Here is a 144179-nt window from a genome sequence, read left to right on the forward strand (position 1 = left end):
TTCCTTTTCTCCTGTCCTGATAGTACTGCACTGCTTAACATAGCATCCTCTGCAACCAACCTCCAACATCCATGCCCCAGTCCCTAGAGGAGTAAATCTAATCAGTTTTGGAACTCCTGTTCTCAGGCAGGGCTCTCTTGATTGGGGACTGTGTGAGTACAAACTTACTTACCTCATAATAATATTTTGGACGATCTTGTCTATCCCATCTAGTCATTTACCCAGTCCATTTTTTTTCTGACTTGATTCCATTGCTTAACTTATTCCTACCTGGTTCAATAGAATTTGTACCAGATACCCAATCATTTATCTACTCCTATAATGATAGGACATAGTATGAGAAGAAATTAACACTCCCTCCTAAAATCTGAAAGGGAGGAGAGTAAATATAGGAATGATCTGATAGTCATGCTAAGTTTTGGAAATTTGGGAAAGCACATTTCAAAGGGTTCATGGGATTAATAAATAATACATCATGGACTAAAATGATGTAGAGGAAGTTTACATGGAAGTAATGAGCAATGCTCATGAATAAAATTTAAAGACATAAAGGAAAACAATTTCAATAAAGGGTAAAAATGAGATTTGTTTAGACACTAATTTAAGGGGTGGAATCAAGATGGCAGAGTGGGGGAAAATTTAAACAAACCAATCCCTGCATTCCCCTAAAAATAGTTAAATACTATGTCAAATTGAATTCTGTAGTACAGAGCCAATAAAAGGTCAGGGTGAGATTTTTTTTAAGTCCAAGACAGCTTAGGAATACAGAAGGAGAGATCAGTGACTCTTGGGTGGGGGCAGCCCAGAGTGCATATGGTGGCAGCACCAATGCAGCTTTTGAAAGCAGCTTCAACAGCAGCAGCAACAACTTTTGGAGCTCTAGCCCAGAGACAGTAAGTGGTCTGAACAGACAGCTTGGTCTGAAAGAGATTATCAGAAACCCTGAGCTGCAGCTGGGCACAAGACTCTCTTGCTTTGCTTATTTACAATTTCACCTTTCAGTTCCAGGGCAGAGAGAAGCAGTATCATTTGCAGCTATAGGACAGCAGTCAAAGTTCCAGAGGTAAGAGGAGCACTAGAGCTTGAGACTGCAGGGGAACATGGGTCGTTCCTCAGTAAAGACCAGAGTGCAGACCAGGAGAGCAGTGACTAAGCCTCTCCCCAGATCATATAACTGTGGAAGTACCAAAAACTCAGAGACCCTCAAAACTAGCTTTAAAAAAGCAGAATAAAAATATTTGAAGCTTTGGGACCATGCCCTTCCATCCCGCAATGCCAGCTCAACTTTAACATAAAGCTTATATTTAAGAAATAGGCAAGAAAAATAAGCAAATAACAAAAAAGAACCTGACCATAAAAACTACTATGATGACAGTGGAAATCAAGACACAAAATTAGAAGACAATAATGTGAAAACAGCTACAGGCAAAGCCTCAAGAGAAGCAAATTGGACACAATTCCAACAACAATTCATACATGAGTTAAAGAAAGAGTTAAGCAGTAGAGAAAAAGTTGAGAAAAGAAACAAGACTGATGCAAGAAAATTATGAAAAGAGAATTAATAGCTTATTAAAAAGTTGTATGTGCGTGTGTATATAGACAAAGGGCACAGGGCAAGCTGAATATGAAGGGATGATATCTAAACTTAAAATTAATGGGTAAGAGAGGAATATACTGGGAGAAGGAGAAAGGGAGAGGTAGAATGGGGTAAATTATCTCACATAAAAGAGGCAATATTACAATGGAAGGGAAGATGGGGGTGGTGAAAAGGAATGAGGGAACCTTACTCTCATTGAATTTGGCTTAAGGAGGTAATAACATATGCTCTGAATAGCGTATCTTACCCTACAAGAAAGAAGGAGGGAAGGTGATGGGGGGAGGGAGTAGTCAAAAGCAGACACTTTTGAAAAGGTACAGAGTCAAAAAAGAAAATAGAATAAATGTAGGATGGGATAGGATGGAGGGAAATATAGTCTTTCACAACATGACTATTATGGAAGTGTTTTGCATAACTATACATGTATAACCTATATTGAATTGCTTGCCTTCTCAATGAGGGTGGGTGGGGAGGAAAGAAGGGAGAGAATGTGGAACTCAAAGTTTTAAAAACAAATGTTTAAAAATGTCTTTACATGCAACTTGGAAATAAGATATACAGGCAATGGGGATTAGAAATCTCTCTTGCCCTACAAGAAAGTAAGGGGAAATGGGATGGGAGGATGGGGTGGTAGAAGGGAGGGAAGACTGTATGAAGGGGTAATCAGAATGCCAGCCATCTTGGATTAGGGGGAGGGGAGAGATGTGGAGAAAATTTGGAACTCAAAATGTTGCAGAAATGAATGTTGAAAATTAAAAATAAATGAATTCTAACAAAATATTTTAAAAAATGAATGAGCCAAAGAACAAATCATAGAAACAATCAATGCTTTCATCACAGAAAATGAAAATGATAAGACAACTTACCAAAATTTGTGAGATGCAGGTAAAGCAATATCTAGGAGAAATTTATATCTCTAAAGTTTACATCAATTAAAAAAAGAAAGTGCAATCAATGAATTGGGCATACAGTTTAAAAGAAAAAAATTAGAAAAATAACAAATTTAAAAATTCCTAGTTAAACACCAAAATAGAAATCCTGAAAAATCAAAGGAGAGATTTATAAGTTTTAGAGTAAAAAAAATTGAACTGATAAATAAAACTAAGATCTGGTTTTATAGGAAAAAACAATAAAATAAGTAATGCATTGGTTAATTTAGATAAAAAAAAGAAAGAAGAAAATCGTATTTCTAATAAAAAAAGGAAATGGGTAAACTCACCACCAATGAAGAGGAAATTAATTATTAGGATGTATTTTGCCCCATAAATGCCAATAAATCTCACAATCTAAATGGAATGGATCAACGTTACAAATACATAAACTGCCCAGATGAGCAGAAGAAGAAATAAAATACCTAAGTAACATTATCTTAGAAAAGGGAATTGAATATTGCATCAATGAACTCCATAATAAAAAATCCCCAGGAACACAGGTGAATTACATTAAATATTTAAAAGAACAATTATTCGCAATACTATATGAACTATTTGAAAAAATGGGCAAGGAAAGAGTCCTATCAACTTCCTTTTATGACAAAAAGATGGTGTTGATACCTAAACCAAGAAGAGCAAAAACAGAGAAAGAAAATTTAAAGACCAGTTTCCCTAATGAATATTGGTGCAAAAAATTTAAATAAAATACTACCAAGACTATTACAGCAATATATCACAAAGACCACACACTATGATTAGGTGGTATTTATGCCAGGAAGGTAAGGCTGGTTCAATATTAGGCACACTATCAGCATATTTGACCATATCAATAACAAAAACAACAAAAATATGATTATTTCAACAGATATAGAAAAATCTTTGGACAAAATATAACACTCATTCCTATTTAACAGTAGAAAGCATAGAAATAAATGGAGCTTCCCTTAAAATAAGTTTATCTATTAAAACCATCAGCAAGCACTATCTGTAATGGGGATAAATCAGAATCTTTCCCAATCAGATCAGGAGTGAAGCAAGGATGTTTATTATCACCACTATCATTCAATATTGTACCAGTAATGCTAGTATTACGTTCAGTTCCTGGCACCAGAGTTTAAAGGAGGATTTTGATAAACTAGGAACTATACAGAGAAGGTAAGTAGGATGGTTAAGGGGCTTGAGTCTGTGTCACACATACCCTGGAGAAGAAATAACTCCTGGGGGCAGGAGGATATAACTGAGTTAAAATATTTAAAAGGCTATTATGTGGAAGAGGGATTTAGGGGTCCTATCTCAAAGGGCTGAAGCAGAAGTAATGGGTAGGAATTACAATGAGTTCAATTTATTGTTCATGTCAGGAAATTCTTGTGAAGATGTAGAGCTGTTCAAAAAGTGGAATGGGCTGCCAAGAGCTGATGACTTTTCTTTCCTTTGAGATCTTCAAACAGAGGCTAGATATGTGTTAGATACATTGGAATAAAGATTCATAGTATAATAGTAAAAATGGATGCTGAGGACCTTTTGACTTTCAGACCCTGTGATATTGTTTCTGTGATGTTTTCCAGCTTTTGTACAGAGTACTTGATAGGGAGATCTGATTCTAAGCATCTATCTCTGAAACCCTTGGACTTGGGGCATGCTTAGAGAGTGGTTATGGTATATCAAAGGGTGGCTGTTCAATATGTTCAATTTTATTCCCTTTATTTCTATGGGTAGGATCTAAAATATGTATGTACACACAACATATATGTGTGTATATGTATATATATATGTGTGTGTGTGTGTGTGTATGTATGTATGATTTTAAACTAGCATGCTCACATGACTGGGGTCCACTGAAACTCAGCTTATAAAGGAAAGAGAGATTGAGCTAAGAAATTATTTAGATAATTCCAAATTAACACACCTCCAAAATGAAAATGAGCACTGCAAAAAAAAGGAAGTGCTAAGAGATAAAGTTAGCAGATTTTTTGCTCTAGAAAGAACTGTATTTGCTCCAGATTACTATCTCTTATTTATTGAGTTCATATTTATTGGAATGAGTATGGAACTTTGAAGACCTGGCTATGATTAAGGAATATCACCATCGAGCAATGGAACAGTAGTAATGCCCTTTCCCACCTCTCCTAGTCCCTGATGTCTTAAGAAGACAGACTGCAGAAATCTGAAATTACAAAAGATGAGGCCCTAGCACTACCTTTCTTTCCAGAATGAGCCAGTTATGTATCTGAATGAAGGCAGTTCACTTTGTATTCTTACTCAAAAGCAGACTTCTCTGGTGTATGCTCTGAGTACAACTTGAACACCAGTTCAAGAAAATACACTACAGATGAATATGGCTTCCCATGTGTCAGATCTGGTACGCATGGTATGGACTTAACTCATCTACGTGGAATGATTCTTTGAATATCTAGAAGGCTATATATTTATGTCATGTGTTCAATGATACCTCAAATTCCTTTCACAAGGACCAAAATTATAAGAGTACCTCTACCTTCTTATGAATAATTGATTGGAAATAGAGCTGGGGGAGTCTCAGGGATATGTTCTCATGACACATGAGTTCCACTTTCCTCATTGGGGTCTACAATTCTTTCTTGCCTATGTCTTTAAGCATCCTTACTTGTGTCTTCCCACTGCCTGCAGCCAAGCACATTCTAGGGGGACATTCCAGTAGGTCCTAAAACCAAACCTAGCACAGTGGAAATCAGAAACTCACAAGCATGGTTATATGATAGAGGATTGCTAGGTCATTGTGAATCATTTCATCTACATCAACATAAAGATGACTCACAAATTTTACATACTCAACCTTCACTTGCCTCCTGGGTTCTAGTCCCATATTAATATTTTTTGGTTTTTGTTGGATGCCTCCTGTTGGATGACTCAAAGACACCTCTCACTCAATATATCAGAGACAGGGGTCCCTTTTTTCCCTCAAAAATAGATCCTACTTCTCAATGTCTCTATTTCTATCATAGTTCCATTTTTCTACCAGCCTACATTGTTGCCTCATATCAAGCTTGTACTCTACTAAAAACCTCAGATCTTTCCAGATAAAGTACCATTTATTCATGTGTCCCTCTATCTTCTATTTGTGGAGTTGTCCCTCTGTTCTTCTATTTTTTAACCATTTTAAGAATTCATAATTTATCCCTATTCAATTCAATTTCATGTCATTTTATTCTACCTCATATTCAATCCTGTGAAGATCTTTTTATATCCTGACTGTCCCCCAGAGGGTTACCTATTTCTCTCAGCTCTTACTAGGGTCAGTCACTTCTGTCTACTAAAATTACCAATTACAAATACACAAGCAGCATCTAAATAACATCTTCCTAGGGCAAAGCCTAGGTTACCCTATCTTACTTAGGGCTCTGCCAGTGCTAATCTCTGCCCATCTGCTATCTATTGCTCTAGATTAAATGAAGTCAACAGACAGTTATCAAGCACTTATGTGCCTGGAACTGTGATAAGCACTATATATATATATATATATATATATATATATATATATATATATATATATATATATATAAGCAGAAAGAATGACTGTTCCTTCCCCCAAGAAGCATAAATTTTAATGGAGGTAGGGATTCCCCAAGAAAAGGAAGCTGAAGGGGAAGTAGTCATGTTGGAGAACAGTTAAAAAATTGGATATTCAAGAGTGGTGTCTAGAGAGGCTTATTGCTTGCTTAGCTTGGATGTGCTAGGAGGAACTAACTAATCAGAGGAAGGGGCCACAGGAGCACAGTACTTTCAGTTTGAGAAGTCTTGGAGGAAATGAATTTGCAAGGTAAGGAGCCTTTTATGACATGGTAGACAAAGTCTGGAGAGTACAAGAGCAGTTTGGTGAATCCTATGGAGGCCTTCTCAGAGTAATGTTTATAAATATATAAAATAAAATACAGAATATCACAAAGGAAACCAATTACAAACCAAATAGAATTACATTGAAATACAGTTATCAAAAAACCTTGAAAAGTTAACAGATTCCACGGCAAGAATCTCTGTTCTAGATCCATGATTAACTTTCCTCCTTTTCTAGACTCATATGTCTTTCTTAATATATTTCTGCTATTTTTTATACATTAGTCGTCATTGGTAGCATGATATTCCTTACTTAAGAGCCAATACTGAGTCTTTTGATTTCTATTTGGATAACCTGCTATTCTGAATCTTCTATGATCATAGTGCTCCCTCTTATTAAAGGTAAATATTTAAAGTAAAATGAATAAATGCATATTTCTTTAGAAGTCCTATAAAGGATAAAACAAATTTTATTTTTTTGTTACTTGAGTTGATTGGCACAGATGATAATGTGATATTTTTTGACTGGAAGATCTTTTAACTTCCTGCAAATGTTACAATTGACTCAGGCTAGCTTTTCTTAAATTATTAAATTTTCCTAGAGATTTTAAAACTGAGTTATGACTTGGGTTGAATTTTCCCTAGTGATTCACAGTTACCATACCATATCTGCTGACTTGTTATTGTGGATATTTAAGCAGTGAAACATTTAAATATGGACTAAATATTATATTTATGTTAGATCATACTTCTTTATGGGGAAGTTTTTTATGTAAGTATATCTTTTATTTATAGATGGATATCAATTAGATTTACCACAGAACATAAAAGTATGATCTAGGTATGGTCCTATTAGATCTTGCCATTGTCCCCAAAGTCTTATTTTGACACTACATTCCAATTTCATTGATAGATGATGATGAACATAGAAAATGTGCCATATGTTTGTTATATTTTGCTTCTTATTTCAAGCCACAAGTGACCCAGATTGGCCATTCATAATAAACATATAATTTAAACAAAATTGGATTTGGAATTAGGACACCTGGGTTTAGATATTTGCTTGGTAGTGCTCAAACCTGGTCAGGTCACAGTGACTCAGTCAAGCATAAAACTTGCTTTAACTAATTCATAAGATCATTTTGAACAAAAAAAATGGAAACCCTTAAAGTGCTATAGTTATGTGAGTTTGAGTCATAAAAATTATTCTTTTAGATAAGGAAACAATGCAAATTTATCAAGCCTTTATTTTATATAAGTCACTGTACTAAACTTCATAGGGCAAGGGAGAGGGGGAGAAGAAATACAAAGTGCAAGATATTCTCTGCCTTCAAGGAACTTAGGATGCACTCAAGCTTAAATCATCAAAATGTAAAACATGTTCTCTAACAGTTCAATTCAGTAATAAATGAGATATCACAAAGTAGTGAATGCTTAATAAACAAATGTTTGGTGTAAAAAATGAGAAATCCAAAGGAAGAAGGATCACTGCAGACTGGAGTAGTTTCTGGAGGCTTCATGGAGGAAGATAAATTTGAACTATGTCTCATAGGATTTGTATACATTACAAGAGAAAGAGGCACTTCTAAATATAGGGTTTAATCAAAAGTGTGGGAGCAGGAAAAACCAATTCCATATTATACATCGACTGTTATTCAGGCAAGTCTGCTACTTATTTATTGAACTTTTTATGGAGTACAAAAGTTAATTAGTATCTTCCTTCCGGATGACTGGGCATACCAATTGTCTCAGAGTCATTTTAAATTCTGACTCCCTCTGTACTTAGGAAAATAACAATGTCAGTGAACAATTCTTAGAGGGAATCATTGTAAGAAAAATAGTAGAGTTATCCTTGGGTATCAGTCTTCCCTCTGATTTAATTTAAATTGATTCCTTTTATTTTCTCAATCTAATTTTATTCATCAGATTGTAGAATCTTAGAATACAAAGTGACATTAGAAGTCATCTATTTGAACTTCTACCTGAAGCACCACTCCCTTCTATACCATCTAGGAAGAGGAAGCCACAAACACCTGTTTGAACAGCCCTCAGAGAAGGGAAATTCATTACCTCATAAGTTATTGCATGCCACTACTAACCAGGTATAATTTTGAGGAAAAAAAATTTATATTAAACTGAAATTTGCCTCACTACAAATTCCAACAATTACTCCTAGTTAAACCCTTTGGAGCCTCACAATAAGTCTAACCAGTCTTCCACATGAAAGACCTTTAAGTATTTAAAGTTATATTATCCTTCCTAAGTTTTCTTTTTTATAGGAAAATCCATTCATTGTTTTTTGTTTTTTCATCCAAGAGCAGTGGACTTAGAGTGAGAGGGTAAGTATTCGACTGGGTGCAACTTTTGGTATATCATCTCTGGTCCTTAGTTTCATCATCCATTAAATGAGAACACTGGGCAAAAATGTTTTTTTTAAACATCTGTTAACACCTTTACACTCTATGATACTAAGAACCAATCTTCACTCGTCATGTTTTTTTTTTTATTTCCCCCACCATCCTAGTCTTCCTTCTCTTTATATATTCTAGCTTGTCTATGTTCTTAAAATGTGATGCCCATAAGTAAGCACACATACTCCAGATTTGATCTGAACAAAGCAGGAGATATAAGACAATAATTTCCCTGATATACTTACGTAAATTCACCTACAGATTATGTTTAATTTTTGGCCCCCATTTAACAGTGCTTTTGACTCTCATTTAGCTTGTAATCTACTGACACATCCTAGTTTTAGGGGATGGATTTTAGAAAACGGATTCCAATCATCCTTTTTCCTTCAATGTAACTACTTCTTGTGATAGCACCTGAAATGTTGTCCTTTCATTCATTACCCACAATCACTAAGCTAGCTTCTCATTCTGTCTCATATCTCATTTATTGACTTTCATTCATTATATATCTCACACAAGGAAAAAATAAAAGATTTTTTCCTGTCTTCCTTTAATTTCAGTGATAGAATGCTATTCCACTTCTTTAATGCTTTTGAATTTCACATCTTTATGCCCTGGTTTCATTAACATTATGATTTCATGTCATCCTGTACTAGACAATGACAAGTACTGGTTTTCCTCACTAGCAACTATGAAGGACATGAAGTACAAATACATTGCAATGTATTATCATGCAGCAAAAGTTCGGTTTTAGCATTCTATGGATAACTACAATATCACACATTAATTCGAGGATTTAGTCTTTTATTTTTCATGGGTTATTCTATATTTCTTCTCAATCTTTTTTTGGTATAACATAACATTCATGTGCATGACAGAAATGCAGTAACCAGCACATAATATAAAATTGTAAAATTAAATGCATATTTCATTCACACAAACATGATTATAAGAAATGCAGGAAATTTCCAAACAGAATTGATTATTGTAAACAACAAGGAGTAAACAGAGAACCTAATGAGCTCATCCTTGGTTCTTATCAAAATTTTCAAGTGTGTTCATAAATGGACAGTTAGAGAACATCTAGAGAAGTAAGAGATCATCACAGAGCATCATCATGTTCAGCAAAAAATACACAAAAGATATAATATTAATCTTATATTTTATTATAGTGTTAATAAACTTTTCGATTGGAGTGATATCTAAGCGTGGTTTATTGAGATCTCATCAAAATATTTTTAAGTCCATCAAGCTATTATTTTGGGAAACATGGAGCTTATAGATTGGGGAATAAGAATTGGTTAATGCCCTGATCCAAAGAAAAGTTACTAATAAATTGATCCCAACTTAAGAAGAGGTCTCCAGTCATCTATGTTTGGTTCTGTGCTGTATGACATTTTCATTTAGGACTTAGATAAAGGCATGAAAGGCCTGGTTATCAAAATTGTGATTATATAGCTGGAAAGACTAGATGATGCATGACAGAATGCAGCTAAATCTTAATCAGCTAGAACTTTAAGCTACATTAGAAAATTGCAAATTATGAGTGATAAATGTAAAGTCATTAGCTGTGTTAAAATATTGACTTTGCAAACAGCAGATAGGAGAGGTAGAGCTATACCTTTTTTCCACATAAAAAAGGATTTGAAGATTCCAAGGTCTACAAGCTTAAAATGAGTCAGAAGTATGATATGGAAGCCTAGCAAGCAAAATAAAATTAAACTACATTAAGAAAGACACATATTCAAGAAATAAGAAAGTGATGTTTCCATTGTGTTCTGCCCTTGTTGGAACATATTGATAGGCATGAACATCACATTTTATGAGAACAATGCTATGTTGTAAAGCATCTAGAGAAGAGGGCATTAATAATAAAATATTTAATTCATATCATATTGATTGGTTATAATTAGGGATTCTTAACATGAAAAAAAGAAGACTATTTTTGAGAGAGTGAAAGGGGGAAATGATAGATCTTTTCAAGTATTTGAAAATCTATAGAAGAAGGATAAGATTTGTTTTACTTGGCCCCATAGGAAAAAAATTATGTGCAATGGGCAAAAGTTGCAAAGGGACAGATTTGGTATAAAGGTTTGATATAAAGGACAGGTTATAAAGGATATAAAGGATATAAAGGACAGGTTTGATATAAAGATGAACCTCCTAAGGATTATCTTTATCCTACATACCTTAATAGGTAATGAGATTCTCTTCACTGTTAATCTTTAAACAAGAACAAAAAATGAATAACTACATTCTGCTAGAGAAGAAATTTTTTTTTGAGATATTGATTCCACTGAGAGGTAATGTGCCATAGTGAATAGGGAGCTGGCCTTGGAATCAGAAAGCCTGGGGTTCGATCCTATATCTGACACATACTGGTTATGTGATTCTGAGCAAGTCACCTAATGTCTCTATGCTCTAGGCAACACTCTAAGATGATAAATCGCATCATATATACCAGTCTCCACTGAAAGCTCCCTTTCCCAGTGAAGTCACATATCCAGTCACTATTTGTATCCCTGATAATTGGACTACATGACCGCTAAAGAATCTTCTGACTTTAAAATTCTGTGTAAATTTCATTGATATAATTGTTGGTTGCTCCTCCATGAAATAAATATTTACTGTAGTTATTATTTAGATATGTGCCCCATGACCTAGGGCCCTCCCTAACCTCAGGGCTTACATGGATTGAATCTAATCTTTGGAGGCAGGCTTAAAAAGGTCTTTTTTTCTTTAACTTGTTAAGTCTCCAATTTTACTCTGGCAAATGTCCTAACCTGCATGTGTGTATATTTCTATAAATGTGGTTAATAGGATCCCAGGTCCTCACAAACATTTAATCAAGTAGAGGATATAATTTATCTCATCCCACAGAAAAATGTAAAAGGTTTATAGACTTACAGTTGTCCATAGACACATATTTTTTAGAAAATACATACTGTCCTCCTTCAGAAGGAGTCAGACTTAAAGCTGTCAGTGGAATATCTCCAAAACATTCCTGTAAAATTACTTTCCCACAGAAACCTATGCATTCTTTCCCTGATTCATAGTGCCTTGCTATTCACAAAATGCACAAACACGCTTTGACTACTTCATTTCCTTGAACCTGACATTGTCTGAGTAACTTACAATACAGAAAAAAGTATATGAATTTTGCTCCCCCATCTTGTGGTTTTAGTCCTTTAAAACTCCAAACTCAACACATGCAAAGACGATCCTATTCTATCTAAGAGGTATACTCCACAGGAAATTAACTTATCTTTCTATCTTATCCAATGCTTAGACTCTTGAATTTCTATTTTCTTTTAAGATAGCCCCAAAGCTACTGCTCCTCAAGAAATCTATCTTATCTTGCTAAAGTTGAGATTCTAGGATCACATTGCTTAAAACAAAGTAAGTTAGAGCACAAGAACACTATCCATGAAATATTTCTGAGGGGTTGGGGTGGGTTGGTGGGATGGGGGGAGAATGTGGGCAAATGCTTACTTTTTCAATATACTTCTTCAGGAATATTTGTTGCTCCACCACTTCCCTATCGATTGTGATCTTTTAGGCAAGAAATATCAACTATGAGGAACTATTCTCTTGTGAAAACCAATGAGAATGTTGTATATGTAACCACAAGTGATACCCATGTGTTTTTTCCCACATTATACATGATCAATTAAGAGGGAAAAGGTGATTGTATACAAGCATATAGACTGAGATTTGAACCTCAGAACCCAGGTCTGTGTCCTTGTCTGCCCTATCAATATGTAAAAAAGTAAAACAGGATGGGACTGCTCTTTTAGAACCAGATAATGGATGACTTCTCTGGCCAGAACCTATCCTCTTAAGAGTCCCGGACATCTAATCATTCTGGGGGCAGCCCCAGTTACTAAACAAATGGGAGCTGTCTCTGTCCTCTCACCAAAATATAATTTGGCATGCTCACTCTCCAGAACTGAAGAGACTGGCTCTTTAAACTAATCCAGGAAATGTCCCAAATCAAAATTTTGTCCCATCAGATATAATAGAGGTACACAATCAAAACAAAACAATTAAAAAAAAAAACATTTTCCTGAGTAATATTAGTAGTCAAAATACTATCTCCTAACTTCCATTATCATCTTTGATACACACACACACACACTCATATATGTGTGGATATGTATATATATATATATATATATATATATATATATATATATATATATATATATTTAAAATAGTTCAATTTATACAATAAGAATTTATTGTGCCCAGTATGTACTAAGTACTGTGCCAGATGGTGGTAATGCAAAGACCAAAAAAAAAAAAAAAACATTTACAGTAGAATGAGGAAGACTCATATACAAATATTTACAAAATAAATATACATAAAAAGTAAATACAAGAGAGTTAAACACAAGGTAGGGAGGGATGGCTGTAGCAATTCAGAGGATCAAGAAAGGCTTTATGTACAAGGTGAGGCGTAAGCTATATTTCAAAGAAGGTGTGGGAATCTGTGAGGAGGAGCTAGTTACTGCTGTGGGGGCGGGGCTTAAGGGGGGAGAAGAGAATTAGTAAGGGTTAATAGTATAAGAAAGATAAATGAAGTTTAAACTATGAAGGACTATAAAAGCCAAAGGAGTTTATAGGGGTCTTAAAATTAAAAGGTGAGTTTATGTTTGATATTAGAGATAATGAGAAGTAGGTAGAGTATGGTGAGTAGAGGAATGAGACAGTCAAATCTGTGTTTGAGGAGTCATTTGACAGTTATGTCAAAGGTGGATTGGAGTAGGGAGAACCCTGAAGCAGGGAATGCAAATAGGACACTACAGTAATCTAGGTGAGAGGGCATGAGTATCTGAAATAAAGTAGGGGCTGTGTAAGTGGAAAGTGAGAAGGAGATGTATATGAGAGATGTTTTGGAGTTAGAAAAGGCAAGATTTGGCAACCAATTAGATATGTGTGAGAGAAAGAGTAAGGAATTCACAATAATGTATAGATTACAAAACTAAAAGACTGGAAGAATGACAGTTCCATAGACAAATATAAGGAAGTTCAGTAGACATGAGTGCTTAGGTAGAAATGTGTTTTGTTTTAGACATGTTGAGCTTAACATATATGACATCCAGGTAGAAACTGAGACAATGGGGATGAATATATAGATCAGTGAGTCATCTGTATAGAGATGATAAGTAAACCCATAAGAGCTTTGCAAGTAAGTAACTAAGAAAGACTATGTAGACAGAGAAGAGAGGTAAGATTCAGGATCAAAATTATTTAATTTAATAATTTTGGTGAATATAATATTTTCTCTCTAAAATAAAGATAGCCTTTTGAACTATAAATATGAATGAATTTGTGTGACTACAGAATCCAAAGCTTTAATTCAAAAAGAACAACATACAAGTAATGAGTGCACAAGGAGTAAGTTCATTCCCAAAAGAAAGAATTACTGAAAAATCACTTATTTAATACTCTGTCAAGAGAAATAAAGGGTTAAATGTCCTTTGAGTAAGAAGTATGATTCACATTGAGCAAGCATCAGACAAAATGGCCCAGATAAAAAAAAAATTGGAGAATTATTTCTACTCTGATCCCTTCTAATCTTTCATGAATCTTTTTATTCAATTGTTCTTTCTTGGTCTGTGTGATATTTTATAATAGATAATTTCTTCCCTTCTCTTTTTTCCCAAAACCTCCTTAAAATAATTTTTTTTTCTATTTTTGTTATGAAAATACCATGGCAAAGGCTGTGTGAACAACTGATATTAAAATTAAAGGAATCTGTTCTAAGACTTTTCTCTCTCTGTTCATCACTGAAGACAACTGTTTCATGGTGGATTTTTTCTTTTAACATTTCTAAATATGGAATGCCACCTATTGTTTGAGGTGTTCAACAAAGCATTTGACAAAGTCTCACATGCTGTTTTTGTAGATGAGCTGATGAAACAGAACTATACTCCAGGATAGATATGATACACCCATTTAGAAGTGGTTGAATGAGAAAACCCAAATAGTCATTTATCAGTTAATAACCACGTGGAGATAGCTCTCTAGAGAGAACAATGGAGTATTTGAGGGCATTACCAGGGAGAATATAAGACCAATAATCTATGAGCAAGTCAATTTGACTTTTTTGTTGTTATTGTTGTTTATCCTTCATTTTCAGAAGACCAATGACGTCACAGGGTGATGTCTTGACTTGTGCGTGAATAGGATTTAAGTGAGGCAAAGTTGTGCAAAATCTTTTGCCTCACTATCTGTTCCAGGGTCATGGAAGTCACATGGCAAGAAAAAAAGTCAAGGTGACTGGCAATGTCCCAGGATGCAGTAGATGATATTGATGTCATTGCTTAATAAATGCTTGTTGTTTGGATGAGTAAATGCAGTCAATGTTGATAAAAGTAGCAGTCACACTGAAGAAAGGCCAGGTCCTTGAAGTATTGACATAAGCCTGAGTGGAAAGGGGAAGGGGAAGCTTGAAGAACATCACTTTGTATGTGCTGCCTGATAAAAAAATAAGCAACTTAAACAAAAAAAAACTCTTAGGAAAGCTAAAGTGAGATCTAGCAAACACATAAATGTATATCTCTCTCCCTGCCCCCTTTAACTATCTTATTGATATAAAAGAAGTTGTTTATTTCACCAGAGAAACAAAGTTTTTGCCTATTAAAATACACCTGCATCTAGAAAAGTATTCAGAAAATTATAGATTTGAGGTAAGGAAGGGGAAGGAATCGCCATTAGATAAATGACATGGAAAGTTTACAATTTTAAATGCTGTGGAAATAACTTGGTTTCCATTTTAATCAGTGTATGCAAATATTTGATTTCAGGTAATTATACTCTCTATCTGAAATTACAATAATAATTTCGAGAAAGTAAATTTGCACATAGTTGCTCAATTTGCATTAGCTTATTTATCTTTCTTGAATTTTAATTGTGTCTGGAAATTTAGATTGGAAAGCAAAATAAAAATATTAAAATATGATTACTTCAATAGGGTTTTGTATAAAGATATTATAATGTTCAGTTTTTATAAATATTTATGTGTGCATATGGATATACATGTATATGCACATACATATATACATATACATACACATATACATCTATGTTTATATAGATACATAATGCAAGATAAATAAATATATACATACATACACACATACATATATACATGTACATATATAAAATTTGAGGCTGCATAGTATACTGGAAAAAAAGCACTGGACAATTAATAAAATGATCTAGAAACGTTATAAAGGGAAGTCATGTCCAATATAGGGATTGAATAAGATGATTCATAAGGTCTCATCTAACTCTAAGATTCCATAATGTACTCTAAAGGAAATATATCTATATTCCACTACATGATTTGTGGCCTTTTAAAAAACACATCATTATTATTCTGTGAATGTAGATTCAAATTTTGAATCTGTAGCTAGCAGTATAACCTTGGTAAAATGATTTCACTTCTCTGGGCCCAAATTTCCTCATCTAACAATCACTTCAACAAACAATTCAATTAAACAAACATTGCCTACTATGTGCCAGGCATTGTGCTAAATGCTGGAGATACTAACAAGAAAAAGAAAGATAATCCCTGCCTTCAAGGAGTTTACAATTTAATGTGGGAAGATAAAACCAAAAGGAAACTGAAAAGCAAGGGCGGAGGGCAGCAGCGAGTGCCGAGTTAAAGGGTATGATGTTCCATGGAGTCAAAAATCAAGCAGTTCGTCAGATGGAAAACGGAGAGCTACCTAGAAAAATTCAGATCATTTGAATTGTCTTAGGAAGATTCTGAAGATCACCTGGTAGTATAAGGTACCAGATACTGAGGTCTTTACTGGAGCTAAACTGCCAAGCATTCAAACTCTCCTGCAAAGAGTACAACTCCGATGGGCTGGCCATGTTCTTTGAATGCAAAATGTACACTTGCCAGAAAGACTATTTTATGGAGAATTCACACAGGGAAAACATTCACATAGTTATTAGAAGAAGTGATACAAGAACACTCTCAAGGTCTCTCTCAAGAACTTTGGAATTGATTATGTGACATAGGAGACACTGACATAGGACCGCTCAGCATGGCATACCTACATCAGAGTAAGTGTTATGCTCTATGAGGAAAGCAGAATTGAACCAGCTCAAAGGAAATGCACGATGCACAGATTTAAAATATTCACCCAAAATGTTCACATGGACTATTTGTGCCTGACCTGTGGTAGAGCATTCCAAGCTTGTATTGGTCTGATAAGCTACAGCAAGACACATGAAACTTGGCTCTAGTATAGTGATTTCATTTTGGTCCTCTTGGAGAAAGAAAGACAACAACCAACAAAGTAATCAACCAGATCCTAGCCTTCCGTAAAGGAAGTCTTTGGGAGGATTTTAGTATTTCACTCTCTAGCTCTCCAAATTGAGCAGAGATGCTACTGAAAAATTTGAGAATATACTGAATATTAAAAACTGAGTCAGTCAGCAAGGTGATGAGATTTCAGGTGATCAGCTTGTCTTGGGTGTGTGCTATTCTCTTGAGTTGAAACCCAGCTTTGCTGCTGATTAAAGTGGAGAGTTAACAAAGGAAGGTCTAAGATGAAATTATCTCTAAGGTGCTTTCCAGTCCTAAAATTTGGTGATTTATGATATCTGTCAAATTATCCATATAACTTTAAAGACCTTCATAATCTGCCCCCCCCACCTTTCCAATCTTGTTATATGCCTTCCTCCATATAGTGTATGATCCAGTGACACCGACCACCTCACTATTCCTTGAACAAGACACTCCGTCTCTCAACTCTGAATTTTCACTGGCTTTCCCACATCCTTACAATTTTCTCCTCCATCATTGTCTCTTCCAGGCTTCCCTGGCTTCCTTCAAATGTTGGCTAAAATTTCCCTTTGTTCAATAAGGCTTTCCTGATCAGCCTTAATAGGAGTGCCTTCCCCCATGAGATTCTCTCCAATCTGTCCAAACTATATATTGTTTGTACTGTAGAAATGTAATGAATAATGAGTTTACTAATTGCCTTAATTTGCATAAGCTCCCTTATTATCCAGGAGAGGATGAAATAACCTGGGAATCAAAATCAGCCAATCAGAGGAGGCAGAATGAGTGTTGCTCCAATTTGACAAACCAGTGATCCTTTATGGATGAACTTGGAACACTTCTGTTGAAACAGCAATGACAGGACCAGCTCGAACGAGTTCATAACTGCCTCAAGTAGAGCTTGCACAAACATCCTGGTCCTGGGTACTGTCTATTGCTCCTATCCTCCCACTTCCCTTTGTTGTAAAACCATATAACCACTCTCTAAATCTCCAATCTTTGGAGCAGCAGATTAGGTTCTGCTGTTTCCCATGCATGTGTGCTGTACTCACCCTATAAATACCCATTTTATACTTAAACTATGCTTCCATTACCTCTGTTCAGGAGGATGCTGTCCCCCAATTAATTATTCTGCCACAATCAGTGCATAATTGTTTTCATGTTTTCTCTCCCATTAGACTGTAAGCCCACTGAGGACAAGGACTGTTTTTGTACATATTTGTATCCCTGGCACTTAGCATAGTGCCTAGCAGTCAGTCAACTAGAATTTATTTAATACCTTCTATGTACCAGACAGTGTGGTGCTTAATAAAATGGTTGTTTACCTTAACTTGATTTAATTCAAATGAAAGAAACATTTTTCTCTGAATTATCTGAATAATCAGCAAACTTTGCTGTTTTACTTTTCGAGTAAACACCTGCCCTAATCCTGACCAGCATACCTAGGAAAAGATGTAAAATATTGAATGAAGATCATTTCTCCATTATACCCATTTCTTACACTAGAGAAATACATAAAGGACATTTCCCTTAAAGTCCAATATTAACCAGGCTCTGCAGTAAGATTTCCTTTTTGTCAAAGTGAAAATATCTCTACAAATAGTTCTGCTTTTTCCAGGTCCTGAAAAACTCTGGGATAGGGCTTTTTAAAAGTTTAGGGGGAGAGGTGAAGACACAGATAAAGACTTTTAATAAAACTACAATAGGGCTCCAATTTTTTTAAATAAAAGTAGGACAGAATTGCATGTATTCTATGACTCAAAATAAAGTTTTATTTAAAGGAAATGTGCCTTGGGTCCATCTACTATCAACATTACTATGTTATTTTGAAAATAGACTATGCCTCTTCTGGGGTTAAATTAAAAAAGCAATTCTCAATTGGAAAAAAAATTAAACTGTAGACAACTCACCAAGGGAAAAGGAAGTATTTTCCTTCTTTTATTCTCTAACAAATCCTAACTGAACCAACTGGTCAGAGGCAGGCATTTTAAGTCAAGATATATTTTTTTCATTGGCATAGGGAAATTTCATTAAGAAAACTCTTTCTATCAATGTAGGTCAGCACCACCTCTGCAATTTGTAATCTTACTGTTGCCTGGGGTATTGAACTATTTGCCTAGGATAATATAGCCAGTATATCTCAGAGTTGGGGACTTGAACCCATGTCCTTGTAACTCTGAGGCCATGTCTCTACCAATAAGGATGATAATACCTATCATTTACTGTGTGTCAATCACTATGCAAGTGATGTAAAATTGTTATCTCATTTTATCCTCATAACTACCCTCTAGGTAGATGCAACCATTATCCATTTTTAGATGAGGAAACTGAGGCAAACAGAGGTTAAGTGACTTTTCCAGGGTCACACAACAATGATGTGTCTGAGGATGGATTTGAACTCAGGTCTTCCTGACTCTCAGCCAGGTGCTCTAACCACTGAACCACCTACCTTTCGCATACAAAACCATTACATACACACGTAAACAAACTTATGTTTGTTAAGGTAGGACTTTTATTCCAGTGTGGAGGGTGTACTGTCCCAGTTTCAGGGGTTGTACGCAGCTGTTTTCAGAGATACTTCTAGAGACCTGTAAATTTTCAGTTGTTCCAATGCTGTATGATGAAATGAGAGATGTTTATTCCTGTCCTGGCCTGTGCTCTGGTCTGTGAGTGACCACAAGCACTCTTCTGCCTTGGAACTGTGAGGAGGATTCCCTCTGCAAAACCTCCACAAGCTCTGCTATGCCAGCACTTCTCCTTGCCCCAAGACTGGGACCCAGATCCAAGCACAGGAAAGCAAGAGAATACTGCCTCAGTGCCAGCAAAGAGATCCCTGCAATTCCTCTCTGATTAGCTGCTCAATCCCCCCACCATCTGTGGGCCAAGAGCTCCAGAAGCAGCCATAGCCACTGCCACCGCTGCCACTTCTGCTACCCTGGGCCTGGGGTGAGACAATGGTCCCTCTCTCGCCACATCTTCCTACTAACCTTCTAAGCTGTCTTTGGTTTTTGTGGGTTGAGAAGTCTGGAATCACCACAGCTGCCAGTGATTCAGTCCCTTGAGGCCAGTTCCAGGTTTCTCCAGCTTGGTCTGTGTTGGCCTAGGCAGCATTCGTCTGCTTTCCTTTCTCAGCCTGGTGCAACAGACCTATCCTGTCAACTTTTCAGGTTGTCTTGGGCTGTAAATTTGTTTCACTTTGTCATTGTGTGGGTTCTGCTGCTCTAGAATTTGCTTAGAGTCATTTTTACAGGTATTTGGAGGGGTTTGGGGGAGAGCTCAAGTGAGTCCCTGCCCTACCATTTTGGCTCTGCTCTCAAGCCTTCTTTAGACATATAAAATGATAAATTGGTTTCAATGATAATTTTGTCCTTTTTTTCTTTCTGTTCAGATCTGAAGGATATTGATAGAAGCAGATGCCTTACACAAGTGAGGAAAGCAACTGAATCTGGAATGGAAAGAATTGTAGGAGCCTGTGAAGAAAATAAAATGAGTGGATCACTCACACAGAGGAATGGAATTACAATAAATTGTCACTTATCCATGCAAATAAAATCAAGTATTATGTAGCTAATGAATAAACAGTGCAGAAACAAAGAATGAACTTTAGTTGCCTTCAGAGTCAATAATATGAATATCAAAAATGTTTTACTTTCCTAAACATATTTTCTTAAGCTAATACTAAAGTGTATCATTCTCTAGGAATATACTACCCGGGCACTGATAAAAGGTTGAAGGAAAGTGGTTTTGAAGTAACCAATAATTCAATTAACCAATCCACATATATTTTTAATCTACTGTGTTCCAGACAGTCTTAAGCAGTAGGGATACAAGAGGGAAAAAACAGAGTATTCCGTTTTCAAGGAGCTTACATTCTTTTGGGGGAAGATATTGTATATGTATGTATATATACATATATACATACATACAAACACATTATATATAATAGATATATATTATATACATTATACATAAGGTGTGCACAAAATACACTTGTAAAATCAGAATAAGATAAAATCTAAATACTATACATATTACTTAGGCCTCTCCTCTGTCCACTTTTTTTTTTCTGTCTGCCTTGTAGGTAACTTGTTTGACCATAGCTTTTAGTTTGTTCATTTTGTTTCGGGTTTTTTTGGCTCAATTGCATATTCTCAATTCTACTTGAGAGCAAGGATAGCCCTTTGCCTTTCTTTGTAACCCTAGCACTTACTAGTGCTGGCTATATGGTAGACACTTAATAAAGGTTTATTGATTGAATGATCGACTATCTAAAAGATCATTTAACATTCATTCACAATTCACAATACAGAGAAATCTATGCTAGGTGAAATATTTGTGGAATAAATCAAAACAATTCAGAGAAAACACATACTCAGTGGTCAGGCAAGGATACATGGAAAAGTTGGAACCCAGGGTGGGCCATGAAGAATGAGTGAAATTTGAATAGGGAAAAGGTAAGGTATGTAACTTCTAACTAGGTAATAGTGTAAGTAAAGGGACAGAAGCAGAAATGTGTACCTATGACTTTACATAAATATGTATTTTAAATCTTGTTCCATATTATTTACCAAATATAATTTGCTAATGAGAATCTTAGAGCATAAAAAGCCAGAATTGGACAGGATCTTAAAGAATAGCTAGTCTAATGCCCTCATTTTATTAATTAAATTAAATTAAATTAAGTTTCATAGTTGACTGAAATATAGAAAAAGTTTTTTTTTCTGTTTAAACTGAATAGCAACAGATGAAATTAATGTACTTCTCTTTGCCCAAAAGCCTAAACAAAAATATGAGTAAAATTTATCCAACTTTCTAAGTTTAAAATCTTCCATTGTGTTGAGCTAATGGAAGTGCTAAGTGTACAGGTATAAAATATAGCCTTATTTTTATGACAAATGAGTTTTATTTATTCACTGTTTATTTCCCTTCCTGTGTGGTAGGGAATAGATTTAATTTTATTCTCATTGGAGCCAATTTTATGGAATGTTTTACTAACAGAAAACTTCGTTTTGTGCTATTTTTTTCTTACATAAAGTAAAAGAGCCACTTTGTTGCCAAACAGAAGGGAGAATGAGGATAAAAGAAAGCGGCCGGGAAGAAGGAACACAAAGAGAGACAGACAGAAACAGAATAGAAGGAAGGAAGGAAGGACGGAAGGAAGGAAGGAAGGAAGGAGAGAGAGAGAGAGAGAGAGAAAGAGAGAGAGAGAGAGAGAGAGAGAGAGAGAGAGAGAGAGAGAGAAAGAGAGAGAGAGAGAGAGAGAGAGAGAGAGAGAGAGGTGGGGGAGGAGAAGGAAGATTAAGGAAGCAACTTAAAATTATCCATCATCACAGCAATTATATGTGCGTGTATGTGTGCATGTGTTTCTGTGTATATGTATCTATCTATACACACCTAATTATAAATATACATATTTGGGAAAAGTGCATGTGCAATCAATCTACTGAGAGAATCGGGTGGTATAGGTGAGAGCATGGCCCTAAGTTTAAGATGAGAGGTTTTTACTTCTTTTCATACTGTACCTTGTCAATCAATATCCCTTTGTAAAAACTAAATATACTCAGTGGCTACATGAAACTAAGGTACGAACTGATGGTATCAATGTTATTAGGGAGGCATTAAATGTATGTAGTGAATAATACCCTTTGACCACAACTTGCATAGCCATTCCTCAATTGATGGGCATCCCCTTGATGTCCAATTCTTTGCTATCACAAAAAGCTGCTATAAATATTTTTGTACATATGGGTCCCTCTCCCACTTGTGTGATCTCTTTGGGATACTGTCCTAGAAGTGGTATTGCTGGGTCAAAGGGTATGCATATTTTTATAGCCCTTTGAGAATCGTTCCAAATTGCTCTCCAGAACGACTGGATCAATTCACAACTCCACCAAAAATGTAACTGTGTTCCAATTATTCCCCCATCCTCTCAAACATTTATCATTTCCCTGTTTTGTCATGTTAGCCAATCTGACAGGAGACATGGGACCTAAGAGCTGTTTTGATTTGCATTTCTCTAAACAATAGTGATTTAGAGCATTTTTTTATATGACTATAGATATCTTTAATTTCTTCTTCTGAAAATTGCCTGTTCATATTCTTTGACCATTTCTCAATTGAGGAATGACCTGTATTCCTATAAATTTGGCTCAGTTCCCTGTATATTTTAGATATGAAGCCTTTATCAGAGACACTGGTTGTAAAGATTTTCTCCCAATTTTCTGCTTCCCTCCTAATCTTTGTTGTATTGGCTTGGTTTATACAAAAAACTTTTCAATTTAAGATAATCAAAATTATCCATTTTGCATTTTGTAACACTCTCTATCTCTTTTGGAGAAATGAATTCTTCCCTTTCCCATAAATCTGACAGGTAAACTATTCCTTCCTCTCACAAATTGCTTATAGTATCAGCCTTTATTCCTAAATCATGAACCCATTTTGACTTTATTTTGGCATACGGTGTAAGATACTGGTCTATGCCCAGTGTCTGCCCCACCATTCTCCAATTTTCCCAGCAGTTTTTGTCAAAGAGTGAAATCTTAGCCCAAAAGCTGGATTCTTTGGGTTTGTCAAAGAGTAGACTGTTATAGTCGTTGACTACTGTATCTTGTGTACCTTACCTATTCCACTGATCCACTACTCTGTTTCTTAGCCAGTACCAAATAGTTTTGAGGACTGCTACTTTATAATTCAGTTTAATATCTGGTATGGCTAGGCCACCTCCCTTAGCATTTCTTTTCATTAATTCCCTAGATATTCTAGACCTATTTTTCTTCCAGATGGATTTTGTGATTATTTTATCTAGCTCTGTAAAATAATTTTTGGTAGTTTCATTGCTATGGCACTGAATAAGTAAATTCATTTAGGTAAAATTTTCATTTCTATTAAATTAGCTTGGCTTAACAATGAGCAACTGATGTTTTTCCATTTATTTAGATCTGACTTTATTTGTGTGAAAAGTGTTTTATTATTATGTTCATATAGGCCCTGGGTTTATCTTGGCAAGTAGACACCTAAATATTTTAGAGTGTCTACGGTAACTTTAAATGCAATTTCTCTTTCTATCTCTTGCTGTTGGGCTTTGTTAGTGATATATAGGAATGCTGAGGATTTATGTGGCTTTATTTTATATCCTGCAACTTTGCTGAACTTGTTTGTTATTTCAAGTAGTTTTTTGCTTGAACTAGGATTCTCTAAGTAAATCATCATATCATCTGCAAAGAATGATAACTTAGTTTCTTCTTTGCCTATTCTAATTCCTTCAATTTCTTTTTCTTCTCTTATTGCTACAGCTAACATTTCTAGTACCAAATTGAATAATAGGGGTGATCTTATTGGGAATGGATCTAGCTTATGCCCATTACATATAATGCTTGCTGATAGTTTTAGGTAGATGGTACTTATAATTTTAAGGAAGATTCCATTTGTTCCTATGCTTTTCTACCTCACCCTTACCTCTTCTCCCAGAATAATCCCTCTCCACCCCTTATGGTTTTTTTTTTTTATCATCACATCAGTTACTTCATACTGACACCCTCAGTCTATGTATATCCCTTTCAATTGTCATAATAACTGTACCATTCTCAAGACTGACCTGAAGTTTTCCCAATTCTCTAGCACCAAGGGAATTAAAAGAATCTGGTATACCCTTCTGGATGGGGCATCTGTCCATGCTTTATAAGCTGTGCCCTGGTCCATGGCCTCCAACATAACCACTGGATCAAGAACCACTTGAGAGCATCAGGCTGAGTATGAGATAGCCTCCCAGCTGTCTGACCTACTGGAACCAAAAATCACCTCCAAAGTACTTGGAGAGTGAGAAGGCATTAGGGAGAGGGGGAGGCTTACATACCTCCCAGTCTTGCCTGGAGAAGAATTTGTGATTAGCAGTATTCCCAGTCTCAGGGAACCACATGTTGAGGTTTGGAGTTGAGGGGTGCTCAAGACCCCAAAATACCATCATGCTGGGTCCTTCCAAATTAATTCCACTCAAGCCTTCTCAGCCAAAGAAAAATCAAGTTTGTTAAAGATTTCCCATATTGGATAGACTCTTAAGGAACCTTACATACATAATTTTTAAAGTAGAAGAGGTGCAAGGATCCATCTACAGGAATCATTATAGAAGAGGTGATTGGGAATAAGATTTTATCTTAGAAGAGAAGCTGAGGTTTAAGATTGATGACAAGGAAGACATCTTCTGTATCCCACAGCACATAGAAGCTCCACCCTCCAGAACATGTCTCTACCCCTCATCCTACATCTTGAAAGCCCTTCAGCAGGACAGGCCTCATTGGTGAGAAAAGGAGGAGTTTAAAGGTTATTGAAAAGATTCAGTGCTAAAAAATATCTCCTTTAGCTGCTACTCCTTTAACCATAATTTTCATGGAGCACAGGTTACCTAGGGAATAATAGAAGGAGAGACCCGTAATCTGGTGAAGAATATAAAGAAACTGTATACCTGGGGAAGATAGCGGCACAATTGATGACCAAAGGAAGATTGTGTGCCTGTATGTCTTTTTGTAATTAGTGGAAATGTGGCTTAATACCACTTAACCATTGATCCCCCAAAGAAATTCCATGCCAAGTCCTCCATAATTGTCATCTGGGTACTATTTCCATTTTTTAGCTGCCCATGTGACTTACAGACCATCACTTAACCTATCTGATTCTCAGATTGTTTGTAAAATGTAAATTGTAATGCCTGCCCTGCCAAGCTCATAGGGTTACTGTGAGGACCAAATGGATATGAAAGTGCTTTGAAATATGTCAAGGACAATATAAGGCTATGGAATGATGATTATGATTTTTAAAGTTTTATAGGAGGTAGGCCAATCAGAAAGCAGAAGGAATAAGGGAAGATAATAAACATTTATTATGCACCTACTACATGCCAAACACTGTTAGCACTTTACAGATATCAGTTAAATTGATCTTCACAACAACTCTATGAGGTAGGTGCTATTATGATGCTCATTTTGCATTTCAGAAGACTGAGGTAGATAAAGGCTAAGTAAACTTGCTCAGGGGCACACAGTTAGTGAGTGTCTAAGGACACATTTAAACTAGTCTTCCTAACTCCAGGAACAGTGCTCTATCCTCTGCACTTCCTAGCTACCTCTGCATCATCTAACTGCTTCTAGGCACACCAAATACTGAACCAGTATCAATAAAATATTAAAATAAGTGCAAAGGTTTTCATATTGTTGGGAAAATACTGAATTTATGAAATGACATATAGAGAGTGAGGCAGCTAAATGGCTCAATGAATAGAGAACTGGGCTTGGAGGTGGGAGGACCTGAGTTAAAATAAGATACACAGGCAATGGGGCGTAGAAATTTATCTTGCCCTATAAGAAAGGAAGGGAAAAGGGGATGAGAGGGGAGGGGGGTGATAGAGGGGAGGGCTGACTGGGGAACAGGGCAACCAGAATATAAGCCATCTTGGAGTGGGGGGGAGGGTAGAAATGGGGAGAAAATTTGTAATTCAAAATGTTGTGATAATCAATGCTGAAAACCAAATATGTTAAATAAATAAATTGCATTTAAAAAAAAAATCTGGCCCCAGACCCTCACTAGTTGTGTGACACTGGGAAAGTCACTTAACCTCTGTTTGCTTTAATCTACTGATAAAGGAAATCACAAACCACTCCAATGTCTTTGTCAAGAAAATTCCATAGGGCATCATAAGGTGTCAGACATAACTGAACAACAAAATATGGAGAGAAGATACAAATGAAAAAGTATGAATGGATTGTGTTCTGCCAAGGTAAAGGGAGTATTTCATGCCAAAGAGATCATGCATCCATCAAAGGATTGAAGTATTATCATTCAGTATAAAGTGATCAGAGAAGGAAAGGAAGAAGTGAACCTCTCTAAGATAAGCCTTAAGGGAATCAATTTCTTTCAGATTTCATCCTAACTGTATGCCACCTTGAGTTGTGGTAGGAAGAATATGTTATCATTGGGACTGAGGAAGACTAGGTAGATGTTGTATAAGATGTTAAAATAAGGAATCAGCCCTAAGATGTGAAGGGCCTTTTAAAGAGCACCTGACAGCAACAAGAGAGGAAGTTACCTTTTTCGACATGAGATTTGGCAGGAATCATACTTCTACCATTAGTGGTAGAGCCCTGCCATAGAAGCTGCCAAATGACACTAGGAAAAGTAAAATATTCTGACATCTACTATTGAATTATAGAATACATGCCACTAAGAAATATTACATGCCATAATAATATTTCATAAAGTATTTAGATGTGAAGATCAAATGAATACTGTGATATGTTACTAGTCTCACTGTAAATGAAGCATATGCCTAATGGCATACCTATATTCCACTCTTTAGAATCTCAATGTCTTATTTAATCATTTTGAATTCATCCCTATCCTGTTCCACTATTTCATTTTCATCTCTTGAAGTTCAACAACTTTTTATAAAAATTATAGCTAACCTAATTCTCCCTCACTGAAGTATTCTCATTTAATTCAAAAGGCATTTATTTATTTATTGGATTGAGGAAAATGAGTCCCACGTTAAGAGAAAATCCATTTTCACAAAATCTCAGTTAGAAGGTTGCCAAGATGTCATCTAGGGCAACACACTCTTGAAGATGATTCCCTAACACAATATTGCTAACAAGTGGCCATCCATCCCTTGTTTGATGATCCCCAATAAGGCAAAACTCACTATTTCCCATGGACATCCACTCCACTAATAGGTAATACAATGGTTAGAAAGTTAATTTGTTTGTTTGTCTTTTTCAAGAAGCCTGGTATTGCTTCTTTGCAAATTTCACATTTTTCTTCTAGTTCTGTTCTGTGGAAAAAAGAAGGCCAAGTCTAATCCCTTTCCTAAGTGGCAGTCCTTCAAATACTTGAAGATAGCTATCATGTCCCTACTAAGTTTTCTCCAAATTGAACACTGTTGGTTCTTTTAACTACCTCTCTTCATATGATATGAATTCCAGGTTCTTTATGTGAACAACTCTGAGAGATAAAGAAATTAGAGAAATAAACCAACTCTGCATTATCATGTTACATCTATCAGATATGCTAATAAGACAAAAAAAAGAAAATGATAAATGTTGGAGATGTGGGGAAGATTGGAACACTAATGCATGTTGGTGGAGTTGTGAACTGATCCAACCATTCTGGAGAGCAATTTGGAACTGTGCCAAAAGGGCTATGAAGCTGTTCATACCCTTTGATCCAGCAATAATACCACTACTAGGTCTGTATTCAAAAGGCAAAAGGACCCACATGTTCAAAAATATTTATAGCAGCTCATTTTGTGGTGGCAAAGAATTGGAAATTGGAAAATTGAGGGGATGCCCATCAATTGGGGAATGGCTGAACAAGCTGTGGTATCTGAATGTAATGGAATATTATTATTCTATAAGAAATGATGAGCAGCCAAATTTCAGAAAAACCTGAAAAGACCTACAGGAACTGATGTTGAATGAAGTGAGCAGAACCAAGAGAACACTGTACACAGTAACAGCAATGCTGAGTGATAACTGACTTTGATAGATTTAGCTACTCTCAGAAATACAGTAATTTAAGATAGTTTCAAAAGACTTATGATGGAAAATGCTATCCCCATCCAGAGAAAGAATGGTGGAGTATGAATGCAGATTGAAGCATACTATTTTTTCTCTTTTTTTTCCTTCTCATGGCTTTTCCCTTTTGTTCTGATCCTTCCTTCACAACCTGACTAATATGGAAATATGCCTAATGGGATAATAGGATTGTACATGTATAGCTTAAATCAGATTGCATGCCATCTTGAGGAGGGAGAGAAGGAAAAAATGGAATATAAAATCTTATAAAAGTGTATGTTGAAACACATTTTTACATGTAATTGGAAAAATGCTAAGTGGAAAAAACATTTAAAAAATAAAATAAAACATTTTAAAAAAAATTCCATCCCCAAACTGAAATTTTCTTCTCAATTTAGCAGCATTTTTAACTTTGCCCTTGTTTTAGTCCTCAAGGTTATTCTCTTTGAAATGTTAGTCTCCATTGCTCTTCCTCTAGGCAAAAGACATAAATCTTTCTCATTTCCTCTTCTCCTCAACTTTTGTCAGAGGCCTTACTTGAAGACTTCCTCTGCTTCAATACTCTATGAAACAGGATTTCTATAGAGTCTCTTGGCTTTCATTATTGGAAGGGAAGTCAGAGCAGTGTCTCCATCAGCCTGGAAACAGGAGTTCCACTCTGCTATAAGATATTTCACTCTACAGTCTGAGCATTAGAATGGGGAATAGTTTGGTTAGCAGATGTGTGAAGCTTTCTAGTACAAATGAAAATAGCTTACTTGGGGCCCCATATGGCCACTTTATGTATTTGTTAGCATCTAAATGTTTTAAGACTCCTCAATGCTAGAGTAATGCCTGCCAAACAAAATCATTCCAAAATACTGGTATTTTTTAAAGTATTGGCAACATGCTTATCTATTTCCATTTTTTCCAATGGGTGGAAAATGTTGTGAGAAGAAATACTATCAACAGTAAAAGTGGATTCTGCATTTAAAAGAAAATTCAAATTTTGTAGATGAATTAAGCATTTAGCCACTTATCTTCTAATGGAAGGGTATAGTGGATCAGTAACCTGTCATTTTAAACTTCAGAGGACATTTGAGGTTAGAATTAAATGGTATGCACTTACTTCTAAAGCCAAGAGATAACTTCCCCCTAGTTTAAGCCGTTGAAAATTGGAATGTTCTACCTCAGCAAGTAAAGGATTCCTTTCACTTGAATATATTCAAGGAGAAGCTGTATGATCACTTCTTAGGAAAGTCACAGAGGATTCCTGCTCAGGTAAAGGGTATACTAGATGGACTTTGATTCTTCTCAAGCTCTAAAATTCTGGGCTTCTTTTTAAAGAGACAGGGAGAAATAAAGCATAACCTAGCCCTTTGATACTGTTCCAGCCCTACACTTTACTCCCAGCTATAGTTTCTTGAACATGTTATCGTATCTCCCACATCTCTACGTCTGGCATTCCATATGCTTGGAGTGCTCTATTTCCTTACCCCACTTCTGAGTTCTTCTTCCTTATTTCAAAACTAAGCTCAAATCTTACCTTTAGCAAGAGATCTTTTCCCTTAAACTTCCTTCTAAGATTACTTTCTATATACTCTGTATGTGTCTTTTATTACTGAGTTACAAGTTGGCTCCCCCATTAGAATGTGAGCTCTGTAGGGTCAAGAATATTTCTTGCCACACTATAAAATGCTTGGGAGTCTACCTGCCAAGATAAACCCAGGGCCTATATAAACATAATTATGAAACACTTTTCACACAAATAAAGTAAGATCAAAATTAATGGAAAAATATCAGTTGCTCATTGTTAGGCTGAGTTAATTTAATAGAAATGAAAATTTTACCTAAATTAATTTACTTATTCAGTGCCATACCAATCAAACTACCAAAAATTATTTTACAGAGCTGGGTAAAATGATAACAAAATTCATCTGGAAGAACAAAAGTTCCAGAATATCAAGGGAATTAATGAAAAGAAATGCTAGGGAAGGTGGCCTAGCCATACCAGGTATTAAACTGAACTATAAAGCAGCAGTCCTCGAAACTACTTGGTACTGGCTAAAAAACATAATGGTGGTTCAGTAGAATACGTTAGGTACACAAGATACAGTAGTTAATGACTATAGCAATCTACTCTTTGATAAACCTGAAGGGTCCAGATTCTGGGTTAAGAATTCACTATTTCACAAAAACTGCTGGAGAAACTGGAAAACAGTATGACAGACACTGGGCATAGACCAGTATCTTACACCGTGTACCAAAATAAAGTCAAAATGGGTTCATGATTTAGTAATAAAGGCTGATACTATAAGCAATTTGGGAGAGCAAGGAATAGTTTACCTGTCAGATTTATGGGAAAGGGAAGAATTCATGTCTCAACAAGAGATAGAGAGTGTTACAAAAAGCAAAATGGATAATTTTTATTACATTAAATTGAGAAGTTTTTGTATAAAGAAAGCCAATGCAACAAAGATTAGGAGAGAAGCAGAAAATGGGAGAAAATCTTTACAACCAGTGTCTCTGACAAAGGCCTCATATCTAAAATATACAGGGAACTGAGCCAAATTTATAGAAATACAAGTCATTCCCCAATTGAGAAATGGTCAAAGGATTTAAACAGGCAGTTTTCAGAGGAAGAAATCAAACATGTCTGTAGTCATATGAAAAATGTTCTAAATCACTATTGACTACAGAAATGCAAATCAAAACAGCTCTTAGGTACCACATCTCTCCTGTCAGAGACTTCACTGAAATCTGGAATGGCTTATATGAACTGATGCTGAGTGAGGGGAGCAGAACCAGGAGATCATTATTCATGATTACAGACACATGGTATCTGTAAGGACTCACTTTGACAGACTTGACTCCTTTCATCAATGCAAGGTTCAAAGACGGCTCCAAAAGTTTCATGATAGAAAAAGCTATGCACATCCAGAGGGAAAGAAATTATGGAGTCTGAATGTAGATTGAGGCCAATGTTTTGCTCTCTTTTTTCTCCTTTTTTTGGTTTCATTTCTCCTTTCTCATGATTTATTCCATTGGTTATGATTTTTCTTTTCAACTGGACTATTATGTAAATAAATTTAGTGTAAAGGTATAAGTAGAAACTACATTGGATTACATGCCATCTTGAGGGGCAGGGGGGAGGAAAGGGAGGGAGAGAAAATTTGGAACCCAAAAACTTGTGGACCTGAGTGTTATAAACTAAAAATGTTTTAAAAAGTTATAAAAAAATAAAGAAAGCAGACTAAAAAAAAAGAATACTTCTTGCCTCTTTAAATTCAGGCAGCTGGGAGGGTGGAGAGTGGAGAGAACACCAAGCCCGGAGTCAGAAAGACTTGAATTCAAATCTGATCTGAGATGCTTACTAGCTGCATGGCCCTGGACAGGTAACCTCTGTCTGCATTAGTTTCCTCAACTGTAAAATGGGGATAATAATAGCACCTGCAATGTGTTCCTCACATGGTGGTTGTGAGGATTAAATTAGATAATATTTACAAAGTGCTTGGCACACTTCCTGGAGTACAGTAGGCACTTGATAAATCCTACCTTCCTTCCTAGTGCCTAGCACAGTGCTTGAGATGTAATAAATCCTTAATCAATGTTAGTTGATTGACCAACTCATCGACATATTGCTTCCACCAACTTGTATAGCCTTTGATTAACTGACCAAAGAAGGGATCACTGACATGATCCATAGATCCATATTATCCTATTTATGATAGTTCTTTAAAAATAGAACAGAGCCCTGACTCTTTCTTTATTCCTGATCTTCCTTGACCGGCTCTTCTCCCTATTGGTCCTGACTCTGCCATTGCCTTGATTGTAATGTGGCACTGCTCAAGACATAAAAGAAGGGGAAAAGAGAGTATTATACTTCACAAATCAGAACCACTATTACAAATCATGTATTTAGAGTTAGAAGGTTACTTGTCCTCTAATTCAAATATCTCATTTTACAAATGATGAAACTGAAGACCAAAAAGGTTAAGTGACTTTCCCAAGGTCATTCACATAGATACTAAAGAGGCAGGATTTAAACATACATGGCCTGACCCTAAAGCCAATTATCTTTCAACTGGACCACACTGCCTTTGCCTCTTTTATTTGTTATGACTACAGTCATAGAATCTTAGAATTGGAAGGTCACTAGACATCACCTGGCTAAAGCAAACCCTCTTCCCCCAATGACTCAGAGAACATTTGCGGAAAATATAGTCATCCAACCTTTGTATTAATATTTTCCATGATGGGGAGCTCAGTTCTTCTACAAAATTAGTGTGATCAATTGGGAAAAGCAGAATATATTGTGGTAGTTGAAACTAAGGCAGGTGTTTATTGTATTTATATAATGCAAGTTTTCAAGAACTTTACATATATTATCTCATTTGATTCTCACCACAACTCTATGAGGTTGTTGCTATCATTATCCCCATTTTACAAATGAGGAAAATGAGTGTGAGGGTAGTTAATTAACTTGTCCAGGGTCATGTAAATAGCATCAGATTCATGTTAGTAGAATTGCAGCCAGGTTTTCCTGATTCCAGCTCCAGTCATTTATCTAGTAGTCAGCTAGAGGCCTTTAGGTAATTAGAAATTAATTTGGGAAAGTGATTCTAAATGTTGGAGGAATTGGGGAAATTCTAGTATATTAGATGGGAAATGAGCTTAACTTTGAAAAAAGCTAGGAACTTTAAGAAATGGAAGTAATGAAGAAAAGTATTTCATGGTTGGGTGATAACTTGTGCAAGGTTACAGCGATGGATGATAGAATGTTGTATATGAATGGCATGTTATCCTGGAGGCTATAGGGAATCACTGGAGCTTTTTGAATGGAAGAGTGCTATGGTCATAATTATGTTTTAAGACCATCAATTTGGCAGCCGTTTGAGGGACATATTTGTTAAGAGAGACATTTGAGGTTTAAATACCAATGAGGAGGTTATTGCAATAGTTCAGGCATGAAGTCATAAATTGCATTAAAATATTTTAAGTATTGGTGAAAACAATTATCCAAGTAGTTTCAAGTACTCCAGATGCATTACAATTTCATCTATCAGAGGCAACCCCAAATTTTACTCATGCTAAAAGTCCAAAAACCAACCCCTTATTCCAACCTCTTCTACCCTGTTTCCTTGTTCCTCATACAAATACCTCTAATTGAATGGAAGTTCTTCCTTCAATGCAGTCAAAAGTACAAAGATTTATTGAGAGATCAGAGTTTGAGATGGAGAAATTTAAAATAATTTACACATACCCAGAAATAAAACACTACAACTCCAGAGGAATGAAATCAGTAAAGTCTTACCTCATTTTTGATTGTTTTGCCCTATGTTTAGGCATGAAGGAGTCCTTCTGACATTTAAAAGACATCAATTTGCTCTATCTTTGTTCTTCAGGACACTAAGCATAGCAGTCAGAGGTTTGACAGCTAAGAGTTCCTGGCTTGCAAATTTAAGAGAGCTCAAGGTTCCAAAAATAAATTCTTCAAAGCCCAAACTCATTATTTCACATATGTGGGTGCTCTTTTGAGTTTTCTCAAAAATAAATTTCAAATCTGTCATGAATATCATTTGAGATGTTGAAATATTTGACCCATAAGTTGACTTCTAGCACTATCTTCTTTGATCCCACATGATTGGAAGGAGGGCGGATGTACTAGGAGACAAAAATGATATGGGTTAAAGGAAGGCAAGTAGCATGTTTTTAAATTAATTTGTGCAATTTAAATTGGAATTGTGATAAACAATTTTTTTTTATTTAGGCATACCAATTTATTTGTCAGGATTTGAAGCACCTTTCTTGAATCTAACATGTGCTGGCAATAGGATCTTTCATGGTATTGTACAAAGTTTCTAAGTATGAATCTTTATAGGAAAGTAAAAGAAACCATTTCTGAGAGTCACTTAGTTACCTAGAAATACCACTGATGTATTTTTTTGGTCTGGTATTAGGAAAATACAGACAAATCAGAGAGTGACAAATATCCCCATCATAGGCCTTCCCTCTAATGTCAAGAGCAATTAACATCATGTTTCAAGTCCCACTAATCCATTATTATTTGATTTTCAAAACCAAACATGAAACTTGACATTGTCACTCATAGATAGTCATGAACCTCCTGTCCAAACAATATTGTGCCTTGGGAAATTTCCAAACAATATTTTGGAAACCATGCCTATATCACCATTAATATTCATCTAATCAAAAGTAGTATGTTAAGAATTTTCAATAGAAGACTCTGGATGGATTTCATCAGGCTCTGCTTTCAAATGAACTGTTCTCAAGTTGCTTATGGTTTGTATGTTAGTTCAAATAATTAAAGAATAATTAAATTAAAAGTATTTGTCAAAAATGTACTCTATTCCAAAAACTGTAACAAGTTATGAGGAAACAAACAGGTAAGCCAGATTCATATCTTACTATGCTATTTTTATTGTTAGAAACCATTTATGTTTCTTAAGTTGAGCCATTTGAATGTGTCAAGAACTTTGATGATGACCTATTTTGGGGGCAACAGCAGCTGTGGCTGCTGAATAGGTGGGGATATCAGCACCTGCAGAGATAGATGACAGATAATTTTTCCATTTGCTTCCCTTAATTATAGCTATGGAGATTAGCTTAGTAATATGGTTGGTGTTTAATAGGGGTGGAACACTTCTGTTCCTTGGGATCTTAGCCTTACCTGCCTATTGTTGGTAGCTGTTTGACTGCTAGAGTTGATGGTGGCAAGGCTCTTTCTTCAATGGGTTGCTTCACTTGATGATAGTTCTTCTGGGAAACAACACAGTTATGTTGTCTCCTGAGTCCTAAGCAGCCTCCAGTAAGAGGAAGTGATCAAAGTGATAAAAGTAGTTTGACTCACCTGACACATGTGACTTCGTATCTCTCCCTCAGGAGGCCCTGATGCTTTAGCTATCTGGGCTTACTGATCCTATCAGAAAAAGTTGGTCAGCAATTGTTGTTGGCAGTGGTGGGTATGGTAGTTCTCTTCTCCACCAGATTTATTCCCCTACAAGATAGATGCTGGGGCCAGGCTAAAAATCTGGTCAATTAGTTCAACTTCCTGATTTTACAGATTACAGAATCTGAAAGGATAAGTGACTCATCCAATGTCACATAGTTGGTGAGTGTGAGACAAGATTTAAATCTAAGAAGTTTGTCTCTGAATCCAGCTTTCTTTCTCCCTTACCATCTCTCCAGATATGAGAAGCAAAGTTCTGTGCTCAGATATATAAGCTGGATGGAATAAATAATTCAAGCATTAAACATCTAAGAGTTCTGGGGCTGTGGTCCTTTCATTTTTTTCACTTTTCTGGCTTCCCAGAATTCACTGGACAGCCTGGCAATGAGAAGATGAAGACACGATGCCCAGGTTACCCTTCTCACTTTCGTTCCCTTCACCACTTTTATGACCTGAGGCTACTTGACCCCATCAAAATTTCTCATAGGGAAAAATAACATGATGGTTTACACCACTTGGACAAAGTGGGAATCAATAACTCTAACTCTTACAGGGAGATGGAGACCATCAGACCATACTACTTATCCTTCTATGTCTTCCAGACTCCTTAACAATATTGTACAATCTACTAATGTACTCTGATCATCTCTGGGCTTTTTTTTCACTTGGTCTGTAGCTGAATCTTACATGTGCTGTCTCTCTAATCCAAGTTGAGAGCAGGAAAAGTTTCAGCTCCTTCCAAATTTAACAAAGTGCTTGGCACTTGGCTTCTTCTTCTGAGTCCATGGCTTTAAAGTGGTTGTCCCCCATGCCCAGAATCCTTTCCTTCCTCACCTCCACCTTCTGGCTCCCATTGTTTCCTTTAAGACTTAGCTCAAACCTCAAAGAGGACTTTTGGGATCTAGCCCAGGGATAGTGCCTTCTCTCTGAGATTATTTTCCATTTATACTGTATGTTGTCTGTATGTACATAGCTGTTTGGATGTTGTTTCTTTCATTAGAATGTGAGTTAATTGAGGGAAGGAGCCATGTTTATGTCTTTCTTTAAAGCCATATATGCTAAGCACTGTGTCATATGCATACTAAGTGCTTGATCAATGCTTAACAAGTAATAAGTGATTTTTCATTCCTCCTTCATTCACTCATCAAGTTCTACTTTAATTTTCTGTGACATCCAAGAAATTCATGGGACTTGGTAAGTAAGGGAGCCAGTTTGAGTCAATCAATCAACAAACATTTATTAACTTTCTGCTATGTATGATTCATCATACTAGGTCCTTGAGTCACAAAGGCAACAGTAAAATAGCCCCTACCCTCAAGGACCTTTGTTGTTGTTGTAGTAGTAGTTCCATTGTTTAAGCTGCTTCTCATTCTTCATGGCCTCATTTGGGTTTTTCTTAACAAAGCCAATATAGTGATTTGCTATTTCTTTCTCTAGTTCATTTTACAAAAGAGAAAACTGAGGCAAACAGGGTTAAATGACTTGCCCAGGGTCACACAGCTAGTAAATGTCTGAGACTGGATTTGAACAAAGGTCTTCCTGACTCCAGGCCTGGTGCTCTATCCCCTGTGCCACCTAGCTTTCTCCTCAAGGAGATACATACAAATTCATAGGTCCATACAAATGATCCAAATAATTTGGGGGGGAAAGACACTAGCAGATGAGGAAATATGGAAAGCTTCATTTAGAAGGTGATTTTTGAGCTGAATCTTGAAGGAAACTAAGAAGAAAAAGTGAAGAGATAATGTTCTATGCATGGGGAAGTGAAAAGGCAAAGGAATGGCAATAGAAGATAGACCTCCATATATAAGGAAGAGGAAGAAGGGGCAATTTAGTGGAACTATAGAACGGATTGTACCAGCAGAAAGAGAGCCTTAAACTGAGGTAGCAGTCTAACTTCAACTATTTCTATTTTTCTCTCACTTTGTTGCAACTCATTTCTAAAGAGCCTGAGTGAGACATGAATGCAAGGGCTAAAAACAGTGATCAGGTAGTAAGTATAGAAACAAGAACACAATTCTCTTTCAGAAGAAGTTTTGTGACATTGTTATTTTGAGACATAACTATATCTTTGGATAAGAGAGACTTGTTTGGTGAGGCTGTAATAGAACTTTTAGTAGGAAAATTTGCACACAATTTTACTAACTCAAAATGTGCTTGGAAAGAGCCTGGACATCATATTTCAAGAAATTATCAAGGAAAATTGCCCTGACCTCCTAAAACTAGAGGATAAAATAGAAATTGAAATTATCCACTAATCACCTCCTGAAAGAGATACAAAAATGAAAACTTCCAGGAATATTATAGCCAAATTCCATAGAAGCCAGGTCACAGAGAAAATACTTTGAGCAGCCAAAGAGAATCATTTCAAATATCATTGAGACACAATCAAGATTACACAGGATTTATCAGCTTCTACATTAAAGGACTGAGGGACTTGGAAAGTGATATTCTAGAAGGCAAAGGAGTTAGGATTACAACCAAGAATCACCTACCCAGTGAAAAAAAGTATAATCTTTTGAGGGAAATGGATATTTAATGAAATAGAGAACTTTCAAGCATTCTTTATGAAAAGACTTGAGCTGAACAAAAAAAATGATCTTCAAGTACAAGAGTCAAGTGAAACATAAAAAGGTAAACAGAAAAGAGAAAACAAAATATTCAATAAGGTTAAATTATTCACATTTCTATATGGGAAGATGATACTTGTAACTCTTAAGAACTTTATAAATATTAAGGCGATTAGGAGGAATATACATAGACAGAGTGTACAGGTGTGAGTTGATTGTGGTGGATAGAATGGGATAAATTATCTCACATAAAAGAGGTACAAAAGAGTTATTACAGAAGAGGGGAATATGGGGGTGACAGGAAATGCTTGAACCTTACTCTCACCAGAATTGGCTCAAAGATGGAATATCATACAAACTCAATATGGAAGCAAGAAGGGATGGTAATAAGAGAAGGTGGGGAGACTGATAGAAAAGAGTGTGGACTGGGGGAGGCAGAGTAAGAAGTCAAACATTTATGAGGAGGGACAGGGTGAAAGGTGAGAGAGAGAGATAAACAGCTGAAAATAGGATGGAGGGAAATACACAGTTAGTTATCATGACTATAAATGTGAATAGTATAAAACAGAAGTGGATAGCAGAATTGAATAAAAACCAGAATCCTTTAATATGCTATTTACAAGAAATACACTGGAGCAGAATTTATTATGCTTCAAGTAAAAGAATAAAAAAACAAAAGCAAGGGTGACAATAATAAACTCAGACAAAGCAAAAGCAAAATAGATCTAATTAAAAGATATAAAGAAGGAAATTACTTCTTGCTAAAAGGTACCATAAACAATTAAGTAATATCAATATTCAATGTATATGTACCAAATTTTAAAATAGAAATTAAATAAAATACAGGAGGAAAGAAAATGTAAAACCTATACTAGTGAAGGACCTCAACTTTCTTCTCTCAGAACTAGATAAGTCATCCTTCCAAAAAAACACAAAATAAATTAAGGAGGTTAATAGGATTATTAAAAAGTTAGAAATTATAGACCTCTGGAGAAAACTGAATGGGAATAGAAAGAAATATAGCTTCTTTTTCCTCAGCAGAATATTGCACCTACACAAAAATTGATCATTAGAAGATTGAAAAGCTCACAACTAAATGCAGAAAAGTGGAAATAGTAAATGCATCCTTTCCATGCAATAGAATTACATTCAACAAAGGCCTGTGGAAATATAGATTAAAAATTAATTGGAAACTGAATCTAATCTTAAAAAATGTCAGTCAAAGAACAAATCAGATAAACAATAATTTAGTTAAAGAGAATGACAATAGTGAACAACATACTAAAATTTATGACGAGCCAAAATAGTACTTGGGGAAAAATTTATATCTCTAAATGCTTATATCAGTAAAATAAAGTTGACATGCAACTTAAAAAAGCTAGTAAAAGATCACATTAAAATCTCCAATTAAATACCAGATTGGAAATCCTGAAGATCAAAGGTGAGAGTAATAGAATTGAATGTAAGAAAATGTAAGGCCAAGCAAAGTGGGACTTTTTGTGGTCTTTTGTTTTGGAGTGTTTTTCAGCACTAAGGCAATGTTTGATTGAGTCTTGCCTTTGTTTACAGGAAGGCCCACACTCTTTTGCTATTTAGGTCACAAGAAGTGGCAAACTTTCAAGAGATGTGAAGCCTTCAAGTGGCATGAAGCACTCGGGAGGTGAGAAGCACTCTGACTCTGACGAAGTGTATATATACTCTGAGCTTAGCATTTTCTTTGGAGTTCACTCATTGGAAGAGTGTTGGTATGGAGACTCTGGGTAGCCATTAAGGAGCCCCCTGGGTTTGAAAACCCAGATGTTGATGCTTCTCTCTCTGGTAAGTATGTATGTATAGCTTTGGTCAAACAGCTAGAAGCCTGTCTGTTGATTTGTGTTATTTGCTTTGTTTATATTTTCTCTGTTTGTAATTTCCATTTGTGTTTGCTCTGAATTTCAGGGTGCTGATATTTTCCCCTGAACTAAGTGAATGATGTATATATGTTTGATTAAAGTGAGATTGCAAACCCTTTAAAATTGCTTTCCTTAGAAAAGCAGATCAAAGAACATGGGCTAGCAGCCCTCCTATGTGCTGGTGTTGTTGGTCTCACACCTCCACAGCAGCTGCTAGTAGCATTGTTGTTACAGAAAACCATTTAACTAATAAATAAAATTAGAAGCTGATTTTATGAAAAATCCAATAAAACAGATAAACAATTGTTTAAGAAAAAAGAAAACTCAATTACCAGCATCAAAAATGAAAGAGTGAATTCATCATCAAAAAAAATAAATTTTAGGAATTACTTTGCCCAATTATATGCCAATATATCTGGCAATCAAACCAAACTGGACATTTACAAAATGTAAATTGCCCAGATTAATAGACAAGGAAATAGAATATTTAACTCCATTTTAGAAAATCAAATTGAGCAAATCACTGATGAACTCCGTAAGAAAAAAATCCCAAGGGCCAGATGACTTCACAAGTGAATTCTACCAAATATTAAAAGAATAATCTCAATACAATATAAGCTATTTGGAAAAAGAGGTGGAGTCCTATAAATTCCATTTTTAAAACACACATGGTGCTGATACCTAAACCAGGAAGAGTGAAAACAGAGAAAAAAAACTATAGACCTATTTCCCTAATGAATATGGCAGCAATTTTTTTTAAATAAAATACTAGCAAAGAGATTACATCAATATATCAAAAGTATCATACACTATTACCAGGTGGGATTTATACCAGGAATGCAGGGATGATTCAATATTAGGAAAACTGTCAGTATAATTAACCATAACAATAACTAAGCTAACAGAAATCATATGATTATCTCAATAGATGCAGAAAAACCTTTGACAAAATGCAATGCCCATTCCTGTTAAAAACACTAGTAAGCATAGGAATAAATGAAACTTTCTTTAAAATGATAAGTAGTATTTAACTAAAGGGGCAACTAGGTGGTACAGTGGATAAAGTACTGGGCCTGAAATAAGGAAGATTGCCCTTTGTGAGTTCAAATCTGACCTCATATACTTATTAGCTATGTCACCCTGGGCAAGTCACTTAACCTTGTTTACCTAGTTCCTCATCTATAAAATGAGGTGGAGAAAGAAATGGCAAACCACTCCATTATACTTGCCAAGAAAATCTCAAATGAGGTCTCTAAGAGTTGGGCACAACTAAAAATGAGTCAACCACAACAAAATGTCTAAAACCATTAGCAATCACTGTCTGTAATGGGGATAAGCTAGAAGTCTTTGAAATAAGATGAAGAGTAAAACAAGAAGCCCATTATCACCACTATTATTCAATATTGTACTAGAAATGTTAGCAATAGTAAAAAAAAGAAGAAAAAAATTGAAAGAATTAGAATTAGCAATTAGGAAACAAAACTATCACTCTTTGCAGATGATATGATGGTATACTTGGAGAATCAACTAGTAAAGCTAGTTGAAATAATTAAGTTAGTTTGTAAGTTAAAAAGAAAACCCACAAAAATCACCAGCATTCCTATATATTTCAGAAAAATCTGTACTTATGTGAATTGATGTGGAGTGAAGTGAGCAAAACCAGGAGAACATTGTACATATAAACAGTAAAATTGTACAATGAACAACTGAATGACAGCTATTCTCAGCAATATAATGATCGAAGACAATCCCAAAGGATTCATGATTTTAAAAATGCTACCTATCTCCAGAGAAAAAACTGATGGAGTCTAATACACCCAGAAGCATACTATTTTCACTTATTTTTGGTTTGAGTTTTCTTCCATAGAATGACTAACATGGAAATATGTTTTACGTGATTGCACATGTATAACCTATATCAGATTGCTTTTCATCTCAGGGAGTAGGAAGGAAGGGTTGGAGAGATTTTTGAACTCAAAAAATTTAAAAAATGAATATTAATTTTTACATGTAATTGGGGGAAATAAAATAGAATATTTATTATATGTATGCATACATAACAGATATATGCATACAAAAATGTGTATGGGACAAGTCACAGGGATACACAGATGATGGTTAACAACCAGCTCCCAGGGAGAAAGTAAATGTACTTGTTGCCAAACTTTTATGTATAACTTGTATAATTAACATTTTCTCCATCATTTTTTTGGTCTACATAATTAACAAGATAATATATCAAGCCCTTATTTGTAGCATTTGTTGACTTTCAAAATGTGGAAACTAACATTGACAATTTAACACAGCTCTTAAATGAGGAACAAGCTGGCCCCAGCATACCAATGGGCAATTACAATAGAACACACCCTCACTTGATCCGGAAGATGGGTCAGTACACTTTCTCATGATTTAGAGAGGAAAGGAAGACCCTAGGACACCTGTGTAAAAACAATATGAACAAAATGGGGGAAGCAGAGTGTGGTAGAATAAAGGCTCACCCTAGCCTACAGTTTCATAGCTCCTCTTTTAAATAGAAATTCTTGCTCACTGGGTACTAAATGCTGTTATTTCTACATGTCTAAAGACTATAAGTACTATCAATTCCATTTAAATTCAGTGTCCCAGTCCAAAGCCCCAGGTGCCCTCATCTAGTTATCATCTTGGGCTTTAAAAGTCTAGGGAGAGGTGATTAAAGATTTCATAAAAGCTTTTGATGTTTTAGAAAGGAAGAGTAAAAGTAAGATCCAAGGGTACAAAAAGAATGATTGTTAGATTACTTTTTGAGAAGTAACAAAGATCACTGGCTTAAAAAACAAGAAAATTGATCACAATGGTGATGACAAAGTTTCTTGGTAATAAGTTTGATTATCTAATGTAATAATCTAAGCACTAACTTGAGGCAATGTAGGGCACCAGAGAATTTTTTTAAGCACTCAAGTTCAAGTCATGAGAGACCTAGGTTCAAACCCTGCTCCTAATACTTACTAGCTATATTGCTCTTGGCAAGAAACATATCTCTAAACTTCAGGTTTTCTATCCATAAAACAGAGGTAATAATACTTGTAGTACCTACCTCAGAAGATTGTTAAGCAAAAAGCAATTCATAAAACTCAATGTTCTATAGAAATATGCATGATTGATTTTTTAAGGAAAGCAGTTTACAACTCAGTTTCCTAAAGGAATGGACAGAGGGTTTGATTCAAGGAAAAAAATATTAAAAACTGATAAATCTCTCTTTTAATAGTGTATTACATTTGGTAACATTATAAACCAATATATCAAATAAAGTGCATAATAATTATTATGCTATCATTCTAAAATTCAACACTACTAGGGCTTAGAGTGAAGCATCTTGATATAGTCAGAGTTGAGTGACTGAATTACAAGACATTTAACAGAAACAGAACTGGCAGAACAATCTTCAGATGGATTTCATGTATAAAGCTAAATTAATAAAAAGAAGAAAATAATGATCACCAAATCTGCGACCATTCAGATGCTATCCCCTGGAGTTCTATATGACATTTTTTATCTGAGTTCTAAAGAAGGCAATGATTCCTTCCCTAATCTTTTCTCCCCATCCTCACGCTGTTTGTTTTTCTGTCCATGCTTACCGACTGCTTCATTTGAGGTCACTGGAAATCCATGATCTCCTTTAGGGATCTGTCAGTTTAAGCTTCCTGAGACTAGGATTTCTGTTCCTTGTCCTATCATAATTAGTGAGCTAAAAACAAAGGCTCTATCATGATTATAATAGTGCTTTGAGCTTACTGCTTTCAGTACCACGACAAATAATTGATGATAACTCTGTGAAGGGCTTTATTGATCCTCTGTGTACTTGTCTCTGTGTTGCAAACATTTAAAATGTGAGAGAACCAAATGACACACTATATTCAATCCATTAAGTCCAGAAGAAAATACTATTCAATACAAGTGATAGTCTTTTGCCATATTCCTCTCATGAGAATGAGATTCTATCCAAGGATGATTAAAACTGACATTTTTGTGTTCTATATTCCAGATCTGACTGCTGTATGTACTCTAGCAGTAGTTTTCTGTATTCTGAGGTCCCTCATAATTTCTAAGATCATATATTGAAAGTCCCTTTCAACTTGAACATTCTGCGCTTCACTTCCAGTTAGGAGATGCTTTGATTCTATGAAATTGTCCCTCCTTTGTGTGTTTTAGATACATTCATATTTCACATAGTTGCATACTTGCCGTATCATTCCTAAACTGTTAATTGCTGATAGGTAGGGACTACTGTTTTTCTTCCTATGCCCCTAAAAGCCTAGGTTCATGTATTACAATAGAACAAGTACTTATTAAATTTGGTTGAATTGATAAATTAACGAATGTGTTAGAAAAAAATAGGCACATTAGATTTTTGCATAACCATAATACACATAGTATTGCTGACCTTGTGGAATGAGCCAGGTAATTACTCAATCTCCAAGTCTCATATGATCAAAAGTGTAACCTATCTCATAGCTACCCTACTGGTTAATAATAAGGGGATTTGGTTACGCTGGCAGGGACTGAAGAAGTAATTTAGTCCAAAAACTTAATTTTGCCAATGAAAAACTGAGGCCCAGAGAAGTCAAGTGTCTTGCCCAGAATTACAAAGGTAGCAAGTAAAAGCAGAGAAATTTGAATGCCCATGTTTCCTAACTCCTTAATTCTACCTTATTTCCTATATACTATATGCCTAGCATAGTACATATAACAAACTAATATTGAAAGGAGAGATGGGCACTGACATAACCACTGCTTCTTCCCTCTCTGTAATCATGGGTGAATTAGCTTCCTACTCTGTTCAGTTTTCATCTGCACTTCTACTCCTTTCCAACAATTTCATAATTTACACAGCCTATCGCAATCTTAGTTTATTTCAAACATAAAAATGTAGAATGTTAGATAAAGCTGCAAAGAACTCTAAAAACTATTTAATATAACATCTTTTTCAGATGAATGAGCTGTTAAAATCCATCCAAATAATCTAGCCTTAAGGTATTCTCTATGGAATTCATTTTACAAACAAAAACAGTTTAGAGATAAGAGGCACAACTCTTTAGTGACATTTGAGACAAATACTGTTCCAGAATGATACTCGTGTAATGATGGAGTAGGAAGGCACCATAAGCTTCATTTGGCACAATTCCCTTCCTTTACAGATTAGGAAACTGATTTCAAATCATTTACATTCAAAGTTGTATCAGAGCATGACTGGTTCCTATTCCCTCATTCAACCTATTCCTTTGACAAACATGTTATATATTTGAGATGTGCCAGATGTTGTGTTAGATTCTAGGGGTATACATGAAGAAGAATAAGATAGGGTTCCTACATCCTATTGTTTCCCAGGCTTACTAGTTGTAGACTTACTCTTCTTTACATTGATATGCAAATGATGATAAATCAAGAGTTAGACGGGACATCAAAGGCTAATTATCTAGTTCAACATTGTTCCTTTACAGTTGAGGAAACTGGGGCCATAGGAGACTAAGCAACTTGAGAAAGTTGATAAAAGTAGTGACAGAGGCAGGTTTTGAAGTCAGGTCCTCTGACCTGAGAGGCAGTGAGCACCTCCCTGCATGCTATTGATTTTGCTGCTAAGTATCTTCTGAAAATTCATCAATCTTGCTACAAAACCTTTATTAGAATGTTTGCCAGTACTTCCTAGGTCTCTTCTGGCAGTATCCTTTGTGCTCACTTAGCACTCCAGATTAGATAGTGATAATCTTCATCTTTTTTTCTTTTTTGATGAGTCTCAAGAGGATGTTTTAAGCCTAAGACAGCAGCTTTCTTTAAAGTTATTCTTGGTTCAAAAAATAGTACCCATAACCATAGAATCACCAACACTACTTCTCATCTCTTCTCCCTCTTAATGAATGATTTTGCTCATTAATAAATGATATCTCAAATGGCAACATCAGGATTCACCTCTGCCACTGTAGATTCCTTTTCTTTTTGATTGACAATGTAAATGACTGCCACCCTAAAACCTTTCTTGCAGTCTTTGTTTGTTTTACCCCCAATTAATAACTGGTTATCCCAGAGAACTTGGCATGTGGAGAAGCAGTCCTTGATCATTTTTAGCTTTTCTTCATGGAGGGGCACTAACTTGACTTTTGATCACCTATAGCAATCCCATAGCCAACATAAAAATATAAACATTACACACTTCATGCAGGTAGAGATAAAATTCATTCTACTCTTCAAACGTATTAAAAATGAAATTCCCAAGTCATATTGCTTTCTAGTAACTGCCTTCCATAATAGCTGTGTCAATTTGCATGTGGATGATTGCAACTTAAAAGCTGTCAATTTTCTTCTTGCCTTTTAAGTACCATTATAATGTAACACTATATAAAGCCACTTAACCTACTTCCCTGCTTTCACTAACCTTTTCCATTTATTTTACTTCCTTTGTTTTACCATTCCTAATAACTTTTTCCTCATTCTTGATTCTTCCTCCTTATCATCTTCATCTTCTTTCTTCTACTTCTGGCCCTTCAAATCCTTGTCTTCTGGTTTTCCTTCTTCTCCCCTTCTCCTCTTCCTCCTCATATTCTTCTCCAATCCTATTGTCAGATTGAACCCTTCCCCTCCTTAAATTTTTCTTATCTTTCATATTGAGACCATCTTATTCCTCAAGTCAAATCTTTTTGCTTCAGTTGGCCATCACTATTTCAGATTATTCAAATCAACTTAACTGTTTCTGTCTATTTCTCCATTCCCTGTCCTTTAGTCCACATGGTGTGCTCATCACTATTAGAACTGAGACTCAGGGTTTTAATAGGGTATTGATTCTCTGAACTGATATATGCTATGCTTATCCTTTTTTATCAAATAGGATTAATGGGTTATACAATAGTATATCCTCTTTCCCTCCCTCCTCACATACCCATCAATGCCTTTATCAATTTTGTTCTTTCAGAATAATGTGTTGTTCTTCCAGAGCCAACATCTTATCCTACTATTTTCAGGGATGACTAACCACATCAGTTCTGCTTTTTTGTTATAATATTGATAGTTTTCCTTGTTTGATACCTTAATTTTCTCCATTCACATTCATTTTCTACCTGTCACTTTAATTGTGTTTTGTATCTTGTACATTATTGAACATTTTTATTGCATTTTTCTTTGTCTTATCCTTACTTCCTGTACTACCTACATAAGTGGTGTCCTCTCCTTTCTCTTTTTTTCACTTTTTAAATAGAAATTTAGATTAGATTAGCAAAATGCCAGGAAAATGTTTTCACTGTTCCTCATTTAGTATACTCCACACTCGGTCAAGGGTTAGCCATTTCTATATTTTAAGACATGCTTTAAACTTCCAAATTTTGTTTATGTAATCATAGGATTATAGGATTAGAACTAGAAGGCATCATAGAAGTCATCTTCTCCAACTTGATGATTTTGACTATTTTACAGATACAGAAATTGGAGGACAGATGTTGTCAGACACCATATTCTAGACCAAATATTTTCTCCAAATGTGGCTCTTGCTTCAAAAGTTATCTGAGATTGGCAGAAATGCTGAAAATGAAACCTACATCTCGAAGGTATTCTGTTTTCTAGGACATGATAATTCTAAGCATAGTCTTTATATGTCATATTTATAGCATTCAGATATCTAATATTTAATGATTTGTTTATTTGATATTTGATTCAAACATTATTAAGCATTTCATCTGACTCCATCTAGAGCTTCATACATTTCATCGTACTTCTTTTCCTAATTATAAACAATTCTTGATTTAAGATTTACAAATCATCACTAAAATCCAATTCAATAGTTGAAGTGTGCCACATGCCCTGGTAGACTTTATGATTCCATAAAGAGTTTGGGTGGGAGCACAGTGATGTAGCACAGTTTTTCTGTTGCCTGAGTCCCTGTTACCTAAGTTCAAAAAAGAATTATTACAAGGTTGCCCATAGGGGATGATTTTTTTTAGCAACTGCAACTCTCAAAGATGGCTTGCTAAATTATAAAGAGGTTTCTCACATTGATAAAATGCCATCACCTTGAAGTAACAAAGTAAAGTATATAATATTTGAAATTTCTGCCTTTTGAAATTCATCTATAAATTCTTTATGCCCTGGAGAACGATCAATTTCCATGAATGTTACATGTGTTGAGCAATAATTCCCTACATTCCTCATTTAGTTCTCTCCAAATATTTATCAAATCCATTTTCCCAGAACTCTTCTTGTTTTTCTTCATATGCTGTCCTAAATGACTATCTTCTATTATGAAAAATTTGCTAAGGTTTGTTAGGTAAATGATTTAGGGATAAAGGTCAATTTTCCATTATTTTCATACAATACAATTGAAGAATTGAAAGAGACCTTAATGGTTGTCTAGTCAACTTATACCCTAAAGGAATCTCTCACTAATACCTCTAAAAATGACCACATAACTTTAAGATCTTCAAGGATAAGGAATCTACCATTTCTTAAGGCAGACCATTCCACTTTTGGACAGTTCTAATTATTAGCAAGTTTTTTTCCTGATATCAATCCTGAATTTGTCTCTGCAACTAGCAGTAACTATTCCTTATTCTACTCTTTGAGACCAAATAGAACAAATCAAATCCCTCTTACACATGACAATCCTTCAGATGCTTGGCACCTATCATATCTTGCTTGAGATTTTTTCTCCCCCAGACAAAATATCTCTGCTTCTTCAAAGATTCCTCATGTGACATAGACTGAATCCTCTTTATCATACTTATTGGGTTGCTTTGGATGCACTCAATATATATTATATTTTCAATTTATCTTGTATTATTTTCAAAATATATTCTATCTCATTCTGTTGCTTTTTATCTTACTTGAAAAACCATTTGTTTTATTAATATTTGATTTATTAAATCATTTTTCTATTTGTATTCTTTCAGTTTAATAGTAACGTGTCTTAGTTAACTGAATCTAAGGTTGCTTTGTGGTGTCCTGTGGATTATTTAAATCTAAAACAGGTCCTTTGATTTGAGGAAATAAATCTTAAAAATCTAATAAATTTCCTTGTTGGATTTCCTTCTATATGAGTATTTCCTTTTTGGTTTGTTTCTTCATAGTTTCAGAATAACTCTTAGATTATGTCTCTGTCTTAAAATTTTCGACATTTGCTTATAAAGCTGGTGACATTTAAAAGTTATTTTTATGCCACTTCCTTCAATTATTTCCAAAGAAAAATATAGAGGTTTACCATCTTATCATATTCCTTTTCTATGTATGCCAGTACTTGCTTTATTTTCTTCTTGATGTTTATTTTCTTTCCTGCTATTATGTGCAATTGTGATAGTGACAGTCTTGTTTTAGGGGTTATTATTGACAGTAATTCATTCCTTTTTCCTTTTGATGCTTTATATCAATTTTAATCCATGATGCTCATTGGTTGTGTTGGAGCTTTTCATTTGCTTTCTTATTTCTCCAAATGTTTCTTGCCTTTTCTGCGAGACAAATTTCTTTCTTGTTTGTGTTTATAGCCATAGTATTTATCAAGGAGTGTGACATACAGTGCTTAACAAATGTTTCATTTCTCTCTGTCCCTGGCTCCATCTGACTCTTTTCTTTTTGTGGTAGTTGTGTTGGAGTGCTGGGTTCTTTTATGAAATCTCTATTTGATATCTTGTAAGAAATCTCTTACTACTATGGTTAATCAATTGAGATACAAGTGAAAATGGTTTCTTTTTTAATGCTACAACTCTGCATTAATCAATGAACAGTATTACTGCTGTAATTATGAGGAGAAATCATACTAATTAAAGAGTTAAAACTAACCTATTCAGAATTGGGAAACCAGTAACACATAGCTTGTAAATGTGTCAATACTAGGAAGAAGGCCTTTTTGGAAAAAAAAAAAGTTGTTTTTTTTGTTGTTGTTTTGTTTTGTTTTGTTTTTTAGCCAAATTCTTATTGAATCTTAGAACAGCACTATCTGCAAAAGAAAGGGGACTGCAGGGGAGAGCTATGATTTGTAGGCAAATCCTCTGCCTCAGTACAAGCAGAATCAACACAAACTTCAGTGTCAATAAACGAATTCAGCTTGGTAGATAAAGGCATCTGATAGTACAGAAATGCATCTTTTAGAAATATAATTTTGAAAGAAGAGGGAGTATAAATATACTGTATACATGTATATGAACTAGAAGTGAAATTTTGGCTTGAGCCATTTTTGAAAGATAATGGTTCACAGGAAAATGTTGTACACAGTAACAGCAATATTGTAATGATGATCAACTGTGAAAGACTTAGTTGCTCAGATCAAGACAATGATCCAAGACAATTACAACATATCCATGAGGAAAAATGTTATCCATCTCTAGAGAGAGAATTAATGAACTCTGAATGAGGATTGAAGTACAGTTTTTTTTCACTTTTTTCTTTCTTTTTTAAAATATGGGTTTTGTATGACTTCATGCGTGTAATAGATATCTTATTGCTTGGCATCTCAAGGGGGCAGAGAGGAGTGGGAGGTAGAGAAAATTTGGGACTCATTTTTTAAATGAATTTTAATTTTTAAACATGCAATTAGGAAACATTTAACAAAATAAACATAGATGTGTAGCTTTTTTGAAATATTGATTTAAAAGTAAAATTCTGAATCCATCAAGTTAGGTGCCATAACTAGCCATGACTACCTGTAAAAGGCAGTGGTTAGAGGACTGTGCCCTAAAGTTAAGTTATTTAGAAAGGTGTAAACAATAGGCACTATGCCTAATGTGCTAAAAGCCTTCAAGGGGCTATAAGTAGTCATTTGGGGTGGGGGTGGGGGGGCAGAGGGAAGGAGAAATACATTTGAAAGGTGCTTATCATAATCATTTAAATGGAAAAGGGCTCACTTGAAGACTAATATACTTGGGAAGAACTAAAAAATGATAAAGTGTGATGTATGCGTAAAAATAACTGAAAGCTTTTGGAAGGATTAAAGGACATCTAAGCCATTGACCAAAAGGGGAAAATATGGATTTAAATGATAGATAGATAGATATCTACATCTCTATACACGACTATGGGTAACACTTGGTGGGGGGGAGGTGGAGGGGGGCGGTGCATAAAGCCACCAAGCTGGCAAAAGCTTTTTCCTAAAAAGAGGCAAGTCCAGTTTTAGATTTGACGCAGATACTGTTTTAAGATACAAAGGAGGTAAAAGCATTTTATTTTGTTTCTTCCACTATTTGTTACTATTATGTGTTCTTGAGAGCATCCTCCCCAAAAAAATTTAAAAAAAACTGACTTGTTGGAAGTTTAAAGTTGCATCAATACTGTACTTGATTATAAGGTTATTTGGCAGTTTCCTGGAATGCCTAATTTTCTCTCAGAGAGAAGTTCAGGAAAGCTGAGCAAGATGCTGTGCTGAAAGGAACAAAGGATTACAATGCAAGAGACCTAAATTCTTTATTCAGACTCTGCTGCTAATTAGTTGTCTGATTTTGAGGAAGTCCCTCCACCTCTCTGGGCTTTGTTTATCTGATTTTTAAAATGAGAGGGTACAGTTCTGCATTCTCTTCTAACTTTCAGATTAAATAAAAGAAGTTAAGCCAAATCGGTAACGGTTTCCAATTCAGAATCTCACTTCCAGGTTTTGATGGGAACTTTAGATTCTATTTTTTGATAGTTTATGATGCTACCAGATTGCAAGTTTTAAATGGCTGCCTATTTCAGTGCTATAAATCTATTAGACAGGGCAGCGATATTATCCTAAAGGTTATCGGCCCCTGCTGTGAGATATCTACGTATACCCATTCAAAGCCATTCAAAGTCAAAGTCTAACTGACGGTTTCCACTGGGATTTGAAATTAAGCTGTTAAAATGTGAGATGCCTCTAATATGGTTTGTCAACCAGGCCAATTTCAAGAATAATCTGTCTCAGGGGTTAAGCAAAGATATAATGCTTTCAAGTACTATTGAAATGACAGAAAAAGAGTGTGTTCTAAGACTCAAGGGAGAAAAAAAAGAAGGAAAGATTAGGCCTACAGAAACAAACAAGCAGGCATGAAAGAATTTCAACTGAGGCATTAGCCCTGGGGATGCTTTCTTTAAAGGTAAAGATGCACAGGGAACAGTGGTCACCAAGACCATCTAGTGGCTAGAAAAGTCAACTACCAACTTCAGAAAAAATGGGAAGGCATTGGAGTTTCTTGAGATATACAGAGGCTACATTGTGATATACCAGGGCCTAAGAAATACCGTAATTCTAAATGTACCATTTTTTTTTTAAAAAATCATTCTAGAAAATGGTTACTAGAATTATTACAGAAAATAACTTCAGGGATTAGTTTATAGATTGCAAATTGCAAAAATTTAAAAAATAAATAAATAAAAAGAAAGTAAATGAAAGGAAGACATCTAAACATGTTTAGGTGACAGCTATGTAATATTATGTAATATAAATTATATATTACAATCATATTAAAAACCAGTATACAATAGTAACATTTATTCAAGGTGTCACAAAAGTTGGTGCTGTTTTAAGATAGAAAAGTTTAAAGGAGCAAAAGAGCTTTGAGACACCCTGTGTATCATTTTAAAGATGTTATCTTACTTGATCCTCACAATAACCAATAATGTCCCATAGGTATAATTATTCTCACATATGAAGAAACTGAATCTCAGAGAGGTGCATCCAGAAGGTGTGCATTGCACAGGGTGACATAGTGTCAGGGTGAGGGTTCAGAACTAGTTATCTCCTGACTCCAAGTACATTGCTCTTTGTATTCTATCATTCTGCCTACATCAATATATTACTAGTATTTTGAAGTATTCTAAGTCAAAATAAGATGATAAAACATGTCTTGGGGTTGGAAGGGATGCAACTGAATAACTCTAATTGGATAGCTGGATGGGATGTGATGCATTGTCTTGCCTGGAACTGGCTGTAGGAAGCACAGTTCTAAAGTTGAGTGGATTAACCCCCACAGGAACTTGGGCATGGTTTTGAGAGATCTTCTCCCAAAGGGTAGTATTCTAATGGGGAAAAGTAGGGCAGGTACAGAAAGTAGCTGGGTGGGATGTGACTTGAGGTATGATCTTGCTGAGTCCGGCTAGATATTATAGATTGAATTTGCACTTGGTCATTCATCCATCAAGACAACTCAGCTCCAAGGTTAATGTTTCAAAGCTGAGTGGAACAATTTTTTTCATGGACAGGAGACATAGTTTCTGGTGAACCTAGTTGAAAAGGAGAAGCAGCAAGTCAGATGGCAAGAAAATGCTTCAATATATCTACAACTTCATATTGGAAGCACTACATCTATCAACACAGCTACAATTCCTAGATGCTTTAATGAAATATTTTCATAGGTTGCATATCAATAAAATTAATTAGCTCATAGTAAGCCTCTGGGTGACAAACAGTTCACCCTCAGGATAGTATATAAAGTCTTTGCAGCTTATTAGGAAGTGTTAGAGTTTACACTTAACTGTCATAAATGCATGAATGGAGGGTTATCTACACACCACTATGAGATATCCCAGAGGGACTTTTTATTCAGACTGTTTGATTCAATAACAATACATCATCACCTTCTATTCCAGATAGAAGAGTGCTTACTGAATCCTCATACAGTAACACATGGTGCAGGAATTGTGTTCAAGTGTATACAGTTTCTGATCCTTTCAGGCACTCAAACTGACTCAAAATGCATTAGCATTTCTGTTTCATATTTATACAACCATCAGCACACAGAAGAAGTAATGTAGCTGTTACTGTAGAAAGCAGAAAAACACTCACCAGAAGCTATGTGAAGAGATAATGTATTTTAAAATTAAAGTTTTCACAACCTAGAGATAACAGCCATATCTAGACCTCCAGAGGAAAATTATTTCTTTGATTTCAACTAAGTGTTTTTTAATGAGAAAAACATAGTGGACTTAACTTGAAGAACAGTTATATTCCAGAAGTATTTCTAGTCTTTTTCTCCATAACAAATTCCCTGGGAATTGGCAATTGCATATGGAAAATGTAACAAAACAAAACATCAGTTAAAGAAGGAACTGTTAGTCACAGATTATTCACTTAATACTAGCCTTTATTGCTTCAGAATAGTTATGTAGAGATAATGATTGTAACAAGAAGAGTCAAATCAAATCTCCTATGGTAGGCAGTTAAAACACAATTCAACAAACTTTTATTAAGTACCTACTGTGTGAGACCTGCATATTATTTTCTTTTACAGCTATATGTATATAGATGATAGATAGATAGATAGATATAGACATAGTCTATTCCTCTTATAGATTGTGAGCTCTATGAAGGAAGGATAATAAAAAATGAACTCCAATATTTTTTAATCCCCTACCCTCATCTCATCTTAATTCAACAATTCCACAAACATGTCTTAAGTGACCCCACTTACATGGCAGCCACCCTGGTGCAGGCTCTCACCTCATACCTGAACTATTTCAATAACCTTATCATTGTATCTTTACTTCATGTCTCTTAATATTTCAATACATTCTCCAGGTGATTGACAAACAGATTCCTAAAATACAGGTGGGAACATGCCACCACTCCCAAACTCAGTAAATGCCAATGGCTCCCTATCACCTCCAGGATCAAATATAAAATTCTCTATTTTGTTTTAAGTTTTTCACAATGTGACTCCTTCCTACTTTTCCAGTCTTCTTATACTTTCCCTCTATGTACTATAAAATCCAGCAATATTAGACTTCTTGCAATTCCTCAAACATGATACTCTGTCTCTTCATATGCCTTTTCATTGGCTGTCCCCCACACATATAATGCTCTCTCTTCACATTCACCCACTCGTTTTCTTAGCTTCCTTCAAAACTTAACTTAAATTCTACTTTTTTCAGTTCTACCCACTGCAACTGGAGCCCTTGCTCATCAGATTAGGTACCATCTCTAGATATGCCTTGTTTGTACAGTCATCTGACATTGTTGGTTCTCCCATTAGACTGAACTTCTTGAAGATGGGATTTTTTTTTCCTTTCTTTTTATCCTCAATGCACCTTACAGTGCCTGGCACATAGTAAACACTTAATTAGTGCTTGTTCATGGGGTGCCTGATAGGTTATGCACTAGGTTACTAAAGAAATATATACATACATAATATATTATATATATTTAGAAATATATATTTTAGATAAAGCAGGGTCTCTCTTTGTGTCAATACTTTGTCCAGAATAGGTGCTTAATAAATGTTCTTAAATTGATTAATTGTTTTCCTTTCTTTTAGGTATAATTATTGTAAACCACTGTACTCTTGTCCATTTTCACCAAATCCTTTAATTGTATTCTATATCCCTGTCTCAATAAATTCTTGTGGATTCATTCTTTGATATTTCATTCAGAATCAAACTGCCCTTCATTTGAGCAGTATTGTACATCTCCCCCTAAAGTATAACCTATCTCAAATATGACATGATTCTTCAAAAATTCTGTTTCAAGGATTCCTGATTTCACAGGTGTGGGGACTGCCGTTGGTGACACAAATTAAAAACCTCACTGTCCCTTAGCAAATGATCCTCCAAAGGCCTCTCTCTACAGGAGAATTCATCCCTCTGCAACCATCCTGGTGACAGGCCTCTATAAATTTAACTAGGCTGGTTCTCAGGCAACAAGGGCATTACTGGTTCCCAGCTCCATAATCATAGCTTTTTCATATTAGTAGGAATTTACCAATCTGTGGTAGCTTATCCTCTATTAAGCAAAGATTGAACCAGAGGTCTCCATGACATGTGAATAGCACTTTCAGGTTCAAAAGCACTTTAAAATATTGTCTGTTTTTTTCCTCCCAACTACCTTGAGAAGTAGGTGCTATTATTACATCCATTTTACAAATTATTTTAAATGATTTCCCCAGAGTTACACAGTTCATGTCTAAGTCCGAATTTAAACTCAGGTCTTCCTGGCTCCACGATCAGTACTCTATACACTAATCCATCTAGCTGCCACATGACGAGACATTTAAAAGAAGATTAAGTGGACAGCTAAGAGATAAGTAGGAGTGGAATTAAGTAGAACAGTGATCTAAGATTTACCCTATCCCTTCTAGAGTTCAGATACATTGGAAAAGTACTCTGACAAACAACTGGACATTAAGCATGTAATTATTTGACCTATTATTGGTGTCGCATTTTCTGTCACTTGGCTCTTGGTGTTTGAGTGTTCAGGGAGGGAGCTAAATTGTTAGGGGGTTTTGTGAAGGTGACTTCACAATCTATGTTTTTAATGATAGAAAAGTTTTCTCTGCCCTACGGTATGATTTTTATGTACCTCATTGGAACTTGAGGTACATAAGGGTCTCCATTCATATCTTTTAATTTTTTTATTCCTCCATTTTTTCTTTTAGAGGCAGAGTTATAATATGATACTGGCCTTGTTAAATGCTCACCATACTCCTTCTTATCACATTTCATTTGTTCAGAAAGAATAAAGATATAATTTTTGAGATATCAGTGAAATTCATTTGACTCAGGGTTGGATGGGAAGTATAAAGGTAGCTCAAGGCAAAAAGTAAAGTCACTGTCTCCTCAAACCCTACTGATCCTCTGAGTTTCTGCAAATGAAAGGTAAAAAGCAAACTTCCTTAATGCCTTCCTTGACAGATTGCCAAATTCAGATAGTGATAAAAAAACCACATTTTTAAGTTCAACACTATTTAGCTTTTCAGCAGATCAGCTCCTTCAAAAGTATTTGAAGGTTCAGCACACACATTGCATTTCAGATCCCTCTGAAAATGGAGTGTGTGAAAATGAAGTCTGTTTCATTGTGATAAGATACAGTTTGTGATTCCATAAGCAATATTAAAAAGCCATAGCCTTCCCCTCCACAACTACTCCTTCCCCATTCTGACATGATGTCATTCACCTTGTTCTCACAGATGCCTTAAAGAAATTCTGCAATCAGCTCACCAATTACTGGGCTAAACCCACTTAAAGAATGTAATGATTAATGCCCATTAATCTTGTAATACAAAACTGCTGGGTATGAGTTCGGAATTACCTTGTATTCAAACCCATTATCTTCTAAGACTGTTGTAGAAATTAGCAAGCTTCACAGATAAGAAATAATTCACTTTCAAAGAATTAATGTTGGTTTCATGATTTCATCTGCATGAAGAACTTGAGTACAGATCATAGTTGTCTGTGAATTAGATGAATCCTAGAAAATTACTTGAAACAGATACAGTTTAGTTGCCTTGCTTATGGTCATCTAGTTAATAAGTTTCAGAAGTGTGATTGGAATCCGGGTCTTCCTGAATCAAGTCCAGAATGCTATCTTTAATTCTGTTCCACAGTTTGGAATTTGTGAAAGCTCAAAGAAAATGCAAATCTCATTCAAACAAAGCTGAGTAAAGAGGTACTTACTCCTTAGCCATGTAATAGGTTCAGAGTTAAGTAAAATACAGTTATGACATAAAAGGGGAAAAGAGATGTCAATGAGACCTAAAAAAAACTTAATTAGAACAATGAAAATAAAATCCAAATAGAATTAGTCCTAAAAGTTGCTAACTATGTATAATTAACTACGTATAACTCATGTACTTCATGCCAAGAACTATATTAGAGACACTGTGGATTATACAAAGAGGAAAAGGCATAGCAAGTACCCAGAAGAAACTTGATTTTGGGGGGAGGGGAATGGCAGCCTTATAAAGATATACTGACATCCCAATACAGTCTGTGTGCTATGAATATCAAAATTGTTCTGAATAAATGAATACACAACTACCAAAGATGTGAAATTGTTCATTCCTATAAAAGCAGAATAGAGAGTCACGTGGTCGAGTCAAGAAACATTTATCACTGTGTGCTAGGCACTATGCTAAGAGTGCCTAGCTAAACCCTTCACTCCTACATGCCCTTATTTTTTTTAATTTATTTAATTTTAGTTTACAACGTTCAGTTCCACAGGATTTTGAGTTTCAAATTTTCTCCCCCTCGTCTTCTCCCCCCTCCCCAAGAGGATGCCTATGTGCCACTATTTACTCTCAAGGAGCTCAGAGTATAATGGAAGGCTGGCAAGACAATATGCAAGGAACTATTTACCAAAAAGATATATATAGGATCAACTGGAGAAAATTTCAGAAAGCACCAAGGTTAAGAAGGACTTGGAAAAGGCTTCTTATAAAAGATGATATTTTAGATGAGAGTTAAAGGATGTCAGAGAATCAAGAAGCAGAGATGAGAGAGTTCCAGGCATGGAAATAAGCTAAAGGAAACGCCTGGAGATGGGAGATAGACTGTCTTATTTGAGGATCAGAAAGGAAATCATTGGGGGCAGAGCAAAGATGGCAGCTGGAAAGCAGGGACTTGCATGAGCTCCCTGCCAAATGCCTCCAAAAACCTATAAAAAATGGCTCTAAACAAATTCTAGAACTACAGAAACCACAAAATAGCAGAGGGAAGAAGGGCTCCAGCCCAGGACAGCCTGGATGGTGGCTGGGTGAGGTCTATTGCGCATGGAGCTGGGAGTGGAGGGGAGCGGAGCCCAGCGTGGGTGGCGGCAGGACCAACCAGACCAGGAGCTGAAAGCCATGATCAAAAAAAGAGCCTAGATATCATCTTTCAAGAAATTATCAAGGAGAACTGCCCTGATATTCTAGAGCCAGAGGGTAAAATAGAAATTGAAAGAATCCACCAATCACCTCCTCAAAAAGATCCCAAAAAGAAAACTCTTAGGAATATTGTTGCCAAATTCCAGAGCTCCCAGATCAAGGAGAAAATACTGCTAGCAGCCAGAAAGAAACAATTTGAGTATTGTGGAAACGCAATTGGAATAACACAAGATCTAGCAGCTTATACATTAAGGGATTGAAGGGCTTGGAATATGATATTCCCGGAGGTCAGTGGAGCTAGGATTAAAATCAAGAATCACCTACCCAGCAAAGCTGAGCATCCTGCTCCAAGGCAAAATATGAATTTTCAATAAAATAGAGGACTTTCAAGCTTTCTCAGTGAAAAGACCAGAGCTGAATAGAAAATTTGACTTTCAAACACAAGAATCAAGAGAAGCATGAAAAGGTAATCAAGAAACAGAAATCACAAGGGACTTACTAAAGCTGAACTGTTTTGTTTACATTCCTACATGGAAAGATGATGCGCATGATTCATGAGACCTCAGTATTAGGGTAGCTGAAGGGAATATATATATATATGTGTTTGTGTGTGTGTGTGTGTATGTGTGTATGTGTATATATATATATATATATATATATATATATATATATATATATATATATATATAAAAACGGAGGGCACAGGGTGAGTTGAATATGAAGGGATGTTTTAACAATCTGGCTAGCAGCTATTGTGGGGGTGAGACACCAACACAAGCCCAACAACAAGCACACTACCAGCACACTGCAAAAGCCCAGGTTCTTTTGATCTGTTTTAGTAAGGAAAGCAACGTTAAGGGGTTGACAAGCTTACTTTAATTCAGCATACAAATATCATTCACTTAGATCAGGGGGAAAAGCCAGCACCCTGAACTTCGGAGCAAATACAAACAAATTACAAACATCAGACAGACAGACCAAATACAATTCATTTTGTTTACTAACACAATGTCCATTTTATAGGCAACTTGTATCCAAACAGGTACAAACTTTTTTCAAGTACAATGGAATCCCCTGGAAATGAACACATCACATTTGCAAAATACTTAACATCTCATCATCAGAGTGGCCACATGGCTCACTTGTCAGCCCCTAGATCTTTGTATCCATTACATAGGTCAATGGGAAACTGGTGTCAATAACACCATAACAATATAATAATACAAGACAACACAAAATAAGTACATGTAACAATATCATCATTCCCCCCCTTGAATGAATGCGACTCAAAATCTCGGGATAAGGGGAGAAGGGCTCATCCTCCATAGCTTCTTCTTGCTGAAATTGGACGTAGAGCTGTCCCTGCCCCAGGTCAGTTCTTTGGCAAGCTGGCACCCAGGAACTTGCCACATCCTTAGGCAGTCAGTCATTTGAAAGTTTAGGATACTTAGGGTATTTAAGCCTAAAGAAGACAGAACTAGAAGCAAGGCTAACCAAAAAAAGAACAGAAAGAGTAGGCAAGTATGGGGTATTATCCTTCAAATAAAATCATCTCCATTTTGGTTGAGATTCCAATTATGCAAAGATCCAATATCAGAGCCAAACTCAAGTGGGAAATGTTTCTTTTCAAAAGGAACACAATGAGGAAACAAAGCCAAGAGGATCCAATCCTAGACAGAGACAAAGATTGTCCTCCCAGCCGTTCCCCAGATGTACAAGGGAACACAATGGGAAAACTAAACCAGGAGGAACCCATCCTAGATAGAGACTAGGATTGCCCCCAAGGCTGTTTCCCCCAGATACAAACTTTCATCCATTAATCAAACAAGATCGCATTCACTCTGAGTGGCTTTGTGGCATTGTTCTAATCTGAGTCTCCCTGAAGTTGTGACAAACTCTGGTACCATGGTTCAGAATCTGTAGTGTCTATAGGGACAATTCTTCTCTATTTCATCTGTTATCAAGTCCCTTATCTTGGTACATTCTGTATAGTTCCTTGGTTGGAATGCCATTTATCATTTCAAAATGTACCCCTGCTCTCAATAGAGTAGTGAACATTTCTTTTCTTGTCATTTTATTTTGACGCCGGCTATTCACTTTCCTCTCCTGAGGAGATCTATCTCTTCCCCAGTCTCCTAAGCCCTTTAACTGTGAAATTTTATCTATCACCACCAAAAGAGGGTTCCTTATTTCCCTAAGTAGCAGAGTCAAAATCAGGAGTTTATAAGCAGGAAGAGCTGTCCTAACTATTAAATTTTTTGAGAGACTCCCAAGGGAGCCTCGTAGTATGTATCTGTGATACCTGTCATGATAGCAGTCTTCATTACCTGCTCCTTTAGCTTTATGACACAGTCTCTAAGTGAATACCAAGGTTTATTCCCAGTGGGCCACATAGAATCAGAAGGATATTTTTTATTACATTACTAAAGCTAACAGATTAGTCATGTTATCATCATCTGTTTTGCTGATGATAATCCCTAAAAGCTTGCTGAACGAAAGGATCCTGGTTGATACCTATGAACCTCCTCATTGATTACACTCAGTTTTGCTGGGTAGGTGATTCTTGGTTTTAATCCTTGCTCCTTTGACCTCCAGAATATCATGTCCAGAACATCATTAAGATACCTTAATGTAGAAGCTGCTAAATCTTGGGTTATCCTGACTGTGGCTACACCATACTTGAATTGTTTAATTCTGTCTTTTTGAAATATTTCCTCCTTGACCTGAGAACTCTGGAATTTGGCTACAATATTCCTGGGACTCTTCTTTTGGGGATCTCTTTCAAGAGGTGATCAGTAGATTCCTTCAATTTCTATTTTAACCTCTGGTTCAGGGCAGTTTTTCTTGACAACTTCTTGAAAAATAATGTCTAGGCTTTTTTTTTTTAATCATGCCTTTCAGGTAGTCTAATAATTTTTAAATTATGTCTCCTGGATCTATTTTCCAGGTTAGTTGTTTTATTCCAATGAGTTGTTTCACTTGTCTTCTTTTTTTTTATTTTGGTCTTTTTTTTATAATTCCTTGGTTTCTCATAAAGTTGTTAACTTCTGTTTGCCCCATTCTGATTTTTAATTATGTTCTCATTTATGAATTATGTTCTTCAGTGAGTCTTTGGATTTCCTTTTGCATTTGGCCAATTCTGCTTTTTAAGGTATTCTTCACCTCATTGGCTTTTTGGACCTACTTTTACCTCTTTATTTTTGGTCTGGTATGTTTTAAGGTGTTATTTTCTTCAGTATTTTTTGGTCTCCTTTAGCAAGCTGTTGACTCATTTTTCATGATTTTCTTGCATCACTCGAATTTCTATTCCCAATTTTTCCTCTACATCTCTTACTTCATTTTCAAAAATCCTTTTTGAGCTCTTCCATGGCCTGAGACCAATTCATATTTTTTCTTGGAGGCTTTAGATGTAGGAACTTTGGCTTTGCTCAGTTTTGCTAGATAGGTGATTCTTAGTTTTAATCCTAGCTTCATTGACCTCTGGAATATTATATCCCAGGCCCTTCGATCCCTTAATGTAGAAGCTGCTAGATCTTGTATTATCCTGATTGTGTTTCCATAATACTCAAATTGTTTCTTTCTGACTGCTTGCAGTATTTTCTCCCTGATCTGGGAGCTCTGGAATTTGGTGACAATATTCCTAGGAGTTTTCTTTTTGGGATCTTTGTCAGGAGTCAATCTGTGGATTCTTTCAATTTCTATTTTACCCTCTGGCTCTAGAATATCAGGGCAGTTCTCCTTGATAATTTCTTGAACGATGATATCTAGGCTCTTTTTTTGATCATGCTTTCAGGTAGTCCAATAATTTTTAAATTATCTCTCCTGGATCTATTTTCCAGGTCACTGGTTTTTTTCCAATGAGATATTTCACATTGCCTTCCACTTTTTCATTCCTTTGGTTCTGTTTTATAATATCTTGATTTCTCATCAAGTCACTACCTTCCACTTGCTCCAATCCAATTTTTAAGGTAGTATTTTCTTCAGTGGTCTTTTGGACCTCCTTTTCCATTTGACTAATTCTGACTTTCAAGGCATTCTTCTCCTCATCAGCTTTTTGGAGCTCTTTTGCCATTTGAGTTAGTCTATTTTTAAGGTGTTATATTCTTCAGTATTTTGGGAGGTCTTCTTTAGTCAGCCATTTAATTGTTTTTCATGGTTTTCTTGCATCATTCTCATTTCTCTTCCCAATTTTTCCTCTACTTCTCTAACTTGCTTTTCCAAATCCTTTTTGAGCTCTTCCATGGCCTGAGACCAATTCATATTTTTCTTGGAGCCTTTTGATGTAGGCTGTTTGACTTTGTTGACTTCTTCTGGCTGTATGTTTTGGTCTTCTTTGTCACCAAAGAAAGATTCCAAAGTCTGAGTCTGAATCTGAGTCTGTTTTCATTGCCTGTTCATGTTTCCAGCCAACAACTTGACCCTTGATCTTTTCGTTGGGGTATGACTGCTTGTACAGTAGAGAGTACTTTTCCCAAGCTTAAGTGGCTGTGCTGTGTTTTCAGAGCTATTTCTGCACTGCAAGCTCTGCCACACCAGTGCTCCTCCTCCCCCAAGAACCACCAACCTGGACCACGACTCAGATCTAAGCAGGCTCTGCACTCCTGTTCTGATCCTCCACTTAATTCCTCCCACCAGATGGACCTGGGGCCAGAGGCAACTGCAGCTGTAGCTCTGTAAGCAGCCTCAGAGCTGCACCACCTCCACCACCCCTGGGGCAGTCGCCAACCATGAATTCTTTATACTCAGTCCCCGCAGTTTTTCCCACTAACCTTCTCTGTTGTTTTTGGTGTTTGTGGGTTGAGAAGTCTGGTAACTGCCACAGATCACTGATCCGGGGCTCTACAGCCTATTCTGCCTGGCTCCCAGTCTGGTTGGTCCCAGTGTGGCCCACGCTGGGCTCTGCTCCACTCCGCTCCTAGCACGGTGTGATAGACCTTACCCAGCAACCATCCAGACTGTCCTGGGCTGAAGCCCTGCTTCCCTCTGCTATTCCATGGGTGCTGCAGTTCTAGAATTTTTTCAGAGCCATTTTTATAGGTGTTTGGGGGGTCCTGGGGGAGAGCTTTAGGCAAGTCCCTGCTTTCCAGCTGCCATCTTGGCTCTGCCTCTGTTAAAGTTTAACAGATACTGGCTATATGACCTACAGTTTCTGAGTTTCCATGTCCTAGTTAATCCTCTAAGGCTATAAATTAGAAACGAGTTGCTAAGAAGCAGTCTGCCATAAAGGGAAGGGAAGTAGACTCGCACTAAGGAAGACCTGGTTCAAATCCTGCCTTGGATACTGACTGGTTGTATAACCCAGGCAAATCATTTGAATTCTAGGTTTCTTAGTGTCTTCTGTAAAATGAGGGATTTGAACTTATTGGTCTCCTTTCTAATTCTGTATGTGTAATCCTATTACATCCACTGGTGAGGGGGTTTCCCATAGTAGAAGCTTCTTACACTAATAAAGTCACAGTACTGGATCTTTTAATCTTTGAAACAAGTGATGGTGTGAGGTTTGTTTAGTTTTTTTATCAGTTAAAACTATTTTAATCAGTTTTTTAATGAGTTAGATAAAATTAGTAAGATTTATTAAGTGTAACTCATGTCCTTAACCCTCCAGATTCTAGAAAACACAGACAAGGGCTAATCCGGAACATCTATCATTCTTTGCTTCCTTATTTCTCCCAAATAGAGTTTATGCTGGGAAGTCTCCAAAAAGAGCCTACATATAGCTTTATGGGAACTAATCATAGCAAGTTTCTATTTACTCCATGTAAACTGTGGACAATATAAAGGATGAAGGAGCCCATAAAGAAACATAGAAAGTCTATCTATCTCAGAAGCCCATATACAACCAATATAATATTCCTTCTCTGGATCATACTTTTCCTGCAAATACTAGATTCTTCTAAACTCATTGGTACCCTTCAAGGTGGCCAGTAGGGCAACCTCCAGACATTCTAATTAATACCTCTTCTCCACATAGTTCTACAGAGCCTAGACTTGTACACCCACTCTGTTGAACTGTTTCCCAATGGGAAACACATTTGGGAACTGCTAGATAAGCAATTACCTTTACATCATAAGGTACCCAAAATCTAGTTTCCATTCCAAAAGGAAAAGCACTGGAGCAAACTTCAAGGTATACTTGCAAAGTGCTCTCTTAAAGCATTTCTCATTAACTATATTGTATTATGGCACACTTTGAGTAGGCTAGACCTGATTTTAAAAAATCAAGTATTTATCTTAGATCAGCAGTTCTAACTCATATCACGTTAATGTAAGAGGTCCAGCTTCAAATATAAATTATAAAACACAGATGAACTATATCAGTCCATTTCATTTAAAGCCAAGTAACTCAACAATCCCAGTTAAGTCCCCAAGATGTGCTAAATTCTCTCAAGAGGCATTTAGCAGCTCTCTTTCTGGAAAAAATATTATTTTAAAAAAATTAACAATCCAAAAATGTCACTTTTCATAATCAAAGTATCTAAACATTTCTTAATTAGCTTTTCCATATTTTATCTACCTATTTAAGGACAAAATACTTATTAATAATAGAAAGCCTGTAAACATTTATTAGGAATCTTCTGTGAGGAGGGCACTGTGTTAAGTTCCAGGAATACAAAGAAAGCCAAAAGACAGTCCTTGCTCTAAGGGAGCTCACAGTCTAATTGGGGAGACAGTGTGAAAACCAGTACATACACATGGGAAAAATTGGGCATAAATCAATAAACGTAATGAACAAGGATTAAGAAGGATCAAGGAAGACATCTTATAGAAAATAGATTTTGGCTGAGATTTGAAGAAAGTGAGGAAGCAAAAATGAGAAGGGAGAGTATTCCAGGGATGAAGAATAGCCTGAGAAAATGCCCAGAATGTAATTATGGGACCCAAATACCCTCAGATACAGGTAACTAAATTTAACACTAACAAAAAAGTCAATAATTTGGTGGATTTCATACTTATTCTATATATCATATTTTAAGGTTTTTTTTGTTATTTTACATGAGCAGGTAGTTTTTGAAATAGGCAGATGTAAATGTTTCATATAAAACTGCTTGGTGATGAAAGGGGCAGAAAAAGTATTTTTATCTAAATAAAGAATTAAATCAATTGGTAAATATGTAAGACATTGTTTCTTTTCAAAATACTGATAAAATTTTATCATTTTGATTTAAATTTAAAGTTTTATCATTATGATTTTTAAAAGATTGATACCTAAAAGCAATAAAAACTGGTTTAATAAATATTAAAATATTTGTGTAAAGAAACAATTTTAAGATGAGTTTTAAATGATTTAGGGCCAAATATGAATTGTAGCATCAGTACAAATGCTTAAATTACATTTTAAAAGATGTAGGGTGTGGCCTCAATTGTATGTGCATAGGAGGATGATTTGGATGATTTAAAAGTATAGAGCAAGATGTTTTATTTATTAAAAATGATACTATGGAAACAAAATGAAACTCAAATTCAATGACATAGAATGCCATGGAAGTCCATTTTGAGAATTTAGAACTTTAGGAATTTATAGTTGAATAAGGCATTTGCATATAACTGTTTTTAAAACCATAGGGTAAAACTAATATAATGCATTGTCATATAACTTTTTGGAGACTGAAGAATAATCAAATAAGGACTATCAATTTCACAGAGAAAATGTGGTGAAATGTTGTCTCATAAATGAAAGGAAAATCACTGAGGCTTTTGTTTAAGTTATTGAAATAGAATGAGATAGAACCCAAGGCTTAGGCCAAAGAGATCAAAGTACTCTAGGAAAAGAAAATTCAGTACTGAGACAAAAAGCAAGCATCTTCCTCAGAGCTGTTTGAAGAAACAGAAACAGTCAACTGACAAAAAGATTTTATTTGTCATTTTCTGATTGGCTGGAGTTCAAGCCATTGCCCTGCAGTCCCATTCCTACCACCAACCTTGCACCCCATAGCTTAAGAGAGGTGAAACCTTTCAAAAGTATCTGATCTTCTTTGCTGTCCCTTATGATTTGAGAAGGAAAAGCTGAAAAGTGAAAGACAGATTTTACAGCTACTTTCCTGTGGAGGAAGAGATGGTGAGATATAATTGGATGCCACCAAATCTCAGTGAGTGAAGCAATGGCTAAGGTGGTTTGTTTTGACCAAAGAATCAACTTAAGCTCTTTTGCTGTGAGCTCTTTTCTTGTTAGATGATCTTGTTTCCTGGTGAGTGAACAGCTGGCTGGACTGGTTTGTATTGCTTAGAAAGAACTAATATGATGAGCTTTGTAGTCTTCTTAAAGGGAATTGTAAATCAATTCAGTAAGTAACACTTTCCTGTGCAATTTTAAAGGTGACTATAAGTTGATAGAGTTTATAGATGCTATATCAGTGTGAAAATAAAAGAGAAGATTTATCCAGCTGGAAAATGAGGAGAGCATGCAGACAAGCAATTACATTAGTGGATTAACATGATACATATGTTTCAAAATGGACCAGTGACATTCAAGCCTGCAGTAGAGACCTATGAGTTACCCTAAGCATATGGATTTTCTTCATCTATTTCCCTGGAAAATTTATATAAGTGTGTGCCCTCTTTCCCCTACAGGTGATATCCCCACAGATATTAATTGCATCATCTCTTTTTAGCAGTAGAGTATGACAGAGGTTTAAGTGTAGGTTGTCCTTCATGTATTGTTTCTGCATTTGTTTAATATGAATACCTATTAATACTTTGTCTTAGTTTTAAATAGTTATATTAAAGATCTAAAAATGTCATTATTATGAGTCGTTGGTTTGAATAAATTAAAAGATACCAGTAGGGATTCTCAAGTATAAAATGGTGAATAATGAAAGTGTATTTCCCCCTCAATAGACTTATCCTTAGAAATTTGAGTATATGAAGTATAAAGACATACTAGTCTCAGGAATCCTAGACCTCCCAGAGTGAGAGGACTGATGGTTGGCTTTTGAGTCTCAAAAATGGGTAAAGTCATGATTCTGAAAGACCTCTCATGCCCTCAGGTGGGAATGTTAACGAAGTGATTAGGATTAAGGTTGGGATTGTAACAGGAAGACACGGATCTGAGGAGGAAAAGAAGCATAGTGGCAATATTGGCCACCAAACTTTATCCCACATTCTTTTTGAAGAGAAGGAGGGGGAGAGGAGAAAAAAGAGAAGGAGGAGATGATGGTGATGATAATGATAATGACAAAGAATGAAAAGAAGAGGAAATGAATGAGGAGGAAAAGAAGAAGAAGAAGAAAAAGAGAGGAAGGAAGAAGCGAGGAAAAAGGAAAGAGAGCAAAAGAGAGAAAGAGAAAATAATCCTTGGCTTGACAAAAATGACATTGCCCAGCATTCTCTTCTTATTATCAACTTATAACCCAAGTACCTCTTCCAACTATATCTTTCAATAATACTTTTGTTCTTTTATCCCACTGCTGACCCTTAGCCAGACAGAAATCTCCAGGTCCTGTACAACCAGGACAATATTGACTTCTATTATATTTCTGTTAAAAATAGCCTCCTTTCCCTGTAAGTGACTTAGCTCACTAAACTGTTTTAAAATATTCAGACCCAATTTGAAATGCAATAGAAATAAGGTATAAAAATACATTAAAATGTAATGCCACAAATTGAAACTATAGTTGTGAAATTTTCAGCTATTGCTAAACAAGCCTAAGATATAATAAACAAAGAAAATTAAAGACGACCACCAAATTAGATAATAAACTATACCCTAGATTTTGGATTTCACTGTGATCACTAGTAGGCTAAATAAATCAATAAGTTATACATAAGCAGTGAAAGAGAATAAAAGTAAGAATGTAAATTTAGAGAGTTTTTTGCATGGGTCAAATGAAGGCTTTTATTTTCTTTCCTAATTAAAAGTAATTCAAGGGGAAAAATTCGATAGTCAATAAAGTCTTCTAATCAAGTCAGAGTTTTTCATGGCAGAATACTATATGAAGAGCCAGGGAAACTGAATTATTTCCTGAAGCAATGGTAAAATACCTCACTTTACCTGTCACACATAATTAATCTAGTTATTAGCCTCTGTGCACTTCATGGATTGTTATTCTCGGTCCTTTCTACTGGAACATCTTTTGTTAAGTCAAGACTTATACAGGAAACGCTGAATTCAGGGCAAACAATATTAAAAAAAGAGATACAAAGGGCTCCCTAATGCCTTCCATGTTAGATCTGAGTTCTGCTGGGTTGGAAGTTGGGCCATCATAGTTCTAAGGCCTGCTCCACTGCTAATTATCTGTGTGACCTTGGGCAAATCACTTCACATCACTGATCTTGTTCTTTCATCTGGGAAATGAGTAGATGGAGCTTATGACCTAAAAGTCCTCTACTGGGCTTACATGCTGATTCTTTTATATAGCAACAAAAGGAAAATATTGCTATTAAAAAGGTTAGACAGTAATACAGAACATTTTAAAATCAATGACAATGTCACACAATTTCTTGAATAAGATTCAGCCTGCTACCAACCTTTTAAATATAAAACCCAATTGGAATTGCAGCTTGAGTTTCTTTGCTTTGTGAAATATAATGCTCCTGTGGGTGGAGCCAAGATGGAGGAGTAAAAGCAGGGTCATACTGAGCTCTCTCACAAATTCTTTCAGATACCTCTAAAAAAGTGAATCTGAAGAAATCTACTAGGAGACAGAATGTGTCAGATTTCCAGCCTAGGAGAGTCTGAGAGTTCGACAGGAAGGATCTATTGCAGCAGGCTGAGAGAGAACTGAGCACACAGGACTGCACTCTACCATACTGGAGTTAGGGTAGGCCTGATGGTCTGAATCATCAACAGCACTGGCAAGTACCAAGCCTCTCAGTGCAGGACAGGATTCTATTGGAGCTAGGTGAGACAGAAGCACAGAGCCTGCAGGCAGCAGCAGCAGCTACTCCTGGGACTATTGGCCCACAGACCAGAAATTTGAAACTCACCTTCTCGAACTTCCAGGAGCCACGATGACAAAGTAAACCATAAGTGCTCTCATCTCTCCCTTGTTGACTTGAATAACCCAGAGAATACTGCCCTAGGAAAAACCCTAGAATAGTCGAGCCAGAAGTATGGGTACAACAGTCTTTTAGCTCAGGAAGCTAGGGAGAAGGGTACCTCTTGCAGTGGTAGAAGGGGACTAGTGCAGGAAGGGAGGCATCCAAATTACCAGTATCAAAAATGAAAAGATTGAATTCACCTCCAATGAAGAGGAAACTAAAACAATAATTAGGGATTATTTTGCCCAATTGCATGACTATAAATTTGGTAATCTTAGGGAAATGGATGAATATTTATAAGAAACATAAATTGCACAGGTTCACAGAAGAGGGAGTAAAATACTTAAATAACCCCATCTCAGAAAAATAAATTGAACAATCCATCAATGAACTCCCTAAGAAAAAATCCAGGTCCAGATGAATTTACATGTGAATTCTATCAAACATTTAAAGAACAATTAATTCCAATAATTTATAGACTATTTGGGAAAATAGGTGAAGAAGGAGTCCTACCAAATTCTTTTTATGACACAAATATAGTACTAAAACCCAAACCAGGAAGAGTGAAAATAGATAAAGAAAATTATGGACCAATTTCCCTAATGAATATCTATGCAAAAATTTTAAATAAAATATTATTGAAAAGATTGTGGCAACTTATCACAAGAATAATCCACTATAACCAGGTATTCCAGGAATGCAAGGCTGGTTCAATATTAGGAAAACTATCAGCATAATTGGTCATAGCAACAACAAAACTAGCAGAAACCATATGATTATCTCAATAGATGCAGGAAAAGCTTTTGACAAAATACAACAGCCATTCCTATTAAAAACACCAGAAATAATAGGAATAAGTAGAGTCTTCCTCAAAATGATAAGTAGCATCTACCTAAAACCATGAGCAAGCATTATGTGCAATGGGGATAAGCTAGATGCCTTTCCAACAAGATCAGGGGTGAAACAAGGATGTCCATTATCAGCTCTATCATTCAATTTGATACTAGAAATGTTAACTTTAGCAATAAGAGAAGAAAAAAATAAAGGAATTAGAATGGGCAAAGAAGAAACTAAGGTATTTATGTTTTTGCAGATGGCAGGATGATTTACTTAGAGAATCGTAGAGAATCAAGTAAAAACTACTTGAAATAATAAACAACTTTAGCAAAGTTGCAGGATATAAAATAAACCCACATAAATCTTTGGCATTACTATATATTACTAACAAAGTCTAAGAAATTACGAACAAGTCTAACACATTACTAACAAGAGATAGAAAGAGAAATTCTATTAAAGTTACAGTGTACACTATAAAATATTGGGAGTTTACCTGCTAGACAAACCCAGGAACTATATGAACACAATTACAATACACTTTTCACACAAATAAAGTCAGATCTAAATAAATGGAAAAGCATCAGTTGCTCATGGTTAGGCCAAGCTAATATAATAAAAATGACCATTTTACCTAAGTTAATTTATTTATTTATTGCCATATCACTAATCGAACTACCAAAAAATTACTTTACAGAGCTAGATAAAATAATAACAAAATTCATCTGGAAGAACAAATGGTCCAGTGTATCAAAGGAATTAATGAAAAGAAATGCTAGGGAAGGTGGCCTACCCATACCAGATATTAAACTGTATTATAAAGCAGCAATCATCAAAACTACTTGATACTGGTTAAGAAATAGAGTGGTGGATCAGTGGAATAAGTTAGGTACACAAGATGCTGTAGTCAATGACTACAGTAATCTATTCTTTGATAAACCCAGAGAGTTCAGTTTCTGGGATAAGAACTCACTATTTCACAAAAACTGCTGGGAAAACTGGAAAATAGTATGGCAGAAACTGGGCATAGACCAATATCTGACACCATATACCAAAATTAAGTCAATATGGCTTCATGATTTATATATAAAGGCTGATACTATAAGCAATTTGGGAAAGCAAGGAATAGTTCACTGTCAGATTTATGGAGAAGGGAAGAATTTATGACCAAACAAGAGATAGAGAGCATCACAAGATACAAAATGGATAATTTTGATTACATTAAATTGAAAAGTTTTTGTATAAACAAAGCCAATGCAACCAAGGTTACAAGGGAAGCAGAAAATTGGGAAAGAATTTTTACAACCAGTGTCTGTGATAAAGGTTTCATCTTTAAAATATACAGGGAACTGAGTCAAATTTATGAGAATACAAGTCATTCAGGGGCAGCTAGGTGGTGCAGTGAGTAGAGCACTGGCCCTGGAATCAGGAGGACCTCAGTTCAAATCTGGCCTCAGACACTTGACACACTTACTAGCTGTGTGACCTTGGGCAAGTCACTTAACCCCAATTGCCCTGCCTTCCCATCTCAAAAAAAACAAAACAAAAGGAATACAAGTCATTCCCCAATTGATAAATGGTCAAAGGATATGAACAGGCAGTTTACAGAGGAAGAAATTAAAGATATCTATGGTCATATGAAAAAATGCTCTAAATCACTATTGATTAGAGAAATGCAGATCAAAACAACTCTTAGGTACCACACCTCTCCTATCAGATTGGCTAACATGAAAAAAAAACAGGAAAATGATAAATGCTGGAGAAGATGTGGGAAAATTGGAACTCTATTGCATTGTTGGTGGAGGTGTGAACTGATCCAGCCATTCTGAAGAGAAAATTGGAACTATGCCCAAAGGGCTATAAAAATGTGCATATCCTTTGACTCAGCAACACCACTTCCAGGACTGACCCCAAAGGGATCATACAAGTGGGAAATGGACCCATATGCTCAAAAATATTTATAGCAGCTCTTTTTATGGTGGCAAAGAATTGGAAATCAAGGGGATGCTCATCAATTGGGGAATGGCTAACCAAATTGTGATATAAGAATGTAATGGAATATTATTGTGCTATAAGAAATGAGGAGCAGACAGACTTCATAATAACCTGGAAATACTTACATCATCTCATGCTGAGAGAGGGAGCAGAACCAGGAGGACATATTACACCAATACAGACACAGGGTATCTGTGATGACTAACTTTGATAGACTTGACTCTTCTTGGCAATGCAAGATTCTCAGACAGCTCCAAAAGACTCATGATGGAAAAAGCAATCCACATCCAGAGAAAGAATTATGGAGTCTGAATGGAGATTGAAGCAAAACTATTTGCTCTTTTTTTACCTTATTGGTTTTGTTTCTTCTTTCTCATCGTTCATTACATCAGTCATAATTCTTCTTTACAACTTGACTATTGTGGAAATGTTTAATGTGAAGGTATGTGTAGAATCTATATCAGATTACATACCATCTTGGGGGAGAAGGGGGAAGGGAGGGAGGGCGAGAAAATTTGGAGCTCAAAAACTTGTGGAATTGAGTGATGTAAATTTTTTAAAAATTATAATAAAAAAGGAATGTAATGCTCCTTTGTCTTTTCTGATATCTTATCACTGTGGAATAATCCTTAGTTAACTACATTACTTTTCTTTATATGTAAAGACATTTTTTCCTGGCTTCTTTTTTTTCCTTTCTGAGAGGGGAGGAGGAGCAATCAGGGTTAAGTGACTTGCCCAAGGTCACACAGCTAGTAAGTGTCAAAGGTCTCAGTTTGGATTTGAACTCAGGTTCTCCTGACTCCAGGGTCAGTGCTCAATTCATTGCATCACCTAGCTGCCCCTTTTCCCTAGCTTCTTAAAACAAAACATAAATTTCTATAGAATTTATTAAATCTAACCAGTATATATCTTGGTGTTTGAAGAACAATATGTGTATATGTGTGTGTCCTGTTCATATTCTGGCAGAAATTTACTCATTCTCTTGATATTTTTTTTATTCAGATTTTCAGGATATCTTTATTTTTGTCATATTCTTCTGGATCACTAATGAGCCTTAGATTATTTCTGTACACAATTTTTAAAAGATTTGTCACTTTGTTATATGTAGAGTTCATGTCTCTTTTTATGTTTGATTTTAGCTTCTCGACCAGATTTTCCTCTGCTTAAGTATTTTGTGATCTATATCTGCTTTTTTCTCTCTTTTACACTTTCCATTTTTAAAAATATTCTCCACAATTTATCATTTTTACTCTGTTAATTGTGCTTTTTATAATTCAATGAAAAGTCTGATTTCTGTCAAATTCATATCTAATTCATTCTTTTATCAATTTTATTTCTCTTTTGAAACCTGGAATTTCTTCCTATTTTCCCATGATCTCTTGGTAATACACAGGATTCTTTCTTTCATTTTGCAGTATAAGTGAACTTTGTATGTATTCATCATTCTCTTTTTAGGATCACCTTTGTTGGTGTATCTATTTGTACCCTAGGTTTTCAGACTTTTTCTCTCAAAAACATTTGGTGCTTTAGCATTTTTTTCATGTGTTTCTTATACTTCATTCCTAGGTTGCTATTCTTTCCACTGGTTCATTGACCCTAGATGTTGTACTGCAGAACTTCCTCAGTTTTCTTGATTTCAATTAGATGGGAGTCAAAGTAGGTCCATGTTTCTGTCCTAAGTAATCTCTAGCACGAAAAGCCTTGTCCTATCTCTGCTTCTAGCTCCCTTTTAAGTCAATCATTATGTAAGCTCCTTTTTTCACCTAGTCTTTGGTTCAGAGAGCCTTTACACATAGCACATTTCTAGCCCAGCTATATTTTTCTCTCTCTTATTCTTTTCTGCATGTAGCTGGGCAGAATCAGGGTCTGGCATTTTTTGCAGAGTGAATCAGGTTTACGTATTTGGTATCAAGTGCATAATTTATTTTCTCAGGTTTTAGGGTTTTAAAGTTTTGTAGAAAATATCTATCATTGTGCTGGTCATAGTATTTCAAAATCATCTTCCAAAATCGTAGGACTATGTTACTCCTTTGCTCAAAAATCTTTTATATCTGTATATTGCCTATGACTACAAAAAAAAAAAACAAAATGATACCCCTCAACATTTTATTTAAAGTCATGAATAAGCTATTACCAGTCTTCCTGCAAGAATTGTCACATCACTCTATATTCCAGTTACACTGACCCATATACTATTCCCTAAACTCAGCCTCATCTAACTGTTCCTTCACATAGGCTATCTCCCATGCCTACAATGTACCCCATTCTCACTTCTGCCTGCAGGAAGGAATCTCTAGTTGACTTCAATGTTCAAATGATTTTCCAGTTGCAACAGGAAGATTTTTCTGTTCCCCTTAGTGAGTGATCACCATCTCCTTAAGGCATCCTGAATTTATGTTTACATGTTATATTTGCTACCACATTAAGATACAAGGTATTTAAGAGCGTAAACTATTTCTGTAGGCAGTGCCTTGAACATATTTATCACTTAATAAATATTTGTAGAATTGAATTCACTTCAAAGATATTGATCAAAAAAGAGTAATAATGCAAATTTTGAGTAATGTAGTGACCTTTTGAACCAAATTAGGCTTCACCTTTGCAATCAGGTCAGAAGAATTTCAACTTTGTATAAAGATATACCAACAAGAAATCATTATGAATTATTGAGCAGAGACCAACAATATAGTGTTTGGGAAAATGTCTGGCAGCATATTTACAATGGATTAGAGAGGGAATAAAAAAGAAGAAGCAGGTTTTAGGTCAGAATCTTAGAGCTCTAAGGAGTCTCCTTTTACATTTAAAGAAACTGAGGCCAAAAGAGTAAAAGTAGCCTATCCAAGGTCACAGTTACTCATGTACAATGTCAGCTTGTAATGAAACAGGTTAAAAGCATTTCTGAGAAATTAATACAAACTACTAGAAATGGAGCATAAACTATAGGAAATGATTTGCATAAGTAATACAGATCCTTTGGCCATTAACATTTTCCTTTGATACTTCATTTTGGAGAGAAGCTAAACTCCTGGCTCTTTTTTCCCTAGAAGGCTATGCTAGTGAATTATGAACTTTACAAGATCTAACCAAATTGGAAAGGCTTTGGATATAGGCCTATTGACAGACCGGGTGTCTGCCACCTCAAAGTTATTCTAAGTTCAGAAAGGTTCATTACCACAGACCTAAATATGAACTTATTTAGCAATATATGAAAAACATCTACTAAATCAGTGAATGCAAACTCAAGTAGAGAGGAGGAGGGCAGTAAATTATATTTAAGGATCCCTGTGGGCCAAATATTGACCTAGAAAACCACATATTAACAATGTCTGTGTTCTATTACGTTCTTATTTATTTTGTTAAATGTTTCCCAGTCACATTATAGTCTGGTTCCAGCTGCACTCGGGAGTACTGCAGATTGAATTGGACTGAGTGTTTGACACCTCTGTGTTAAAGTACAAAGATATTTTTCTTCAAGTAACTTTGGTTTTCAATCTCATTCTCATCCTTGACTGTCCTCTTCCTCCCTAGTCCTATATTAAATCAACAGACTTTGTCAATTACACCTCTAAAACATCTTCATGTCCATTTCTTTGTTTCTATTCTAAGACAACAAGGTGAAACAATGGATCGTGTACCGGATCTGGAGTCAGGAAGGCACAAGTTCAAACTTTGCCTCAGATACTTGCAGCTGTGTGACCTTGGGCAAGTTATTTAACCTCTGTTTACCTCAGTTTCCTCACCTGTAAAATGGAGTTAATAGCATCTAATTTCCAAAGCAGTCATGAGGATCAAATGAGATACTATTTGCAAAAAAAGTGCTTAACACAGTGCCAGATAGTACTTAGTAGATACTTAGTAGATACTTAATAGATTTTATTTCTTTCTTTCCTCCTTTCCTTTTTTTTCTTCCTTGCCTCTTACTCACATAGTCAATTTCCTAGATCAGACAAAAATAATCTCTTGCATAGGCTATTGAAAGAGCCACCTAATTGGTTTCCCTGTGTTAGTATCTCAATTCCATCCTCTACAGCTGACAAATTGACATTTTTTTAAAATACAGGTCTGACTTAATCAGTTGCCAGCACAAAAAGGTCAGTGGTTTCCTATTTACTTACGGAGCGTAAATAAATTCCTCTAGAATTAAAAACCCTTTATGGTATTTCTTCATCCTACCTTTCTAGGTTTAAAGCATGTTATTCTTGTTCATATCATCTACAACGCAGCTAACTAGCCTGCTTCTTTACTATTAGGTACATACAACATTCCATCTTCTATCTCCACGCCTTTCCATTGGCTATCCCAAGCCTGGTATATTCTACCTCCTTCCCTTCACTTCTTATAATCCTTAAACTCGTTCAATATTTAAGTAAAACAATCCCTCCTCAATGATAACTTTCCTGATTCTCCTCATGAGTTATGGCCATCTACTCAATAGTATTCTATATTTATTATGCATATATTTGGCATCCACTGTATTTATCCATTTACATATTGTTTCCAAGAAAAATGAGAACTTGGTGGTCATGGATTTTTTTGTTTTGTTTTTATTTTTGTATTCATAGCACCTGCTGTATATAAGTTCTTATTAAATACTAAATGAATGAACCAATCTTTTTGTATTCCACAGCTCTTTCAAGATTCCTTCAATCTTTTCATAATCTTTGTCACCCTGTTCTGGATACAATACAGGTTAATTATATTCTTCTAGGAATAAAGTGTATTGAACTGAAATCTAGTACACCAGTATGCTATAATGGCACTTCATGAATCCTCCAAATATTAGAACAAATAATGAGCCCACGGGGGAAGAATGTTACAATAATGATAATATGGTGCTTTCACAAAGCAAGTACTTACTAAATAATGTTTTTTTTTTCATCCATTCAGCCATTCTTTGTGGTATGACATTTGAGGAAAAATTATGGCTCAGCTTCTGAATATCAGCCTTTGCAGAAGGTTTTGATAAACTAATTTTAAGAAGATGCAAGAAATATATAATTAATATTATCAGGTAATATGCATTGCAGTATTCCCTTGGACAGGAAAAAAAATAACTGGCAGGAATTTTTAGCCCAGGATCTTTATAAGTGCATTACCATTCCTCTCTTTGATTAGAGACTTCTCAACTTTAGAAGCATCAAAGTATGTTTAAAAAAAAAGGTGGCCATGATTTTCATCGTACTTTGAGATGGATTGTTAATGACCACTTGAGAGACTGACCCCAAGTAAAGAATTCAGCTTAGTTAAATCAAGAATATAATCAAAGACACAGGCACCTCTTGAGAACAAAATTTTGTCTCATATATCTATAGCTATCAGTCTCAAGAAAACAAACTGAAAGAACTTTTATTTAATTCACACCTATTTGAATAGGCTCTAGATAGTGTTTTCCTTCCTTGGTGAAAACAAACTGATTACTGAGTTAGCTAGTTAATTCCTTATTTTAAAAAAAGAATTAGCTAAACCACACAGCACAGCAGTAATGATAAGGCATGTTCTTCATGCCATTTTCTTTGAATATCCTGGGATTTTCATTTCATAGAAGATTTACAACCTGATGCATTAACTCCCCTAAGTGAAATGTCTTAAATTATTTTAAAAGAGGAGAAAAATAAGTACAGTGGTCCTAAAGAGCTTTTGCCTATATTTGTCAGTGTATAATTCAATTCAGGTCAAGAAACAGTGTTTTCTATGAAATGATTATAGTGCTAGACACTGGGAATAAAAGATCAAATGAAATGTCCTCAAGAAGTTTACATTCTATGGCGTGGGATATACACATATAACTACATTTTCAAATTAAATTTAATTTCATTTCTAGAATTTGGCCAATAGCTTTATGTAAAGAGCATCTTGTAAGCAATAGACTAGGACTCTGAGAGGGCAAAATGCTAGGGAAAGGAAGAATATAATAGCACCACCAGAGGGATCATAGCCATTTCAGTTGCTGACTTTAAGAAAGGCATTTTATTGTGATAGGAGACCAGCACAGATTCAGGAGACCTGAACTCCAAACCCAGTTTTGGTATTAATTAGTTGAGTTCTTTCTTTCTTCTTTTCTTTATTTTTTTCTTCCTTCCTTCCTTCCTTCCTTCCTTCCTTCCTTCCTTCCTTCCTTCCTTCCTTTCTTCCTTCTTTCCTTCCTTCCTTCTTCCCTCTTTCTTTCTTTCATTAAATATATCCCAATTATGTTTGAAAAATGTATGACATTCATATTTTCTTTAATTTTGAGCTCTAAATTCTCTCCCTCCCACCCAATGTTTGAGAGGGCAAGCAATATGATATCAACTATACTTGTGAAATCATCCAAAACATTTTCATATCAGAAATATTGCAAAAGAAAACACACAAAAAATAAAAAGAAAGTGAAAAAGTACACTTCAATTTGCACTCAGAGTCCATCAGTTTTCTTTCTGGAGGCAGATAGCATTTTCAGCATGGGTCCTTTCAAATCACCTTGGATCATTGTCAATCAGAGTAGGTAAGTCTTTCTCAACTGATCATCATTAAAATATTCCTGTTACTGTATACCTTGTTCTCCTGGTTATGCTCACTTTACTTTATAACATTTCAAATAAAACTTATGAAATCATCTTACTTGCAATTTCTTATAGCACAATAGTATTCCATCATAGTCATATACCGCAACTTATTCAGCTATTCCCCAATCGATGGGCATCCTCTCAATTTTTAATTTTTTGCCACCACAAAAAGAGTTGCTATGGATATTTTTTGTGTAAATAGGTCCTTTTCTGTCTTTTTTAATCTCTTTGGGATATAGATCAAGTAGTGGCATTGCTGAGTCAAAAGGTATGTATAGTTTGATAGCCCTTTAGGAATAGTTCCAAATTGCACTCCAGAATGGTGGGACCAGTTCAAAACTCCACCAATAGTGTATTAGTGTCCCAACCTTTCCACATTCCCTCCAGCATTTGTCGTTTTCTTTTTCTACAGTATTGAGAAGTCTAACAGGTGTGAGGTGGTATCTCAGAATTGTTTTAATATGCATTTCTCTAATCAAAAGTCATGTAGAGGGGGAAGAGCCAAGATGGCAGAAAGAAACCAAGAAATTGTCAGAGCTTTCTCCAGTTTCCCTCAGAAACAATATTAAATCAAGCCTCTAAACAGATTCTGGAGTTACAGAACCCACAAAAAGACAGATTGAAACAATTTTCCATCATAAGATAACTGAAGACTCCAGGAAAGGTCTGTCTCACTTGGGTAAAAGCAGAACACAACCCAGTGCAGACAGTATCTTGGCAAGCCAGCAAGAGGCTCTTAGCTGCAGCACCAATCAGCAACTGAGGCCTCTGTGTCCTGGCTCGGTGGGACAACAGTGAGGCCTCCAGCCTTAACACAGAAGGCAAATTTCAAACATCAGTACCCAAACACAATAGGCATGACCACACCAGGCCACCCCCAGTGCTGTGGGAAAGCTGCTAGCACCTGAAGGTCTGACATAGAAAGCTAGTGACCAGGCCCCTCGCCTCCAGCATAAGAAGCTTGAGATAGGGCCTCCTGTGCCCCAGGAGCAGAACTCAACTTTAAAAGTCACAAATTAAGCTGAAAAAATGAGTGTGAAGCAGAAAAGACCATGGCCATGGAAAGCTACTATGGTGACAGGATAGATCAAAACATGAACTCAGAAGAGAACAACGATGCCAAAGTGCATACATGTAAAGCCCCAAAGAGGAATAAAAGTAATTTAGAGCATATTATATGGGACTATTGAAAGCTTTGAAATATTCTTCTGAAAACTATCTGTTCATACATATCCTTTGACTATTTATTAATTGGGAAGCAATTCTTATTTTTTTTAAAATTTGGCACAGTTCCCTATATGTTTGAGAAATTAGGCCTTTATTAAAGAAACTTACTGTAACCATTTCCCATTTTCTGTTTTCCTTCTAATCATGGCTATGTTTGTTTTGTTCATGCAAAACATTTTTAATTTTATGTAATCAAAGTTCTTTAATTTATTTCTGATTATCCTTTTATTATCTTGTTTGGTCACAAATTCTTCCCTTATCCAGATCTGAGAGGTACATTTTTTCATGGTCCACTAATTTACTTACGATATCACCCTTTATGTCTGAATAATTTATTCATTACAACCTTATCTTGTCTTGTTTTGTGAGATGTTGGTCTATGCCTAGTTTCTTTGAAAATTACTTTCCAGGTTTCCCGGAAATTTTTGTCAAGTGATGAGTTCTTGCCCCAAAAGTTTAGATTTTTAGATTTATCAAACACTAGGGTTCTTTAAGTATACCATCATATCATCTGTAAAGAATAATAGTTTTGCTTCCTCACTGACTACTTTTATTGCTTCTGTTTCTTTATTGTGTCTTAATGCTTACTAGTTGCATTTTTATCTTATAGCTTACCAGCTGTATTCTTTGTGAAAGTCACTGCAATCTCTGCTAATCCAGTTCACACTTCTGTAAAATGATAGGATGGAATCATGTGACCTCTAAGATACCTTCCAATCTTGGATTCTATGAAGTGAAGAAGGAGGAGGAAGAGAAAGAGGAGAAACAAAGAGCAGCAAAAGCAGCAACAGTAGTAGTTGTAGTAGTAGTAGTAGTAGTAGTAGTACTAGTAGTAGTAATAGTAGTAGTAGTAGCAGTAGCAGTAGGAGTAACCAGCAATAACAGTAACAGAAATAGTAGTCTTAATAGTGGTGGTTGTAGGAATAGCAGTAACTAGAATTTATTCAGTACTTTGATATTTGCAAAGGACTTTACATAGGTGAACTCATCCAATCCTCAAAACAATCTTGTGAAGTAAATAATATTATTATGTTGATTTTACAAATGAGGGAATTGAGGTACATAGAGGCTAAAAAACTTGCTCAAATTCAGATGGCTAATAAGGTGGTGTTTTATTTCAGGTGCTAATGACTCCAAGTTGTGCATTTTATTCATTGTGACGTCAGCATGAAAAATCAGCATGAAAAAAAGTGGATATATACAAGCATACACAGTTCACTTTCTTTCTAAGATCAAGAAATTATATATGTGTGTGTAGACATACACACATATATACAGATAAACGTAAACATGTGTATGTGTCTATCGTATATATGCGTGTGTGTATATGTATCTATATGTAGATCGACACATATACACCTACATACACATATGCCTCATAGTTAAATTAGTTACACATTATGGCTATAGACCATTTCATGGTTAGAAAAAATGAAGAATACTTTGATATTTATTAAGATTAATTTATGTTTAGTTTTCAACATTCATTTCCACAAGATTTTGAATTACAAATTTTCTCCCCATCTCTCCCCTCCTCCAACTCAATATGGCATGCATTCTGATTACCACTTCCCCACTGTGCCCTCCCTTCTATCACCTCCCCTTATTCCTTTCCCCTTACTTTCTTGTAGGGCAAGATAGATTTCTGTACACCATTGCCTGTATATCTTATTTCCCAATTGCATGTAAAAACAATTTTTAAGATTTGTTTTTAAAACTTGGAGTTCCAAATTCTATCCTTTCTTCCCTCCCCACCCATGCTCACTGAGAAGGTAAGCAATTCAATATAGGATATACATGTGTCATTATGCAAAACACTTCCATAATAGTCACGTTGTGAAAGACTAACTATATTTCCCTCCATCCTATCCTGCTCCCCATTTATTCTATTTTCTCCTTTGACCTTGTCCCTTTCCCAAAAGGTCTGCTTCTGGGTACCCCCTCCCCCAATCTGTCCTCTATTCTATCATGTCTCTCCCTCTTATCCCTTACCCCCCCTACTTTCCTGTAGGTTAAGACACCCAACTGAGTGTGCATGTTATTCTCTCCTTAAGCTAAATACGATGAGAGTAAGTTTCACTCATTCCTTTTCACCTCTCCCCTCTTCCCTTCCATTATAACAGCTTTTTCTTGCCTCTTTTATGTAAGATAATTTACCCCATTCTACCTCTCCCTTTCCCTTCTCCAAATATATTCTTCTCTTACCCCTTAACTTTATTTTTTATATATCATCCATTCATATTACACTCACCTGTGCCCTCTGTCTATATATATATATATATATATATATATATATGTACGTATGTATGTATGTATGTATGTGTGTATGTATTTCCTACCGTAATAATGAGAATGGTCTCATGAATTATAAATATCATCTTTCCATGTAGGAATGTAAACAGTTCAACTTTAATATGGCCCTTGTGATTTGCCTTTCCTGTTTACCTTTTTATGCTTCTCTTAACTTTGTATTTGAAAGGCAGATTTTCTATTCAGTTCTGGTCTTTTCATTGAGAAAGCTTGAAAGTTCTCTATTTCATTGAAAATCCATATTTTGCCCTGAAGAATTATACTCAGTTTAGCTGGGTAGGTGATTCTTGGTTTTAATCCTAGCTGCTTTGATCTCTGGAATATCATATCCCAAGCCCTTCAGTCCCTTAAGGTAGAAGCTGCTAGATCTTGTGTATCCTGATTGTGTTTCCACAATACTCAAATTGTTTCATTTTGGTGCCTGCAATATTTTCTCCTTGACCTGGGAACTCTGGAATTTGGCTAGAATATTCCTAAGAGTTTTCCTTTGGGGGTCTTTTTCTAGAGGTGATCAGTAGATTCTTTCAATTTTTATTTTACCCTCTGGTTCTAGAATATCAGGGCAATTTTCCTTGATAATTTCTTGAAAGATGATGTCTAGTCTCTTTTTTGATCTTGGCTTTCAGGTAGTCCAATAATTTTTAAATTATCTCTCCTGGATCTATTTTCAGATCAGTGGTTTTTCCAGTGAAATATTCTAAATTGTCTTCTTTTTGTTCTTTTAGTTTTGTTTATAATTTCTTGATTTCTCATAAAGTCATTAGCCTCAATTTGCTCCATTCTAATTTTTATGTAATTATTTTCTTTAGTGAGATTTTGGAACTCCTTTTCCATTTGGCTAATCCTGCCATTCTTCATTGGCTTTTTGGACCTCTTTTGCCATTTGACCTAGTCTATTTTTTCAGGTGTCATTTTCTTCAGTATTTTTGGGTCTCCTTTAGTAAGTCATTGACTTGTTTTTCATTATTTTCTTGCATCACTAGCATTTCTTTTCCCAATTTTTCCTCTACTTCTTATTTGATTTACAAAATCCTTTTTGAGCTCTTCCATGGCCTGTGACCATTTCATATTTTTCTTGGAGACTTTGGATGTAGGATCTTTGACTTTGTGGTCTTCTTTTGGTTGTATGTTTTGATTTCTTTCTCACCAAAGTAAGTTTCTATAGTCTGAGTTTTCACACTGTCTGCTCATTTTACCAGCCAATTACTTGACTTTTGAGCTCTTTGTCAAGGTATGACTCTGCTTCCAGAATGGAGAGTGCTCTGTCCCAAGCTTCAGGGGTTTTGTGCAGCTGTTTTCAGAGCTGCTTCTAGAAATCTGTAAATTTTCAGTTCTTTTGAAGTAGTATGATCCCAGGAGAGATGTTTACTCCTTTCCTGGCCTGTACTGTGATCTGTGAGTGGCCTCAAGCACTCTTCTCTGTCCTGTACACAGAGGATTTCCTCTTGACAGCCACCACAAGCTCTGCCACACCAGCACTCTTCCACACCAGCACTCCTACACACCCCAGGACTGCCACCCAGGACTTTGACCCAGATCCAAGCCAGGAAAAGCAAGAGAATCCTGCCTCAATGCCAGTAAAGAAATCCCTGCACTCTCACTCTGATCAGACACTTGATCCCCCCATCATCTGTGGGCCTGGAGTTCTGTAAGCAGCTGTTTCCACTGCTGCTTCCTTTGTGGCTGCCCTGGGGCTGGGGCTATACCATGTTCTCCTCTTGCTCAGGTCTGACAGTTTTCCAGCTGACCTTTTACAATGTATTTGGCATTTGTGGGTTTCAAAGTCTGGAAACCACCACAGCTGCCAGTAATTCTAAGCCCTGAGTCCTGCTCTACCTGGTCTGCTCTTCCTGGTCTGCTCTGCCTGGTCTGTGCTGGTTTAGCCCATGCTAGGCTGTGCCCCACTCCCAGCACAGTGAATGGACCCTTCCTCTTGACCTTCTAGACTGTCTTGGGCTGGAGTCTTATTTTGTCCTGTCATTTTGTGAATTCTATAGCTCTAGAATTTGTTTAGAGTCATTTTTACAAGTATTTGAATGGATTTGGGGGAGAGTTCAAGAAAATCCCTGTTTTCATTCTGCCATCTTGGCTCTACCCCTCAAAATTTTGATATTTAAAAGGTGATTTATCCAGTTCAATGAGAAATCAAATTTAATATGATGTTACATTAAGTGGCAAGTCCATCCAGGAAAATTTTTTGAAAGATAAAGAATAAGTAACTTATTATATATTTTACATTGTTTCAGCCATTCTCTTTCCTCTATAATTTATCTCACGTCTACCTTTCTTTGTAAGGGAATGTATAATGGACAAAGAGTATCCTTGGAGCCAAGTACTACAACTGACATAAACTGGCCATAAGACCCTGGTAAATCTTTTGATTTTTTAGTACTCTATAATTCTCTGACTATAACTTGCAAAGAAAATGCCTACTTTCTTAATAAGATGGCTTTTCCTTGTCTGAGAATTGGCTAGACCAGGACTTCTTAAACTTTTTCCACTCAGCACCCCTTTTTGTATTCCAGCAGTATTCATTGACATGGCATGGTATGTGCAGAGCAAGGTGTGCATATTTTGTGCTCAGAAACAAGCCAGCAGTGAAGTTGCACAATGCAATATGGGCAAACACTGTCAGAAACACCTCAGATTCATTATATTATGCATTTGATTTTTAATTAATTTTTGGTCATTGTGTATTTGAAAACCTTTTACTTGCCAAATTTTTCACAACCCCATATGGGATTGCAACCCACAGTTTAAGAAGCACTGGTCTGTACCACCAATAAAATCATATATCTAGTTCTTGTCTCTATCCTGTCTTTCCAGACTTACCATCGTTGGTCTTTATCACATACCTTAGGCCACAGAAAGGTAAAGAACTTTGGTTCCTTGAACATTCTCCATGGATTTCGACCTCCATAAAATCATGGAACTTAAGAGTCAGAAGATGCATTAGTGATTATACGATTTGCCTTAATTGTTCAGATGGATAAAATAAGGTCCAGAGAGAGTAAGGGATTTGCCCAAGGTCACATATCAGAGCTGGGATTTGGACACAGACCCTCTGACTTGAAATCCAAAGTTTTCTCCCATCTTTACTGCATTTTTCTCCTGCTTTTAATTTTGAGGCAGGGATCAATCTCTTATTCAAGAAGAAGAGGGGAAGAACAATTATAATCTACCACATCACTAAATCTAGAATGATAACTTGCCATAAAAATATGATTTTCTATTCTCAGCACATTTTATTTTCTTTCCTTTTTTCTTCTCTGAATTAACATTTCACTTTTAATAAAGTTATGTTTATCAACTCATGTCATTTCTTTATTTTCTCTGATCATATAGGAGAACAATATTGGATTTGAGATCAAAGAACATGGGTAATAATCATGACTTTGATACGTGATATTTATATGATCTCATCATCAATTATTTCATCTATAAAATGAAGTGGCTGAATTAACTAGAATTTTTTTAATTTTGTGCTATAAATCTATGGTTCTCTGATTCCATGCAAAATGTTTTCTCCAGTATGCTTCAAAGCAATGAAAATATGCATAACACATGGAGGTTGATTATTACTTTTTCTTCCATTAGCTCACATTTCACACAATAGACTATATACCTTGTCTCTGTATTGATAATAATTACACCATAGACTTTTGGAGTCATCCTTGACTTTTTCCTTGCCCTCCACTCCCCAGTGCCTGTCAGTTGCCAGGTTCTGTTGATTACATTCTGAAAAATCCCCAGCATCTATTATTTCTTTTCATCATAATTCTTTTAGGCATTCATTATCTGCTACCTAAACTAATGCAATAGCCTGATAGCTGATTTTCTTGACTCAAGTGCATCTCTCTCACAGTAATCATCCTAACATACACTTTTGATCACATGACTCTTTGGTTGAAAAAGTCACTAATGGCTTGCCATTGCTTGCTGAAGAAACAAAAAAAAACTACTTAGGCAGCATTCAAAGCCCTCAACAATCTTATTTCAAGCCACCTTTATTCTTTATTAAAAGATTTTCCCTTTTATTCCAAGAGAAACCAAATTTATAATTCCCTGACTTTATTCTGTTCATTCCTACCTTCATATATTTGACTACATGCCTGTAATAGGCTATCCAATATCCTCCCTTATTTAAATCATGCTACGAGTATAAACTCAGTTGTCTTTATTTCTGTGGCAGAAAGCTAAAATCTCAGAGTTGGAAGGGCCCTTAGAAATTTTATATTCCAACCTATATATGAAAGAAAATCTCCTCTATAGCTTGAAAGCCTGAATTTTAGTCCTGTCTCTGACACATGCTAGTTGTGTAACTCTAAACAAGTCACCTAAATCCCTCACTGATTTATCATCTCTCTAAGACTAAGTTACAGAGAAGTTGTCAGACTTTAATGGTACACGAAGTTTCCTTATCTGGGAATTTCTTTTATCAGTGAAATTACAGGTCCAGTTTCTAGTCCCTAATTGCAAAATCTTACACTTGAGTTCAAATAATCAAAACAAATATTAGATCTAGGAAGTATGACTACATAGCAGTTTTTTTTTCTGAAAAATATCTAGAGATGTTGATGATTTCCAAAGTTCAATATAAGCAAATTATGCAAAAGGGCAATTAATTTTAGTGGACTAGATCTGATTCATTCATCTGGTAGCTTAGGTCTGAAACTAAAATGAAAGGAGATATTGTAAACAGTTTCAATCTTTTAAGTGTAACAGGATTTTCTGATGAGCGAAGTCCCTATGAGCATGCCCAGAGCACCACTAAAGCAATTCACACATGAAAGAGGCAAGGAGTCTGCATTAAGAACTGTGATTATATGTAAGGGAGATGGCTTGAAGGGACTTTGGAATATCTGTAGACATTCTCTAACTGGTTCTAGTTTACGACTATTAGACCCAATATCAAACTGCTGGGCATATGCCCCAAGGAGATCAATGATAAACAGGAAGATACCATGTACATCAAAATATTTATAGCTGAAATTTAGAAACATAGTAGGTAGCCATTGACTATAATATGACTAAACAAGTCATATTATATGCAATTAATAAAATATTATGCTATATGAGAAAATGAATACAAAGAATTCAGAGAAGCAAAAAGAAGATATATAAACTAATGTCAGATGAAGTAAGCAGCACCAGGGATAGACAGACAGACAGACAGATAGACAGAAAGATAGATAGATTGGATAGAAAGGCATTTAAGATAGAAATCATAGACACTGGGCTTATTCTCCCAAACCCTATTTCCACTAGCTGATTGAGTTCCCAAAGGACCATTGCTAATTGTCCATTTGAGGTTCTAGGGGATCCTCAGAGGTTGAAGGTGAAATCTTCCAGACTGTATATAACTAATATATTCCACCAATATGTTTTCACCAATTCATGTTTACTTGATATCGATTAACCATTCACATTTAATTAGATTTTAGAAAGGTGAATTTACTAAGGTAGGATAAAAGTAGTTTGTACCATACACTGCAAAAGTCTGTGATGCAATCTCCCACTAATACTTAGCAATGACAGGGGAAAGTAAACTCAGTCTCAGAAAGTACATGTGGCAAAGGGATAATTCACAATTCGCAGTTATTTAAAATCTTTTTTATCCACTTTGTGGGGTACTAATCAAAATCCCCTTAGGCATGACTTCTGGGTTCCTTATAGTCTTGAAACTTACTTTCCACAGTGTGTCTAGTTTGCTCTGGTTCCTAATGCAGACATTGACAGTGAGAAGTTTAAATCCTCCAAAGTTCATAAGGTCATCCTCAGGTCAAGGAGAGGCAGGAGAGGAGATAAAAGTTTCTCCCCTTTCCCCCTCTCAGGGGCTTGACTGTAACTCCCCTCATCTTTTTGAACATTAGAATCTCCTGGGTTCCACAACTTGCAGAGTTTTGCTTAGTTCTGCAATTTTATACAAAATCTACAGAGTATGAACACGTTTAATCCAAGTTTTGGGTTTAGCCAATCAAAAACCAATTCCCATACAATGTCACTCCCTATCACTCAATGGTTTTCAAGGGCTTCTCTTACCTAGTCTAATGCCCTTGATTGATTGATTCAATAGAGCCATTTGAGCTCTGTTCACATATAATTCATAACTCTTATTTATTGACTCAACTGAGGTATTCTCACGTGACAAAGGTGAGAACTTTCAGAGGGAGGTAAAGTGAGAGTGGTGATTGGTTAATAATTTAATGGACCACAATTACATATATAATGAATATAGCAACCTAAAAGGGAAAAGCAACCTTTTTGATGAATGATTTGCAAATATGATGTGCAATAGAAATGACCAAACTTGGGTTTGAAGACTAGATACGTGATTTCACTTTACACCCTTATTTGCAGGGGTAGGACATTACATGCCTAAAACATATGATATTGCCAGACTGGTTTGACTGAATTATATTGAATTGATTTTCTTTCACTTTTTTTTATTCTTCATTATAAGGAGTGACTGTGAGTGGGGGAGTGGGACAGATATATTTGGAAATTAAGGTGGTATAAAATAAAATTATTAATAAAATATAAAGAAGTATGAACTAAAGCATCATATGGCAGTCGTGAAATACAATGCAACCTTGTTGCTGTTGTTGCTGTTGCTTGTCCTTCATTCTGGAAGAGGACCATGACTTCAGGGAGGTGATACCACAACATGCAAGTGAACTGGATTTAAGTGAGGGAAAGCAGTCACTAGCAATGTCACTAGCCTCACTTTCTCCTCCTGAGCCATTTGGGTCCAGTGGCCAGATATTCATCAGGACAATTGAAGATGCCCCAGGATGCAGTGGGGGACCTTGCTCTTTTCAAGCTAAGGTCTTCTAACAGGCCTCAGTTTGATAGAGGCAAAGCCCATTCAGTGATTAAAGCTTAATAAGAAATGAGGCAGAGAATGGCCTCTTTACGTAGTCAAAAAAAATTTATTTGGGAGGGAAGACCCTCAGGGTTTCTTGCCAAAATAGAAACAATTGCTATTTATATTCATTCTGAGCCAATCAAGGTCCCAACACAGACCAAAGAGGGCAATGGGCCATCTTTTTTCTACATCAAGAGAGGAATAGCTTCCAGACTAAGAGAGTTGATAGTCCTGTTGTATTTGCCACAATGAAACCACATCTGGAGTTGTGTGTTTAGTTCTGGTCACTACATTTTAGCAAGAATATTGATAAGCTGTAAAAGATCCAGAGAAGGCTGAAAAAAGTGGTAAAGGGCTTAAATCAAATTCATCCTACAGAAGGGTCACTTGAGAACCTGAACATGAATAGAATGAAAAAGATTATTAGTTGTCTCCAGATAGCGGAGAATGTTATGCAGAAGAGAGATGAGATTGTGCAATTTGGCTGTGGAGGGTAAGGAAGCAATGAAGAGAAATTCCATAGAGGCAAATTTGAGCTTAAAAAAGGAAAATTTCGGGGGGCGGAGCCAAGATGGCTGCTGGTAAGCACGGACTAGAGTGAGCTCCGTACCCGAGTCCCTCCAAAAACCTATAAAAATGGCTCTGAACCAATTCTAGAACGGCAGAACCCACAGAACAGCAGAGGGAAGCAGGGCTCCAGCCCAGGACAGCCCGGATGGTCTCTGGGTGAGCTCTATTCCACACGGAGCTGGGAGCAGGGAGCTGGGAGCTGGGAACGGTGTGGAGCAGAGCCCAGCCTGAGCGGCGTGGACGATCCAGACTGGAAGCCGGGCGGAGGGGGCCCTAGCGCCCTGAATACGTGAGCAGTTACCAGACCCCTCAACCCACAAACACCAAAGACTGCGGAGAAGGTCAGTGGGAAAAGCTGCGGGAGTGGAAGGAGTTCGCGGTTCGGCTTCCAGCCCCGGGGGCAGCGGAGGTGGGGCAGCTACAGCTGTTGTTACTTCCGGCTCCAGGCCCACCTGGTGGGGGGAATTAAGTGGCGGATCACAGCAGGGGTGCACAGCCTGCTGAAGATCTATGCCCAGTCTGGACTGGGGGTCCTTGGGGAAGGAGGAGTGCGGCTCTGACAGAGCTGGCACCTCCCCCCCAAACGTAGAACATAGAACTCTGTAATCTACAAGCAGTCATACCCCACTGAAAAGCTCAAGGGTCAAGTTAGTTGGTTGGGAATATGGCCAGGACGCGAAAACGCGCCCAGATTCAGTCTCAGACTTTGGATTCTTTCTTTGGTGACAAAGAAGACCAAAACATACAGCCTAAAGAAGACAGCAAAGTCATAGAGCCTACAACCAAAGCCTCCAAGAAAAACATGAACTGGCCCCAGACCATAGAAGAACTCAAAAAGGACTTGGAAAAGCAAGTTAGAGAAGTAGAGGAAAAATTGGGAAGAGAAATAAGAAGGATGCGAGAAAACCATGAAAAACAAGTCAATGACTTGCTAAAGGAGACCCAAAAAAATACTGAAAAATACACTGAAGAAAACAACACCTTACAAAATAGACTAACTCAAATGGCAAAAGAGCTCCAAAAAGCCAATGAGGAGAAGAATTCCTTGAAAGGCAGAATTAGCCAAATGGAAAAGGAGGTCCAAAAGACCACTAAAGAAAATACTACTTTAAAAATTAGATTGGAGCAAGTGGAAGCTAGTGACTTTATGAGAAATCAGGATATTATAAAACAGAACCAGAGGAATGAAAAAATGGAAGACAATGTGAAATATCTCCTTGGAAAAACCACTGACCTGGAAAATAGATCCAGGAGAGATAATTTAAAAATTATTGGACTACCTGAAAGCCATGATCAAAAAAAGAGCCTAGATACCATCTTTCAGGAAATTATCAAGGAGAACTGCCCTGATATTCTAGAGCCACAGGGCAAAATAGAAATTGAAAGAATCCATCGATCACCTCCGCAAATAGATCCCAAAAAGAAATCTCCTAGGAATATTGTTGCCAAATTCCAGAGCTCCCAGATCAAGGAGAAAATACTGCAAGCAGCCAGAAAGAAACAATTTGAATATTGTGGAAACCCAATCAGAATAACCCAAGACCTGGCAGCTTCTACATTAAGAGATCGAAGGGCGTGGAATGCGATATTCCGGAGGTCAATGGAGCTAGGATTAAAACCTAGAATCACCTACCCAGCAAAACTGAGTATCATGTTCCAAGGCAAAATATGGATTTTCAATAAAATGGAGGACTTTCAAGCTTTCTCAGTGAAAAGACCAGAACTGAATAGAAAATTTGACTTTCAAACACAAGAATCAAGAGAAGCATGAAAAGGTAATCAAGAAACGGAAATTGCAAGGGACTAACTAAAGTTGAACTGTTTTGTTTACATTCCTACATGGAAAGATGATGAGTATGATTCATGAGACCTCAGTATTAGGGTAGTTGAAGGGAATATGCATATATATATATGCATATATATATGTTTATGTATATATATAAGTGAATGTGTATGTATGCATGTATCTATGTGTATATGTATGTATGTGTATGTATGTGTATATATATATATATATGTAAAAGAAAGAGAGCAGACACAGGGTGAGTTGAGGATGAAGGGAAGATAGCTAAAAGAAATAAAATGAAATTAAGGGATGAGAGAGTAACTTACTGAGAGAGGGAGATAGGGAGAGATAGAATGGGGTGGATTATCTCCCATAAAGGTGGCAAGAGGAAGCAGTTCTAGGAGAGGAGGGGAGTGGGCAGGTGAGGGGGGAATGAGTGAACCTTGCTCTCATCAGATTTGGCCTGAGGGGGAATACCAAACATACTCAGTTGGGTATCTTACCCCACAGGAAAGAAGAGGGAGGAAGATAAAAAAAAAAAAAATAAAAGGCAGGGGGATGATGGAGTGGAGGGCAGATGGGGGTGGAGATAATCAAAACAAACACTTTGGAAAGGGGACAGGGTCAAGGAAGAAAATTCAATAAAGCAGGATGGGTTGGGAAGGAGCAAAATGTAGTTAGCCTTTCACAACATGAATATTGTGGAAGGGTTATACATAATAATACATGTGTGGCCTAGGTTGAATTGCTCAACTTCTTAGGGAGGGTGGGTGGGAAGGGAAGAGGGAAGGGAATTTGGAACTCAAAGTTTTAAAATCAGATGTTCAAAAACAAAAAAACTTTTTGTATGCAACTAAAAAATAAGATACACAGGCAATGGGGCGTAGAAATTTATCTTGCCCTACAAGAAAGGAAGGGAAAAGGGGATGAGAGGGGAGGGGGGTGATAGAGGGGAGGGCTGACTGGGGAACAGGGCAACCAGAATATACGCCATCTTGGAGTGGGGGGGAGGGCAGAAATGGGGAGAAAATTTGTAATTCAAACTGTTGTGAAAATCAATGCTGAAAACCAAATATGTTAAATAAATAAATTGCATTAAAAAAAAAAAAAAAGGAAAATTTCCCTAATAATGAGAGTAATTCAGAAATGGAATGGGAGACCTTAAGTAATACTTAGTTCTTCATCACTAAGAGTCTTCAAATGATATCTAGGTGACCCCAGAGCATTCTTATGTAGCAATTCATTGGACTAGATATTAGCTATAGTCTCTCTTATCTCTGAGAATATGTAATGCTTGAGGTTGAAGTGTACAGTGTTGAATTATTAAATTGAAATGTATTGTAATTTTATGAATCAAATTGAATGGAATTAATTCATTCAGCATTTAATAACCATCTTTAAAAACCTATTTTGTGCAAATCACTTATTTTCTATTATTTTAAGTATGGGGGATGATACAAGACATTTATATCTTCCACATATTCATCTTTTTTATGGAGACAGTAGCTTTATCAATTGTAGTTTTAATAGGCAATATTAATTTTGCCTATTTTATATAATGGGCTACTTTTTCTACTCTAATGAAAGATTCATGCATTTAGTAATGCTAGATATAAAGTAAAAAAATAAACCAGTCCCTCCATCACTGGGCTTGTATTTTGCTTCTTTGTAATGAGAACGTAAATGGTATTCGTCATGAATTTTGTTTATTTTCTAGATGACTTAAAGTGCAGTAATTTCTTGGGAAATATATGACACATCTATTTCCCAAATGTTCACATCTTGCAAAAGTATAATAATATTAGAATTGGTAAGAACAGCTCATGCCATCCCTGGAAAGGATAGCAGCAACATAATGACATATTTCAAATTATGGGTGATCTTATACCAGCACCTTGTTTTGTTTCTTCTATCCAATGCACTAAATGCAAGATGACAGCACAACTCTCAAATTATAATATGAATCAATATAACAATATGGCTTGCTTCGGAGAAGTTTGCTTTGCAGAAAACTTTTCAGGAATTCATCTATTGCAAAAAAGGTATGTATACCCATGCCCAATGTTGTTAGCTGTTGTGGTGGTGGTGGTGGTGGTGGTGGTGGTGCTGGTGCTGGTGTGTGTGTGTGTGTGTGTGTGCGTGTGTGTGTGTGTGTGTGTGTGTTTAAAACATTCAAGGTAGAGCATGCCAAAATCCCTTGACATTTTTATCTGAGAATGAGATGAAAGTAGGAGGTATTTTTAGGTTCTCTTTTTTTACTACACCTATTCAACTTTGTGCTTAAAGTGTATTATAATAGAAATGTAAGCAGAAATTCATTTTTACATCTCCACAAAATTCCTTTGATTAAAGAAAGAACAGATGTGGCCTAGCCCAGCTCCACTCATTTGCTGAGACATCATACGGGGAACCACCAAACTGTACTATGCTTGAGTTTTCCTAGGAGGTAAAGTGAGAAAAACAGAGGGTGGTCATGAGGATTAATGATCTAGTCTGTGGAAACATGTTGATCTCTTCAGTAAAAAGGCTTTGTTTAATCACATTTTCCTTTCCTCAGAGAGTAAGGTTCAGAGTCAGTTCCATTAATGAGCAAAGAGAATCGGGTGTTTTGTTGGGGAAAAAACACTTGAAAAGAAACAAAAGATAAGAAAATCCCTTTTTATTAAATTGGAATTAGGTAGAAAAAATAATGCATTTAAACTCACATCTGTTTGCATTAATTTTTATATCTAACTCTCACCAATAAGTAAATTTGATGCATTAAACCAAATAACGTCCACTTTGAATTTTAAAGCAATGTTGAAAAGGTATTCATGTTTCTCATAGAAATTATACTTTAGAGACATTTTTCTAATCAAAGAAGGCCACTTTTAAAAAGAATGTTTCCCTTTAAATAGGCTAGTTACCTCTTTCCCAAAGTGGTCTTTGACAAGGTTACATGATTTTTTTAGCCATAGCTAGAGCCATAAAAACGAAACAAGTTTTAGAGGATGATAGCTTTGAATTATAAATGCAGTTTGTTTTTCATAGCTCCAAATAGTAAATTTGGAACAGATTACATAAAAGAAAATACCAAAACTAGTGCATCAGCTTGGGTGACAGAGCTAGCTCTGATATTGAACTTGGTTTAATGAGAAACCAGATTTACATTAGAAGAGAATGTCTGCGGTGCAAATAATGTATTGATGGGTAAGTGATAAAGGGCTTCCTGACTTGAATGCATTAACAAAGGAACTAGAGCTAAACATTCCTTTATATTCTGCAAATTATAAAATTAATAGATAAATATCAAATAGTATCCTAGGCTGAAGATAAAATAGCCAGTTTGATTACCTTGCCATCATTACTACTCACTTTTAGTATTAATATTTCCAAATTGATTGTCTATTATTTAAAAAAAAACATGAAAAAATATTTCCCCCTTGTTGTAAAATGTTACTCCATAATTTATAAAAATGAATCTCCTAAGGCAGATTTAGCTCTGTCTCCACCACTAATTATGTGGTTTTTGGTAAGTCCTTTTCCATTCTCCTAATTTTATTTTCTTCATCTGTGAAACAAAAGATCTGGACTGAATATACCCAAAGGTCCCTTCTAAGACTAAGTTCTTGTAAAAATATTCAATTAGGGGCAGCTAGGTGGCACAATGAGTAGAGTACCGGCCCTGGAGTCAGGTGGACCTGAGTTCAAATCTGGCCTCAGACACTTGACACGTGTACTAACTGTGTGACCTTGGGCAAGTCACTTAACCCCAATTGTCCTGCCCCCAAAAAACCCCACCATATTCAATTAAAATAACATACAAGAGCTATAGATTTGCTAAAAGGAAAGAATTTTAAGACAGTTTTAAAACTCATTTAGTCTTATGGAAAAGAAGAGCATTCTGCTAAGTGATTTACAGATAATACCTCACTTGTCTTCAGAAATCAGGCAAAGGTTTTCTCTATACACTCCAAAGAAGGGATGTGGGAGAGGGGGCATAAAGGAAGGGTCTATGCTGTGGAAAATACACCTAAAGGGGGCACCAGTAGGGAGTAACTATTTTGTTCAGTTCTGATTGTTAGGATTTACTTTTTCTTAGACCACATTAAAAATTGGCCTTTGCAGATTCCAAACTTTGCTTCTACTTTTGGCTTTGGGGGCCAAGAAAAACAAATCTAGTATTGATGTACTTGTAGTTGGGATTTTTCCCCCCTTAATGGCACAGTCTCCCTTTTCCAAGTATTTTGTTCAAATCTCCGATTTTACTCATAAAAGTTTTTCTGGTTAATTGAATAAAGACAGAGTTGGCATACTTATCAAATTTGTAGGTGACACAAAGCTAGATAGGATAGCCAATCCATAGGTGATAAAAAATGGATCCAAACATCTCTAGAAAGACTATAACAAAGGGCCACATATAATAACAAGTTTGAGAGGAAAATAAAACCTGTATTTTGGGTTTGAAAATCAATTTTATAAGTACAGAATTTAGTAACAACGGCTAAACAATTGCCCATGTGAAAAACCCATTATTTATTTATATTAGCTAAACATATGCATACATATACATATGTAGAGCTCATATAAACATATGTATATAATTGACATATCTCAAATATTAAATGGTATTAATATGTATATACACATATACCAAATTGAACACCACTCTTTGGATATGATCATTCAACAGGTTCCTAATGTACCATATTATATATCTCATATAATATATATCATATTGTAACATATATTTTATTATGTTATATTATATTGAGAGATAATTTATCTTTCTCCACTTAAGGCACAAAAAAATTTTGTAAAATGCCTTACTGAAATTCAGGCATGACATATCTAAAATACCCCACCTCCACAAATTCTCATCTATTAACTGTCAGAAAAAAAAAAAAACAAGTAATGATGGAAATGAGAATAGGAGGGATTGTTATTCTTTAATGAACCAGTACTATTTCTTAGGGCTCTGCACTGCTAGGCAGCCAGGATAAAGCACTGGTCAAGGAGTCATAAAGATCTGAAGTAAATCTGTCATCAGACACTTATTAGCTGTGTGGGCAAGTCACTTAATCTCTTTCAATTTATTCATTTCTAATACACAGATGATAATGGCATCTACTTAACAGAGTTGTTGTGAGGATAAAATGATATGCTGTTTGTAAAGTGCTTTGCAAGCCTTAAAATGTTATATAAATGTTAGCTATTATTAGTGATAATGGCTTCCCTTTCCATCTATAAAGAAATCATTCCTTAAATAATAAATGGTGAAAATGCAAATTCAAACAACTCTTAAGTACTAACACACACCTATCAGATTGGCTAACATGACAGAAAAGAAAAATGACAAATGATGGAGGGAATGCAGAAAAATTGGTTGTGAATTGGTCCAACAATTCTAGAGAACAATTTAGAAGTATATACCCAAAGGGCTATAAAAACTGTGTGTATTGTTTTGCAATACTGCTACTAGGTCTGTACCCCAAAGAGATCTAGCAAAAGTATCTATATGTGCAAAAATATTTATATCAGCTCTTTTTGTGGTGGTAAAGAATTGGAAACTGAGGGGATGCCCAACATTTGGGGAATAGCTGAACAAGTTGTAGTACATGATTGTGATGGAATTGTATTGTGATATAAGAAATGGTGAACAGGATAGTTTCAGAAAATCCTGGGAAGAGCTATGTGAACTGATGTAAAGTGAAGGAAAAAGAAACAAAAGAACATTGTATGCAGTGATATCAATATTTTTTGATGATCAACTGTGCTCTTCTGACCAATACAATGATCTAAGATAATTCTGAAGGACTTGGGATGAAAATTACTATCCACCTCCAGAGAGTAAATTGATGGAGTCAGAGTACAGATTGAAAGATAATTTTTCACTTCCTTTACTGTTCTTGCTTTTTTGCAACATGACTATTGAAATATGTTTGCATGTTTGCACATATATAACTGATATCGCATTTCTTGCCTTCTCAATTGGTGGGTGTGAGAAGGAAGGAGAGAATTCAGAACTCAATTTAAAAAAATTAATGTGATGACAAAACAGGAAAATGATAAACGTTGGAGAAGGTATGGGAAAATTGGAACACTAATACATTGTTTATGGAGTTGTGAACTGATCCAACCATTCTGGCCAACAATTTGGAACTATGCCCAAAGGTCTATAAAACTGTGTATACCCTTTGACCCAGCAATACCACTTCTAGATCTGTATCCCAAAGAGATGATGGAAATGGGAAAAGGACCCACATGTACAAAAATATTTATAACAGTCCCTCTCCCCCTGCAAAAATGCTCCAGTTGTCTACAATCCTTCATCAGATAAGCCCAGTGTCTAGGGCAATTGCCCCCCACCTGACATGTTTTCATGCTAAAGACATCCAATTTGGAGCAGATGCCCAAGCCTTAATCCTTCAAGGTGTAGATCTTTTAGCTGATGTGGTTGCCATTACTATGGGGCCAAAGGGAAGAACTGTGATCACTGAACAGAGTTGGGGAAGTTCCAAGGTAGCAAAAGATGGTGTGACTGTTGCAAAAGCAATTGATTTGAAGGACAAAATAAAAACATTGATTGGTGCCAGGCTAGTTCAGGATGTTGCCAATAACAAAAATGAAGAGGCTAGGGATGGCACTACCACAGCCACAGTGCTTGCATGATCCATTGCTAAGGAAGACTTTGAGAAGATTAGCAGAGGAGCAAATCCAGTGGAGATCAGGAGAGGTGTGATGTTGGCTGTTGATGCTGTCATTACATGAGCTTAAGAAGCAGGCTAAACCTGTCAGAACCCCTGAAAAAATTGCTCAGATTGCTACAACTTCTGAAAATGGAGACCAAGAAATTGGCAACATAATATCTGATGCAACAAAAAAGGTTGGACGAAAGGATGTCATCCCAGTAAAGGATGGAAAAACATTGGATGATGAATTGGAAATTATTGAAGGCATGAAGTTTGACAGAAGATACATCTTTCCATATTTTATTAATACAACTAAATGTCAGAAATGTGAATTCCAAGATGCCTGTTCTCTTAAGTGAAAAAAAAGATCTCTAGTGTCTAATCTATTGTACCTGCACTCAAAATTGCAAATGTTCACTGTAAGCCTTTAGTAATAATTGCTGAAGATGTCAGTGAAGCAGCATTAAGAACACTGGTTTTGAACAGGCTAAATGTTGGGCTGTAGGTTGTTGCAGGAAAATCTCCAGGATTTGGTGACAATATGAAGAACCAGCTTAAGGATATGGCTATTCCCACTGGTGGTACAGTGTTTGGAGAAGAGGGACTGGCCCTGAATCTAGAGGAAATTCAAGCTCATGACTTCGGAAAAGTTGGAGAGGTCATTGTGACGAAAGATGATGCCATGCTTTTGAAAGGAAAGGGTGAAAAATCCCAAGTTGGAAAACATGTTCAACAAATTGTTGAACAATTAGAGATTGCTACTAGTGACTATGAAAAAGAAAAGTTAAATGAGCGTTTGACCAAACTTTCTGATGGGGTAGCTGTGATAAAGCTTGGTGGAACAAGTGATGTGGAAATAAATGAAAAGAAAGACCTAGTTTACTGATGCACTTAATGCTAAGCATGCTGTGATTGAACAAGGAATAGTTCTGGGAGGTGGCTGTGCATTGCTTCAATGCACTCCCTCCTTAGAAACACTAACTCCAGCTAATGAGGATAAAAAAATGGAATAGAAATAATTAAGAAGGCATTGAAAATCCCTGCAATGACCATTGCTAAGAATGTGAGTGTTGAAACCTCATTGATATTTGAGAGAATGTTACAAAGCTCCTCAGATATAGGTTATGATGCCATGCTTGCAAATTTTGTGAGTATTGTTGAAAAAGGAATAATTGACCCAACTAAGGTTGTAAGAACTGCTTTGTTGGATGCTGCTGTTGTAGCTTTTCTGTTAACTACATCAGAAGTTGATGTGAAAGAACCTGGCATTGGAGGGATGGGTGCATGGAGGCATGGGAAGTGGCATGTTATAATTTCCTACAATAATGCTCTATCGTTATGATCTGTGATGCAAGCAAGACTCAAGGCAGTGTTCTTTGTTAACTTCACAGAAGTCAGTTGGGGAGAGGACTGAAGCAAAGGCTAATGTTCAAGAAAATCACTATAACCACCAGTTACTAGTTTCAGTTGACAAAATATATAATGGTTTACTGCTGTCATTATCCATGATAAAAATAAGTTATTTTGTATTTTTTGAGTAAAGACTTTTGTACATTCCTAATACTGGGTGCAAGATCCATGTACCAATGTTCTGCTTTCAACTTAAACCAGCTGAGGCATTTTTTACTATTATTCTATTAAATCAGAATTTTAGGGTTTGCCATCACTAGAAGGAAAGTTTAGAAGAAGGCTTTCTGTGCAGATGAAGATTAAAATTGTGTACAAAGAACAGACATATCCAATTATGTGATAATATTTGCATAAAATTTTTTAAAGTTTATATATTTGTGGTAGACAAGAATTGGAAGTTGAAGGGATATCCATCAACTGGGAAATGTCTGAACGAGTTTTGACATCTGAATGTAATGGAATACTATTGTGCTATGAGAAATGATGAGCAGATGGACTTCAGAAAAACCTGGAAAAACTTATATGAATTAATGCTGAGCAAAACGAGCAGAACAAGGAGAACAAAGTACACAGTAACAGCCACAATGTGCAATGACTGACTTGATAGACTTACCTCCTCTCAGCAATGCAAGAATCTAAGACAACTCCAAAAGACTAACACTGGAAAATGTTATCCACATCCGGAGAAAGAACTCTGGAGTCTGAATGCAGATGGCAGCATACAATTTGCTCTCCTTTTCTTTGGTTATTTTGTTTCATTTCTTTTTTCTCTTGGTTCCCCCCATTAGTTCTAATTCTTCTTTACATCATGACTAATGTGAAAATATGTCTAATATGAATGTGTAAGTAGAACCTACATCAGATTGCACGCTGTCTTGGGGAGGGGGGAGGAGGAGGAGGAGAAAATTAAAAACTCAAAAGGTTATGGAAGTGAATGTTAAAAACTAAAAATAAATAAATTATATATATATATATTATATACATATATAATATATATATATATATATGAATGTTAAAGATAAATAATAAATGTTAGGATACTTTTCCCCCAAAGCAAAGTCAAGCTCACTGGCTTATTGTTTGATAAATGAAAAAGGATGTTTGTCTTCCTCCATTCATAACATGTTCCACTAATTCTCCAAGATATTTCAAAGAACATGATCCATTGCATTGTCACCTCTCTCTCTCTCTCTCTCTCTCTCTCTCTCTCTCTCTCTCTCTCTCTCACACACACACACACACACACACACACACACACACGCACATGCCTAAATACATACACACACAATTTTTCAGCACCCTAAAAATTCACTCAGGACTGGAGAGTTAAAGTCATTGAGTAGATCACTCTACTTGTTCTCTCTTACCAATTTGTTTTAGTTTCAGGGTGAAAATGGTATGGGATCAGAATTCCTAACATTTCAATCAGGGTCAAAGAATAATGACAATATGAGAACTCTTATAGAAATAATTTCCTTTGCTACTTCACCTCTCTAAGGAGCTGAAGCAACTATCATCACTACTTAATTTTAGCACAATCTAGGAGTGGGGTCAGCCCTTCCTCCTCCCTCCAAAAGAAAAAAAAAATTCAGTCTTGGCTACAGCTTGGGCAGAGGTCCCTTGTTAGGATATTCACTTGTCCATTCTTTATTCTCTGAGCCCAAATTACTAATTACCATGAATGAATTTCCATAGCAACCTGGCTCCCAGGATTTGTTGAACCCTGCTCCAGAGAGAAGGGCTTAGTACTAGGAAGCATTAGCATTTATTACATCTGCATAGAAGAAAAGGAAAGGATTTTTATTTCTCCAATAAATAAACGTTTCAAGACTTTTGATATTGTACTTTGAATGACAAATAAGCTGCACATAATAGTATCTTTGATATTTTTGAGACAGAAGGAAACTTAGAGGTTTTCTGGTTCAATCCCTTCTTTGTAGATAAGGAGACTCAGATCCAGGAAAGTTAAGTAATGACTCCAAGGTCACATCATTACTAAATTACATAGTTTTTTTGAGAGAGGAAGGCAAAGCAATTGGGGTTAAGTGACTTGCCCAAGGTCAACACAGCTAGTAAGTGTCGAGTGTCTGAGGCCATATTTGAACTCAGGTCCTCCTGACTCCAGGGCCTGTGCTCTATTCATTGTGACACCTAGCTGCCCCTAAATTGCATAATTTTATATTATAGACTATCCTTTATTAATTGGCAATCTACGTTGCAGTACTTACTTACATTTCTGCTCCTCATACTATTACATTCAAATTTAATACCTCTCTTGTCTATATTTGTAACCTGAAATGGTGATACGGTTGTCAAGTCCCTAGTATCCATCAGAGAGGTTCAGTAAAGGACTAGATGAGTGTGAAATGAGGGATATGAGGAATTAAATGATATAATTTATTGAAGGGCAAGGAAAAAGAAAAATTAAAACCACAACTTATCCTTAATCTTATCCATAGACATTCAGAGAGTACAGGCCAACACACTGTTCCCACACTCTGTCAATGTCTAATTTTCTCCCTAAATCATTACTTTTATTATCTGACAGAAAGATGCTGAGAATATCTGAATACTATTTATAGGTGATCTGGGATAGTCTGCTCACCAAAATCACATATTCAGTACGCAAGAAGCAAAAGATAAAGAGAAAAGGGATAGGTGGAAAAGACTGATGCAAACCTAACCCTAACCAATAGCATTGGTTTCTGAGGACCTTGACATAACATTGGAGAAAAGGTAAATTAATTATAACTATCTGCTAGGCTTTTTAAAAATTCTAATTATTAGACTACTGTAGCCTTGTGTTTCAGAGGCGAAAGAGTCCAGGTGGATACATTTTTTTTTGTTTTGTTATCAGCTGCAGTGCAAGATGACTTAATTTAATAGTTCAATGATATGTATTTCTATTTGGTATGCTTTCCACCAGCACAAATCACAGCATTCTGTAACTTGCTCATGAGATGGGTTTTGTTTGGTTGCTGTGGCAAATTAATCCAACCACCTTGGCCTTTAACTGATTGTGTGCCTCTCCATATTTAGCTGGGTCCCACCTTGAATGACCTTCTGGCTTGTGAGAAGGTATTAGAACTTGCCGTGCTACTGGAAGCCTTGGGAAGGCCCCAGTGAAGCACCAAAGGAACAATTTATTAGGGCTGTATAATACATGTAGGTAGCTAGGTGGTGCAGTGGATAGAGTGCTTGGCCTGAAGTCAGGAAGACTCATCTTCCTGAATTCAAATCTAACCTCAGACAGTTACGAGCTGCATGACCCTAAATAAGTCACTTAAGCCTGTTTTGCATCAGTGTCTTCATCTGTAAAATGAGCTGGAGAAGAAAATGGCAAACCACTCCAATATCTTTGCCAAGAAAACCCTAAAATGGGACATGAAGAGTCAGACATGAGTGAAATGACTAAATGACAACAATTAGAGATGCAAGATAATTCTCATGAGAAGTTTTACCTGGAACTACATGGACACACTGAGTTTAAGTTAGCTATGACATCTTGGGGGATAGTTTTAGTCATTATCTTGGAAAGGTGTTTGAGGATACACTGTTTGAAATAGCAGTAAGTTCAAAGGAACAAACAAATTGTTCAAAAAGGGCTAGTAGAATGAATCATAATGGCTTTGTATAATTGATAGGACATCTTCAATTCAAATACCACATCCTTCTTCTTTAATAAGGTAAGAGAGTATTAGAGCCAGAAGGGACATCTTTATCTTACTTATGAATTAGATTTATCAATCTCTTTATTTTACAAATAAATAAAATGGCATGGGGGAAGTCAAAGGCATTTTGAAGGGAGGAAGAGGGAACTCCCTGAGGATAGAGGAATGCTTCTTCTTCTGCAGTTAGGACTGAATCTCAGAAAAACAAGAGTCAGCTTCTTAATGACAAGAAGAATGAGCTTAGCAGCTAAATCTACCATTTAAGAAAAATTGCAAATTGTTTTGAAAATGGTGCATGCAGAAGGGTGGAGCCAAGAAGGTGGAGTAAAAGCAGGGACTGCCTTGAACTCTCCCCAAAACCCCTCCAAATAACAGAAAAAAATTAAATTCTAGAGTAGCAGAACCCACAAAAAGAAAGAGTGAAACAAATTTCCGGCCCAAGACAACCCCAGTGGTCAACTGGAAAGGTCTGCTGCACCAGGCTGGGAGAGGAGCACAGTCCAGCATGGGTGCCAGCACAGACTAGGGCCCAGCAAACCCAGAACAGGCTTTGTGGCAACAGATTCACTGGCAATTGAGGAGGTTTCCAGACTTCTCAACTCGCAAACACCAAAGACAACTAAGAAGATCAGTGAGAAAGGTCTCTCAGACCTTGGTGAGAGAGAAACACAGATCAGTCCCAGCCCCAGCATAGACCTGGGGTGGCAGCAGTAGCAGCAACAGCTGCAGGGGCAGTGACAGTGGCTGCTTCCAGAGCTCTCAGCCCACAGACAGTAAGGGGATCAAACAACTGATCAGAAGGAGACTACAGGGATCTCTTTGCTGGCACTGAAGCAGGATTCTGTTGGTTTGCGCATACTCAGATCAGTCCTGGGGTGAGGAGGAGCCCTGGCATAGCAGAGTTCGAGGCAGCAGTGGAGAGGGAACACTCCTCACAGTTCCAGGGCAGAAAATAGTGCTTGTGGTGACTCATCGACTAGAACACAGGCCAGAAGAAGAGACCATGCCACCTTATAAGAACTGAAAACTTACAGGTCCTTAGAAGTATCTCAGAAAACAGCTGCACAAAACCCCCAAAACTTGGGATAGTACATCCTCCACACTGGGAGCAGAGCCTTGCCTTAACAAAGAGTTAAAAAGTCAAGTAATTGGCTGGGAAAATAAGCAAAGGGTGGGGGTGGGGTGGAATGAGACTATAGAATCTTACTTTGGTGACAAGGAAGATCAACACATACAACCAGAAGAAGACAACAAAATCAAAGCTCCTACATCAGGAGCCTCCAAGAAAAATATAATATAGTCTCAGGCCATGGAAGAGCTCAAAAAGGATTTTGAAAATTAAGTAAGAGAAGTAGAGGAAAAATTGGGAAGAGAAATGAGAGTGATTACAAGAAAATCATGAAAAAAATTAGTCAATAACTTGGTAAAGAAGACAAAAATACTGAAGAAAATAACACCTGAAAAAAAAGACTAGACCAAATGGCCAAAGAAATCCTAAAAGCCAAAGAGGAGGAGAATGCCTTAAAAAGCAGAATTGGCCAAATGGAAAAGGAAGTCCAAAAGCTCACTGGAGAAAATAATTGCTTAAAAACTAGAATGGAGCAAATGGAAGCTAAGGACTCTATGAGAAATCAAGAAATTTTAAAACAAAACCAAAAGAAAGAAAAAATAGAAGACAATGTGAAATATCTCATTGGAAAAACAACTGACCAGGAAAATTGAACCAGGAGAGATAATATAAAAATTATTGGACTACCTGAAGACCATGATCAAAAAAGAGCCTAGACATCATCTTTCAAGAAATTATCAAAGAAAAGTGCCCTGATATTCTAGAACCAGAGGGTAAAATAGAAATTGAAAGAATCCACCAATCACCTCCTGAAAGAGATCCAAAAAGGAAAAGTTCCAGGAATATTATAGTCAAATTGCAGAGTTCCCAGGTCAAGGAGAAAATATTGCAAAAAGACAGAAAGAAACAATTTAAGTATGGTGGAAACACAATCAAGATAACACAAGATTTAGCAGCTTCTAAATTAAGAGATCTGGGGGCTTAGAATATGATATTCCAGAGGTGAAAGGAGCTAGGATTACAACCAAGAATCACCTACCCAGCTAAACTGAGTATAATTATTCAGGGAAGGAAAATGCACATTCAGTGAGATAGAGGACTTTCAAGCATTCTTCATGAAAAGACAAGAGCTGAATAGAAAATCTGACTTCAAATACAAAGTTAAGAGAAGCATAAAAAGGTAAACAGGAAAGGTAAATCACAAGGCATGTATTAAAGTTAAACTGTTTACATTCTTACATGGAAAGATGATATTTGTAACTCATGAGACCATTCTCTTTATTAGGGTAGGAAATATATATATAAAGAGAGACAGAGGGCACAGGGTGAGTTGAATATGAATGGATGATATATAAAAAATAAAATTAAGGGGTAAGAGAGGAATGGATTGGGAAAAGGAAGAGGTAAAATGGGGTAAATTATCTCACATAAAAGAGGCCAAAAAAAGCTTTTACAGTGGAGGGGAAGAGGGAGTTAGGTGAGAGGGAATGAGTGAACCTTACTCTCGTTGGAATTGGCTTAAGGATGGTATAACATACATGCTCAATTGGGTATGAAAATCTATGTTACCCTACAGGAAAGTAGGGGGGAAGAGAATAAGAAAGGGTGGAAGTAATAGAAGGGAGGGCAGATTGGGGTAGGGAAGCAAACAGTTTCAAGGAGGGACAAGGTCAAGGGAGAGAACAGAATAGACAGGGGTGGTGTGAAATTGCATGGAAGAAAATATAGTTAATATTTCACAACATGACTACTATGGGAGTGTTTTGCATGATTACACATATATAACCTTTATCAAATTGCTTGCCTTCTCAATGAGGATATTGGGGAGACAGGAAGCAAGAGAATTTGGAACTCAAAGTTTTAAAAAAAATGGATATTAAAAATTGTTTTTACATGCAAGTAAGATATAAGATACATAGGCAACAGGATATAGAAATCTAGCTTACCTTACAGGAAAATAGAAGGGGAAAGGAATAACTGAAGGGGAAAGGGGTGATAGAAGGGAGGACAGATTGGGGGAAGGGATAATCAGAATGCACGCCATCATGGGAGGAGGGGAAGGGAGAGACGGGGAGAAAATTTGGAACTCAAAATCTTGTGGAAATGAATGTTGAAAACTAAAGTAAATTAATAAATTGAAATGTGAAAAAAATAAAAATAAACAATAAGAAGAAGCAGCCAAACCCTGAAAAAATGCTGCATGCAGAAATAATGATTGTATGAGAAAATGATTTAATTTGTTAACAAAAAACCCCAAAACAAATAACTAAACTAAGTCACAGAGAAGGCAAGTGACTTACCAAAAGTCACTTAAATGGAAAATGACAAAGTTGATATTCAAATCTGTATTTTTCAACTCCCCATGTAGTACTCTATACAATAACTTATCTCCTTGGCATTAGAGGTATCAAGAAGGTGCAGAAAAATGATTGTATGCTAATATTTTATATCTGTTTAGAGAGAAAGTCATGGGGTACAGGGGATCAAGTACAATACTTAGATGCAGAGAAACTGTATTTGAATCCTGCCTCTACTACTATCTGTGTGACTTTAGAAGTAGTAGCAGTCATTTAGGGATGGAGAGGGATATATCTAGAAATGAAAAGAATATAAAAAGCTTGCCTCTCTTGTCCTCAGTTTTCTCATCTGTTAAAATGAGAGTCCATATACTAGATGACCTTTTAGGTCCCTCAGAGCTCTAAATCCCATGATCCTATGAAAGATTGAAGAGAACACAAACAGAGATGTATGGAATGAGTCCACACATGCTGATATCCAGACTTAAATGTTTACTGCTCAGTAAGAAACAGGCAGATTCTCAAATTAGAGAGCAAGAAATATAAATGGAGAGAGGTTCAGTAAATACTAAATAACCCATGTATGCTTGCAGTGTGTATTATTAAGAAAATGCTTTGACCATCTTTAATAAAAAGATTGAGGTAAGTTAATAAAAGGATTTTAAGCTCCTTTAGGTTTTAAAAGTTATGGGGAAACCAATATAAACTAACCACCACCTGTTAGGAAGAGATGCTTGTGCCCTTGGAAACTGTAGTATTGTTTAGGCACCAGAATGCCAACTAAAGTGTGTGTGTGTGTGGGTGTGTGTATTTTCATATTCCCCATGGCTAAGTCTTCTGTCAGAGAACCTGCCCTAATTTTCACTGACTTCTGAAGTCTTGCCTGCTGATAAAAGGCTTTGAAATAATCATCTCCTGACTTATGCTTATAGTCCCAAGCATACCTTTGATCTGAGGTGCCATTCATTCTTCAAGGTTTTGTCTTTTTCCATTATACCAGAAAACAGCAGGCAGGGGAGTAAGGCGTCTGCCTCTTAACACAATTACTTTGGCCCATGATTAATTGGATAACAATGAGGAGGTGATGACTTTAAGAGGAGATAGATTTTTCCAGAAATGTTCATATCCACCTCCAGATTGTGACATCATAGTTATGTAAACAAGAAAGATGAACTTCAGATTTATCTCCAGTGCCTAGGAAAACCCTGCAAACTTTCTGTATTCATCTCTCAACATTTTAAGAAATCAAAAGGGACTGAAGGAGAGGCAGAGAGGGACTTGGAGGTGACAGGGGTACTGAGAATCAATTTTGCCATCTCTATTAGGGTTGTTGCCATAGTGACAACAGGAGTGCAAAGAACCGTGAAGACAAAAAAAAAGTCTACATGTTAGGGACCAGCCACCCAACCCTAGCTGGGAACTCACAATGGAGGCAAACTAGTTCTGCTTTTGATGTGAGGGTCAAGGGAAAAGCATGGATATTTCCTTTTTAGTCCTCTCATTTCAGTCATTTATAACCAGCAGGAGTTTTTTGATTGAAGGACTTTGATTTCATAGCCCCATTCCTGGAGACTAAATTGATATCTAATGGGTCAAAAGTAGTAACCTAAGAAAGCTGAAAACTAGGGCACTTAACACACAGAAAGTGAAATAGGATCATAGGTTATGGAACTGAAGGGCATCTGAGAGATGTTATGATTCAACACCCCCCCACCTTATTTTACAGAGGAGGAAACTGAGGCCCAGAGAAAGAAAGAAAATGATGATAGTGCTCTAGCAATATTTTCTTGTTCCTGAAAAATAAAAGGAGATGTCAATTGTTGTCATTCTTGTCATGTCCTGGGTAATCATAGGTTCATATTCAGGCTAAAATAGAGTTTCTAGATCATTTTTTTCAAACTCTGTCATTTAACACAGTTACTTAGGAAATTAAGCATGAAAAGTTAAATTTTCACATGTTAAAACCATAGCTCAGAAAGGTTAACTAAGTCTAAGATCACACAGTTACTTCATAATAGATCAGGGACTTGAAATAAGGTATCTCAACTTCAAGGCTAGGGCTTTTTACACACTGACATACTGTCTCCCTGAAAAGAGAACTTATTAACAAAGTAATCATGGAAAAATAAGACAATTTCCAAAATAAATAGGTGAACATACACACAACAATATACCAATGGAAATGATAGCCACAGAAAACCAAAACACGTACTCAGATTGGGGGCATGAACAAGTAGATGTTTTCTGAGCTCAGTGTACTCTATTATTTTGGAAAGACTGGATCCAGAGAGCCTCAAAGGATCATAAAATCTGAGCTGCAAAGGGCCGTAAAGTTCATCTGTTCCAAGCATTTAATTCACATATTAGTCATAGAGGCCAAATAATTTGCCCATGACTATACAGGTCATGTAACAGAACTAGAATTTAAATATAAGTCCTCTGATTTCAAAACTTGTTCTCTTTCTTTTTCACCATCCCTTCTTGATTAGGCTAGAAAGTAATTTTGTCAGTCAATATGTATAACTTTGTTTTATGGCAATATAGGCCTCTCTACTTAGTGTCCAAGTAAGTATTGCAAATGTTTGTTTTTTCTAATACATAAAAATAATATTTCTTTTTTTCTCCCAAGCACCATTTACAAGAAAATCAAAATCGTTTGAAAGGCTAACAAGCTGTTCACAGGTTATACACCTCCTTAATAAAGAGTAAACTAAACTTCCAGGGTTAAGAATCAATGTCCTATTCTAAGAAGACATGATTTCCTTGAGGATTATGTCAAGTACTGGAGCACATGGAGAGCTTTGGTGCCAATTTAAACTTTCTATACCTGCCCAAAACATCAAAATTTCTGGTCAAAGATCACCTTCCTAGAAGTACTGAATGGAAATGTTTTGTATGTCATTTCCACCTTTGAGTTCTAATATTTTCCTCTAATGAAACACAAGACTAATCTACTGTTTTTCTAAGTCAGAATTTATATTCCTGATCATTCTTCAGGCTAGACATCTCAAGTTCCATTTCTGATATGAATTGTTTTCCAGATCCTCTCAATTATGATTATTCTTTTCTAGACAGTTTTTACTTTGCCAGTGTTCCAATGAAAGCATGGTTTCCAGAATGAAACATTCTACAACTAATAGGGTCCAATTACACAAGTATAATGTAATTCTTATGTTAAACAACTTGCAGATGATGGGATGGAATGTTGTAAGTGTAGTCAAAGTTATAGCTCTGTAATCTTATCATGGATTCAACCTTATCAGAATACTAAATGCTTGCCAAGAGGCAATGTTCCCAAGTACTGTCACAAGATACCAAACAAACAAAAAAGCCCATTTATAGTCTCTGTGCCTCTATCTCTGTCTCTGTCTCTGTCTCTGTCTCTCTCTCTCTCTCTCTCTCTCTCTCTCTCTCTCTCTCTCTCTCTCTCTCTCTTTCTCTCTCTCTCTCTTTCTCTCCCCCATATTCCTCTTTCTCTCCCTTACCACCCTGGCAGTCAGTGAACCAGGTAGCCATCCAATGCAAAAGGAAAGGCCTCCAAAGTTTTTTGGTGCTTAGAAAAAGGATTGATATGGGTTAGCTGAGGATATATGCTGAAATGCAAAGAAGCACTATCATCCACTTTGGTGAGAATAACAGCAGACTTGTCATCACTCAACAAATTAAAGATGTTACTGAGGGGTGATGGACTCAGGGTATACTTTTTGGTCATGGCCAATACAAAAATCAATTTTATTTGATTAAGCATATTTGTGATGCAGGTTTTGTTTTTCTTCCCCCTGCCTCTCCCCCAACAGGGGTAGAGCAAGAAGGAGAACTTTTTTAGTTAATTGAAAAAAAACTAAATTTAAAAAAAAACTGTCTGAAAGCGCTCCAGTCCTGGCTCTTCACAGGAATTAGGTGAGGCACCCTTGTCAACTTTGACATATGTCACAAGGATGTACTGACATGTGTGAAGCCACTATCTACTCTGACTTCTGTCAGTGCCTTGAGAAAATGGCATCATAATTAATACTATTGGTGGAACTGACAATATGTCCAACCATTCTGGAAATAAGTTTTTAAATATGTGAAAAGTCATATGATCAACTAGATAGAGGAAAATAAATTTTCGCTGTTCCTCATGACTTTTCAATTTTTTTTCCCAAATAGAAACTATACACCAGGAATAAAGTAATTTCAGCTGAATCCACGGTCTAAGATGTCAAGAACTCAAAGAAAGTAAATATTTCAGGGACTAATACTGGGTTCACTCCACACTTCCTCACCAACTACAAATCATACTCTCAGCAGCAAGACTGCACAGGCCAACACCATGAACACCTGACTCTCCCTCTCTTTCCAGGGCTGTGGAGATCCAAAAGCCAAAGTGAAGAATATACTGAGGCATCAATAGCCACTGCTGCCACATCATTCTGTGCTGAAAAAGAAGAGCTTTGCAGAAACGTGCAGGAACCAAGGAAGCATGGAAGAACAGATGTCTAAGCCTATACTACAGCTAAACTCTTTGCCTTGACCCCTGCCCCTTCCCAGCACTGTGAACATCCAAATGCCAAAAAGCTGAGATTTGCCTAGGTTGTGATAGTAATAATGTAACAGCATTCTGTACCACTGGGGCAGAAAAACAGAAAAAATGAGGTAGGACATGGTTAGGGGTGAGGAAAAATGGAAGGAGGGTACCATTCCTTTAAGCAAGAGGGAAATATCCCAACATCCACTTGGGACCAGTTCTGTATGCCCAAAAGTAACTTGGGGCAGAGAGCTAGTTTGGTGAACATGAATTGCCTAGCACAAGAGGAGCCCAAAATGTTTTAAGATCTAGTACGCAGGGAGACTACTATTAAAGGAGAGAGAGTCAAAAAGTGAGAAGTAAGGGAAAACAGGTTAAGAGGTGGGGTGGAGACTGAAATTACCAAAGACCTCAAGACCCTAAGCATAAGCAGACAAGAGTGAAGACATTAACAGCAGAAGAAAAGACGGTTTCCAGATCAAGTAAACAAATTCAGATATCCATACTATGACACTAAGGAAAATTATTCAACATCTGATGAGGAAATGGACCATATGAAATCTGAAGAAAGTATGGAACCACAACACATTATTGCTGAGCAGTTTAAAAGAGGAATGAGAATTGTGAGAGCAGAGTTTATGGCCTGCACAGCAGAAATAATTGGAAGAATTAAAAAAAAATCCACAGTGGTTTAGTCTCACTGGGGAGGGGGGAGAGGAAGAAAAGACAATTGATTGGTAATGCAAATACAAAGAAGTGAAGGACAATCTGGAAGAAAAGAAGAAAAAAACAGTAACACTAAAAGAAAATATGCTCTTTGTATAAGCAAAATATTGATCTCAAAAATAGGATGCATAGAGATAATTTGAGGATTTCATGTCTGCCAGAAGAACACAGTAAGTCAACAGTAATGCAAGAATACTATAATGCAAGAATGAATAAAGAAACTACCTAGAACTTTTGAACACAGAAAAAAATAGCAGTCAAAAGAACCTACTGAGTCCTATACAGGAAAAGAAAACGCAAGACTGCACAAATCCTAACTCCTAAATTTAATGATATAGTAAGTAAATGTAACAGTTCCACTGAGAAACAATGAATTCTGCAAGTGAAAGGAGAAAGACCATTACATGCAAAGAAAAAGAAATTTAAATAACAGAAGACTTCTGTACCTACCAGAAAATACAAAAATTAAAATAATTTTTTGTTCCAGAAAGTAATGGAGCTTATGATGCGGCCCAAGATTACTTACTCTGCAATCTGAGCTTAACTATGGTTGGAATAATATAGAAATTCAATAATAAAGAAGCATTGAAAACATTCTTAGAAAGACCTGAAGAGATTATTTACTTCTCAAACATCCTAGAGAAGGGAAACTTGAGGAGTCATGAATAAATGCAGAAGCCAGGAAAGCAACAGAAACAGAGTGACGGCAGAGAGACTGGTAAAAGATTCCTTTCTAAATGTGCAGAAGGAGATGAAATGAAAGCAAGTTAGGTAGAAGTGATGATGGAGAGGCAGGCTTGGGGGTACTGTGGACTGAACCTCAGGACAACTCCACTGACAGGTGAATCTGTGTTTTGTTTTGTTCTGTTTTCTGGGACTAAATGACAAAATGGAGTGTATTTGAAAGGTGAAGGGGAGGGAGAGGATGTAGGAGTCTGTTTGTGCTCTGGTCAAGTTGGGAGGCAGCAATAATAATAAGGGACGCTTTCTAAGGGTGGCTTCTGGCTGTATCATTGATCCTATCATGAATCATTAGAGGTTTGTAATTGTTATTCAATCTCACAGTTCTTGGTAGTGTCTTTATAAGGACCCAGCTGGACACCAAAAGATGGAAACATGTATACTACACACACACAGACACACATTCATACATCCTTTATTTATGTCAGGTCAACAAATAGATGCTAGAAAACCCTTCGTTAAGGAATCACCAACCACCACTGCTTACTTCTTTTCAATTACCAGATACCTTTCCTCCTCATGGTAACTATGGGTAAAAATCATCATTTCTTATAGGGCACAACAACACTTTCTCCTGAAACACTCCAGATTCTGTTTGAGGAAAATAAAAACCTTATACCTGTTTTTTTAGCTCTAAAATCATAGTTTTTTTTAAAATTTCTTCTTTTCTATCTCATTTTAATCTCCAAACTATTACTGTAACTTAGGACACCTCCCCCACCTGCTGTTTCATATCTCTTATCTTCATTTTTTCCCAAAATTAAAACACATCTATTTATAAAAGTGCTACCAGTGCCTCTGATGTGCTCACATCAATTCATTATTTAATTTGTGATCGGAGGGGGAAATACGAAACATTACAGGTGCATGTGCACTTTTTAAGATGAATAGAAAAAAGAGAGAGATCATGATGATCTGGACAGAGCCAACCTGCCCCTGACCTACAATCACCTATCTGTGCTAAGACTTTAACAGTAAGGTTGCAAGACTTTCGAAATGAACCAAGCCATGTGCAATGAGTACAACAGACAGATCCACGAGTAGACAGCAATTGTGAACCGCAACTTTGAGAAGGCAAGGTTAGAAACTGGCAGGAGCAAGTTAACTCAGGGAATGTTGTGAGTAGAATTCCTGTGTCAAGGCAAATTTATTCACAGACTTTACAGATGTCTTTGCCACCTGAGATGAGGAGGCAAGTGGGTATTCCAAAGTTTTAGCTGTACTCAACCCTCCTGTACATGAATGGAGAAACAAGAGAATTGGAGTGTATTTGTTTGATGGATTAAAGTCTGTAGTTTCCTTTTTCATTCCTTCAAAATTCTAGATGTAACTGAGGTCTGGCTCATTCCTGATGACACCATATGCCTGGCCTTTCCAGTGCTGATTATACTTTTATTCATAGGTAGAGCAGTGGACAGAATGATGGACTTGGAGTCAGGAAGACTGAGGTCAAATCTGACCTCAGATACTTACTAGCTATATGAACTTGGGCAAGTATTTAACTTCTGCCTACCTCAGTTTCATCATCTGTAAAAAGTGAATAATAATAATAGCGCCTCCTTCCCGTTATTGTGAGGATAAAATAATGTTTATAAAGTGATTTTCAAACCTTAAAGTACTATATAAATGCATTTATTATTTTATTAACCTCTCATATACAATGTTTGGAATAGGTAAATGTTGAATACTCCTTGCTCCCCATTGCTACTTCCAAACTCTCCGTCATCATCATTCAGTTAACTCCTTCCTTGATGTCTGTATCGTTAAAAATTTATTACCTAATCTAGGTCCTGTTGGCTGTTACATATCAAGGCCAGGACATTCTCCTACTTAATCAAGCCTAACTTAATGAGCTTTCTCTCTAGCACAACTTCTGCTTTCATATTAGGGTGCATCAATACGCATTAATCCATATTGACGCTCCCTCAAATACCTTTCTTTGCCAGGTCTCAATCTACCTAGTTATTGTGACCTCCTCCTCAGATTCACCTGAGCTACACACAAAGATTGTCATATCCTTGATAATGTCGTGGTCCACAAGTGTGACACTTTCATGATTATGAACTCTGAAATTTCTTTATCTGATTATATATTTCATCATTCCATCTTTCTCTATGCTTCACTTAGTGTTCTTTATTTTATTTGTTCTTTATTTTCACCTCAACCATAATTCCCTTCACCCCTCAATTCTTTTCTGGCCATCTCTACCAGCTATACTGCACCTCTCCTTTCCCTCTTTACACTTGAAATATCAGTTCAGCTACATGCTAAGCACTACAATTGAATCCTTTAACTCCCTGTCTCATCATTGATCATACCATGCCAAGTTCCTACCTTGAGTTATTTTCACCATCTGTTGCCTATGCTCCTATTTTCATGGTACTGAAGAAGGCTGGAGGAAAGCATTAAACTATGCTGATTAGGTCCACTACAAATTATTATTGCATAACGTCAACTGTCTTCCTTGAAGCAAGGCAATCCTTTTTCATCACCCAAACCAATACACTATTCCACAGTGACTGTTACAGAATTTTTTTGCCTCTCCTTAAGTTCTTTTCTCTCTACCCTCTCAAATGAGGATCTTGTACTTCACCACAATAATTAAGGTCATCCACCCAAAGGTCCCTCTTCTCTCCTCCTCTTTATCTGTCATATCACTCAGACATTGTCTCCTTTTCACCTCCTTCACCCCTATCTCACTTGAAGAGGCATTTTTTCTTGTGCCTTCTCCAGCAGATTGACATCTCTATTATCCCAATTTCTCACAAATATTCGATCTCTTTTTATATAGTGACTCCATTCCTTTTGCCTACAAATAAGTCAATATTTCCTTCATTCTAAAAACAAAACAAAAACAAAAATAAAACCCTACACCTGACCTGATATCACTTCTAGCAAGTAATTTCTTGAGAAAGCCATGTATTCTAATTTTCTCCACTTCCTTTCTTCTCAGAAGATTCTAAACCTTCTCAGTCTGTTTTCCAATCTCATCATCAAATAAAACTATTCTTTCCAGTTACCAATGATGTCTTAATTACCAAATTGAATGTTGTTTTATTTTTTTCCTATGCAGCATTTTATACAGTTGATCACCCTCTCCTCTTGTATACTTTCTCCTTTCTAGGTTTTCATGACATTGCTCTGGTTTTCCTATTTGGCTACTCTTTTTTAAGCTTCATTTACAGAATCTTCATCCAGATTATGCTCACTATCCATAATCCCCCAGTGGGTAGTTCTGGGCCCTTTATAGTGTGGGCCCTATTTCATTGGATTATCTCATCAGCTCTCATGGATTTAATTATCATCTTGATATAGATAATTCCAAATCTATATACTGAGCCCTCATCTCTGTCCTGAGTGCTTATATTACATTACCAACTGCCTTTTGAACACTTTCATATTTGACATGTCTAAAACAAATTTCATTCTTTTCCCAAAAAGTATTCCCACTTTCCCATCTTTTGTATTATTGTCTATGGCACAACTGTCCTACTCCTATCATTCTCGACTCCACACTCATACTCATCCCACACATATAATCAAGTGTCAGATCTTGTAGTTTCTACATTCCTAACATATTTAATATATTGCATGTCTCCTCTCCAGTCACAAAACTACCACCTGGTACAGGTTCCATGCTTCTGGTTGGTCTCTTTGATTCAAGTATTTCCCTACTCCTATTCATTCTCCACTAAACTGACAAAAAGATTTTCTCAAAGTACAATTCTGATCATGTACTAGTATCATCTTCACCATTCAATACTTTTCAGTGGCTCTCTATTACCTCCAGTATCAAATATAAAATGTTTCTTTCAACATTTAAAGTCCTTTACAACCTGGCTTTTTCCTACTTTACCAATTTCCTTGTGCTTTACACTCCTCTTGCTGTTTCTCACACGTGGCACTCCATCACCTCACTCTATACCTTTTCACTGGCCCTATTTGCTTCTATGGTTTCCATCAAAATTCAGACTAAATCCCATTTTCTGCAGTAAGTCTTTACTGATATTTCCTCCTTACACCCTACCCATTTCTGGTACCTTCTCTCTGAGATTATCTTCCACTTATTCTGTAAATATCTTGCACATGTAGTTGTATATTTTATATACATTGTTACCTATGTGTTATATCCTCCACTAGAATGTGAATTCCCTGAGGGTAGGAGCTTTGTTTTATCATTCCTAGTATGTCTAGGGCTTGTCACAGTGCCTGGCAAATAGTAAATCCTTAATAAATGTTCATTTACTATTGACTGACTTACTGAGAGAGCATTTTTTCTCATATTCTTATCAAAATACATATGTGTGAGAGAATAATTGAGGAGAAGCTTAAGTAAACAAGTAAGATATATCAAGCAAAATTAAACATTAGCAACAATTAAGCTTATATCTTTTAGGTCTCATATATTCTAGACCCATATGACATCTTTTCAGCTTAGCGTTCTAACAGTGATTGTAACAGAACCTTTGAGAACCAAGGGTGAAGCAGTGTGGGATAGGAGGAAAGGGCTGACTGTCATCAAAAGAGCCATTTTCAAAGTCTGTTTATAATCTTCCCTATCTTCATCCTCTTTTAAATATGGATATTGGACTACATGGACTCTGAGGTGCCTTTCACCTCTACAACTGTTTTCCTCTACTGGTATCCCTTGGAAGTTATAACACTAATTGCTGCTACTATACAAATTTATTTTACTTAATATACAATATTTACCTACTTAATGTCTAACTATTCTATATTTAAAAGTCATCACTCACATGATGGACAGAATTGCTTATTTTGGATATTTTTTCAACCCTTGCTATGTATCATGATCAACTGGATGCCATGACAGCAAGAATGGTAAGTTTAAATTGTTCCCCCTTTTATTTACCAGCTGCTATTTACCAGACAAGTCATATAGCTTCTCTGAGACTTAGTTTCTTCTTCTGTAAAATGGGGATAATAATACTTTTACTGCTCACCTCACAAGGTTGTTGCAAGAATCAAATTAAATAATGAGTGTAAAATACAAGGCAAAACCTTAAATATCATATAAAGTCAACTATCATTATCATAAATACCAAAATATTTAGCTATTTTGATAATGGAATAGTACTTTTAGCTTCCTAGGATATTCAATTCATTAATCAACAAATAATTATTCTGTATCTACTTTGTGTCCAGTACTTGGAGAGGTATGATGGAAGATATGACTAGTTGCTATGCTTAAGGAACTTATCAAAATAACAGCTTCCATTATCAAATCTCATCTGGATGTGTCTGATTTTTTAGTGTATCTGAAATGAGAAAAAGTTATACAATTACAAAATTCTATAGGTAAAACTAATAATCAGAACATATAATTTAAATTAGTAGTTGGAAGCATGGTAGCAGTGAGAAATTATTCCACCATCCAAAGTTAATCATTGGAAGAAATACAAAAGATAAAAACTAAAGTTTAGGAAAAGACACAACCACCTTTTCGCTGTCCAAAGAGCAAGAAATATAAACAAATAGATTATTAATGTGACTGGTACTACCTAACCTGGATTTTTTTGTAGCCAATCTCCTTTGTGATATCTTCCACTTCTCTACAGACATCCTTTCTTCTAGGGATAGGTCCCACCATTTTTGAAAGTATTCCTAGTCCCGGAAAGAACTCAATTATTTTCATCATACTTTATTTCATAGACAGAAATCTATGCCATCTAATAGCAGAACCAATTCTTACAAAGAAGAACTGTAATTCTTTAGAAAAATAACATACCCTAGTTCTGTAATCATCTATACTATTCTGCATGTGAAACAGAAGGGGCATAAGATCCTTAATGAGGAAGAATTCAAGATCAACTTATATGGGCCAGACTACTGATGGAGTATGTAAGATAGATAACACTAGCACACAGGAGGGCTGCTAGCACAGGTTCACTGCTGATCTTGTCAGACAGGAAAGACAGCTTCAAAGAGGCTAATAATCTTACTTTATTCTAGTCTCGTCTTCTCACAAAGATTGCTGATGAGCACAAACTCCTACGGCACTCCCTACTCACCATTCTCGCAGGAGTGGTGAGAAGGCAGGGAGCCAACTATCCTACATCTTGATGGGGTCAATTGAGACAGATACAACTTGTACATTCCCCTAAATCTCCTCAAGCCTCAATGGGGGCCAGATGAGGCAAATACAGATTCCCCCCAAGCCTTGATATGGGGGCCAATCAAGGCACACACAGCATTCCTGCTTGTGCATTCAACCATAAAGGTTCCCCACTTCTTGACCAGTGCCCACCTTCTTTATAGGGCAACAGACAGAGAAGGCATATTGCCAGCAACAACCTCACAAGTTTACATCACCTCATCCTTATATCCTACATGCAGTCATAGAGGATGTTTACAATTTCAGCACACACATTTACATTACTTATCCTTATATAATGCTGTGCAAGCGTGGTGATGTTTTGAACCATGATCCTTGGAAAAGAGAGATTGCTATGGCCATAGATCTGAGGAAACTGACCTCTAAGAAATAATAACAAAATCACCTTATACACACTAAAATCTACCTTACTTGCACTAAAATTCACCTTACTTATAGACAATTATTTTTTAAAAGAAAATCACACGGTATTGCCAAGATGATCCCAAGTATATAATTTGATATTAGGGAAATGCACAATCACCAGCATTTCCTTTCACACGAAGAGGGCAAAGAGAAGCAAACAAAGATCTCTTTTTAATATACCATGAAACATGACATAAGCTAAACCAAAGCACTGCTTAGTGTTCTGGTGAACACAATTTTAGAAAAAAACTATTTGTTATAATGCTGGTAAAAAAAATATCAGTGGAATTTACCTGAAATCCTAATAATGAAAAAAAGATGAATGCTGGCAGATTAGGTGGAAAATTGATCCAAAACTATTTGGATCAGAACCTTGGCTCTTTATTACATAAAAGATAAATTGCTGTTATAGGTGATTGTTGACATGTTAAAATTTGTTTGCTACTACCTAAACACCTGTTTCCTATGCTAAAATCCCTAGAAGTATAAAGTAGGATTCACAGCTGGTTTGTTTAGAAGATTGAGGAAGGATCAAGTTAGTCCTCAATTTCAGGACTCTAAAGAAATGGCAAGTACACTGAATAAGTCAAATGGAAAGAGGAAGGAAACACACACTTTATAAGTACCTACTATGTGCCAGACACTGTGTTAAGTGTGTAAGCACTTTACAGATAGTATATCATTTTATCCACACAACAACCTTGTGAGGTAGATGCCTTATGATAATCATTTCACAGTTGAAGAAACTGAGAAAAACAGTAATTAAGTGACTTGTCCACTAAGTATCTGAGATTGTATTTGAACTCAGGTCTTCCCGACTCCAAAGCCTGCACTGTACCACATAGCTACCAATGAGAAATATGCAGAGAATTTAATATACTTTTTAAAAAGATGAGTGTTATTGAACACTCAGTCATAAAGAGCCTTATGTTTATTTATGAAAATATGAAATTAAATTGAACTAAACCTAATTTCATTTATATTAATGACTAAACTCTACTTCAATAAATACCATCTCAAAAATATATATTTATTATATAGAAAATATTCCATTAATCATTTATCCACATTGGAAACCAAACCCTTATCAGAGAAACCTGATACAAATATTTCCCCTTATTCAGTTGCTTCCTTCTTATGCTAAATGAATTAATTTTGTCTGTGAAGAATGTTATCCATTTTATTTTCTGTAATTGCTTCTATCCTTTGTTAGTTTAAGAATATCTCCCCTACTAATAGCTGTGAGAAATATGTGATCTGATCTTCTTCTCTCCAATTTTTAAAAAGATGATCTTTAACGTTAAGACTATATATCCATTAAGAATGTATTATGAAATATAATGTATGTAAGGTATTTTGGCTAAGCCTAATTTCTGCTGGGCTCATTTTCAGTTTTTGTCAAATAGAGAACTGTTTGCTAAGTAACTTTGCTAAGTTCTTTGCTATTTCTGCTTTATTGAATTTTGGTTAATTGAGCTCAATTGCTTCTGATTCTCCCCTGTGTACTCTATTCCATTGATTTACCTCTCTATTTTTAACCAAACCAAATGATATATCTCTAGACCTTGGTTTCCCCACAAGTAAAACAAAGAGATAAGGACTTAATAATCTCTGATGTTTCTTCTAACTTTAACTTTTGGAATACTGTGATACCATGAAAAGGTTAAAGAATGTGATTTTTGAGGTTCCTTCAAGCATCTATCCTGGAATGGATAGCCAAATATCCTGAGCATTGTCAAGAGAATTTCAATTCCACCGTAGAATAACTAACCCAATATTTAAGGCTATACAAAATAACATGCTTGTAGCACTCTTCATGTCCTTTGGTAAAGAATTGAGTCATTTAGAGGACTTTAGGGGTAGAATGATTGCATGTGTCTGTGTCTCTGTGAACATATATATGTATGTGAGTATGTATAAACGTAGCCTATATGGCATCCTACATGTTAAACTGTATGCAAACACCCCAGGAATTGGAATATGTTTCCAAGTACCTAATGTCCTCTATGCAGGGCTTCAGGAATATGATGTAAGCTCCTTAAGAGCAGGGACTATCCCATTTTGGAATCAGTATTTTTAATGCTTAACACAGTGCCTGATATATACACATACACATATATATATATATATATATGGTGTATATATATATATATATACATACATACATACATATACATATAGGCTTTTAAGAACTACTTGGTTGTTTGTTTAAGTTGACTTAGGAAAAAACAGCTGTCATCAATTTATTTGCCTATTTTATCTTTTCCTTATGTTAAATATTTAAATAATTTTAAATACTAAGTTTGTTTTTAATTGTTATAATTGTTTCATATAACTCTTTTAAAGTGAAGACTAAGGAGTTCACGTAATAAAATACTGCAAAACCTAAATGAAAATAAATATACTTTTCTTAGATTATGGATAAGATAGAGTTACCAAGGGGAAAGGGGTGGGTGGGGTGATTACTCCAATTTTTCATTGTATAAGATTTACTTCAATATGGAGTTTAATTGGATATCAGAAAATATGCTAAGGAAGGCAAAATTATTTTTTTCTTGGTCATTAGTTATGGATGATTTTTATTCTGTTGCTTTCAAAATAGGAAGAAAGTTAAATTCATAAATAGGAAGAAAATGTAAGCTCCAAATTTTCTTCAATTCTTTTGTCTTCTTAATATTGCAAACCTGAGTAGCCAACACAACTAATGCCAGGGGAAAATAATAATCAGAATGCCACAAGCATTCAAAGTTTTTTTTTTTTATTTAAAAAGAAATGTTTGGATAAAAATGTAAATACTTTGAACTTACAGAACACTTTTGTTCAAAAAGTTATAAACACTTCACAGGCACTTTTACATTTACCCTCAAAAAAATTCCAATGAGGAGACAGTTTATTAGTATTCCTCTTTGGAAGAAAGGGGAGCTAGAGAACAGATTATTAAGAAGTTTATGTGTTCAAATAATCAGTGACAAAGCAAAGGTTATGTAACCTAAGGTATTCTGACTCCTGTGCAGATGGTGAGCTAAGGTGATTAAAAAAGCTAGATTACTAATGAGTGAAGGTCATAGGTTCAATGTCTGCAGCTGTTTAGCTTTGCACCCTACCCCACCTTTCAGCTCCACTAAAACCTGGTTATCAAGGGTTTAAGAGGAAAGACCATGGATGAGTAACTGTAAATTTGTAACCACTACTCAGGAAAATTACCAATGCAAAGTTCATTGTCCATTAATAATAGGTCATGAAGATAATATCTGTTTGCAAGACATTTTTTCTAATAAGATCTCATAATTTATAGCACTTTACATTTTTATAAGATACTTTCACACACATTAGTTCATTTGATACTAAGAACAACCTTGTGGTACAGGCAAGGCAATTATTATTAATTCCACTTCACTGATGAGGAAATTCATTTTTAAAATGAAGAAAACATAGGTAAAGAGCACTGTAAATTTTAAAGTGTTATATAAAAGTAAGTCATTGCTAAGTTCTATCTCCACTAAAGCTTCATCCTTTCAGGGAGGTATACAGGGTTTTAGAAGAATGTAGCAGGGGAGTTCAGATTCTATCAGGTCCTACCAACTGGTAAAGGTTTCAAGGATGAGGCTTTATATGTCATACAAGGAACAACCTACATAAATTCAGAAAGCCTCATTGCTAGATTGGCCACAAGGTAATCATTTTTATTTTCTGTTGCACACCAGTTCTCCATCCCACCCCAACCTCTCTGTTTCACCAGTACCCAGTTGTATGGAGCAGCAGCAACTTTAAACAAGGGAGACAAGAGAATTGTGAAGCAGATGTGGAAACAAGGTTCCACATTCCAGGTCAAAAGTTAAAGAGAAAGGAACTCATAGACCCAAAATGACTATGTCTCCCCATTTACTCAATTTTTTCCACAATAAGTTAATCAAGGCCAAAGGTGGTCAGAAGTCCTGATGATTTCCAGATAGCAAAGTCTAGGAAAAGTACATTTGACACTAGATTCACAGATGATATTTTCTAGAATCTATTCTATTTGCGGTGAGTCCTAGCATTAGAGTTCCTCTAGATATTTTTCCTCTTCATCTACCACTGGGCATAGAATATACTCTCCTTTGACTTCTTGAGGGAACATAGTTGGGCAGCAGTAGGGAACTAAACAAATGCAAATCTTACATGATAAAGGATCCTAGTGCCAGGATCTATTATATGTCTCAGTAATTTCCAGGGCTGGAAAGAACATTGGGCTCACAGATATTTGTTAGGTAATTTATATATTTTAGCTCTCTGGTTACTACATACTGTTGATTCACTTACTGAGCGTATGCTGCATAAACATTATATATAGTAAGTATTCAAATAGAGAAAGTCTGAGGTGAAGGATGCAAAATTGTTGAATCTCTGGTAAACAAATAATTGAAAACTCTACTAAACCATGTGTGGAGGAGGAGAAGTACCATGGGTTAAGGTGAAAGAAGTGCTAACACTCTAGTAGAATGGATATTTTGAAATAGGTATTGGAGTATAGTTATGGGACTTTTCCAAAGTCTTATAGGTGGAATACGGCAAAGTTAAAGCTGAAGCCAGTAGACTTTCTAACATCATGTTGCCCCTTTGCAGTTCCACTGAACTATATTATCTCTTGGGCCATCTCAAGCCATTTGAGAGAAATCCTACAAAAGGATAAGAATAAAATAGTGTCATTTGTTATTTTTTTTCTCCATGGACCTTTACATGCACATCTGGAATGAACTGCACAAGTACTGACTATAAATGATGCCTTTAGCTAGCACCAAAACCAACATGAGGATACCAGGCCTATAGTGCCAGCATCAGGAAAATGCTACTTGTTCACCTTCATTCCAACCCAAATTGATGTTGACATCCCAAATTCACAAGTGTTGGTGCCCAGCAGAAGACCACTTAAGGGAAATATCTCCCCTCTATCCACATTTATACCTTAGGTTGAGGAAGCATACCACCTTCCTCCTTAACCTGGAAAGGACATCAACAGTTCCAGGATTTTATTGGCATCAGTTTCCTGCCGTAAAAAAATGACTTTGACAAAATACAATGAATTTGAAGAGATATTAGCTACACATATTATGATCTCAAAATTTAAACTACTTGAAAAATTATTTCAGTGTTGATTCGTGTTTTTTTAAAAGATAGTCTAACATTTTCAGATATTTTATTAAAAATTATACTAGGCAAAATTCAGGAAACAAATTAGATAGAATTATTAATAACACTTCCATTGAGTGGGCAGAGGAGCAAAATCATACAAAGAGAATAAAAAAGCATTATTGTTAAACATGTGTGTATATATACCAGTATCACAAGAAATTTTAATTTTTAATCCCCAAGCAACAAAATTTTCCATTTCTTCAAATTCTTCCAATTGAAAAATTCTTCTTTTCAGTTATGTAATATGTTTCCTTTATTTTTTCCCCACTAAAAACAATATAGGTGGACTGGTAGGTACATTTAAAGAATTTAGAGAAAATAATAAATCATTATCATTGTGAATAAAAAAGTAAAAAAAAATATCTTTATGATATAATACCAGATATTGTCCAAAATGGGGTAAAAAATATCAATCAAAAGTTTGACCTTGACAATGCGGGTGTTGCGAAAAGGAAGTACAGTGTAGCTCCCCAACCACATTTCCTTTACAAAGATCTAGAAAATCCACCAGACAGAATTCATATCATAAACTCTATGAAAAAATTACGAGTCATTTTTCAAGCCCAGAGTGTCTTAACGAAGTCTGTAGACCCTGAGGGTGCAATGGAATCTGCTCAGGAACACATGCAAAGTATTATAGTAGCATCCAGGGACTGAAAAAGTGCCATGATGGTGCACCCAGATCCCAGAGAATCTCTGATATAGTGCAGGCAGCTTAAATGAGAGTCATCTGTTAGCTCTGTTTTTGGTAACAGATCTACTGTGGCCTGAGAAGGATCTGCATGTAGGAATAGCAGAGAGAAGTGACCGTTGTCTTAGGTTCCACCTTTTAGGATTTTCTGACTTCCTCAGATTGAGGGACACATTTGGAAAAAAATAGTAGAATGGTAGGTTTGATTCAAGGAGCCCAGCAGAGTCTGAGTTCTAGTTTCCAGTCCAGCCTGAAAGCTACAGTGTAATAACCAAGGCAAAAGGATCAACAAATAACTGACTAAAGGAAAACCTGCAGTTTAGTCTCTCTAAAACTGCAGAACATTTCAGTAGCAAGTCCAGCAACACTCTACTGAAATTTCCAACTAGGAATGAGCAAAAAACCCCAAACCTGGGCCAGGAACTTGCACAAGTAAAACTAGAATGGCCATAAGCAGATTTTGCCCCAGATCATACACTTTGGGAGCTCTGAAAGCTTGCCTGTCCCCAATCTAAGAAGTGAAAGCAGTAAAATATTACCAAAGGACAGAAGCTAACCCCAAACACCCCCCAGAAGTGTTCAGAGCATAGCGCTAACGTGAAGTCCAAAGTCAAAAGAAAAAAAAGTCCAAAGAAATAGTCTAGAAGGATAAGAGAAAAAAGGGGAATCTCATGATAAATAATTATTATGGCAACAGATAATCTCAAGACACAAACCTAGAAGAAGGGAATTACTTGAAAACATCTACAAATAAAGGCTCAAAGAAAAATACAGCTTAAACACAAGTCAACCAGAAATCCTGGAAGAGATAATGCAAGAGTTCAAATAAAAGCTAAAAACTGTTATAAAAATTGAATCAGAATGGTAGAGGAAAATAGGAAAAGAGATGAAAGCTACAGAAGGACATGAAAAGAGAATTAATAGCTTGAGAAAAGAGGTTAAAAAAACATTATCCCAAAAAAATATGTTGCTATTCTGTTATTTCAGTTATGTGTGACTCTTTGTGACCCATTTGAGGTTTTCTTGGTGAATATACTGGAGTGGTTTGCTATTCCCTTTTCCAGCTCATTTTACAAATGAGGAAATTGAGGCCAACAGGTTTAAATTATTTGTCCAGGTTACCACAGGTGGTAAATGTCTAAGACAGGATTAGAACTCACAAATATGATTCTTACTGACTCCAGACCTGGCATTCTATCCACTGTGCAACATAGCTGCCCAACACAAGAAAATAACTATCTGTAAATTGGAATTGAGCAAGTAGAAGCTAATGATTTTATAAGATACCAAGAAACATAAAATCAAAATTAAAAGACTGAAAGAATTTGAAGACAGATCAAGAATAGATAATTTGACAACGTTAGACATCATATCTCAAAAATCCTAGAGAATTCTGAGAATTTCTTTGAAGTAGAGGGAAAAAGGAGAAATTGAAAGAATCCACTGTTCACCTCCTTAAAAACACTCAAAATGAAGCCTCCCAACAACATTTTAGCCAAAATCTTGAGATCCCAGGCAAAAGCAAACATCCTATAAACAAGTAGAAAGAAAACAATATTCAAATATAAAGAAACCACATTCAGAATTGCACAAGATTCAGCAGTCATCACCACAAAGAAGTGAAGAGCTTAAAATTTTCTTGTTATCTTTTGACAGAACTAGAAAAGCAATAAATTAAAATCCTATAATAATCAAAATAGAAATCCTGAAAATCAAAAAAAGTTGGAGCTTTAAAAAAGTATAATTGATAAGATATTATATAACTTGATTTTCAAAGCAGAAAATCAAATAAGCAGGAAAAAACCCACTAAATGTGAATCCACAACCAATAAAAAGAAATTTTGAAAAATAGTATGAGTTATTTCTCCCAACTATATACAAATCAAGATAACAATATAAGTGAAGCAGGGGTGGAGCCAAGATGGCGGCTGAAAAGCAGGGACTTGCATAACCTTCCCACCAGGTCCCTCCAAAAAACTATAAAAAATGACTGAAAAAATTCTAGAACTGCAGAACCCACAAAATAGCAGAGGGAAGCAGGGATCTAGCCCAGGACAGCCTGGATGGTCGCTGGATGAGGTCTGTCATGCACAGAGCAGAGGGGAGTGGAGCTCACTGTTGGCAGCGGCAGGACCAACCAGACCAGCAGCAGGCTGGAACAGGCCATAGCGCCCTGAATGACTGAGCTGTGGCAGTTACCAGACTTCTTAAGCCACAAACACCAAAGACAACAGAGAAGGTTAGTGGGAAAAGCTGCGGGGGACAGAGTACGAGATTCAGCCACTGCTCCAGGGGAAGCAGGGGAGGTGCGGCTACAGAACTACAGCTGCAGTTACTTCTGGACCCAGGCCCACGTGGTGGGAGGAATTAAGTGACAGATCAGAGCAGGAGTGAAGAGCCTGCTTAAAATTGGCATCAGGTCCGGGTTGGTGGTTCTTGAGGAAGGAGGAGTGCTGGTGTGGCAGAGCTGGCTATATAGAAATAGCTATGAAAACAACAACACATCCCCTCAAGCTTGGAACAAAGAACTCTTTGCTCTACAAGCAGTCATACCCTCACAAAAAACTCAAGGGACATATAAGTTAGCCAGGAACATGGCTAGGCAGCAAAAAAGGACTCAGATTCAGACTCAGACTTTGGAATCTTTCTTTAGTGACAAAGAATACCAAAATATACAGCCTGAAGAAGTCAACAAAGTTAAGGAGCCTACATCAAAAGCCTCCAAGAAAAACATGAACTGGTGGCAGGCCATGGAAGATCTCAAAAAGGATTTGGAAAAGCAAATTAGAGAAGTTGAGGAAAAATTGGGAAGAGAAATGAGAAGGATGCGAGAAAACCATGAAAAACAAGTCAATGACTTGCTAAAGGAGACCCAAAGAAAAATACTGAAAAAAAATATTGAAGAAAACAACACCTTAAAAAATAGACTAACTCAAATGGCAAAAGAGCTCCAAAAAGGCAAGGAGGAGAAGAATGCCTTGAAAGGCAGAATTAGCCAAATAGAAAAGGAGATCCAAAAGACTGCTGAAGAAAATACTACCTTAAAAATGAGATTGGAGCAAGTGGAAGCTAGCGACTTTATGAGAAATCAAGACATTATAAAACAGAACCAAAGGAATGAAAAAGTGGAAGACAATGTGAAATATCTCATTGGAAAAACCACTGACCTGGAAAATAGATCCAGGAGAGATAAAAATTAAAATTATTGGACTACCTGAAAGCCATGATCAACAAAAGAGCCTAGATATCATCTTTCAAGCAATTATCAAGGAGAACTGCCCTCATATTCTAGAGCCAGAGGCTAAAATAGAAATTGAAAGAATCTGCAGATCACCTCCTGACAAAGACCCCAAAAAGAAAACTCCTAGGAATATTGTCACCAAATTCCAGAGCTCCCAGGTCAAGGAGAAAATACTGCAAGAAGCCATAAAGAAAAAAATTGAGTATTGTGGAAAACAATCAGTATAACACAGGATCTAGCAGCTTCTACATTAAGGGATCCAAGGGCTTGGAATACGATATTCTGAAAGTCAATGGAGCTAGGATTAAAACCAAGAATCACCTACACAGCAAAACTGAGTATCATGCTCCAAGGCAAAATATGGATTTTCAATAAAATAGAGGACTTTCAAGCTTTCACAGTGAAAAGGCCAGAGCTGAATAGAAAATTTGACTTTCAAACACAAGAATCAAGAGAAGCATGAAAAGGTAAGCAAGAAAGAGAAATGATAAGGGACTTACTAAATTTGAACTGTTTTGTTTACATTCCTACATGGAAAGATGATGTGTATGATTCATGAGACCTTAGTTTTAGAGTAGTTGAAAGGAACATGCATATGTGTGTGTGTGTACATATGTGTGTATGTATGTATATATGTAGGTGTATATATATACATATATATGTATATATGTATATGTGTATATATATATATATACACATATATAGACGGAGGGCACAGGGTGAGTTGAATATGAAGGGATGCTATCTAAAAAAATAAAATCAAATTAAGGGATAAGAGAGGAATATATTGAGAGAGGGAGAAAGGGAGACATAGAATTGGATAAATTATCTCGCATAAAAGTGGCAAGAAAAAGTAGTTCTGTAGCAAGGGAAGAGGGGGCAGGTGAGGAAGAATGAGTAAATCTTGCTCTCATCGGATTTGACCTGAGGAGGGAATACCGTACACACTCAGTTGGGTATCTTACCCCACAGGAAAAAAGGAGGAAGAAGATAAAAAAGGGGGATGATACAAGGGAGGGCAGATGGGGGAGGAGGTAATCAAAAACAAACACTTTCGAAAAAGGACAGGGTCAAGGGAGAAAATTCAATAAAGTGGGATAGGTTAGGTAGGTACAAAACATAGTCTTTCAGAACACGAGTTTTGTGGGAGGGTTTTACATAATGACATGTATGTGGCCTATGTTGAATTCCTTGCCTTCTTAGGGATGGTGGGTGGTTAGGGAAGAGGGGAGAGAATTTGGAACTCAAAGTTTTAAAAACAGACGTTCAAAAACAAACAAAAAAAAGGTTTTCTTATGCAACTAGGAATTAAGATACACAGGCAACGGGGCATAGAAATTTATCTTGCCCTACAAAAGAAGGGAAAGGGGGATGGGAGGGGAGTGGAGTGACAGAAGGTAGGGCTGACTGGGGAATGGGGCAACAACCAGAATATACGCCATCTTGTAGCCGGCGGGAGGCTAGAAATGGGGAGAAAATTCATAATTCCAACTCTTGTGAAAATCAATGCTGAAAACTAAATATGTTAAATACATTAAATTTTTAAAAATCGCTACTCTAATCCCTTATATAAGGTATAATTTGTTAGCTTAAAGAAAAATGTATTTAATGAAAATTTATATAATAGATCCGGGACATTAGACCTAGAAAGGGCCAACCGATCCGGTATCGTCAAAAATTCTGTCCAAGTCAGTGAAGTTACTTGCCTGAGGTCATACTACTACTCCATAGCAGTCATGATTTATATCTTGAATTATGTTTTTGTGACAAGTAAAGTCACCTTTAACATCAGACTACTGGAATTACTGGGAAGTCCATCATGGAAATCTCAATTCCTATGATTATTTTATATTGATTATGTGTTAGCCAAGTAACTTTTATCCATGTCTACATATTGCCAAAAGTGAGCACCATATGAGACAAAAAGAATAGATTTGGGGATTCCAAAGTCTTCATGAGAAATTATTTCACCACCTAAAATTGAAAATACAAACTCTCTTAATCCAGCCACCATGGAAACTTCATTTTCTGGTAAATATTGTTTTTTCACTGCATGAATGGGAAACTGAAACTTAAGTAAGGGAACATGCTGCCATCCAGTGGTCTTGTAAATTAAAACACATACACTACTAGGCTAGATCTCTAATAATTTTCCAATTGCTTCCATTTTTGCAGAGTACTATACAACAGTATCATATATAATACAATGTTAGTATGCTAGTATATAATATAGTATATAATAAAATCAGAACAATACAAAGGACAAAATATAAAGTGATTAATATCCACCAAGTTATGATAGGAAGAAGCTGGAATAAAGATGCTGATAATAGATTTCAATAGTAAGAAAATAAGAACAAATAAAACATTTACAAGAGAGAAAAGATACCATTCTTCTCATAGGGATTGTTTTTTTTTCTTTTAATTTATCCAGTTTAGACTCCTTGAATATTACTACAAAGCTAGGTCCACCTAAGATGTATGATTTGGTGATAAGAAGTGCGTTGGAGGGCAGTGTATCAGACCCAGTACCTAAGAATATAGGAAAATGATACTGATGAATGAGAGAAGACAACTTATATATTTGTAAGGGAAGAATTCTTGCTGTTAAAAATATGAGATCCTTGAGGGCTAGGACTTGTCTCATTTGTATATTTGTATCCCCAGCACTAAGCACAGTGCCTGACTTAGAGAGACATTTACTAAATGCATGCTGATTAATTGTACTGAAACAGGTTCAAAGGTAAGAAAAAAGCTCCAGATTCAGGAAAGTTATTCACTTTTTCATGGCATGTGTGGTATAACTGAAAGAGCACTGGACCTGGAATAGTCTGGGAAAAGTCTCAAATTCCTGGGAAAATCTCAACTCCTCAATTTAATAATCCATAAGAGGGGATATTAATGACAGCTTTGCTTACTTGACAGGGTAGTAATACTCTGTCAAAGGCAGTTCATTCTAAGTCTTGTGGTATAAAATGTCAAAGATCTATTATTTTGGTGGTGTGGATTCTTCCTCCACAGTTGAAGAGCACAACACTTCTATGAATTGAGAAGTGGTCTTTGAGACCTGTGATGGAAAAATGTATTATCCTACAACCACAGGATGAGCTTCTCCAAAGCTCATCAGCTAGACTGATCTTTGAATAACAAAAGGTCCATCAATAGGTCTATCTTACAAAATATGAATTATTAGTAGTAGTCATAATATTTACCACTTTTAGCCCCATTTCCACATTTGATAGATACTTTAAAAACTTCCACTTTAAGAAATATTGTACTTATTATACAGAATGTCTAGCCATAAGAGATCACTGAAATGTAGTAAACAATTCAGAGCTACATTTGTAGATTTATATAGATCTGGCTGAAATTTGAGGAAATTGCTGACCAAAAAAAAATACTTTTTGTTTCATAGGGATGCTTAATATACCTCTGGGAGGATCAGAATTTAACTCAGGTATAAATCTTTGAAAAAGAAAAGTTAAGTACCTACAGTGTGCCAGGTACTGGCCTAAGTACTGGAAATACGGAAAAAACAAAACCAAAAACAGTACCTGCAATTAAAGAGTTCATAGTTTAAAGGAGGAGAAAAAAGGAGTAAAAGGACCCTAGTTCCCAGGAAGTATTTAGACTAATAGTGTGTTAAATATAAAACAGAATTTATTTCACTTGGCAGAAAACACAAAGCTCAAAGAAATTGCACCCAAGCTCATCAACAGTCAAAATAGCTCTTTTTCATCTCTAGTGGGCCTAAACACACCCTAGAAACCAACACAGTACTTCAGACTTATAATTTCCCAGCGTGGGTCCATCTTCATAAGGAAAAAAATAAAAATCTGTATTTACTAGAGAATAAACTTTGCTTCCTCTCATGAGGCCCAACTAACTAGAAAATTATTTAATATCTCCAGTATTATATATATGAACTCGCCCAGAGTAGAAAAGCACACAGGTTTGCTAGAGACTGAGAAACCCTTCCTTTCAGTTGAGTACCAACTTTCCAGAGGCATATACTGTTCTCCAGGCTTAGAGTACTACCTAGGTCAGTGCACTAAAAAAGGGTAATGGAAGCAAGGTTAATTAAAAGTCAAGCCCTGTCTTTGGACATTCATATTCCATAAAACTCATAGTATCAGTAAAGGACAAGGTTTGGGCTTGCTCCACTCCATCATGGCTTTATATCTTACTACACCTTAGCTCCAGACCCTGATTGGTCAATTAATCTATAAATGAAAATTTGTTCATTACCTATTATTTTCCATGAACAATGGAAGGTACCGGATCTAAAACTTCTCCACTTAATCCAGAAAATCAGCTATGAGCAGGAAGTCATCATTGGTATCTAGGAGACCTCGTCAAGAATTCATCTGCTTATTCCAGTACTCCTTCATAATACCCCCACTGTTCCTCCACTAGCTTACCCCAGAAACTCTACACTTTCTATGGCCACATGTTTTCTCTAGTCCTAGTAATGACTTTTACAGAAAAGGATTCTTGTATCTTCACGTGAGTGATTTTAGGTTTAAACTAGTTTTCCTTTCAATATAAAATGAGCAGCCATGCCCATTCCATCCCCTCTGATATCTAAATTTCAGTTTCCTGCAAGACCAACCACATGTTAAAAAGTTATATGTACATATATATTTATGTATTATGTATGTTTAGACATATATTCACATATACACATGTGTACTGTATGTGACCAACCACACATAAACATATATGTACATATGCATAGAATTACATTTATACATGTATGTATATAGGGACAATGGAATTTCAAAGAGAAAAAAAAGAAAATTTGCTAGTGATAAGACAGCATAAAGGTCTTACACATTTACCTTTTATTAATTAGTTCATGTAGTGAAAGTCCATGGAAATCTTGTGGAGTTAACTTTATGAATGTCAGGGCTTAGACTAATTAAATTAAGCTACCTATATTCCAGCTGAAATTTATTGAAAGAATCTTAAACAAGCCTTGAGGCTTTGACTGGAAAATAAGTTCTTCTGTACCTTGATATAATGAAAGAGAGAGAGAGAGAGAGAGAGAGAGAGAGAGAGAGAGAGAGAGAGAGAGAGAGAGAGAGAGAGCTTAAACAAAAAAATAAAAGCAAACGAACCAGTATTTAAGTTTCTTCACAATGAATAAAAACAATTCTGCAGTGAAAGCCACAATCCAACTTGAGAAATTAAAGACCATTACTACTCTATATCCCCAAATAATTGCTAAAACATATCCAAAGCATATGTCTTTAGGCATTTAGATGGATAGAAATCTATGAATATCCAAATGGACCTCAAAAAAGTTCACTATTTCCTAGTGCCTCCAGGAAAATGTTTAAATATATAATTTGGGACTTAACTGACCTCTTCCATTGCCCCACTCCAACACCACCAGCTTAACAGCAGAGGTTTTAAGGCTACTAATACAATTACAAGTATCCTAAATACTTTAATTATATTCTTTCATCCAATAAAACTCTTTGAAAGGTAATCACAAATATCCTAATTTTCCAGGGACACCTGTCTAATCTTGTCACTTTTCCCGTAGTAAAGTTTACTTAACCTTTTAAAAGTAAAACTTTTATATCTTTTTCATATTATATTTTTATTATCTTATTCTTTTAAGGAAATAAATTATTCTCATATCATTCAGGAGAAAAAAAGGTGATACTGTATTTTCACAATCTTAGATGTGAATATATGACTATTAAACCAATAAGCAAGGAGGTAGCAAATCTCAAACCTAATTGTCACTAGTCATCTAGATTAAGAAGCCGATTCAAGTAATGTTCACAAAATACAAAATGATAAAATCAGAGCAATAGGGGCCTTTATATTTGCATCTCATTATAGTGATTCCAAGAGGATGTTTATCATAAAATAAGATTCATTATAAAACATTTGTAGTTCTGTCAGGATCAATGAAATTTGCCTTCAAAAATTTCATTATACTCTAGATATAATATCTGAATTTAACAGCATTTCTTACATATGACAGTTTTTTCAAAATCAAAATATGAGAAATTAAGTATACTAACATAGCACTATTAATAATAATACTAACATAAAAGAAGATCACAGATATAAAACTTAAACCCAAAGCAAAATTTATTGCTGTCAAAGAACACTATTCCAGTTACATGTATTTCTCAATTATCTTAGGAAAAAAATCAATTTTCTATAAATTTAGGCATTCTCTACTAGTTTTATCCAGCGTTCAGCATAGGGTAAGTATTATCTAGTTTTAATTATAGTTATGAAAGTAGCCAAAAGCATTACCATTCAGAGAACAGATCAACTATAGTATGGATAATAATTTTCCAAATTAATCAAGCTTAAATTTTTTGAAGTTTAACGTATTTAGTGTGTGGACATTCCCAGTGATCTTAATATGGCTTAATTTTGTTAGAAATGTTTTACTTACATTACTTATTCTTGCAGACTATAGATATTTTATTTTAATTCCAAATTTAAGTATATTTTCCATCAAGGCCTATTTTACTTATAGAGGGCCAAATACAATAATCATCTTCAGAGGAAAAACATATCTCACTTTATAGGAGACTATATCATGATTTTGTTTAGGACTTATCAAATCAAATCTGGATTTCTAGTTGTAAATACCATATAGAACTTTGAGTTTTCCAAGAGTCATTCATTGTGAGTACTTCAATTTTACACTCTACCTTCAGTAAGTCTACTACCAAAGATTAATGTGGCAGTCTTGTATTTTGTTTGAGGAACATTTTCAGCTTTTCTAAAATATGGGAATTGCATACATAACCCTTGTTACATAGTAATGAAATCATAACTACACAGTACCTACATAAAGATTAGGATATGGCTTTCTATTGATCCTCCAAGGAAAGAATTTTAAAATGTTTAATTCAAATTATTTCATACTGCAAATTTATTTCTATACTCTCCACTTGGTAAATATTACAACTAAATATAATACTGTCAAATTTAAATCCTGCTATATGATCCCAGATACATTTCTGTATCAATAAGAATATCTAAATTGCTGAAATAAAATTGAGAAATCTCAAAGCTAATTATAACAAGCATCCTCTTAAATAGAATTCACAAATTTACAGGCATGGAAATCTTCCAATCGTACTCCTATTTTATGGGGTCTAAAACTTCCTTAAACTTTTTTTTTCTTCCCATGAACTTTGATTGAAGCCCCAGAAATTTTCAAAATTGCATCTCTTTATACTCTCATTCAATACTTCATGCACTTTCACAACTTTTTCAACTGCCCTTTCTTCATATTTCCCAATCATACTCCAAACTTAGACCCATAACTAGTTTTCTGCATTCCACTAAATTTCTTCTTTGCAAAATAGCACACCTTTTCTTAGGCAATGCCGATTAATTACAAAATGTTTACTGTTTCTTGATCAACCCTGAAGCTTCTGTGAGTTTAGGGAAAATATCTCTCCAGAGAGGCAACTGAAAAGGAAAAGTCCAAGAAATAGTTACTGGGTTGTATAAATAGGAAATGGCCTTCAGTCTCAAAAACACAATAGGATCCTGATTCTATATTGGAAGAGGCTACCTACAATCTATTCCAATGTTTTGTTTTGTTTTGTTTTTGTTTTGTTGTTGTTATTGATTTTCTTCTAGACAATTAGGTTCTGTTAAATGATTCACAAAAGAAACACAGTGATAGGATAAAATCTTCTCCTAAAATTAAATCTCGTTTTTTCTCAAACTATTTGCTTCCTGATTTAAACAAATCTCCTTCTTTTCAAGATGGAAAGGAAATAATAATATGGGGTTCTTAAGCATCAAAGAAGGTTGAAAATTATAAAAAGCATTTTTTATATTTTTTTTACTTCTACTAGAGACTACTTTTTGGTTTTATTTGAGAACTGAGTTTTTTTTTTTTCTGTCATTCTCCAGGGAATAAAGAAAATGATAGAGGTTTGTATGAAAACATCTTAAGGAGCTGCAACCCCCAAACTCATTCAGATGCTTCAGCCTTTATAATTTGGCTTACAAATTTCTTTTCAGCTCATAAATATAGTTTCTAAATAGTTTATGATGCTATACATTTCTGCAAAGGGAGATCTTTTTTCTTGTTATCTCATTCTCTCTCTTTTTGAATTGCCAACCTGACCAGAATTAGTAACACAAAAATGAAATTATACATTTTTAAAAGATTTGAAACTTTCCATAGAAAAAGTTCCAGTCTTTTCCTACCTTTTCTTAAAACTTATGTCCCACTGAAAGTTTAATCAAAGGTAGGTGGACATTCTTTTTTATTGGAAAAGCGAGTTGAGCACCATAGTTGGAATAATTGCAGACACTAGAGAGAGCAGAGGCAATGTTTCAAATTCAAAAGATACTCTCCAGGCCTAAGAATATCAAGTTGCAGAAGTTAACCCTATCTAGACATTTTCACAATGATATCAAAGCCAGATTTTGGCCAGACTTCTTCAAAGAGGATTTTCTTCTATTTAGTCAAAAGTCAAAAGACAATCTAAAGGTACGGTATCTCTAGGAAAGGTAAATTGACCAGATACCATAGCAGGAGGAGATATGACCAAGACTGATTTAACTTCTGAATCTGTAGGAAAATTTCCACAAACCAAAATTCTCAGAATCGGACTACAGTTTCCAGACACTGAGTACTCAAAGCAGAATTAAGATGTTAGATTTCTACCATTACTGATAGGGACTCTTACTGACTACTCAAGATTTCCATCACACCAGACCAGAGCAGGACTTCCAAGAATTTAGACAGGGAGGATGGCCAAGACAGCACAGTAATTACCCATGACAGGCAGACAAAAAGACAAACTTGTCTCTTGCTTATTTATCTTTGGGAAATAAAGTGAAAGGGCACAGGATTCAAATGATTTCTAGTCCCAACCTGAGTACTCAGGCAGAAAGAAAAAAAGAAAGGAGATAGGAGACTCTCCTGATAAGACTCAAAAGTCTCTCAACCCAGCCCTTGCTTTCTACTTCTGATAACCACGATATTGTCATTTAATCCAGCAGCTGACAGAATTGTCAGCCCAGAATCCAGTGATTTATGTCAAAGTCATTTTTCAAGTTCAAGAGATAAACAGACAATCCAGACAAGTACACTGAACACTAACTTGTCCTTGTGATTTTCTAGATAGGAGAGCAACTTTAAGGGTCAGTTGACTTTTTTCTGCTGATAAGTCTCCCTAAGTAAAATCTATCATGTGTGGACTAGGTTACTAAACTAGAAAAATCTATCTTGATCCAACCAGTCTGTCACATATGCTTCACCAATAATTGTGACTAAGTTGACTTAAGATCTATGGATTACGTACTGTTGCCTACTATACAATCAACAATGTACAGATAGAAAGAAAAATAAAGCTTATTATGCTCGGTGTTCCGAAGATAATGATTGATGGATCAAAAAACAGATGGGAGAAGGTGACTATCTGTATCAGGTAAAACAAGAAACTAGCAAGTTAATACTGAACTTCTAGTTGATATCTCAAGCTTGATTTTATATGTTGTAGCTGTCACATGCTCATCTCGAGCAAATGGCGATAAGAAAGTTAAGCCAGAAATTCTCTTATCACATATATGTATACATACTTATCGTTATACACACATATATGTATATAAGCATATGCACATACAAACACATGTATGTTTATGTAAATGTGTGTATACATACACATACATACATATTCATTCACTCTACAGGCTGTCTGCATATGGATAACTAAGAATGAGTTTTTAAGAGAAAAATTCAAACCAGGCTAATTTTATGCTCAGAATTTTCCAAGAGGAAAATTGAAAAAGGAAGGAAGGAAGGAAGGAAGGAAGGAAGGAAGGAAGGAAGGAAGGAAGGAAGGAAGGAAGGAAGGAAGGAAGGAAGGAAGGAAGGAAGGAAAGGACGGGAAGGAAGGGAAGATTATACCCTGCTCCCTCATAAAAAGGAAACAAAGATTAATACCTGGTGTAGATGTCTCAGGACAACTATATATTTTGATGCTGAAAGTATATGAATTCTAGGAAAAGTTCTCTTTTAATTGTCATGTGAATTTATTTATATGTATGTAGTCAATCCTCAACATCTGTGTGTCTCATAAGAAAAAAAAAAGAAGATTAAATACCTGGTATAGATGTTCCAAGAAAACTATATATTTTGATTTTGAGAATGTACGAATACCAGAAGTTTGCTTTTAATTGTCATCTGAATTTGTTTATTGGTAACTTCAATTTCACTTTTTTGTTTGCAAGCCCACACATTTGTGGGTATGCACAAAAGAGAAAAAAAAATGAGAGTTGAGATTTGTGCACATTTGTGGAGTGACTGATAACCTGCTAGGCACTTCAATGGTCTTGTTCATTCTACCATTGTAGAATAAAGAGCTGCCCATGCATTCATTACTTATTTTCATTATTTTGCCTTTAAAACTCAAGTTTTGTGTTACAATTATGCCCCTAAAGGGTAGTATAAGTCTTTTCGGCAGTAAAGTGATGTTAAGACGTTACCAATCTGAGTGTCTTCCTACTGGAGCAACTAAAGTCCCAAAAACCTTTCTCTTTGTTTTCAGAGGGCAGTCAAGGTACAGAGGTTTACAGCAGTATGGTATATAGTACAATGCTCTGACATTGCCATCTGACACAGTGGCAGATAAGATGCAGGTTAAAATATGTTTTAGTTTTAAGAATTTCATTTGCTGTACAGTATTTGTAGGGTTGTAGATTTCATGTGCTGTGAAAAGTGGGTATTGTATGAAATCTTTTTTTTTTTAAATTGTGACGTAAGCACGAAAGAATTCTAGGGAATTAGTAATGAGAAGAAAATGTTTTGCATGTTTCCAATTTTATGTTGTGCACTGAATTTTATAGGCTATTTCATGGTTACTCTGTTAGGAAAAGTGCATATTATCAGAAGTAATGTTTTGTTATGAAGAATTATATTCAGAAAAGTGTATTTACAGCAATTTCTAGCAAAAGATTTTTGATGATTACAGAAACCTAACCTATTTCCCATAGGTTCAATGTGTCAACATTTGCATTTTTTTTACTTTAGCACCATTTTCTTGGAATATTATTCCCACAAAAGGTGAGGATTGACTATGTTTTAGACCAGTTTGAATTAAATTAATTTGTTTTAAACAAGAAACAAGTTTTAAACAAGAAACTTTAAGGCTTATGAATCATCTGCTACTTTAGTCCAATTCTAAAAATTTTTTTCATTTATACTTTTCATTCTGAAAGAAGAAGCTAAGTCTCTTGGGAAGAGAAGCAATATCATTGCTTATTGTATCAGTTTCCTGTATTTAAGGTAAAGAGAAAAAACAATGTAACTTTTTCACCGGGTTTATAGACTCCTCTGTGGGCTAAAAAATTCCAGTCACTGAGAACTCCAGGCATGTTTAATCAATTTATTAGGGAATCCAGTGGTCCCTAATTAATTGGGTCCAATTTCTTCCTCATGATCAAGGACCCTGGTGCTAGCTCTTTTATACACTCAAGAGAATACTAAAAATAGAAAGAGGTATTACAATTCACCAATTAGTCAATTCCAGAAATGGGGAAATCTTATAGTGGCTAAGGGAAATGTCAATCAATCATAGCCACTTTTTCAGCAGGTTAATGTCATTAACCACAGGTTTTTCCTGGTGAAGGCATTTTACCTGCCATCTCAATAGAGGTTTCAATAGGAAATCAGACATCTGGTGTTTTGGGTAGTATTATCTTAGGAAATGAGGAAGGCCACAGTGATTCACAGGGGTAAGAAGCATTGGTGCTGCAATCAGCAAGCTTCAGGGTTAAATGTAATTGTGCTTGTGTCAAACAGAGAATTATATGATTTTATCCTAAAATCTACATTGATAGCACTAATACATAATATCCATATTCACTTATACTATACATAAGAGGTTATTTGGTCCTAACTATATATAGATATAGATATCCAAACGTCATTAACATACATAACTAACTGAAATTTGATCCTATTCTGCTTAATTCACTAATATGATCACTGATACTCATCAAATCACAATGAACTGAGTAAATATGATTAATTTGAGTAGGAGTATCAAAATTATTGTCACACCTCCCTTCCAGGGAAGAAGAGAAAGACCATTACATTAATTCTCCAATCTTCCTTGGGTGAAGAAGAGCCATACCATTCCTTTAGCTCCTCCAACTTGTCACCTGGCCTGGCCCTGGGACAACTCATTCCTCAATGTTTTACAAATTCCCTAATGGTCTGACACTCCCCATCCCAGTGATCCTCAGCTAACATTCAAACTTCATTCTTTATTCTCCACTGACCAATCTCTTATTCTAATTACCCTCAATGAAACCCCTCCCTACCAAAGTCCCACACTAAAGCTATCTACCCCTTTCACTGTACTCTCTGCAATGCCTACTCAATAGGAAACAAACTAGCTTTCATCTTAAATCTTTTCTTTCCCTACTCCTTCCTTTCACCTTTCACCTTCTTCCTCTCACCAAGACCTCATTCCGTTTTGATAACAGTCTCTTTTCAGCACTGACTAGACTTTCAGTATTTATTCCCTACACCCCACTCAGTGGTCCAGGTGCGGGAGCTGAAATACTCCTTTCCCCCTATTGCTACTTCTAGGTTCTCCCTCTATCAGTATTACTCAGTAACCTCTCTCTTTTGAGGAGTTTTACTCAATCTATAGTTACCACTCTATGAAAACTTTGATAGCTATTGTTTATCAACATCCAAGACATTCCCTTTCTTTCCTTTGAATTTGGTTCCTGGCTCACACTTTTTCCCTCATTTGTATCTCTTCACCTTATATTAGGGGACTTTAATATGCATACTATGCTCCCTCAGACATCTTAAACTCACAGTTCCTAAGCTTACCTATTTCACAGGACCTATTCCTCCACACCACCTAACACATACACAAAGATGGTATACCTTTGGTCTTGCCATCATCACCCACAAGAAGGATGGAGAGGTTTGGAAGAGTCACTATGGAGACTAGGATATTGAGTTAATTAAGGAGGCATTAAATTATTGCCTTGTAGTGAAGACCCACTTTAAGTTATGTAACATAAATTTGCAGTGGTCCAGACCCTTAAAAAAAAAAAGACCATGTCTCTGAAAGCAAGGGAGCCCAGGAACTTTCCCACGCTGGCATTTAGCCTGAAGTATCTAGCACATCCCAGCCTACCTACTCAATAATCCTTTTAACTGCCCTTTCACTGTGGCTCTCCAACCACTTAAGTCCTGTTATTGGCTGCACCTGATCCACCCAGGTTATTTGCCACTCCTTAATCCAGTCCACATTTTCTCATTGTCTTTTCTTATATGTAAGTACCAATCTCACCCCCATTAAATTGGGCAGATTCATTCAGAATCATAAGGCTGTCTTCCATTACCAATGCTCTCCTTCCTCATCTCTACCTCTTGGCTTCCCTGGCTTCCTTTAAGTTCCAGCAAAAATCCTACCTTCTATAGGAAGCCTTTCCTGTTCCCCCTTAAATCTGGTGCCTTCCATCTATTGGTTATTTCCAATTTATCCTGTTGATAGCTTATTTGCACATAGTTCTTCGTATGTTTTAGCCGTCATTAGATTGTGGGCTCCTTGAAAGCAGAGACTGTATTTTGTCTTGTATCTCTGGCACTTAACAGAGACCTGACATATAATAAATGCTTAATAAATGTATGTCAATTGACAAGCCTCTCTCTCCTTCCAACATACATTTTGTTTACAGCAAAGAGATTCAAATCATGAGTCCACAAAAATCAGAAAATAGCTTCTGAATATGAATTTTCCAATTAAAATGGGGGAAAAATTAAATAGTTTGCTCAATATTAATTATGAAGTGTTAATTTGGGGATCTTAAGACTGTGATTTTCCTTTTAACAAAGCTTTTTTATTATTTGCTATCTTATAAGAAAAAAATTAAGGTGATTTATTATTAGAAATTCCTAACTAATTTAGTTATTGGATTCATCCATCTAGTTGAGATAAACTGGCATTTTATTGAACAATAATTCCTGTATTCCTCTCTGAACCAACAACCCCATTATGAGAATCAGAGTGTATTTTGTGTATATGACTATGGTTTTAATGCTGAACATCAAAAAAGGTAAACTGCATCCATGAGTGGTGAAAAAATCACTAAAATTTATTAATTTTAAATGTTTAAATTGTAATTTAAGAGAAATCAGTCTTGAGAAGCAAAATAGTCTATATATTTCTAATGAAGAAAAAAATGGAAAAGTTATTTGGAAGACTGGAAAAGATGATAGAGCAGGAGAAAGCAGTAAAGCCCGGCTCTCTTTCATAACTACTCCAAAAAGTTATAAAAAGAATGGAAGATGGAGAATCAGGAGAAGAAACCACAAGAAAGCATTTTTCCTGCACAGATCAAAATAGGGATATGGCCAGAGGCCTTATGGAACCGAGGAGGTAGTTGTCAGAAAGGCCACACATAGAATCTTCTAGCATGATATCTGAACTGGACCTGTTGAGCGTGCTCCAGGACAAGGAACAGTAGTAGATCCAGTAGGGGGAATCACTCTGACTCCTTGTATGGAGCCAGAATAGGAACTAATTGACAGCAGGGTCCACTATGGACTGAGAAAAGAAATTGAGGGCAGACTAAGAGGAGGAACAAGTTCAGCTGTACCTTTGCACAGCAGCGGTTGCAAATCCAGCTGAGACCCAAACCGAGACTGCATACAGAGTAAGGAGCAATAACAAAAGCAAACCATCTGTATATACTGACCTTGGAGTGGGTTGTAGATTGAGCCCACAGACCAGAGGCTGAAGACTACAACTCAGTGGCCAGAGCAGAGGACTCAGACCAATAGGGATCCTACAGTTCTGTTACATTAAATTTGAAGAGCTTTCCAGATAACTGACAGGGGACAGGGGACAAGGGTCAGGTGAATTCTACTGGAGTTTTAAGCAAGGCAGTCCTATATTGTCCAGAATTGTTCAGACTTCACCCTATATCAAATTGTTTATAGATCACTGAAAGTTTGAAGATCTCACCTCTGAGCCAGTGCTTGAAGAAAGCAGCCCTCAATACCCCTTCATCCCAAACAGGAGAAGAATCCCAGGGGATATAAATTAGAACCAAACAAGAGACCCTGCATTTCCTCCAGAAATGCAATGCCTGGCCTAAACACAAAATCACAATTCAGTAAATAAGGCTAGCTATGAGGCCAAAGATGCCCAAAACTCAAACCTAGAATACAGTAACTCTAAGACATCGACAAAGATAATCTCAGAGAGGAAATCAGGTGAACCACAATGTCAACTAGAATTCCTAGAAGAAATGGAGCAATGGTTTAAATTCTGGAAGGAAGGAAGGAAGGAAGGAACGAAAGAAGGAAGGAAGGAGGGAGAGAAAGAAAAAATAAGGAAAGAAAGAAAAAAAGAAGGAAGGAAGAAGGAAAGAAGAGAAACAAAGAAAGAAAGAAGATGCCAGTTAATTCAGAATCATTTGCACTAGAAAACAGAGGGCTTAAATTCGTCACACTCTTGCTTGATGATACATACACATCTGCTGGAAGTTGAACAAGGAGGACAGAAACACCATCTAGACAGAGCATATTTCTCCACAATGGATGTAACGTTTACAAAAATTTACAGTTGGTTGTTTTCCTTCATTTTCAAAGGATATGGGATCACTATGTTGGAGTCAAGGTACAATGTGTCCAACTGAGGCTGACCAGACCAATATGAACTCAGAACACTCTACCACAGGTGGGGCACAAACAGTCCATATGAATATTTGCAGTGGAGATGTCCCTAAAT

The 144179-nt window shown here is 36.0% G+C and overlaps 1 pseudogene; it reads left to right on the forward strand.

Moving 5' to 3' along the window:
* Positions 1 to 97954: 97954 nt before the first annotated feature.
* On the forward strand, positions 97955 to 99653 carry LOC118842441 (annotated as a pseudogene).
* Positions 99654 to 144179: the final 44526 nt, after the last annotated feature.

This window comes from Trichosurus vulpecula, chromosome 3, assembly GCF_011100635.1.
Source record: "Trichosurus vulpecula isolate mTriVul1 chromosome 3, mTriVul1.pri, whole genome shotgun sequence".
Taxonomy (NCBI): domain Eukaryota; kingdom Metazoa; phylum Chordata; class Mammalia; order Diprotodontia; family Phalangeridae; genus Trichosurus; species Trichosurus vulpecula.